The following is a 144,179-nucleotide window of genomic DNA, read 5'->3' on the forward strand; positions in this document are numbered from 1 at the left end:
CTCCTTTTTGTGAGGAAAAACGGGGCAAGAGTAGAGAGCATAGCTCAAATTAGCCTGAAATATGTGGAGTATTGGATCGAGGTACACTGACTTGTTCAAGAAAAACAATCTTGTTAGCATGCTAAAAGTAGAGTCTTTTCTCCAGAACAACACATTCATTTGGCTGTTTGATTTTAAAGTCCGTTTACTTCTGTATGCTTTTACTTGTTGAAAGCCTTTTCAGCAACTAAACAAGGAAATAGTGGCATGGTGTCTCTTGTAATGGTCAAAATTGATAAGTGCAGCGTTATATTACTTTAAACATGTTCTTGTACATTGTGAATTTCTTCCCATTTACATAAATATGAGAAAGTATTTTAATATTGCAAGCATTTTTGAAAATATGAATAACATGATGTAACAAAAAAAACAATACCTTTTTACATGGCAGACTTATACTCTCTACAGGAAAAGTAGGTCAAAATAGCTCGTACATCCATGTACAGTCACTACAGTGTATATTAATTTCATGTACCGGTAAATGTAATCATGTTTGTCTTGTATTACCGGTAGTAGCATTTATAATAATAATATTCAGCTTTTATATAGCTCTTAATACAAATGTCTCTAAGCGCTTTACAGATATACTATCTTGTTATATCAGTATCCTGGGTTGGGTTGGGCTCGTTCACATCCATGGTGTGTCTCTACATGTATGTATTGATGAACATGAGACGTGTTAACGTTGACATGAAAACTCCAGCCATGTTTGGAGGAAATTCAAGAATTATGTATTATGCACTACAGAGGGTTTGTGATATAAAACAAACTCAGGGACATATGGTGTATACATACATGAGTATCTTATGATGAGGGTGCAAATGTGATTAATGTACAGCTATTTTTTTGGGGGGGGGAGGAGGGGGCAAACATTCAAAGTTGCATTTCATAGGCAGAAAGTCATATGTTAAGAGGGGACTCTTAATAAGATACCGTACTTAAAACTTGTAGGATGAAAATTGCAATCAGTAAAGCAAATTATTTATTTTATCATTTCCTTTTTATACTTATACTCATAAAGATATGAGTATAAGTATTAAAGGTAATAAAAAATATATTCAAAATAAAAATGGGAAACGATGGAATGCTTGGAATGTACTACAAAGGCAGTGCCATCAAATTTCTAGCAATGTAACAATAGGCTTACCATATATGGATAGCTTTGTACAAACAGTAATTCAATATGCATGTGACTATAGACTGTTGATGTCGAATAAACAATATATTGTGCAGTGCAGGACCTAGATTTCACTCCAATTCAACAGGATGTCATTGCATAGGGATTTCCTCAAGTGAGGTTGCCTAAGGTAGCACTGTCAATGCATCCCCTAGGGTTAGTAGACCATTTCATGTCATGAAGTAAACAACATTTATTAAACTAGAATGCCAGCTATCAGTCAAACACAGGATATTAATTTTTCTTGCCCTAGGGAAGGCAAGAATGAATTTATTGATTATTCAAGAATTTAGATAGTTAATCATAAGTTTGTTGTGTGTATGTACTATGACTGCAACCATTTGTTTATGTTCATAATGAGTAGGTTTAATAAGTGCATACAGAGAAGTGATAGGTTTGTAGTAAACAATTTGTAATTTTTAAGTGGTTTTTCTAACAACAAATAGTTTAATATTGTTGACGTTGTCATACTCATGATCTCAATTGATAGAATCCAACCCAGTGTAACTACTTACTGGATGGAAATTCTGAATTTGTTTTGACAGCTAAAATTTGAGAGAGAAAGAAGAGAGAAAGGGGGGGGGGGGTAAGAAAGGGGAGAGGGGGAGGGGAAGATAAAGGGAAACTGACAGAGGGATACAGATGGGGAGAGAAGTGAGGGAAAATGGAGAGGGGGAGGAGGATGGAAATATGGAAGGCAAGAAAATTAAAAAGCTACTGAGGGGGTTTAGAGACAAGGGTTAAAAAAAAAGTAATATAGAAGAAACTAAAAAATACAATCTGTCAAATAAGGATAGAAGCACTTTTTCTCATTTTAATTACTCAAATGTCTTCGGAAATGCTATAGGCATACCTTCTTTCTAATACTTTCTTATTGTGTGGATAAGGGATAGTACCGGAAATTTAACATTTTTCATCATTTTACCTATAACAATCAGACTTGTTTTTCCTTGACCAGGATTTCACAATACACATACCTGAAGGACATATTCCTTGATAAGTGTAGCTTTAAGATCAGTATACCTAAGTGGAAGGTTTGGTATTTATTACAAAAAGTAGGTTGAATATTGCTTTTGTAATTGATAGCTGGGAATAATCGCTTCAGCACTCCTGCCTTTAGTTATACGCTTACGCTATAGGCATTCAAAATCATTTAGATAATGGAGAGGAGATATGATGTGAGTTCTGAAATAGCTTGATATAATTAGTTGCCATTTTGCCAAATCCTTTCCAATTTCCTTTTAAAAGGAAAGATTATACCACAAAAAAATCATGATAATAAAATGACTGAAAACAAGAACACTAATTGGTATTAAAGGCGGAGATGGGAAGTGACAGATATGATTGAAGTAACTGCAATTTTTAAGAATTTTTTTTCTTCCAGAATGCAATATTTGAATCAAAGTGTGCTATATATCCCTCAAGAGAGAAAGATATTCATTTATGTTTTATTTTAACTTTTGATATATAAAATATATCTATGTGAATTTCTTATTGTTCACAGTTCTAATTTAGATCTTATTTTGACCTGATTTGGATCATATAGGATATTATATTTCATGTGTAATGAATTTAGAAACACCAATTATAAATGGATTGACTGTGAATGGGACATGGGAGAAGTATATAGGCTAAATCAAATCGCAAAAGAGGCAAGAGGCGGATCATAAAAGAGAATGGGAGATATATAGATGGGGGGGGGGGGGGGGAGGACGGTGAAAATGTGAAAGAGAGAAGGTATAACTTTAAGAAGCTGGAGGATAAATGAATAAAGTGAAAGAGGGGCATTGATGAATATAAGAATATAATCATGTAGGTAAATACAAGTTATTTTATAATGAAGGGAGCTCAAAAGAAGCTCAACCTGATATACTTTTAGAGACAATTGATATTTATATCCTAGTTATTAGAAGTGTGAATTAAAATGCTTTTTATAGCATGAGCTAACCAAACAAATATTACGCTGTCCTAGAAATTAAATTGGTCAATTTGCAAACCAGAATGCTCCTTTGATTGCAATAATGGCATGACCATGTAAAGGCCTGTTTACCTAAGCAATTCACAGATGGGTTTTAATAATTGCTGCCATGTTGTGGCAAACATTTCCCCCTTTCTAATTAGCCAGTGCCATACCAATACCAATTAATCATCATTTACCTGTTATTGTTGTTGTCTTGGGAAGTAATGTGTACCAATTAGAGCATGGGAATCTTAATTTTTCCTTTTCTTTTTTCTTCATCCCACATAGTAGGGAATGGAACACTGCTAATGCCAGTAATTAAAAAAGATAATTAAAATTCAAGAACAGGTTCTTCACAATTCCTTGTATACATGTATGATGAAAAGGAAACAATACGTTTGTAAAACCTTATTCAAATTCATATGAGAGCCTCAAATAAAATGAAAATATTTGTAGTTCAAAATTTCATAAATAAACAGGGTTGTAATCATTTATGCTCCAAAGAATAAATGTATAAGACATTGGCTACTGATTGATTTAATTCCCTAGGTTTAATGTAGGAACTACCCCATTTCATTAGGCAGTATAGGAAGATGTATTAATAAATAGTGTTCTAGACAAAAAAAAATATTTATGAAGAATTGTGTAATATGAAGAGGCTAAAAAATGATTGAAAGAGAAAGAGAGAAATAAAGAGGGGGAGGGGAGTTTGAGAGAGGCAGAGAGGCAGAGAGGCAGAGAGGCAGAGAGGCAGAAGAGAAAATAAACAGAAAGTTTACTAAACTGTAAATGACTGTTCATAATACTTGAATTGTAGGGAGAGAAGGGGGGACAGGAGAGTGAGAGAGAGAGAGAGCAAGAGAAAAAGTGGTGATTGGAGAATGGCAGTAAGAGGATAAATTAAAAGTGCACTTAACCGTGCAAGTAATTCTGGTCATAAAAACTTGGGAAGTAAAGTTGATGAGAGGGAGGAGCTAGATATCGAGAGTGAGAGTGAGGTGTGAACTAGAGTGAGAATGAGGAGGAGAAGAAGAAAGAGGGATAGGCGAAGAGGTAAGAGTGAGAATGAGAATGATGAGGAGAGATAGGAAGAGGCAGGCCAAGGATTTGCAACGATGGTCATAAAACATGAGAAGTAGAGTGTGTTTAAATGAGACACACCTCCTCCACAGTTAAGCGTGATATCTCTCACATGTGTGAGCTAGCATTGTGTATACTAGCTTCCCTGCATCATGCAACCACCCTCTACACCCCGCCTCATCACAGTCTGTGTATCTCCCATCATTATTTGCTAGTTAAAACCGCTGGGGTAAACGCCAAAAGACAATTATACCACTCGCTGTGTTCTCTCTATACATTAATCTAACTCTGCAACAGACTTGATCTATCCCTCCATCTCTCTCCTACTCTCTCTGCCTCTCTCCTACTCTCTCTGTCTCTCCCTTGCCACGTCTGATACTCTCTTGTGAAACAGGTTTTGTTTTGAACCTAAGCGAGCTCCGGCCATCTCCTGTCTCTCTCAATCTCTCTACCTCGCATAACCTTTTCCCCAGTAGGTAGTTAGACTTCCCCCAATGACTACGTCCTTCCGACTTCAGCTAAATTATTATCACTGTTTGTGAAGCTATCCGCTTTTCAATGTTCAGGTTTCCTCCGGAGACAATCACAGTTGACACTGGAGAGAATAGATGTCTGTAGCACCAAACAAACTGGCTCATAATGAACCATGTGTTTGATGGATACTAGGATTTCTCATCAGCCTTCAACTCCGTGATTCTCTTTCCATCGACGACGGGGGTGGGCGTGAGAATCACGGCACCCCCTCTGCTGTTATTGCTCTTTCAAATTTGTCTAATATTGACTGATGATGGAGATATACCATGGAATAGGAACACTATATCCTGGGTTGGTGATTATGTGTTCATTTTGCTGGTAGTGTCTTTTGCAGAGCCGATAGACGCCAAGGACTCGGACATCAACCCATTGTCAAACACTCTGCAAAATGCCTTGCAGTTTAATGCTTGCTGAACTTACACAAACTACATATACCCTCAATTCTTGGATTACTAGGATTACAAAAGATCAGTGGATTACTGCGCAGATCTGCAATTGTTGGATTACATATGTGATTAAGCAAGGAGAATAATGAAGTGGAATTCTTTAGAAACTTTTTTTGGCATAGTGTTGGATTATCTGAGGCCTTTCACTGGAGTGTATTCTTAAAGACTAGTTATTTGCATGTTTCTGCCATTGTGTGGATATATCTACGCTCTATCAACGCAACAACAAATAGTCGCCCTGTTTTATGAGGTTAGAACTTCAGACCTCCAACTGCTGCATACATATCCCATCATACATTTCATATCCTGTTTGGATGACGCAGAGCATCTTCCCAAACTTCCATTTAAACGGAACATTTCTGGAATATCCACTCACGCAGAAAGAGGAATTACTGTTTTCTATCCATCAAATCCGCCGTTGTTTATTCTTCCATTAGTGCAGTGTGCTGTTTGTTGTTGATAATATTAGAGCAAATTTTTTTCGCTGCTCCCCTGAGGGGCAATAAGGTGCTGCATGTGTGCACATGATTTTGAGGTGGTAAGAGGGCAGCCGACTCTCGTCGTCACAATGTTCTTATTCAGATGGTGCTGCAAGTTTCATAGTAAGTTTCAAACCTTGTCCCTACCCTACACTTGTCTTATATATATATATTCACAGCTGAGAGCCAGAAAGGTATTACTAAATACAAAATGCTAAGAGTTGTAAAGCCTTCTGGCTCTCATAAACCAAGTCCAAGGGAAGTCCAAACTATGTATTTTTACTGAAATCATCTTAAACCCCTCTTAAAGTGTTGGGAGCCCCCAAAATTTGACTTAAATGCTATCATTATGTGAAAGAGAATGTCATTTAAGACACATTTTTGCAAGAATTTTCAAAACAAATGTGTTTGAAGTCAAATATTAATGAAAGAATACAAAAATTCAGGTTTTCTGCTAACAACAGAAAACTCAAATTATGTATTCTTTTTATCAATATTTGTATCCAAACACATATTGGGGGTGAAGTCTTTGTAGCAATGTGTCTTAACCCCTTGCCTACTGGAACCAGTTGTTTCCTGTATTAAGTCTGTGTGAATAGGAACAATTCAGTAGTCAACAGTTTAATGACATCCTCTTTCACATTATGACACCATTTTAAAGTGAAATTTTGCCATCAAATGTTTGACTAATTTGGGGCTCCCAACACTTTAGAGGGGATTTAAGTTTACAGCATACCTGATGATTATGTTGAGTTGTTGAGGTACAGCCATACTGGAGCTTGAACCAGATGATAACACCGAAGGTAAGGGATGTTAGTTAATCTACCAACTGCCAACTTGCTGAAAAGTACTGCACCAAAATAGCATCTGATATTATTGTGTGACACCACTGGCTAATGAGCAGCAGAAAGACAAATAAAGGAAACGTATTAAGATTGAAGGTCCATTGTGTACCAAGACTTAATATTTCTCTTTTCTTAATGGGCATTGAGATCAGGTGCAGAGAGTAAAATAATCTGTTTTTAATGTAATGAAGCTTTTAATAACCACATGCTACCCCTGTATGTCTTAGTCATTTGTTATTCACTAATAGCACTTGTTAATGTTAATTGTGATCAGCTCTTCCAATCATTTCCTGGATTACATGTACACTTGTACATGTACTATTACCCCCACTACTACTACTACTACTACTACTACTACTACTACTACTACTACTACTACTGCTACTTCTACTTTTATAACTACAACTACAACTACTACAACTAATACTACTACTACTACTACTACAACTGCTACTACAACTACAACTACAACTACAACTACTACTGCTACTTCTACTTTTACTACTTCTACTATTGCAGCTGCTACTACTACTATTGCAACTGCTACTACTACTATTGCAACTGCTACTACTACTATTGCAACTACGACTACTACTATTGCAACTACGACTACTACTACTACTTTTACAACTAAGACTACTACCACTATGACTACGACTACTTCTTCTACTTCTACTACTCTATACTAATAATTTTTCCAAAAAAAATAATTTAATGTTATGTTTGCACTCTTAACATTATCTAGCTATCCAGTATTAAAGAAATATTATTTTAATTAGTAGCTAATAGTGGTACACATATAATAATCTAATGTTATAAAAGATGCATTTTTTAAGTTACTTTGTATGTAAATGTGAAATAGTTGTATGAAGCATTGATATCATGTACATGAAGGCTAGAACAATGCAATTTACATGTACGTCAGAGCAGTTTTTCATCAGATCAATCTACCTTGTCTTTTCTCATTCTGTAATCACACTTGAGATGCTCGAGATATGCATCAAACTCCGACATCTTAATCTACCAAGAGACACGGTATGAATAATGATCGTATCTGATGGTATCTGTTGAGAGCTACGAATGATATGGGTACATTACGTCCTTCTTTCTGAGAACAGATGATATCACATACAGATAGAACAGTCATTGCTTATCAGGGATGTGTAAGGAACCCAACATTCTAATATTGAATATAATCTAAAGTAGGTTTAAAAAGGCTGTATATATAGCTCAATGCTTTGTTGTATCGCATAGGAAGTACTTTTCACCAATCTTATCATTTCTCTGCTGTAGCAGATCATGTCTCAGAATAGACAGTTAATGCTGTGCAGTGACTAATGTCTTATTAATTTCTGGATTAGTAAAGGTATTTCCATGTAGACATTCCCAAATGAGTATGTTACATTGTAGCAATAAGCATCTTCATTACCCGTTGACTACTAAGCATGAAATTAATCCATCTGGTACCTGTTTCACAAAGCCTTTTTTTCACTGTCAAATGACAAAAAAATCAGTGACAAATCTGCTGATAACCAATCAGAAGCAAGGATTTCACTACCTTTTAACCAAAACTCTCATTTGTCACTAATGACAAGTTTTGTGAAATGGGGCCCTGGTGGTTATATCGAAAATGCTTCAGAACCAAAATTAAATTGAAACCAAGATTGTTAATTACTGCTACTACAGTTTTGAGAAATAAACAGATGAAGTGCTCTATCACTACAAAGATATTTCAGTATTTACAGCAAAGACCCCTTACTTTTCAAAAGTAAAGTAAAAACTGAGTGTATCTTCTACGAAACTCAAATCCAGAGAGCAAGATACTGTCAAAATGAAAGATTGTATGTGAACATAGGTTTGATTATATTAGTAAATGATATTTACATGGTATTATGTTTCAGGTGTGAATGGCCTGACCTTGAAACGAGGTCATACTTGACGTAGAGTCATTCTACTTGACGTAGAATTATCCTTCAAAATAAGTAACAGCTACTCAATCAAATGTAATAGAAACCTCCTAAGATCAGTGATCCTATGCATTTCTGTACCAGGTTATTTCACATGTAGGTTATCACTTTTATAGGTAGCTTGGTGAAATGTAGTTGCATGAAGGACACGTCCGGCCGGCATGCAAAAGGCATAATATTTAGTGATGTCTGTTACTTAAAAGTCCTTTTGTGACATATCTGAATGGAAGTTCAGGTAACATTCAGCATAATCAAGATACTGCATGTATTTATAAGCTTCATTTCCTAATGATGTGTTTCTGTCTTTTCGTGCCAGGATATTTTTTCCAGGAAAATAAATGTTACAGAGTCCCAAACGGATAACCCCCCCCCCCCCCCCACACTTGAATAGAAGTGTCGTAGTCGAGTGGTTTAAGCACTTGACTTGAAATTCAAAGGTTGTGGTTCGATCCCTGACACGGCACTAATGTCCTTCATTTGCCACACTCGATCCAGGTGAGGTAAATGGGTACCTGGCAGGAATTAATTCCTTGAAATGCTGGAGCGATGTAATGACAGCTAGGCTAAATCCAGGGTAATAATAAGGGCGTCGAGAGAAAAAAATTCTAGATAGACGGCGCTATATCATGATTATGAAAGGCCTATTATCATGATTATCAATTGGCATTTGGCAATACTGGTTTTCATTTTTAATCAAATTTACTGTTGAGTGCCATTAAGGACTAAATGATGAGGTTTTCAGATGTAAATGCCACAGAGGCTAGGCTAAAGCAGAAAACATGAAGAAAAATGTGTTCACTCTCGATATTCAATTGTAAATTCTTACAATATTATTCATATAATCTGCAGATTTAACTAGAAGTCCATTTTATATTCTTCATTGCTTATGCTGTTGTCTGAGTTTCAAGGTTTCTGTTTCTGTAAGAGAAAGATGAAAAGGACCTGCTTGTATTGATAACTGCCGCATAATCATGTCTTAGTCCCTGCCTTACATAAATTCAATTCATCTTCCGCACAGAAGTGTGTCAACCAGTATCACTTCATGTAGAATCAACGTCCTTTGGGCTTTCAATAAACAATCTATTCTAGAAATTGATTTAAGGAACCAGACTGATATACAAGTTAGTGTGGGCTTAGCTCTGAGCAGCTGATTTATCAAGACACATGCCAACAAAAAAGGAAAGATATATTTTAGGATATAAGCACACCTGCATATGAAGAATCTCTCTAAGATGATGATCCATGACAGTAAAACCTCAGACATCCCCAGGCACTAACGATGTAGACTCCTATCCCATACCCTCTCTTTCCTTTTGATCTATATTCTAGATGTACTTCGTAGCTCTGTCTTGTCCCGCTATATTTTGTTATCAGACACATGCTCGTGGTTTCTAACTCTAGCTCTTCATCTCTGTCTACGATGGTTTCCTCCAAAGATTGACATTTGCCGCTAGACAAGAAACAATTTCACATCTCCAGTAGATCAAGAGAGTCAACTTTTGTCATTAGGGGTTCACTGTTCCCCCCTAGCTTAAAGCTCAGAACAGCTGATAAATGTATCTCTTACATAGAAAGATCAAATGTTCTTCATATTTCTATTTTCCTTCCCTCTTTCCTTATCTTTTATTTTTGTCGAATGTCCACAGAGAATTTGAAGCAGATGAAATTGAATTCACTCTACACTTTGTATTATAACTTATAGTATCAAAGGCAGGATCAATAAAACAAAAATTATTTATATTTTTAAAAGAAATTTGTGATTGAAGTCAGAACAAGCTAAACTGTCTTTTATTTGTCTGAGGAATCAATTCTATTTAGCAATTGTTATTGAAAAAGGGACAAAATGTATTAGTATGAAGATAAGAATTTCCCTCTCATTTGAAAGCAAGGCTTCTTCTGAAAGGAATTTAATTTCACTAACAGATATCAAAGGATTTTGATCTTTCATTAGAGCATAATGATATGAATGTAGATTTCTAATAGTCAATTAAAGAATTGTTTCAGATTATTTAGATGATGGGAGATAATTGGAATGTATCCTGTATATGCAGATGGGTCCAGGGTGTATCTGATGGAGTTATGTCTCTTAATGAGTTTATTGAAGGACATTAATCACAAACCTAATCATCTAAGTGGCCAGTTTTAATCGTGATTACTCTTAACCAATAATGTCAACCAAGGTCGTTGCCTGAACATGTCTCCTTCTTACTGATTACATAACTTCTCAGACCACAATCTTGTCTGCTTTAACTAACCCTAATGGTGCCATATCGTCTGTTTGGAGCCAGAAGGACGTTAACTCATAAGCTTTGACACACAGTTTACACCTTTCTGGCTCTGAACAAACCATGTGCATCCTTGACTACAGTCTTGTCGTCTTAGATTAATTTTGTTTCTGGTGTTGAAAAACAATGTGAAGTTATCCCAAACTAATAACAGCTACTTGTAGCAAATACTTTAATAAAAATGAAACCATGTTAGAAGTGTCGTGGTCGAGTGAATACCCCACTGGACTGTGGATCACAAGGTCCGTGGTTCAAGTCCCGCCGTCCTTTGGCAAGACATTGATCTGCATTTGCCACACTCAACCCAGGTGATGTAAATGGTTCCTGGGAGGAATTAATTCCTTGAAATAGTAGAGCGCTGTAAAGGCAGCTATGCTAAAGCCTGGGTAATAATCGGGAGTGCCAAGAGTGTCATATCTGACAGATATGAGCACTATACAAGAACCCACTATAATTATTATTACCGGTATTTTTATTCAGGGTGTGGATTCTATATCTTTGCTGGATGTAACTGTTGTGAACGTAGTTCTACTGAAGTGCCTTTAAATGACCATGGGCAATGTTTGAAGCATTAAAATCAAATCAAATTTTGTTGACATGTCATTAAATGTGCAGAATTCACATGAGAAAGCAACATACCTGGAGTCATATTGGTTGAAGAGGAGTGGGTGGGTATAATTTGGAAGGAAGTGTCCACTTTCAGAAAATATCAAGATCTACTCTCACTTTGCAAGCAAATGTCTCCTGGATGCCCTTTTCCCCCACACTAGTATCCTTTATGACAAAATAGGATTAAACATGGCCATTCACAGTATGCAGGGAGAGTCTAACAGTCGTGTAGGGGTCGCCTCTGTGGGGAGTTTGGTAAAAGTGAAATGATGAACCTTTGTCCTGGTTTTCAATGACGTGATCGCCATAAATATGACGGGTTAAAGAGATGAGTGGCTTCGTTCGTGACACAATGAATATGATAAGGGGACAAAATAAGGCAAGACTTGTGACTAGAGAGTAAAGAGAATAAGAGATGAGTTGAGAGATTAATATATCAAGGGGTACAAATAATGGATGTGGTAGATTTGTGCTGAATTAGAGCATATGCAATCAGAAATTTAAATTGCAGAACTTCAATTAAATCATTTATCTCATTTAATGATAGCCTGATCAAGCAAATATTTTAGATTTCACATATTTGTCCAATATATAAAATTGTTTGATTCATTTACTGTATTGCAAGGAGCTGCGGTTAATTTCAATAAATCTGTCTTTTAATAAATCTGTAACTCCAAAAAATATTTCAAGAAATCTGTCAGGAAAGATCCATTTTAGTAAATATTTTGTCAGGTAAATGTTTATTATCAAAGTAAAACTCCTACATCATCAAATGCATAAATCTTAACTTAATTCTCTATGTGCTTTACATTAAAAGAGTATGCTTTACAGTCTTCATCAACATATCTAAGTGGACAAGTACCACCACTATATGCACACCAACATATCCAAACAAGAATTGTTACACTACTGTAATACAAACCGTAGGGCTTCAACCTGTTGCATGACACAGTCAATAGCCTCATGATGGTAAGTGTTGCCAACCAGCAAGCAAATGTAAATGTATTCCATGATTACCGAGAAACCCAAGGAGATAGAGTGGACTTGAATATCAGGGGGAGGAGGCCTCATGTTCCTAATTCTGTAACTCTGTGATAGTTCTGGGAAAAACTGAATTGCGTCGTTGCTTAATCTCCATCGGGATTAGCATGAATATCCTTCCTTGTTTGAAATTTGAGACATTTGAGCTGCTATACTTGTTGCTGAAATTGAATGATGATAATTTTATACGATCAAGTTTGTGACTAGAAATAGAACCGTTTTCAAGTGGTGACATGAAGATAAACTTGACAGATAGCTAGATGTGCATTCTGTTAGTAATTGCCATATGCCCTCACTGTGAACATATGGTAGGAATACTCCCCAGGGAGTGGAGATGGTGTACAGTGTGCGTGAATGAATCCGATGACCGGGTAATAATATCTGTAAAGCGCTTAGAGACGATATTATGTATTACCGGTAAGCGCTTTATAAAAATATAAATCCAGATTGTTATTATTATTATTCTAGTTCACAACTCAAAAACTTGTGACAAGCCTTTTCTGGACTATGAATTCAATTTTTTCCTTCAAATAACTACATGACAGGATTGTAACTATTTTTGAAAAATCAACTCAAGGCAATTCAATGGTCTCACATTCATCTTTTTAAATATGCCAACATTACAATGACATATTGAATGCTCCCCAGAATGTGCATACATTGTGTGCGGGTAAGCCTGAATCTGATGACCTGGGTAATAATATATATACTGCGCCTAGAAACAAAGTATTAGGCCCGTTATAAATGTGATCTATTATTATTATCTTATCAGAATATGATTTCTATGGGACATACAATAGGATATTGAATTGCACCTGAGTTGAATCTTTGACAGCTGCGATTTTGTTACATGTAGGTGGAATTAATAGATAAATTTCTGATCTATATAGTTTATGGCCTTCTGAACTTATTCAAAGTTCTTGCAGTAGGGTACAAACACTAGAGCAAATTGAGCAGATGGAGAGTGTAGTTATTTAAAAAAAATGTAAGTCAGGGCTCTATAAACATGAGGAATATCAGACATGTTACTAACAAACGCAACAAGGAATTCAGATTTCTTAGCTGATATAAACATTGGCAACAAACAATGACAGTTTCTTGAATAGATAACAGCTCGATATCATATGCGACAGCTAAAAAGTAAAAGGACATTATATTCATATCAAGGAGCAGTGTCCTTTTGGTTATAATGAGGCAATATGATTTAGTTTCTATCCGTTGCTTTGATAGAGAGTGTGAGCTCTTATTTTTCTTCTATTTTTACTTGTCATCTGTAAAGCATGAAGCAGCTTATCCCGAAGATGTAATTGAAAAAAAAGTTTGTGATTTCACATAATGGGATCTTTTCCCTGGGATATTGAATTATTAAATAATTAAATCATTTTACAAAGCAAAACAAAAATGAATTTAAAACATGCCAGATTATCATTTGTGGATGACATGGGCTAGTGCATGGAGTCCATATTTACTTATGGTTATTGGGGACATAAAAACTTGGTAATAGATTTTCAGGGAAGGTGTTTTTATTGCCACTTAAGATTTCATTACTTTGGTTCCAAAAGCATTGGGAATTGAATTGAGCCAATATTATTTCGGAGGTGTAACCTAATAATATAATGTTGATGCAAGGCGAGTTTGAGTTGTATAGCAGCAAGTCCCTTGTGATGGTGATTAGACTGAAGCTTATATTGTGGTGATAAAAAAGGCATTAATTCATTAGGGTGTCCATATAATTGTATCGTTTGGGACTTTCTGGGGCTCCCCCCCCCTCCCCTTCTCTCTCTCTCTCTCTCTCTCTCTCTCCCTCTCTCCCTCTATCTCTCCCTCTCCCTTTCTCCCTCCCTTTCTCTCTCCCTCCCTCTCCCTCTCTAAGTGATTAATTCTAATTTTCTCCTTTCCTATCTTTGCCACTCTTTCCTTCCAATGCTAATGTGTGTATGTCCATCTCTTTGATTTCTGATGCCCTGATGCCATATATTTTATTTCGACATTCCTATTCTTCCACCCCCCCCCCCCCCCCCACTTCTTTTAACGTACAATCCTCACAAGCTGTATGATCCCATCCTGTCTCTGAAATGTCAACTTTGAATCAACTTTTAAAAACTTTTGCATGATTTCTTAACCAGTATTGGGAGGGAAAGGTTAAGCCTTTCATAAATAGATCATCCTGCTTCTAACTTCAATAGCCCATGAATAATGGACTAAAAGATGATTCTGAAAAGATATTTGATCAAATGATAACATCTTTTCTTCACCATCAATCATTTAGCTCTATAAGCAATGACTTGCCAGGCAAGTTATTGCTTTTTAGATAATGTCATCATATTGTTCAACATTTTGATCCAGCTTCATATCCAACATCTATGTATATAAATGGGACTGAAAGCACTGCTCAGTTGTTTGGGAAATTACCTATGTAATTGCGATATTTGAGTATAGATGTTGCGCTATATGTTGCACTCAATTTTGCTCTCTCTTCGACAGGAAATTCATATTGACATATTTTATATGAATGTTTCTGCTTTATATCAGTTTGTTGCTACATTACTCAGGAATCTTCTAGACAAATTTGAAGTTGGAAATGTTCAAGATGAAGCAGCTAGTATGTAGGACAGTTTGTCATGAAAATACAGGCTTGGTCAACTTCTTGAACCTCCATTTTACAACACGCATGCATGAATGACCAGTCACCTATTGTTGGACAGATTAGAAACTTCCTTTGTTTTGGTCTTAAGCCTATTCAGAGTGCTAAACATGACCGCATCTACTCAATGGTAGAATACATGATTTTGGACACACCCCTGGTAGGCCTTGAGTAATACTCTATAGCACTGCCCATGTAGTAATATGGCGAACTTTGGACTGCATCTTTCATCTGTGATACTTTTGATTGTGATAGCCATGATTATACAAGAGCCTAGATCCTACAGTTCTTCTAACCTAAAGGACATAGGTACTCGGGTCAGGAAAGTGAGGCTTCAACGTGATATCTATCGTGCAGTGCAGGATCTTGGAATATGCCCTGTCAAACCAACGCGACGAGGGCGAAGATCTTTTTGCAAGTCCCGGAAGGCCATCCCTGTTTTAATCAGTGAGAGGTATGAAGGGAGATCCATGCAGCAATTTGGAGGTAGAGCTCCAATTACTTTGAGAAGGGTTTCATTAGCTGGACCCTGCAAAATTCCACTATCAACGAGAATCGGGGTTTGGAATGCACAATCGATGATGAACAAACCAACAGAAGTCTGTGACTTCGTTTTATCTGAAAAACTTGATATCCTTGCTATCACGGAAGCTTGGTTACGAGGCGATCATCGAGACGGTCCAACCATCGCAACAATTCAGAACACCCTTCAGGACTATCGCCTATTCAAATTACCGCGAAAAGGAAAGAAGGGAGGCGGAATATGTGTTCTCATGCGGGATATGTACACCTGCAAATCCAGACCGCATCTCTTTGAAACATTTGAGTGTTTGGAGATAAAAGTCAAATCCACTGGCCAGGAAACCCTGTCAATGTTTATCATTTACAGGCCACCAGGCACACAGAAATGCCTTCCTCCAATAAGCTTTACATCAGAATTTTCAAAACTTCTGGAAACGGTAAACTTGTTGACAAGCCATGTTGTCATCTGTGGTGATTTTAACATCCATGTGGATGACCCTACAAAGACGGACACCAAGACTTTCCTCGACCTTCTTGACTCCGGTGGACTGAAACAGTTGATTTCTCAGCCTACCCACTCCCGAGGCCACACCCTTGATCTTGTGATAGTACAAGATGATGATGACTTCATTGGAGATGTTACCATCTGTGCATCAATGCCCTCTGATCACGCAGCTGTTATCTTCTCTGCAGCCCTATCCAAACCCTCTAAAAAGAAGAAAGCAGTGAAACTTCGCAAGCTCCGCAACATCAATCATGATCACTTTCGGAACGACATCCAGACCAGTTTTGCATCAGAGAGAAACCTGGAGAACCTGGCTGTCAATGACAAAGTAGACTTGTACAACAATACTCTTGGTGAAACTCTCAATCAGCACGCACCAGTCCTTCAGAAAGTTGTACAATTGCGCCCTCATGCTCCATGGTATGATCAGGCCCTGAAGGCTAAAAAGCAAAAGGTCCGCTCTAAGGAGAGAAAGTGGAAAAAGGGAAGTCCTAGATCAATTCTAGACAAGGAGGAAATGCAGAGAGCGGTAGCAGAGTATAACACATGTGTGAAAAATGCGAAAAAAGCATTTCATCAGAATTTGATCTCCAAAGCTAGCAGCAAGGAACTCTTTCAGATAGTTAACAAGTTGACAATTGAAAAACCAGGTCAACATTTGCCCTCCCATAGCACAAGTTTGGAGCTTGCACAAAGATTTTCGAACTTCTTTGTTGATAAAGTATGTCAACTAGAGATGGATACTGACTCTTCATCATCATCACTTCCCTACAATGACTTGAGGAAGACATCTAAACCAAGCTGCTCTTTGGAAAAGTTTCTCCCAGTGACTCAGTCCGACGTCGCTCGCATCATAAAGTCATCCAAGATCAAAGCTTGTCCCCTTGACCCTCTACCGGCAATGGTATTCAAGAACTGTGTCGAGGTTCTGCTCCCGGCTATCACTGATATCATAAATCAGTCCTTGCAGACGGGCATCTTTCCAGCTTCCCTCAAGTCCTCGCTCGTCATTCCCACACTGAAAAAACCCAGTTTAGAACCAGAGAGCCTCAATCACTACCGCCCCATATCTAATCTACCATTTCTTGGAAAAGTGATTGAACGTGTCGTCTGTAAGCAACTAATGTCATACCTTGATGGAAACTCTCTTCTGGCGTCTAGGCAGTCTGCCTACAGGCAGTATCACAGTGTGGAAACAGCCCTAGTAAGAGTCCAAAATGATCTTCTCCAAACTTTGGATAGCAGAAATGAAGCAATCCTTGTCTTATTGGACCTTACCTCCGCATTTGATACGGTCGACCATCATATTCTTCTAACTGGGCTGAAAGAAAGATTTGGTATCACAGGCATTGCTGCTGACTGGTTAGCGTCATATCTTTCCAATCGGCAACAGCGAGTGTTGGTTGATCAAGCAACATCTGATCCAATTAGTCTTCGATGGGGCGTCCCCCAAGGATCAGTAATTGGCCCGTTGCTATTTGTATGCTATACAACTCCAGTTCAACAGATAATTCATGCACATGGCCTGTCCTGCATGATGTATGCAGATGACACACAGCTGTACATCTCTATGAACTCCGATGACAGAAATCGAGCAATCAGAAAGCTTGATGTGTGTCTTAAGGAGGTTCGAATGTGGATGGGAGGTAACCATCTCTTCTTAAATGACAACAAGACGGAAGTATTACATGTATCATCTCACATGAAGAGCAACCAGGAACTGCCACCTTTCTGCTTTGGAGAAATCAAGCCCGCTGAAGCTGTCCGGGACCTAGGGGTAGTCATCGACAAACATCTATCTCTTCGTCGCCACATAAATTTGGTGTGTCGCAGAGCTTCGTTCGCCTTAAGAAGAATTGGTGGTATTCGCCATCTCCTTAACCAGAAGACAACAGAAATACTGATCCATGCGTTTGTCACATCACTGCTGGACAACTGTAACAGTCTTCTCTTCGGCGTTCCGGACAAAGACATTTCCAAACTCCAACGAATTCAGAACTCTGCCGCCCGTCTTGTATCTATGTCAAGTAAATACAATCACATCACTCCCATCTTAAAGGAGCTCCATTGGTTACCTATTCCCGCACGCATCCACTACAAAGTTATCCTGCTCACATTTAAAGCAATCCATGGCCTTGCTCCTACTTACCTATCCGAGTTGATAGCCCAATATCTACCAACCAGATCACTCAGATCTGCCTCGCAAAATCTGCTAGTAATAAATAGAAGCCGAACCAAAACTTTCGGTGACAGGTCATTTGAATGTGCTGCACCAACCCTTTGGAACTCTCTTCCTAGCACTCTACGTGCTCAATCAGACAAAGACATGTTCCAGAAAGAGCTCAAGACATATTTGTTTAACATTTCCTTTTAATTTTGTACTGGTTCCAAAGGGTTGGTGCAGCACATACCATCCTTGTAATCATATTTATGTTGTTGTATAATTGTAATCATTTTCAAATATTACATGTATCACCTTTAATAGAAGCTATTTTCGATTTGTCTAATGTATAACGTATGCCTACTTGTAAGTTTTGATTATAATTATATGTAATTATTTCTATATATGTCTTTATTTCTATTGTCTTCTACATTTGTAAAGCGCATTGGTATTACCTTCGGTAATTAAATGCGCTATATAAGAGCTAACTATTATTATTATTAATTATCAGTTTTTATTATTTTGCAATATAATTTGAATGAGTGATTTGTTGAGATTTGCAGTGTGGCTCATCCTTATATCTGAAAATGATATTTATATTTGGGAAATTCAGTCTTAAGTTCTTGGAGCAATTATATTTATCAGAGCTCAATCTCTAATCTACCTCATGTCTCCCTCAAACAAATGTTTCCCTCGTACAAATGTTTCCCTCGTACAAATGCCCCTATCACTCTTTCATCCAAGTTTTTTGTTTTAACCCTTGCTGTGCCACAAAATTTCAAAAATTCATCACAAAGTACTCTCTAAAAAAATTGAGTGATCACCGATGTCACTCCTCTGGAGAGTGAAAATGTAGTGAAAATAGAGTGAACATTCACTCTTTTCTTCTTAGAGAGCACTCTAAAATCAATCGATTTTCACTCCTAAACAAGTGATCACGGACGTCACTCCCAAGAAAGTGAAAATAGAGTGAAAATTCACTCTTTTTTTTCAAGAGAGTATGATTAAAAAGACAAGTTTATAGGTCCCTTTTCACTTTTAATTTTGATACAGTGTTCCATCAAATCAACATGTTCATGCCTATTCTTACTGTGTTTAAACTTGACTTCAGCTTAAAGGGGCTATAGCATGACGAGACTATGTGCCTTTCCAGTGGCCTAACTCGAGGTATAATTCAACTACGGACGACGCGACCTCAGTATTCACATGCGTGCAATATGCGAAACCGAAGTGTGAGGAGAACTTTGGTCTGACCATTAATCAAGTTCATTTGTTTACCTGCAGTTGTCCAAAAGAAGTCATACGATGATATTGACCTGTATTTGCTATGCTACACCCCCTAACTCAACTGATTGAAAAGTGATGTAATCGTGTATTGATATTCGTTGCCATGTGGAATGTAATTAACAGATTCATTGATCATGCATTATTATTTGAAAAATATTGAAATGATCATTTTCAAGACAAGAATGTATTTCATTGAAAAGGATAATATATACTCTATCTGTAGTCAATACCATATGCTGACCATTTTTATCGTTTCTCTTTTCTCTTCCCTCCGCCATTTTGTTTCTGTCTGGATTCATCCCTTTGCTCAACTCACTTTCTTCATTCACAGCGGGTAAGTCAATACAGCACTTATATTATCTTTTATGATATGGAAGGTACCATAGTATTTTTTTTCTCTAATATATGTGAATTCAAAACATGTCATTATAGACTATAGACTTGGATGTCATGCTTGATTTTCAATATTTTTTTTTTCCACATAAAAGATAGCATATTATTATCTATATAAGGCTCCCAAGTAGTACAATAAATCAATGTATTCAATATCTTTAGCCCAGTACCTGGATGACTGACCAATATTGTTTTCGTAATGCTCAGTCATCCGAGAACTTCAACTATTGATATCACAAAAACAAATCCATATTTACCAAAGTCAAGTTTTGTTATTTCGCTAGTCATGCAGTCTGAAATAGATAATAATAATAATATTGTATATGTCTTTGTTTTCGTGTGATTCAAGATTATATTGCTCTCGCTATGACAATATTGGTCTCATCTCTGACTCATTTAATATTGTCATAGCTCAAGCAATATATTCTTGTATCACACTCAAAGCTATCCAATATTATATAAGTCTTTTTCTTTTATCCTCATGTGAATTTAAAAACCTGTTTTAAGTGGCTTTTCATTATATGTGAATTATTAAATGAACCAGCTCTTGCACAATATTTTTGTGACATGACAGCTACCATAGTATTCCTTTTTAGGGGAGTTTTAATCTGAAATCTCTAGTAATTTGCATTACCGGGTAGACTGTTTTCATGTTAAAAATATGGCAAACCTTGCCGTTCTACAATTAGTTATGGTATCTAAGCTGCCATGAAAAAATGTTCCCCTCTCTAATATATTTTTTGGAATTGTACGGGGAAAAAGCTGATCAGAAGTGATGAAGTAATGCATGAATCATGTTTCCAGCGCTTCCATAAACTCTCCTGGAAGCTCACATTGGATTTTCATTTTCCCTCCTCACATTCCTTAATTGTAAAAGAGCTGTGATAATGGCCCTTACATTGAATGCTGATTTGTGTTGATGCAGCCAGGCAGCATTATGTGGATAATGATTGCGAAGGTTACCACTATGTAGCTTTAGTGATATGCTTTTAGAGAACAGGGATCAAATATACTTTTTCCTTGTTTTTTTTATCACATTGAGGTGTTGTAATATTACTCGTGCAGTTCATTATAGTTTCACCTATGTTGTGATGGATGTATCGTGGGTTCGGTGACACAAAGACGTAACTCCATATTTTGCCAAAATGGGTATTTAATATCAAAATGTTGAGAAAAATGTGGGCTTTCCAGGAAACACAAAGACTTAACTCCACCCAACACCCCCCATTGAAGTCAATGGTTAGTGAAACATAGACGTAACTCCTTGAGGCCCAAGTTCTCAGTGACACATAAACCACTTTTTCTCAAAATGGCCAAAATGGAGTTCCGTCTTTGTGTCACTGACCCCTCGATATGAAAGGATTTCATCCAGCGGCATGGTCTCTGATGCGTATTGTGTATTAATGTAGCACTATGCCGTCTGACTCGTGATTATGCACATAGCATAGTGAACAAATTTTGTTTTCCTGTTCTCTTGTGCAGAATTGGTTATATCTGTGCATGCCAATTGTGATTTAATTTAGCAAAGCCATGTCATCATTAAACCAAATCATGACAATGTAATCTGTGGGTCATGTTCTTATGAGCTTCAGCTTAGTCTGCTCAGTTCATCAATGATGTGAAACCTCCAATGTATTATTACCAGAAACTTGTTTTTTTCCAGGTGAGGGGGAAAAATGTGGAATTTCCCTTACATAGCCTGGGGTAATGAAAACATGAACATAGCTAAGAACAGATCTTCACATGCTTAAACTCCTAATATCGCCCCCAGCATCTCTCTACCTTTTCAGCCACCTACATAAATATTGTGCACAGGCATGGTTCAAAAGCTCTGATAATATACCTGATTTATTACTGAAAGCATGAGCTAATTGGTTCAGTCCAGCTGTAGAGCAAACCTAACGGAATCAAAAAAGCTTTAGAAATATACCAGTAAACCCAAGATGTTTGTGTTTACTCCTCTATACATATTACCTAAGAATAAGACAATGTCTGTGTAAAATGCCTTAGGTCCTCTTAGCGATTAAAAAGGATTCAAATAAACCTTTTTGCCATGGCTGCCATAACTTTGGTAGATTCTAAACTTTGTGTTAAGTGTTGAAATACAGAATACAATCGGCATATGCTGATCAAAAATTGATAAAACTAGGGCTGTTTTTAAAGCTTTAAAAGCTTTTGACGAAGAACTCGAGTCAAGCAAAGAAATTTATTCATAAAAGAAAGAGATCATCATGGCATATCCAAGATAAACATGTTGAGGGAGGGGGTGACATTTAAATTAGCATTTTTATGGCACCCATGTGTTATCTTAACAAGTCTGCATATCAATAAGAAAATTCTCTTTTTTCATGAGGAGAAATTAGCATTTTTATGGTGACAATTTGTGTATCCCAAGTCTCTAATAACTAACCCACTTTTTATTAATAATTTCTTCTTATCTTTGGGATTGAATTATTTATGATGGGCTTTTGGAAAGATGGATCCATCTTGTTCAAAAAGGAAAATGGTTCTGTCATTCATTCCCTGATATAAGACCTTTGTTTTTATAACTGATGAACGTCTAAGATATATTTGGCTGTTAAGAGCCAGGAGGGTATTACATTGTAACTCTGTGTTAAAGTATATGAGCTAATGCCTTTCTCGCTCCCAGAGATGGAATTCCTGTGTGGACAATGAAGAGGCTGTTCTGTTGATGCTAGGACAACTATGCCCAGTACTACCATGCCCAAAGGCCTTCCAAACAAATATCCCATAGGACAACTAACCCTGGGATAACTAACCATGTGACAACCAAGCCTAGAAGAACCAACCCTTGGACAACTACCCCCGAGGACAAACTTCTTCATATATTGTAGAAGTAACCTCATGGAGATGGGTGATTTTTATGCAGATCTGAGCTCATAATCCACATATTTGTGTCTAATGTATCTAAGTTTGTAAGGAGGGAGTATGACATTACAAGCTTATATGCCAAAGGCTTCATCAGAAATTCTAGAACATATAAACCAGAATTGTTTTAAATGAACAAAATTGAACTATGAATTAGTTAAAGTAAACAGAAAGAGCAGTTAAAAATGGAGTTCAGTTGAAATTATACATGCAAAATTGTGAATACTACCAGCAGAGAATATATACATTTAATATCCCTCATTAACTTTTTTTATACTTTTATTTATCTGATGTGGTTTACACTCTATACATGTATATACCTACTTTTTACTAGAATTCAATTTGCTTCCGTATGGCATATGTTTGACTTTCTCACCATGGCAATATCTTCTAACATGCCAGCACAAATATGCAATAAGGTCCCGCTGACTTGCCATTAAAAGAAACCTTTTATCATGCTGTCAGGAGCGAAGTAGCCTTCAAACATGATTCCACTTGTATGAGTGCCACCAACTGGCAGGAATGAGCAGCAACTGCTCTTAAGCCCTCTCAGGCTCATGTTCCAAACCCGCCCACGTTTGCGATATCACGTTGAAATGTTTGGCGGGTATTAGCAGCAAACAGTGACGCCGGAGATGCGAACGTCCCAGCCAGACGGTCACGTTTGTGCGACATCAACTCCGAACAAAGCGACGGATGGATTCACACGAGGTGCTGAAAAGTTAGGATACGAAATATAATCTGCTGATAATAAATAGGGTAGACAGCAGTTGTTGGAGCATGAAGATATGATTTTCACACTTTAGTGATAAAAAATAGCTTTATGATGACAGATAGGTTTGGGGTAAGAGAGCTTCAAAACAAACACTCTTTCTATTTTAGATTCAATAAACACCTTTTTTACATATTTTGACAGAGAACGTAATTTGATGAGAGACATCTGTTTTGTTTTAACATATTCATATATTTATATACTTATAGATCAATTTGCACAATACAATACATTAAAAAAATAAACATGAAATTGAAAGGGAAGGAGGGCCAACTAAAAAGCAGAGCTTGTAGGGTGTAAGCCCCCCTGTAAAAGTAATTATTATGAATTATTATTTTATGAGAAGGAAAAAAAAACAATAACAATAACTGATTCAGTAATATAAAAAATCACTTTTAAACGCAAAACATTGATAAATACATACATGTTTATAAAAAGAAACACTCAAAGTTGCATAAAGTCACACTACATATTATATTTGATTGGGGAATGCAATAGCCTAGTAACTATTCAGAAGAAAGCTTGATTACATTTAGGGATATTAATGAACTTAGTTTCATGTTACCAAACTGAAGACAGAGTGTTTAAAATTTCCTTAATATTCTTAACAGTGAATAGAGTAATGCTCTTCTTGTTACCCTATTTTTTTATATCTTATTATAATTACGTTTGATGTATTTTGTAATTTGAACTGTTAAATGTATGTTGACTTTTAATCAAGGCCCCAAGGAAAAGCAGTATTTTGTTTGATGATAGGGCTACCCTGTCAAAATCCAATCAAACCAAAATATGTTCACTGATAGAGAATTTATTTTGAGAGACTTTCAAGCAGCTGTTTGATTTTTTGTATAGATTTTTTGTTGTTATTTATTTGTTTACATAATGTGTCATAGAATGTCACATTCTTGGTAAAAGAATCATGATCCTCCTTTTTTTAAAGAAGATTTTCAATAAGAGTTAACGGATATCAATACATACATAATCTCCCCTCTTTGTCTCATGTACCTATAATCTATATAGCTACAAATTCTTCATCTAAATGTATTTTAGGGTTGAATGCTATACACATATTTGTTGTAGAAATGATACACATGGATAGAAATAGAGCTTGTGAAAAAAGAATTGGTATGCTTTCACATGTAACTACTTCTCTTTCCAAGGAACCCTAGACAAATTGTATATCCATCATTTTAAATTGCTGTCATAATATCACACCCAATCCAAACAAATCAAATTAAACGTCAAAAGATGGTGTTTTAAAATCCCTCAGTTTACATCGTCAAGTGTGTCGCTTCTACCTCCTCCTTGTATCGTAAGGAGTGGCGTCAATGTTTATATTATCACAAGAAACGCTCCTGGATGAGATGCTGCTCAACGATGAGGTCGTTATAGATCAGACTTCTCTGCCTCGTCGAGGCCCCATCAATGAAACCCTGATTGAAAGCCTCAGGGTATATAGAGGCATTAGTTTAGAAGAGAACGTGATACTCAATGGAAATGAATGCATTTGTACCGATGCGTCCATTCCAAATTTTTCTATATTTTCGTAGAATCCATTAGCCTTATTCCATCAGAATTTGAGAATTTATTGATGAAAGTAAGTGCAAATTGTATCAAAATAAATTGTTGTATATACATAAAGTATGTTTTTACTGATTAAATTACAGATTCTAAATTATGCATTGAGAGCCAGAAGGGTATGACCTCTGTGTTTGGAATGACTTTTGTGCAGAATTTTAACTCTCTTTCACTAATTTGATTAATTTCTGTTTTGGCAAGAACAAAAATTGTTGATAGAAAGTCGAGAGAAAAACAATCTTAAACATACAAAGTATCTTCCTTACTGTTTGCCATTTAGATTTTTTTCTATCCATATGGAAATCTTTTCTTCTTAAATCACCAAATGTGGAAATGTTTAATTTATTTATTTATTAATCTAGTATTAAAGCAATGATCATTTTCACAAAATCCTCTCCATTACTCTATCAATCATGTAGATTTTTGCTGTCCACATGAAAATCTTTTTTTTGGGGGGGGGGGGAGGTATCAGAAAGCAGGGTTTCCTTCTTAAATTACCAAATCTGGAGAAAAAAATTATCGAATCTGGTTAACAAATCGTCCCTATTTTCACGAAGTGACGGTGGTGAATGAAAATCGCATACAATTTGCGTGTGGATATTCCTCACTACCATCACTTCATGAAAACAGGAAAGAAATGAGCATTTGCACAGAAGCCTCTTCTTTACTTTATCAGTCATAAACATTTTTGCTGTCCATATGGATGTTTTTTTCCTAACTTGATAAGGAAACATATAGATCTGGTTAGTTGAGAAAATTCAGGATTTTGTCTTAATTTGTCTTTTATTGAATCCAGTTAAAAAGAGGTTGTATGGATGCACTCCTGAGGGAACATGAAGAGTAACAAAGTTGCAATGAAACAAAATACATCTCTCATTGTTATCCCATCGCTTGGTTCGTGCATGCCTCTTGGGCATCGTGTCTGCTGTGAAAATGTCACAGCTACATTGGATGGTTTCTTCCCATTTCAACGATTCATCTTGTTTATGCTTTCTTCACTTCTTGATATTTATCCAGGAATCTTTAGAGGTCTTCTATCTTTTTTAATATATTCTCCATCTCTCTACATTGATATGTTGCTTAAAATGTACATATATTTATAATGGGGGGGGGGGTTAAAACTATTGACCATGCATGTTGAATTGTCTCAATCTTATAGGCTAAAGTCAGGAACCACACTTTTCCCGAAAGCAATAGATTAAATGGTTAAATTGGTATTCTTCTTTAGTTTAATTATTTTCATGTCTTGTGAAGCCGTTTCTTTTACTGGGACCTGTGTAGTTCTGCTATTTTAACCAATTTTTACAACATTTTTACATAATGTTGTATGCTTTCTTTCATTTCACACCATAAGTAGTTTCTGTTATTATATTTTCTTTTAAATCCAATAGCATCTGATCCTCTTCCCACCTCAACATCTCTCTCTCTCTCTCTCTCTCTCTCTTTCTCTTTCCCTCTCTTTCTCTCTCCTCTCTCTTTCTCTTTCCTTCTCTCTCTTTCTCTCTCCTTCTCTCTCTCCCTCTCTATCTCTCTCTCTCTCCCTCTCCCCCTCTCTCTCTCCCTCTCCCCCTCTCTCTCTCCCTCTCTCTCTCTCCCTCGCTCTCTCACTCAAACAACACACTCACTTTTACATCTTCTCTCTTGTCTATACTATCTTTACCCCTCCCCCACCCCCACCCCCTCCCCCACCCACTCCCCATACCCAGAGCCCCGTTGATGCATATTCCATATCTCATTGCAATTCTTTAGTAGATATGAACACATTCTAACATTTTTAATTTAGAAAAAGAAAAATATATAGTTTCCATTCTACAAACGAGCCCATTCATCGTTCTTCATCGCAGTCATAAAAAACAATGACACCTATTCCAAATTTACTGACCCACTTTTAGCAGTCAATGCTCAGTCTCGAGTGAGTTCCCCTAGTAGTGTCAAGCAACAAGTAAGGACCTGTTTCCCAATTTAAGTCATTACATTCAGCTTAGACTCCTCACTATTCCCCGAACACCCATCCCTTCACCTACCTCCATTAATGACGCGATGACACCTTCGGAGCAAGCGAGGGCGCCTGCATGAGTGGCCACTCCATCAAGCCCACCTGGTGCTAGATTGGATAAGCATCCAAGCAAAGTCCAATGAAGGTGGCCCATAATACGATTTGACAGACCGTCTTTATAAGGCGACGCCAGCAAGGGAGGGAAAATTAGTTGCAGAGAAAGGGATGGAAAACAGATAGAGGGTGAGAATAGAGAGGAAAATAAAGCCAAGCTGGTTAGGTTTAGAGCTTTGAGAAAATTTTCAAAAGGAGGGAAGAATTAGAGAGTGTATTCGTTGCTAGGTATTTTATTTTCTCGGTCTTTGATTTTCTTAACCTAAAATATACATCATCCATCCCCCCTCCCTTGCTGAAGAAGACTGATGGCTCTAAAATGTACCCTTACCTGTACTATCTAATTGTGCTCTGGCTGTAACAATATTACCCCAGGTTATAAAAGTAAGCTGAAAACCCTTGCAGCTGTAAAGTCCATAGACTTTGGAGAGATGTAGGCAAATTGTGATTCAAAAGAAAGGTTGACGTCTGTTTCTATTCAGACAAGGTAACAGGTATCATTATTTTGAATAACAGGACAAAAATACCCTATTGAGTTTGAGTTTGAGTTTGAGTTTGAAGTTTATTATCCAAAACAAAAAGTACATCAATATAACAATCAAATGTGAATGATTAACTAACATTGAAAGGATAAATGGGACCAGAAAATAGCATTTAATGCTAATCGTGTCTAGTACCACTAACACACAAAAAGTATCACAGCAATAAATGAGAATGTAATGAATAAATATGAATAACTATTGAATTCATACCTAAGCTACAAACTATTCTACATCTAGGGTAAATGTGTTCTGTGCTTATTTACAAAGCTTTGGTATTTTACACTAAATAAAAGATGAAGAATTATATAACAAAACATTTACAAAAAGGCAAGAGCCTTGGTTCTAAGTTATAAACAACTATTCTATTAACATTTGTGATATAAGAGTTCTACGAAAGCAAGACACTGATGCTTTCTCCCTTACAGAAAGGGGTAGATCATTCCAATAGCATGTGCCTCTGAATGACATTGAAAATTTACCTTGCGTTGTCCTTACTTTAGGCACACTTAACTTCTTACTTTCTCTTTGTCTAGTTTCATAGTTGTGCTCTATGAAACAGCAATACTGAATTAGAGACTGTGGCAATTTATCATTCAATAATTGATACATAAAAACACAAACAGATAATTTATGGAGTTGATACACATTCAATAATTTTAGCTCCTGGAATATCGGTTGTGAATGAGTCCTAATTGGACTAAACGTTATAACTCTTAGTGCCATCTTTTGGCTTAATAATAAACACTTCATGTTCATTTCATAATTACTTCCCCAAACCTCAATTCCGTAGGTCATATGCGGTTGGATTAACGTCTTATACAGTAACAACAAAACACGCCTTGGCACAAACTGTCTTAATCTATATAAAACACCAACCCTTTTCCTAATAAACTTATTAACCCTTTGGATATGAGGTTTCCACGTCAAGTGTTGATCTATATAAATTCCTACAAATGATGCAACATCAACCTGGGTTATTTCAGTCTCTGCTATTTTTAGCACCCCTTGAGTCACTACTGATTGCCTACTCCCTCTTATTAACAAATAATTAGTCTTTAATAGATTGACTGTAAGTTTATTCACCTTACACCATATGGTCACCTTATCAAGATGCATATTAACTATATTATCCATATCAATTGAATTCTGTCTCGGTGGAAACGTATGAAACAAGTTAGAATCATCGGCAAAAAGTCTAAAATTAAAATAATTTGTTGAGTTTGGTAAATCGTTTATGTACAACAAAAACAGTGTAGGTCCCAACACAGAACCCTGAGGAACACCACATGTTATTATCTGCTTCAATGAGCTATGTCCATCATAGTTCACAAACTGAAATCTATTACAAAGATAATCTTTAAACCACTGGAGAGGAAGGCCCCTTATTCCATAATGTTCTAATTTTCCAGCCAATATTGCGTGATCAATTGTATCAAAAGCTTTCTGGAAATCTAGGAATACACCTAGTGTTACACTGCCCTTATCCAGTGATTTAAGCACATCATTAACCAAATTAATTAAAGACAATTTAGTACTATAATGTTTACGAAAGCCATACTGGTGCTTATACAAGACATCATTTCTTTCAAAATAATCAAGTAGCCTCTTGTTTACTAATTTCTCAAATATTTTGGCCAAAAGAGGCAAAACTGAAATAGGTCTGTAATTGCCTGGGACATTTTTATCTCCCTTTTTAAAAATTGGTGTAACTTTGGCTACTTTCATTGCATCTGGGAACACACCATTCAATAATGACTGATTATAAATATAAGATAGTGGTTTTGCAATTACTTCAGCAGCATCCTTCAGTAATCGGGCTGGAATATCATCAAAGCCGCAAGCTTTCTTTACATTTAAAGTTAATAAATAGTCCCGTACCTCATAATGAGTAACTGGTTCCCAAAACATGGAGTCAATTATTCCATCACTAAGATAACCTTTGAATGTAATAACATCGTCAACATTACCATTAATAGATTTAGCAAGGTTAGGCCCAACGTTCACAAAAAAATCATTAAAGCCTTCTGATATTTCTTTCCCTGAGGTTACAACTTTCTTACTACCATTATCATCAACACAGAGCTTATCTACATGTGACGTTTTTACTTTACTGTTTCCACTCTTCAATAGCTTATTTATTGACTTCCATGTTTGCGCTGTGTCACCTTTATACATTTCAAATACATCACTATAATATTTCCTCTTCGCATTCCTCAAAACTGTAGTTAAAACATTTCTATACGTCCTATATTTTTTCAAATTATCTTCACTATAGTTTGATTTTAATACTTTACCATACAATTTATGTTTCTTTTTAATTGACTTCTTAATAGCTCTAGTCAGCCATGGTTTATCATTTTTCCTCCTGGAAGAGTGACGATGAACAATCGGAGCATATTGATCACATATACCTATGAATGATTGTACAAATATATCATATGCTTTATTAACATCAGTACATTCATATACATTTTCCCATGATTCCAAGAGTAGACTATCCCAAAACTGTTCTTTCTCATAGTTTTTATAACTTCTATATCGTACTTCTCCTTGTGGTTGTAATTTTACTGAGCTATCTTCAAAAATAGCAAATATAGGGAAATGATCAGAAACGTCAGTTACAATTGTACCAGCACATATGCGATCTGCACCCATATTTGTGTAAATATGATCAATTAAGGAACCTGACATGGGTGTTACCCTCGTAAGGGTCTTAATTAATTGATGTATCCCCAAACACACTAAGGAAGTAACTAACATTTCAGCATTTACGCTGGGATTATACAAATCAATATTGAAATCACCCATTAAAATACACAACTTTTTATCAACTTTAATCCTTTCTAACACAGACAATAAACTCCCTTGAAACTGGAAAATATCAGTGTTTGGTTTTCTATAAATGACACCTACAACAACGGAACGATCACCGATCTGAACCTCAAGCCATAGTGATTCAGCAAAGTCAATATCATATTTTAACATTTTATATTTCAAAGAAGAATGAACATAGACTCCAACACCTCCTCCCCTTAAACCAGGGTCCCGGCAATTCACTTCCAAAGTATAACCATCTATCCCAAGGATATCTGCACAAGATACATTCCAGACTTCAGACAATCCAATTAAATGAAATTTTGATTTTATGCATTCTTCATACAATAATCTTAAGGCATCAATATTCTTATTTAAAGATCTAATATTTATATGAGAAATCGTAAAAGCTTTTGGGAACTTTGAACATAATCTGTTATCAAAATCGAATGGGGTTAATTCAAAAGAGTCAATATCAAACAAATTAATGTCTTCGTTAATATCGAACATAATGAAATATTCGGGAATCTAACATAGCCTTAAAATTGAGTGAAACATACTAGGCAAGGAAATGGAGCTTAAAATCGCCGTATTGGACATTGTCAACTCCGAGTTCAAAGAGATCATCCGGGCTCCGGATGATCTTGTATGCATCATCTTGAAGTTTGCAGACGATGCTTCCGTATTTTGTTGATACACTTTTCACGGCAGGGGTCTCCTTTGATCTCATCAAGAGCGAGAATCTTAATGGTGTGAGGTCTTCATTAATAAAGACCCCTCTCATTCCATCCTTCCCCTTCAACCGGAACCGTCCATCGTAGAGACGGTCTCGCTTTCTCCGCGAAATAAATCGAACAATGGCCTGCCTGCTCCTCCCTCCTTCTCTCTTCTTCCCGAGCCGATGACACGAAGAAATATCGGTCGGCTGGATGTCGACACCGACCTCCCTGGCGACTTCGCAAACCCTCTCCGCAAGAGCATCTTCCGACTCCTCCTCGTTCTCCTTCAGACCAGTCAGCCGCAGGTTGTCCCTCCTCTGTTCTTGCATTATTTCGTCCTGTTTAAACTGCAGACGCAGCAGGTGTATTATATATCCCTCAGGAACCATATTCATATTATATAATTTTGGCACATTCCAATAGGTGATAGACAAGGCTATTGCCTTTTGCCTCAGGTTGATTTTTTTGAAAGCTTTTGTGACTGGGTTGGTAGAAAGAAATCACATCTAAGGCATCAGACATTAAAATCCAATTGCATGACAAGGTTGTGGGGATTATCAGCAGATCATTTGTTATAATAACAGAGATAATATTAATATTAGAGACATTGGTAGTTATCTCAAGTGCAAGACAAACAGTGTGTCCAGTTAGTTTATTTATAAACTATCTTCTTGACAGGAAAGATAACACATGTCATAGAGAAATGATAAAGAGAGAAAGATGAAGAGACAGAAACAGAAGAATGAGTAGGAACAGAGGCATTTTGATTGACTGGCAGCTAGACAGAAGAAGAAAGAAATACATTAGCCAAACATCTGCTGAGTGCAAGAAAGACGTGAACTCATTATAAAATGACACAATGTTATGCTTTCTGCAGATTATAGGGTAGATAATGGCTGATTAGATGAATTTTTCTTTGGATTAATATTTTTTCAAAAAATGTAAACATGCAAACAATAGGTTTTTATAGACAAGATACTTATGTCAATGAAGTGTATGATCTTAAGGCATCAAATCATTATTCTTGGCTCGTGTTAAAGTTGTGTTTTTAACAGAAGAACATTGAGAGAATATGACACTATCAAACTCTGAAACCCCCAGAAAGCTTTCTAGGTTCTAGGCAGACTTCTTGTCTCATACTCATCATCTGTCTGTTATAAATGCCAGTTGCTATAACAACAAAGATTATAGATTTGGGGTGGGGGTGGGGCGTCATTCCAAGGTAGCGTAAGTGGTGTATTATTATGCCCGGTGGTTGCTCAAGTATTCTAGACACCTGCTTGAGACTAATCGCCAGACTTGGCTCGGTCGGTCGGGATTTAATTTAGATGCGTCGTCACGTTCCCTGTCTCGTTCAGATGTGAACATGTTATGGTTCCTTGCCGTTGGACAGTATATATCTCTCACTCCGAGACGGGAAAATAAACCATTCACGTGGAAATTACACTCAAGATATAATCATCGGAAGGCAAGAAAGCTGGTTAATGAAAATTGTATTTGTTTGTGTCAGATGTACTCCATATGTCCCTGGTTCCATTGCAAACATGATTCCCCCTCTCTCTCTCTCTCTCTCTCTCTCTCTCTCTCTCCCTCTCTCTCTCCCTCTCTCTCTCCCTTTCTCTCTCTCTCTCCCTTTCTCTCTCTCTCTCTCAATCTTTTTCTCCCTCTCTCTCCCCTCTCTCTCTATCTCTCTCCTTCTCCCTTTCTCTCTTTCTATCTCCCTTCCTCTCTCTCTCTCCCTCTCTCCCTCTCTCCCTCTCTCCCTCTCTCCCTTCCTCTATCGTATCATATCTTTCTTTCTGTGCATGGTGCAGTCTCAGTCCATATTCTCTTTTTAAAATGTATTATTTCTCTCTTGTCAATATGATTCCTTTTACTAGTGTTTCCATTTTAACTTTTTTGTCATATTGACAGACACTCTTTCTTCTTCTTGCTCATGTCTCTCCTGGTTCATCAAAGTCATTCAGGTCTTTAATATAATTTTCCCTTGACAATGAAGAAGGGAGGCAACGTCCCTTATTTCAACTCTCAAATTCAGCACTTATGTCTAAACCTCGTTTAAAAGGACTGCTACAATGACACACGATTGTGAGACGAGATATATCTGATTGTCAAAGCTGGTAGCTGCGACATATCACCCTTTGCGATCATCTCAGCAATAGATAAAAAGTTATCCTCTTTGCAGCTATGTGGGCCCCTCTTTTATCTTAAACACCTCCCTCTCTTGGCCATACTTGTAAAAATGTAAACACTCTTGAATCAGTGCTTATTATAATCCGCACACCATATGGAAAGCTTCATGCGTATACCAAGTTGTGATGTTTCTAAATCTTTTCTCCATTTCTCTTTAGTAATCTCTCTCTCTCCTTCTATCTTTGTTTATGATTTTTCTACCTTTTTTCAAAGTTACTTCCCAGGTTTTGATGCTTTGCCAATTTGCATTATAATTGGCCACAAATCTGTGTGCTAAATCTTGAGAGTTCTTTCTGCGGACTAAAGCCTGTCTCTAATGTAAGCAGGGGAAAAGGATGATATGATTAACTTCTGCATTTTGAGCAGCCCTAATTATTCTCTCAAGAAAAGGTCATCTCAAATTGAGTTTGGTTTCAAACTTCGCTTAAAGGAGTGGATGTGTAGGCATGGCGGGATTTTCTGAACTTTTATATTTTTATATTTTTGTCTTTACTTGCATTAAAATGTTGATATATTGTCATATGCTTAAATGAACTGGAAGATTGTATCGTTACATGGCAATACTGTTTTCTGAAGTGTGCATATAAACTGAATAAAAACTTACAAATAGCTGATTTGAAGCAAGATTTGTTTGTTATCTGCATCAAACTTTATTTTTTTTAACTGCATTCAAAATGGCAGACTTTCCAGGTCAGGCTTGCAAGTACTGTACAGTAATACACAGCTTATGCCTGGGGATAAAATCTAATCATATATCTCCATACAGAATCTGTATCTATGAATTTCAAGTGTAGAAATTGTCATTTATCAGATAACAATGTTCCAATTCAGGCAAGATAATCATATACAAAATGCAGAATACAATTCTGGGTTCTTAAAATAGAGGCATTCTAGAGAATTTTCTTGTTGGTTGTGGTCAGCCCTCCCAGATGTATTTGAAATCTAATAAGAAGGACAGTTGTTCTGTTCCCATCTGAGTAGAAAGTGGGGGCTTTTGGAATTTCTTTGTACAATAATGTACAGTTAGCCCACACCTGACTTGGTAGAATTCCAAATTTATATGTTTTCAAATTGTGCATACAGCTGAAAGAGGAAAAGAGTCCTAGGGTGCGTTTAAGCGATTTTTTGAAGCTAGAATCACAAACATGAATCACAAATCAAAACGCCGTTACAAAACATGGTTACTGCAGGAGATTGTACAAGCGATTTTTCATCATCGCTGATTCTCCCTCATTTCAAGCCCAGCCACTGCGCATCACACTGCACAGTTTGACCCAGGAAGTATAGGTTAACTTCGGCGCGCACTTTCTGAATTTGTTTCCGGTCGACTATCGGCCAAACCAGAAGCAGGCAACGATAATGACGTCATAGAATCATGATTGAATTGAGATCTCTGTTGCGTTCAAGCAAGTTACAAATACGCATCTTTTTCAGCATTTCATGTTTGCGTTTAGAAACACTTTTATTTTTACGACCGAAGAAAAAAAATTGCTTGAAATTGCTTGTTCATTGCAACCATGTTTTAAACTAAATGTCTTTGAAACCGCGTTTCTAGGATGAAATAAGTGTCGCTTGAACGCAGTCCAAGAACATCATCCTATTCAAACTTCTTGGAGCTTGGCTAACAAGACATGATGTGAAAGCATTCAGGTTGCTTTGGGAGGATCATTTATTCTGTTAAACGTCCCTTCCAGGGGTGGGTATGTGTATATATCCGCATAATGTAAGACCCATCAGTCAAGTGATCTATTAACATGTGTTATATGAATACCTGGGTGCTTTCAAGATTATACTGTCGAACAAGAACATTTCATGCATGGGATGTTCGTTAATTTTGCGAGTGCCTCAGATTCAAATAATTTTCATGCACAAATCACAACTAACACAACACTTAATTTTTGCAATAGAATTTCTTGCCATAAAAATGACTATTCTTAATAATTTATAATAACTCGTGGTATGAAAGTATTTCTTTAAACAACTGTATTCATGTCCTTTAAGTGATTGGTGTAATGAATTACCTCGAAAGACAAGTAAAAAGCAAATCTGTCAACATGATTGTTATTTTTTGCTTCAAAGTCCCATCTTTGATTGATCTGTGGTTTCTCAGAAAGTCTTAAACCCGAAAGTGTTAGTCATGGATGTAATTACATTCCGATTCCTCCTGGTTTCGTATCCCTTATGCCTCCTTCATACATGAAGTTGTGAACTGCCTCAAAAATGGCATGGTAAAATAAAATGATATAAGCATGATGTGCTTCACATTTCTGTACGCGTCTATGGTTGCGTTTATCGACCAAATTTTTGGCTAGAATCAGGTTTCTCAAACACCTTTCAGGCAAATTTTGAAGGTGATAAACGCAAAGCCTTTTTTAAAGGTCTTTAGATATGGGCATATCTAAAGATGCAAAAAGGTGTGTTTTGAATGTGACTTACAGTTTTGAACCCCACATACAAATCAGACCACCCAGGTTAAGGGTTCGGAGGCTAGCGCGCGCCATGTGTTGTGTACAAGCATGTGTGTGTAGTTGACCTCCGAGAAACTGTCTGCTTCCCGGGTCAAAACAGTTGTGCAGACACAAGGCCTTTATTTTTAATCGTGAAGAGATGATAAACGCAACATCCCGCAAATCACTTTCGTATAGTGGGGTTCGATAGTGGGGTATGATAGTGGGGTACGATATGTACATATCTAGTGGCAAGACCCAATAAACGCGCCCTTGGAATACACAGATATGTGGATACGCTATATGCCTTTTTTTGTATGCATCTTCTTGTTTCATTCCTACCAGTGGTCATGCCACTGTCGTAACCAACTTTAAGGCATATGTTTTTATGAAGTGCATCGAAACAAATTATTTCATTCACCTCTTACAAATATTTTGGATTTCAATAATCAGAATGTATATTGCATATATTACATGTTTGTCTTTTCAAGCAATGAGATATGAAGTATTTGGAATAGATGAATGAAATATATCATATTGAGGCACTTCACAAAGATGCATGAAATAAATTTGGTTTCATGATGAAAATGGCCTATTTTGTTACAACAGTAATGTAAGGTGGTTTACTTGACGATGTGTGAACGGAGCTTTAGTCCCTATGTGTGAACCAGGCTTTAATGTCCCGGGAGTCAACCCAATAATTGCATCATACGTCTTGTGCTAATCCTCGTTAGGTACCTAGGGTCAATGCCTTGTCTGCAGGGCTTTCAGGAGCGTTCAAAAAGATGCAAAATCCTTGATATACAAGCTCAGAAATGTCATGGAATACCAGCCTTGCTTGGCATTGAGTGGATCTTTTTCAGTTTTTAAGAAAAAGGATTGAAAGATTAAATCATTGCATCAATTTAGTAATGTTGAAAGTAGAACATTAAGGATTATTCAACTTAAGGATTGATGATTGATATTCCATTGCATGGATCAGTTTATCCTGATTCTATTTAATTAAAGTTTCTTTAAGTCAAAGCTTTAGAAAAAAAAAAATTCACAGAATGGATGTAAATGCAAAGTTTTAGTCTCAACTATTTCTTCTCCAGTGATGTCATGCTGAAAGAGACTAGAATTTTGATATATATTGGTTTACAATTCAAGAGAAAAAAGCAGTTTAAGATTTTGCAATATCTTTGCGATTAACATGGGGGCATCCATTTTGTTAATAGGTCAGAACTAGTTTGTAGTTCAGGTTAAGAATTTTGTATGTTCATCAGATCAAATTACATTTTGAAAGCTAATTTCAAAACAACTTTTTACTTTGAATTACAAGTTTCGATCAAAGTTTAAAATGCTCTTTTTAAATAATGTGAACTGAATTTCAGAATTGGTGCATCCGGCATTTGGAAATGCATTTATACCTTTCATAAAGGAAACATAAATTTCTAGGGCAATGGCATCAGCTTTCGATACTTGATACATTACCTCATATTAACAGATACCGTACACCCAAAATATTCCGTCTTTCTACATCATGCACATCTTTCTCTGTTTGATTGCGGCATGTATGGTATCCTCAAAATGTGTGACCCCAAAGAAAAACATCTCTGTGATGTGATATAAGATGCTATTACAGAGTGCGCACCTGGGGCGAGCTTTGCGGAATTGACATCCTATATCCCACGTAAACACCTGTAAGATGGCTAGCTTTCCTGGTGAATATTCATCCAACCAGAGGGTGGTTTAGACTCTTAACCCAATTACTACCGAACTCTCTTATTTCAGTAGGCTCGATGTAGGAAATATTTGATTCCTGTAGGCAAGGGTTTAACGAATCTGAGACCGTCTCCTTAATGGATAGGAGAAGCAGTTGCTATATGGACTATATAGTAGTGATAATCTGATAAATACATAGTAGAAGTGTGTTATACGGTGACAGGATTAGTATATAGAACGATCTTGTCTACAAGATGGATTTTTGTGTGTTGAATTATGAAAGTAGATTGCCTATCTTGACGCCTTCATCCTTTAAGGCAAAACAGCCACAGTTCTCTAATGCTTGGGCAAGTATGTCGATGAAGAATGGAAATGTGTTGCATTTTGCTGACTGCCAAGAAGAAAGCCATTACGTTCATTAATAATACAAAGCTCTAATGGCCTTTTAGCAGGCTATCAACAATTTTGTTTTAGTGCAGCTTTGTGACTCACATTAGGCAATGATCACCCTGTTTTTACCAAAGATGACTTTAAAATGTTACTACAAGTTCCATTCTGAATATTTGACATTTTATTTGCATTTTTGTGGCATTAATGATTCATTTTGCCCTTAGAAATTCCTCTTAATTATGCACATGCCAACCTGCTCCACACAGCCTAGATTTCAGGCAGAGGTGACTGGGTATAAAGTGGTAGAATTAATGTTTCACTGTTGCCAATTTGACGAGGAAGAAATCACAGATTCATTCAGGGCTTCAGGGTTTTTTGAGTTCCAAGGTCTCTCCCGGAAGTTAGTCATGTGTCTTCCATAGATGCTGCTACTGACTTGATGGAAAGACTTGATAGAATATTATGGAAGCAGGCCTGCCATTGATTGAGATAAAGGGTATTGCTGATTAGACATTGAGGGATGAAGAAGGAGATTCAGTCCTGCGTCTTTATCTCTTCACCCTCACATTTATAAGTATATTCACATAGTTTAGAGAAGTATGAAAAAGCAAATGAAGTTTTGTCTGCCGACCGTAAGAGGGATGTTAACTCATATACTTTCACAATAAGTTGATTAACACCCTCGTGACTTTGAATGCCCATCATAGAAAACAAACACAGCCACCTGGTTTTGAACTGAGGAACTTCCAAGTACCCAAACCACTGCTCTACCACTGACCCATCAATCCTGTTTTCATGATTAGCAATTTTTATATTTTTAAATTTTGCTTTTGTTCCTGTACCTGCTTGAAATGAAAACGCATTTGGAAAAATTTTAAAAATTATTAGTCAAAGGAGTCAGTTCTGTTACTTTTGTTTGTGTACCTTGTAGTCCTTGTTATGTTTGTGCTCTTTGTATAAATAAGGATGAGAAAATGAGTTGATGATCTACTGTGGAGAAAGTAGTGGAATTACTGCATGTTTTGCGATCGTTTGCAATGATTCTTGACCTTTAATCCCCTCTTTCCCCTTCCTCTATGTCTTCATATATTATTCAAAGGATGTGCATACAAGATACATCCCTGATTTGGTGGACTTTGACTAGGACAGGAAATTAAATTACTTCCAACCTCAATCAAGTGAATTAATTGCCTTGAGATCTTCCTTGCCTGCCCGTAGCAGTTCATTATGCATCTACAGACATGAGGCTTCATCCAAAAAAGGGTCACATTATAAGCAAAAGCATTGCATTTGAGTTGTTTCCGCTGACTTTTGTAGCTCTGCCAATGTTTGTTCCTTATAATCTATCAATCCAATTGTTTAATTAAAAGTTGAGATCAAGTCTTTGGGGATTGGTTTACTAAATTGAGGATGAGATTGAAAAAAGGTTAGAATGGAATTAGCCATGAAGATCATCTCCTCTCTCAGGTCAGGTTTCTTGATTCTAATGAAAACCAGTTGGCCAGCTGAATTTAATGAATAATGATTTAAAACTGAATTATATGCAGTTATGTCTGTGAAGAAAGTGAAATCACATGAGAAAAAATTGGATGTTCAGAATCTCAATGATGTGAGTATTAACTGTAAATACTGTGGATTTGCTATATGTAACAAGGTAGAACAGGACATGCATTGAAACCTAATTCATAATCTATACTAATGTGTTATTATAGTTTCATTTACGACAAAATAAAGTTTCAAGGAATTGAAATTAGAGATCTTTGGAAGTTATATAAGATATTGAAATACTTTTAAATTTGATGTTCGAACAAATTGAAATAGGTTGAAACTAAAAGAATGGTTTCACTTCCATCAAGATGTAAAATGTTCCCTGTGATATTTTCAACTTTTAAAATGTGCTAAACACCTGCCCCCAGAACATGGCCTATGGGATCTGAACACAAGCAAACCACTTTTCGTTGCCATGGTTACTCGCTTGTGTCTTTATTTTGAGGTTTTACTTCATTTCAGATGTGGTAAAGTAATGAGACATCAATTCCTTGTAGACTATGAAGCAGATCGACGGGGGACATATTGGTGTCGCGTGTTCTCAGATCTAATGCATATAGATAGATGTGTGGTTTGGGTAGACCCAATTTATTCCATTCCATTAAGATATACACCATGTCTTTCATGTGAGATGACGTTGTTTAATTGAATCGTAACAGATCATTTAAACCTTTTCAGTGCTGTAGAAGGTTCAACCATCTCGCAATAAGTTCTTATAAAGTCTCATGAAAATGTCTTGCAATTTAGGAGGACCCAACATTTGTTCCCGGATTTATTTTGTCAAAAGGATGATATTTAGGGTTACCGTATATCAATTGGGAGTTAGTTTAGATGTAAGGTTAGTTTTAGGGTTACTTATAATGTTGGGTTCAGGGTTGAAGATAAGAATTCAGTTGGCGTAGGAAATCATTAGGGAGCATTAAGAGCTGATTCAATGTTATTTAATAGAAATCTGAAAGCAAAGCAAAAGAAATTTGGTTGACTCTGGGAGGTTCTTCTTTTAGCCAACACGAGTAGACTTCACACACATGTTTATGTCTTGTTATCGAGATTTGAAATTGCTTCTACATGGATGCAGCATTATTGATGTTGTTGTGGTTACCTTCTTGCATTTGGGTTGATAAACGATTCAATAAAAGGTTAAAGAGAGAGAACATAGATGTATATGTAAAAGAGCTGAAGTAAGAGACTGAGAAAATTAGTAGTGGAAAAACTGTAAATGCAGAAAATTTGTTATTGGTTGAAAAAAATCTAAATTGGCAGAAAAAACAGAAACAGAAGGTAGCAGAAAATCTGTAAGTGGCTTTTTTCAACTCTCCTGCGGTTGCAAATAGAATCGAGAGAAAGAGAGAGCTTGTGGAAAGAAATGTTTTGGCAATGGCAAAAATGGGGGGAAAAACGGAAAAAGAGGCTATCAGCAGTGGAGGACTTGAATATTACATCTACGCTTTGCCACCCTTTGCACATGTGTTTACGTGCATTTAGGCAGAGCAGATTTGAGAGATTGCGATTGTGTATGTGTGTGTGTGTGTCTGTTTTGAAGGGGTAGCGGAACCATGCACTGAGGTGATGTACACACTACATCGCATACACAGTCAATACACACAGTAATGGAGAGACACGGGTAATAGCTGTATGCATCCAATTGTAAATCATATTAGTACATCTTTTTCTTGTTACTCCATTTTCCACATAAGCCTTGCGATTCCTGAAACCAAGATAGGAGAAGTGTCTCAAGCAAGAGGATAAGAAAGACACGTCATTACCATTGGATGTACCATGCTATAGTGACTTTCTTATAAGAGATGTTACGATACTGAGGATTTAACCTGTACGAGTTTCTGTTGAGAAGACCACCTGACGAAGTTGCTCGAGAAGACTTTGTTTTCGTCTTTTGGTCGGTCTCCCTTTTGAGGAGGTGACTGGGGGAAGAAGGAGCCATCCTTTACGAGGGGGGCTGGCTTGTTTGTTTTTCGTTGGTTGTTTGTCTGTAGCGGTCATTGTGGACAGCGGGCAAGGGGCCGGAACCGAACAGCCGACGGCCAGTTTCCTCCATGTAGTGAGTAAGCACGGCATCATGGGAGCATTTCTGGCAACGCTCGGACAAGGTAACTTATATTCCTCTAAAATGGCATGCTAGAACTTTCGGTTTTCAATATGGTAGTCGTGTCCAGCAGTTATCAGAATCTTAGTTGATTGTAGCGTGAGATTGCATGGTTTGTTTTGATTGAGAGAGAGAGAGAGAGAGAGTTCTCTGGCACAGGCACATGTTGATGCAATATGGACATCGTGTTCGAGAGTCGAGGAATAACGAGTATGCTGATTATTGTCTGAGGTCAAATGTCAAGGGATGTCACATGATATTCATGACTTCTTGATTCATAGCGCTCATAGATATCAATCGGTATCTCATGCTGCAAAAGGCTCATCAACTCATTTCATAGGATGGTCCGATTGTTTTTGCTTACTGCATCTATGAAAACTGTTTTTGCTTAGGCCTTTGCTATTGCTTTTAGAAAGCTAATTTTGCTCCCTTTTTTTTCTTGGTGATGTTTATAATAAACTAATGAACTTTTAATGATGGATAATTAGATGGAATTTAGATTCATTAAATGTTCATGATTCTGTAAAATACGGTAGATTTTACAAGGCCCTTGAATCAACCATGCACAGCTACCCATCTGTCAGTGTAATGTAAAATATGAAAAATGTTGTTAATTATGTTATTGTAACAAGTTGCATACTTTTGAAACTTGATAGTGACTACACAGTTGTAAGAGTAAAATATTGTTTCTTCTATTTTCTTTATTTCCATTTGGAATTGAAACATAAAGATCACCAAAGCAGTGTTTATCATGATAGAAGTAGCACCCTCTTCCACCTTTTCCTCTTTTATGTCCTCTTAATTTTCAGCCCCTGGATCCGAATATAAGTTAGATCTAATGTAGATATGAACCTAGTCTATGTAACATACATAACGTAATATACACTATGTAATATACACAATGTAATATGCACAGTGTAATATACACTATGTAATATACACTAAGTGGGTGTGTGGTATGTTTTTAAAAGATACCAGTACACACATGTGATTTAAACTGGTACTTAGCATAAACAAAATCCCTAAATCATTTTAATTTTTTGTGTTGCTACTCAGCTTATTGAGCAAGGCCGCACTACTTTGTAGGCATGGCGATGGATGTGTACGCATCATAGAAATTGGTGTTGTCATTATTTTGCCATATGATGAAATATGTAAGATTAGGGGGCGCAGGAATTAAATGAGGGGGTGATGATCTATTATCAACAACTCCAATGGCAAGGCAAATTGGCTTAAGTTAAAAGGCATTGCAGGGATTTGCGCAGTGAAAATCTGAATACCTTGTAAAAGGGCCAAAATGTTGTTTAAAATTCCTAAAATTATGCCCAATATATACATTATGAGCAAAATTACAGTCATTTTTCTCCTACTATGAATATTGCAGTTATGTACAAAAGAGAGCTTCAATTTTCACTCGCCACAAAATCCCCCCCCCCCCCCCCCTCTTTAACAAAATCCTGGCTCTACCCCTTTTTTCTGGCCCAAGAGGACTAACTGCTAAGCTGCCCATCATATTATCTCATATTTTATCTTAGCTCAGCAAAACAGAGGAAATCAGTAGTAATGACTTCTTGGTTGTGCACCCGATTACACATATCTAACTTTAAAGTGCATCAGCCATTCAGGCGTGTTGAAATATTAAATCTCGGCAAAAATCAATGCAATATATCCTTATTTAGCGCCGACTAGAATTGATCTGTATATAAATCAGCTGCCTCAAACGAAAAGCCCTTCACACGCATCGCTTGTCAGGGGCTGTAATTTGTGCATTTGTTGAAAGCTGTCAGAAGCTACTCGGAAGTAAACTATTGAGGTACATAAATATGGACAGCAAGCAGCAGTATTGATTCTTTTATTGTTGATCTATATATACAACAACCAGGAGATTTCCATTTATAGAGCTTAATTGAAGTAAATTGCTACCCCTTTGTTATTTGAAACAGTACCACACCTTTTGACACCCCTTCTCATAGGTTAAGGTGAGTCTACAGCTGTTATGATGCTGGATATGACGAGTATGAATGGAAAGGTTAAAGGTTTGATTCTCAAAATAAAGGGATGGTCAAATATCACTAATATATACAGGTGTTCCTGAACTTTACATGTGGATGTTTTTAAACCAAATAAATAAAATAAAATAAATAAATAAATAAATTGATTAGTCTCTGTAGAGAAGATAATGGATCTGAGAAAATTCATGGTTTAGAGTGTGTTTCCAACACAAAACAACACATTTTGTTAGCCATTTGCTTAAGTGTACATTAGGTGTCCATATGCAACAAGTATTCATTTAACTCTAGTTTTATGTAACACAATAAAATACTACTTTGATACATTTCATGATAAGCAGGCTTATAGGCTACAAATGACTTCTATTGAAAGTATACTTTCAAATTCCAATTCAATTCAAATCTTTAGAAGTTCGTTAAATGTCAGATAAATTATGTATTTTATTAAGCTAGGCTGAGCTAAAAGCTACATGTAGATTGAAAAAGATAGGAAAATCCCATCCAATCCAACCCCACCCCAGAATTTATAGAGCACCAATATCTAGTTGCCTAATCAAAGGCCCTGAAGAGACTAAAAAAAATACTGAATAAACAATTCTGAACATGATAAACAATCAAGCAGTACATAAACCATATGTTAAGCCCTTTGTAGAAGCAAGATTCTAGTCTTTTCCATTCCTTCTCCTTTTCAAGCAACGTCAGTGCAGATGCTCATAAATATACGTAGAGCAGCATGCAATTAAGAGATGACTTGCTGGATGATAATCATTGAAATCTTTCATCCCATTACATCGTTCTGATTCCATAACTCTAAATAGAGCCCTGACCCACTTCGTCAGTCGTATAGTCAATTCCCTCTTCACTGGCTACCTAATTGTTGAGGTATTTTGTAGTGCGGGTCACTTCTTTTTTTGTCTGTGTAGGGCACAGCTGTTTAGTCCGAAGAGTAATTTGAAATGTGTCGCTCAGAGAGTTTAATGATGCTCTCTTTTTGTTTGGCCTGCACAGTGACCTATTTATTTAATTTTGTTGTCATTTTCATTGACCTTTTTTTGTCATTTTTTATTGTTGTTGAGATTTATCAGCACTTATTATCCAATTTTGAAAAATTGTTTGTTACTGTTTAAAAGACTGCTGTAGATCCTCTTTTGATTTTCTCATTGTTCCTAGCTATTTCCTGCCTCTTGACCAGCCTTCACATATTTATCTCTCTTATCTCATGAAAAGTAAAAAGAGGTTGAATACAGGGCAGTGACTATGATTTTGTTTTGTTTTCTTCAAATTATTTTCCAAAACCATTAGACCACTCGAACATCAGGGGCAGTTATAGGTCAACCGGCAAACAATTATTCTCTTGTAAAAATATTATTCATGGAATTACAGCACTCTTGAGGTTAACCTCATGGGTCATTTCCTGTTAGAATCTGATTAAGCGCAACATTTCTGCATTTAAATAGTAGTTATGAGTCCCGGATGTTATTATTTTGGGTGTTGAGATAATAGAGTTTTTTCTCTTAACAATCTCTGCTCAAACAATTTGATGTGCGGGAGAAATGCATGACTTCTCAGGCGTTGTAGGGTGATGTCTCAGTGGTAGTATTCAGTATATATGCTGAGAGTCAGAAAGACATTTTTCTGTATCCTGTAAGACAATTACAGCTTCTCTTAACTGATGAAAAGGTTTTGGTTATTAATGTCTGTACAAGAGAAATCCATGAGCTCTCAACCATACAGAAAATGTCCCAATGCTAACATTTCCTACATGTATATTGCTTTAGGGCCTGAAAATCATTAACTCATATAACATTAACTTATATACCATGGTTTATTGCCATCTGGCTCTTTGCTGACTGTTTCTGGTTATACATACAGGTATGTACAAAAGAAATTCATGAGCTCTCAATGTGCAGGATAATGTCTCAATGCTAGGGAGTTTTCATGAAATTGTCTGATAAGAGCGCAAACAGCATTCGCTTGTATGTCTTTACCCAGAGTTTATGCCTTTCTGGCACCAAACAGACAAATGTTTTTAGATATATGTGTAAAAGAAGTACATGAGCTCTCAACCGTGAGGGCATTGCCTCAATGCTTGTATTCAGAAAGTTGTCTGCTGAGAGCCAGAGGGCTTTATGTTGAATCATGAATGTATGCAAATTGAAAGTCTGTCTGGTCCTCAGGAGATGAAATGGTTTTAGTTAATATACATACAAAAGAAATGCATGGGATCTAAACCATAACAAAATGTCTCCAATGCTGACATTCATGATATTGCACAAAGCCAGAAGGGTGTTCACTCATAAATGTTTTGCAGAATCAGTGCTTGTCTTGCTTTTGAGCAGAAAAATGGTTTCTTGTTCTATACACGGAAGGTTTTCTGAAGTCACTCAACTTTTTACGCATCATGCTGGAGGATTTCATAACCCATGCCATGGAAACAAGGTTGGAGAACTTGATGTCAAATTGGAACACTGTCATAATACATACACTTAGAACTAGAAGGGTGTTAACTTGTTTTCATTGTCATACCATTAGCACCTTTCTAGCTCTGAACTGACCATAGCAAATTGCATTAGTTGACACATTAGGGAGAGGCATTCTCAGATGGGTTGTGATAAGGCCTGTCCTCATCAGCTCAAGATTGCCAAATAACCCACTCATTTTACTCTCCCAAATGCAAATTATCCAGCTATTGTGTGTCTTCATCAGCCCGCAGTTGCAATTAGCGGGATACTTGGTTGAGATAATCGTCCCAAGATATTGTTGGGCTAGTTCGCAAAATATCCAGCTATTTGTCCGGTGCGTCTTCACCAGCCCGAAGACTCGCACTATGTGCGAACGCTGAGCAAAATATCTTGAGGTGGAGTTTCAAATTTTGAGCTGATGATGACGCGCTTTGAAACTTCGGGCTTATTTCTCAAATCAGAAATAGTCGGCTATTTGGCAATCTGGAGCTGATGATGACATACCTATAGAGGACATCCTTGGATTCACACATCTACCCAACCCCCTGAGATGAATCGCTTACCCCCTCATGAACTGCATTTTAGGGGGTCTTTCATCACCTCATCTTTGCCTCATTCTGTTGTGGTAATGGGCTTGGTTGATCGTTAGACACCCCATGTATATCCATGCCGGCAGATGATCCTTCTGAAGTGAGCTTTTTCAAGCATGTGGTGGTCTAGGTCCTCAAATGTGATGTAATTTCCTGAGTTAGGGGTGCGCACTCCCACTGAAAAATTTGATGTACTTCACTGGACTCTGGTCGAATTCTCACCTCTGAGACTATCTTCTATCTACCCAACGTAATACTATCTGCTGGGAGCCTGAAGGGCGTTAACTCATAAACTTTATCTTAGAGATTTTCTGGTTCAAAACAGACACAAGCTAACTTTCAAGATGAAAATGATGATTGTCTTGTTTACTAAGTTATAATAATTTTGTCTTATTTACCACATCAATGGTAACACAAAGGGGGTGTTTCACAAACATCCTAAGTTGTACTTATTAAAAAATATATTGTAGAATTTATTTTTAAAGGCATAAATTGTTGATTCAAGTCTTTCGTATATTCTATTATCAAGGACATTTCATGTTCTTGATGTGGAATTTATAAAAAGTCTAAAGTACTTGAATTTTTACTTTTGAATATATTTAATTTTAAGGCAATATGGCTCTCCATATTGTTTAGGTCCAACTTCGAGTTAAGTTCGACTAAGGATCTTTGTGAAATACCCCCTGGTCTTCCTGCAGACCTTGCAAAGCATGAAACCTATGTATAAGTGTCAAAGTCAAGTGGTTTGGACGCTTGGCTTGAGATGCTAGGTCTTGTGTCCAAGCTGCGGCAGGGCATCTATTTACATTTGACTCTCTTGATTCATGTGTATAAATGAACGCCTGGTAGGAAGAAGGTCCTTGGAAACCTCTGGGACTGTAATGTGTGACAGATAAAGCACTTAATACAAGATTCCATTATTATCATACTTATTACCATGACCTGCCTCATTACACACACAAGAAATTTAGCCATGTTCTATCTTACCAGCATGAAATACAGGCTAAAAACCAAACAAGGGATCAAGGCCCGGTTTCACAAAACTAATACCAATAACAAATGCCAAACTTTTCTGACAAATTGGATTTCAGCCAATCAAATGCCATGATTTCAGTAGCTTATAACAGTTATTGTAACTTGATAATTATAACAAGTTTTATGAAGCAGGGCCCAGCTATATCCGTGGAAGTCTGAACTTATCTCTCTCCTTCCAATGTGTTTCAAGCGTCTATTAAATAAAAGGGTACTTTCTTCTGCTGTTTTGCACACATCCTACACTTACCTATGTCTAATGGGGCATTACTTTACATTCAAAATCCTGTAATAAAATCATATGCATCATGATTATACCATGGAATTTGTTACTGTAACCACCAAAACATTTCCCTTTAGGTCGTTTGCTTGCTTCATGAGTACATGCAATTTGATTACGATTCGCTGAGCTGTGAACCCCATACAAATTTTCAAAAAAATGTTGTTGTTGCAAATCAACTAATCATTTAGGTATCCAGACCTTTTCAGTGGCAATTGTATAATTTAATCTAGTGAGACTGGTTGTGGAATACAAAAAACATCTAAATGATTTAACGACCTTGGTGGGGTTTAAACCTTTTGGAGGTTAAAACCCTTTATCAAATTATTAAGGAATTGTGTTTGGTGGAGTGAGTGAATACAAGAGAGTGATTTAATCAAAGGTCTTGTGACCTGTAGTATAAACATGGCCTATGCTCATCCACTCATATTTTTCTTGTAGCATTCCTGGGGGTGTTTCACAAAGATTCTAAGTCGAACTTAACTCTAAGTTGGACTTAAATATTATTGTGAGCCATTTGTAGTCTTAAAATGAAATATGTTCAAAAGCAAAAATTCAAGTATTTTAGACTTTACATAAATTCCACATCAAAAACATGAAATCTCCCATGATAATAGAAAATATAAATGATTTAAATCAACATTTTATGCCTTCAAAAATAACTTTTACTAAATATTTTCAAGGATGCTAACGGCTTTCCATAATTGTTAATTCCAACTTAGAGATAAGTTCAACTTAGGATCTTTGTGAAACACCCCCCTGGTGCAAGATGATACTTTTCATTTTATATCTTCTTCAGATGGGGACAGAAAGAATTCATTTTTCACCAAAGTTTGACAGAAAATGCACATTTGAAGAGGAGAAATATTAGGGTATATTGCATTTAATTTCAGTATAAAAATGGATCAAGAAAACCTTTGATTTTACTTGAGTCAAACTCCCCAAAATATGCAAACTTTTGAAAGGAGAGACACTTGGAGTATGTTTCTTTTTACATTATCATGATGTGATGATAAAGAGCCCTGTTGCATTTGACTAGTACTCACCCCCCCCCCCCCCTCGCAAAAAATGATGAAACTTTGGAAAGGAGAGATATACTATAATTAAGTGTTGACTGCCCATTGCCATTTTTAGAAACATAGAATTCTCAAGAGATGAGGGGTGTGTTTTGGACACCATTCAGTGTATCTAGCCTCTCAGAGTTTATCACAGGGAAAAGTTGGCAGCAAGGATCATAATTGATGTGTTCGGATCATCGGGCTTTATGCAGTGATTTAGTAGGGTTGTAAACATATGCTCAAGCCATCTAAACAGGTACCAATTATTTTTATGACCTTACCAGCCAATGGTTTACGAGATTTAGACACGGAGTTGAGTGATTTGAATTTCTGAAATGCAAAGCTTTGAAAGAAAGTTACATTGTATGCTCCGAGCAAGAAGGCATTATCCAACACAGGGTAAACAGAGTTACGCCCATCTGGCTCTCAACAGATGTAAATGAACTTTGTTTGTTCTGGTATTGTGCAAGTATTCAGGTATTCTCCACAGTGGACAAATTAAGAATACATTGGTTTAGTTTACTGATTGTACTTGCAATATCAAACTTTTGGAAATGTTTCAATGATAAATGTAAACGTTGTTGGTTATTTTTTTGTTTGTTACACGGCTTTTATACTTTATAATATTTTGTTAATGAAACAACAGTTGCAAAGAGTCATTCTTAACACTAAACAAAAAACAACTTAGGGAAGGTGTAAAAAGGTATGAGTAATGTTCAATGTTCATAATTTTTTTTGTCTTTTCCTCACAATGTAAGACTATTATAAAGTCATGTAAAGGTCAATTACATGTCTTACTGGGATTTTAGTCACAATAAATCATGCAGATGATTCTATAATGTCAAGATCAAGATAAATCAATCTTAGTTATAGAATTGTCCTGTTTGGTAGACTTGTATTGATTTGCTTGTCTCCTAGGGAATGATGTGAACACATATTATACAGTGGAAACATTGCAAGATATGGCAGAGGTTAGCTGGGATGAACCTTGGGGTGTATGTTGTGAAAAGACCACATGCAACAAGACATTTTTTTAAACAAAAATTGGGAGAGAAACCATGAAGAAAAAAAACATGATGATTTGTGCTTGATTATAATTTGTGTTACCGGTATAACAACTTGCTTTGATATATAAATTGGCAATTTGTATTGAATTATGTTGCATCTTTTAACAGAAATTAGAGCCTACTTCTTGTGTACCTTCTACTTTAGCCATCACTTGTCCAGTTTCTAAGAAACTTTTCTTTAAAAGATATATTTGATGCAGAGAGTTATGTTTTGTGTAAGGACTTTGTTAAGCAAGTCTTCCTGTTCTTCTTGGTGTTTCACAGCGTGAGCAGTAGATAGAGCTGGCAAATGAATTAAAAAGAAATACATATAAGATATCCATCAAATATCACACGTATGAATTACAATTGTAGAAACATATCACATTCCAAATTGATCTAACAAAATTCTGTGAAAATGCTTGCCAGTTCCACCAATCACTATTCTATTAAACTTGTTCTTTCTCATTGCTTCTCCAACAATTGCTTATCCCTCCCTATTCATCTAAAATTCAGTGCAGTATTCTGGTTATCATCATAAAAAGCCTAATGACTAATGGCAGTTTTTTTATGGCAGTTTTTGTCCAAAGGAAGCACTCCATTATTTTCACAACTACCCCCCCCCCCCCATGAAAGAGGAGAGTTCTTAATTTTTTTAAAGTTGCCTAGGGTACTAATGGTGTACAGTTTTTAGGGAGCATTTCTGCTGCACGTGGCTAGAATATTGATGTTGAATTTTTGCTCTCCTCGGCGACGCAGATCAGATTGCGTTACTGGACCTGGAATCTTTCTTGCGAATATGACTGCGTAAGGTTTCGGATGAATTATTCGATGCGATAATTGATGAACCACGTACCCGCCTTATTTTCAACCTGGGGATAGATTTCATGCCCCGATAGTCGACTGATTGTCTTCCAGTCACTGCTAGTCACTGCTAGTAGAACGTACAGCTGCAGTAGATCAAGTTGAATTCAACGTGTTGAAAGAGAATCATAGTATGTGATAACATTGGTGCAGTCATTGGTTGTGCTTTAAGAATCTGTTCTCATGGGAGAGTACATTATTATATCTGAGATAAACAAAAGTAGTATGTGCAACAAGCTCACTCGTAATTGCTCCATCTGTCACTATGAAGGAAAACTGTAGGAATGTGGAGAAAAGTAATATAAATTTATCCATATGTCAGGGTATTTTTGTCTTGTATATTAGATATTCAAATCACTGTAATGTGACATAAGTGACATACGTGATATTACATTTGGCAATATGCCATGCCCTTGGCTATGAACATTGGATGAGAAAGCATTGCATATATACACATGCACATACACATCCCCCAACCAACATCCATATCTATGCAGTGGGACTAACATGTCGGCAATCATGCATCCATGAACATATGATTATTCCTAATTCCCTTGATAATGATGCTACGTGCATGGTTTGCTACCCCGGAGCCAGCAGTCCACAGCCAATGTCCTCCTCTCTCTCATGCATGCCGTCTGAACCTCCCGTTAATGAAACTCGCAAACCTCCGGGGGAAAGACCAGGTATCGCCATGGTTATCACTTTCGGTGGTATCGGTACGATAACAGGAGGGTCATGATTAGAATTCATTGATAGAGAAACGAGTGCAATGTGATTGCAATGACCATAAGCCCCTCAAGTGTCATGCCTCGTTGACACTTGCACGCATTTTGGTCCTGCACTGCCCCGCTCTATGGCGTGCCAATGCGTGTCAATTAGCGGCACGCAATCGTACACAGGGTCATGTCTAATTTACGAATAGTTTACGCAATGCGTAATCACTAGGACACGCATTCGTAGACTATGCGCATGGCATGCGAAAACTGCGCTGGAAGTATGCGCAAATTGTGAGCAAATTAGTCGTTAACTAGTCGTGAACATGCATGCCACTAGGCATCGGCGCGCACTGGCACAACTAGGCAGCGCATAGAGTGCGCATATAGTTCACAAAGTGTTCACGAACGTTGCCAAACAAAATTGTCGTGCCAAAATTTTGAACATTTTGAAAATTTTGTCACGCATTTCACGCATGGCCCGCATCCGTCCGCATCCTCCCGCATGCTACCACAAATACTTCCCGCATTGGCACGCAAGAGTATGTGTCTATGCGCAAATCAAAATGTGGGCATGTTTCAACGGGGCATATGTTAAGAGAAATGGTCTGTTCCAAGTCAGTAGGGTGTTAACTCTGTGTCGAAGTAATTTATATGAAATAACACCGAACAAATGAAATGCAGATTGCAAAGATGACTGAGGCTGACATAGTCAGGGGTCATATCCTTGACTTATAAACATATGGTATGTCAAAGCAGGTCACACTGTTCTATCCTGTTGCATTGGCAAGTTTGAATCTGATAATTGATTCTTAATGGATCTGTTGTTTCTTCTTAACTCAATGCCATATTTCTGTGCATTATGAAGAGTATTCTCTTATTCCCACAGGCCTGGTACAGGAATTACTTGCTTCCTGTTTGCAAAGGGTTGCCAACCCTTGTTGCTCCCTTTGTCTTTGTTAGATCATATGATCTTACATTTTCGTCTATTTTCACAATTTCATCAAAATGTCATTATCTCAATCACAAGTTTCCTATCAAAACTTTATCATCTTAAATCTTTTTTGCTGAAGGACAAACAATGCTTTCACAAGGTCACAATCTATTCAATTTTATCAACATTTATGATCTTAATTCTAAGGATCTTTTGTATATTATCTTGATCCCTCTCTGCTTTTCAGAGCATATTTTGATCTTTTGTTATCAAAATGTTTGATGCTTAATTCTATTTTGATTGTTTGTTTTGTTTGCAGACCATGATTTGGATGAGATTGATATGCAGACTGTACGCTATAAGCCAGAAGCACTAGACAAGCTCTGTAAAATGACCAAATTCTCCAAGAAGGAACTCCAGCTGATGTATAGAGGATTTAAACAGGTCAGAATAATGAACTATTCCTGTACCTGCCCCCTTCCTCCCCCTCTCCTACTCCCCTTCCCCTTCCCCCTTTCTCTCCCCGCTCCCCCTCCCTCTGCCCCTCTGCCTCTCTCTCCCTCCCTCTGCCCTTCTCTCTGCCCCTCTATCTCTCTCTGTTTCCCTTCTATCCCTTAAAAAATGTTAACCTTTACCATATACTGCTTATACCATAGCCATCCCCATCTACCAAATAATTGCATTGGTTTGAAGGAGAAAGGAGATGGTGCACATTGTGGTTTATTCATGGTGATTTCCGTGGCTTTTTTGTGATGAACTTTATTAGAATTATTTAGCTTAACTACAGGAAATATTAATGAATAAGAAATGCTGCTTACCAACGTAATTCGTAATCTATAACACTTTAATATCTACTTTAGATGTTATGATGAAGTATTACTTTTTGTCAATTGGTTTTTTTGGAATAGTGGTATATCTAATTAAAATTGGAGTTTGTGGAATCGGGTAATTCTGTGTGTTCTACTTTAGATTTGTAAAATTTAGTGTATCTATATCTACTTTAGATGTATACTGAATCAAGTATTTTGATATCTACTGTGGATTTTTTTCAGCTTCATGTACTATGTTATGATCATCATTACCAACTATCACCACTTGCTGCTGCTACTACTACATCCTTCTAACACTAGTAAAATGCAATCAATACTTCATTCATTAAAAGAATATTATTGTACTACAACAAATTATGTGACGTATGTATGTCTGAAAGAAAAGAAACAAACTCTAATACTCAAATACAAAAGGAAGCCATGCATGTTCATGTATGTAAAGCATCTTCTGCAAAAATGCTTTTTCGATGTGGTTTGCCGTTATTATGCTTTGCTGCCCTGGCGCCCTGTTTCTTCCTCTTTTTCTTCAAAAATTGAATTAGCAAGGCAAGAGCACGTGCCCCTGTATTTTTCCGCAGGCACTCAGTAATTGACTTGCATGGCACAGGTGGGAATAATGCATAGCAAGAAGCAGGAACTCATCTCTCTCTCTCTCTCTCTCTCTCTCTCTCTCTCATACCCCACTTCATCTGTTTTCTCTTGTACAATCTATCTATTTTGTTTTTCTTTCTCTTCCTACCTCTTTCTTCCATTCTCTCTCTCTTCCTTCCCCACCCTTATTTCTCAATATTCTACCATCTCTCTTTTTGTGTGTGTGTCTCTCTCTCTTTCCTTTCCCCTCTCAATTCTCTACACCTCTTTCACCATCTCTCTCTCTCTCTCTCTCTCCACCTCTCTCTCCCCCTCCCCCCTCTCTCTCTCTCTCTCTCTCTCTCTCTCTCACTCTCTCTATATATATATATATATATATATATATATATTTCTATCTCTCTCTCCCTCTATCTCTCTCTCTCCCTCTCTCACACACACACACTCTATCACTTTCTCTCCCTTTCTTTCTTCCAAGTTCTTGCACTTTCTGTATCTTTAATTTCTATAAACCTATATCTCAGTTTTCTCTGTTATTTTGTGTGTCTTTCTATCTATTTTCTCTGTCTCTCCCTCTTGGCTTTCTACTTCTTCATCTTGATTTCACTTTCTCATAATTATGTTCATGTCTACCATGTCTAATACTTTCTGTCTCTTTTTCAAGAAGTGTGATGTCAGAACATCTTCCCCTCCTGTTCTACGCCTTATTATAACCGTTGAATTTCACAGGACCCCTCTGCCTTCCCAATCATTATGCTAGAACACTTCTTCTGATTCATTACCTCTGTAACTTTTACACCCCTCCTCCTTGTTTCCAAATAGCATTCTACCAGACTTCCCCTTCCTTTCTTCAACATCATTACCACCATAGCATTCTATCCCCTCATCTGATCATCATCATCATCATGTAGCAGAACATTTCCTCTTCCTCTGCGTCACTACCATCACCATAATGCCAGAACATTGCTCCTCCATCATCCTTCATTTCCCCTTCTCTAGTCCATCCTGTTTCCGGTATACAGTAGTGAGGATGAAAATAACCCGTCGATTGTGACACCACTACATGAGGGTGTTGTCTCCTCCCACTAAACCAGCCACCTGCTTCCTTACCATTCACCATTACATTGCCACCATATTCAACATATATATTACAAAAATAGTGTGAGTTTTTTGTCAGAATACCTTTTTCATTGTTCATGTTTGTATTTTCAATGTTTGTATTTTCAATATGTGTATTTTGACTTGAATGTCATTTCCTTTCACTGCTGTGAAATCAATTTCTCTAGCTCACCCCCTAAAACTATCTCCTTTTCTCTCTCTCTCTTTCTGTCTCACTTCTTTCTGACTACTTTCTAAAATATATTATTTTTCAAACATTTGTTTAGTCTCTGATTTTCTCCTTCTTTCATTGTGGTCTGTCTGCTCTTAAATTGAGCGTAACTCCTTTTATCCTTCCAGTGATAGCTTCCTCATTTATTCTTAGCTCTGTCTTTCTCCACATTTTGCAGCCTTGTCACTCCATACTGCTTAATGGTCTGTGAATTGTCACCAAATAATGAAAAGCAAATTTGTCGATGGTGGAACTATGAAGTGTTGCATAGTGCCAATATGTATTTCATTCTAATATTTCCAATCTATCTATTGTCTGCCAATTTAATTTTTGTTTGTTTACAGCATTCTGATATTCAACCACTTATAATAATGATAATGATAATGATAATAGCCTAATAGTCCACTCCAAATTTTATTAAACCGAAACGGAAATTCTTTTTGCCCAATTGATCGTGAGCCCGAAAACAAAATGAATACAAAATTATATTGATTGACACTCAATAATTCAAGTGGGTTGCTTTTACTACATTGATCGTGAGCCCGAAAACAAAATGAATACAAAATTATATTGATTGACACTCAATAATTCAAGTGGGTTGCTTTTACTACATTAATGTGTCGTCTCCTCCCCCAAACTAGCCACATGTTTTCTTACCATTAATCATTACATTGCCACCATATTCAACAAACATATTACAAAAATAAACAGTGTGAGTTTTTTTGGCAGAATACCTTTTTCATTGTTCATGTTTGTATAAATACCCTTTGGCCTTGCCAATTTTACACCATCTTTATAGCAGTTATTATCATTTTCAATATTTGTATTTGGACTTGAATGTCATTTCCTTTAACTGCGGTGAAATCGATTTCTCTAGCTCACCCCGTAAAACTCTTGTCTTTCTGTCTCACTTCTTTCTGACAACTTTTCTCTCTAAAATATATTATTTTTCAAACATTTTTATGCCTCCGTTACGAAGTAGCCGGAGGCATTATGTTTTCGGGTTGTCCGTCCGTCCGTCCGTCTGTACGTACGTACGTCTGTACGTACGTACGTACGTCCCGTTCTCGTGATCGCGTTATCTGAAGAACTGATTGGTGGATTCCTGCCAAACTTTGGTCATGTATGTATCTTGCAGAGCCGATGAACTGATTAGATTTTGGGGTTACGAGGTTAAAGGTCAAAGGTCACAGGGCTCATTATGTATGCAAAAACAGCTCGTGATCGCGTTATCTGAAGAACCGATTGATGGATTCCTGCCAAACTTTGGTCATGTATGTATCTTGCAGAGTCAAAGAACTGATTAGATTTTGGGGTCATGAGGTTAAAGGTCAAAGGTCACAGGGCTCATTATGTATGCAAAAACAGCTCGTGATCGCGTTATCTCAAGAACCGAGTGATGGATTGCTGCCAAACTTAGGTCATGTATGTTACTTGCAGAACCGATGAAGTGATTAGATTTTGGGGTCACGAGGTCAAAGGTCAAAGGCCACAGCGCACATTATGTATGCAAAAACAGCTTGTGATTGTATTATCTCAAGAACCGATTGATCGATTGCTGCTAAACTTAGGTCATGTATGTTACTTGCAGAGCAGATGAACTAATTAGATTTTGGGGTCACGAGGTCAAAGGTCAAAGGCCACAACGCACATTATGTATGCAAAAACAGCTCGTGATCGCGTTCTCAAGAACCGATTGATGGATTCCTGCCAAAATTAGGTCATGTATGTTACTTGCAGAGCCAATGAACTGAGTAGATTCTTGGTTCATAAGGTCAAAGGTCAAAGGTCATGGGCTCATTATGTATGCCGAAATAGCTTGTGAACACATTCTCATTAGAACTGACAGATGGATTACTATTTAACTCAGGACATCTTGCAGAGCCAATGAACTGAGTAGATTTTATGGTCATGAGGTCAAAGATCAAAGGGTCATATATGTATATGAGAAATTGCTTGTAATCACGATATTCTGAAAACCTGTTAATGGATAACAATTGAACTTGAATTCGAAAAATGTGTTCTGTTTTGGTTTGTAAAATTGCTCTATGACGGAGGCATCATTTTCGACTGCGCGCAGTCGAATTCCATCTAGTTGTTCTTATTTTTGTCTCTGATTTCCTTTCTCTTTCATTTTGTCTGGCTTTGCTCTTTACTCACCAAATGTCTTCCTGTTTACATTGTGGTCTGTCTGCTCTTAAATTGAGCATATCCCTCTCCTTTTTACCTTCCAGTGATAGTTTCCTCATTTATTCTTAGCTCTGTCTTTCTCATTTCACATTTGCAGCCTTGTCACTCCATACTGCTTAATGGTCTGTGAATTGTCACCAAATAATGAAAATCAAATATGTTGATGGCAGAACTATGAAGTAATTGCTGTGATATGAAGTGTTGTATAGTGCCAATATGTATTTCATTCCGATATTTCCAATTAATTTATTGTCTGCCATTTGATCTTTTTTTTGCCCCAATCTGCTCTTCAACCACCATTAAAAAGAAGTGAATTGAAATAAATTTGATTGACATTCATTAATTCAAGTAGTTTTTTTTACCAGCTAAACCTTTGCATGTGGTAGAGAATAGTCACAGCTTCAGTGTAATTTCCTTCTTAAAGAAATACATTAAGTAGAATTGTTGATTACGTAGTAACATTTATAATATATTTTGTTGTAATTATTTATCACTGTTTCCTTTTTTTAAAGAAGAGTATTCCCAATCGCAGTAAAAAAATTAAGAATAATTATAAAAAACCTTGTATATAGTGTATTTGCCGGCGTAAAGGATGCAGTATTTTGGGAAGAGAAAATATCAAAAAGTCTGGGTGCGGCCTATGCGCAACAACAGTCAAAATCGGGTCACCTCGAACCCTGAATCAGCGTTCAAAACAGCATGTATGCATACATATGGGACTACAATGACCATACCAGTTAATGTACTTACCGGTATATATGTAACAAATCCTTCTTGCTTAAGTTACTGTGATCTAATTTCAAAAAGAATCTCCTCTCTTGCTGTCTCTATTTCCCTTCTGTCCACTTAACTAAATTTGCGAGTACAAATGCATGTCTGATTTGTATTCAAGATGGCTGTTTAGAATAACCTTGGAACGGTGATTATACAAGCACAATAAGGCTCTGAGAACCAACCTACAGCCTTTTCACACACAGCTAAAATTCTATAAACATGACTAGTATAAACGTGTTTCGAACGTGTTTAAACTAATCACGAGCCTTTCACACACAGAAATTTCGTTGCGATCGTTAATAGTTTCGTGATTAACTACTGCTCGTAAAATGCGCAGTAGTGCCATTGCGCATTGAAGGTCATGTCATGTCAATCAAAGCGCACGCTCCATCCAGTTTAAACACGTTTAAACACGAATTTCCTTTCACACACAAAATGTCAAGCTCTCTAGATACGAACTTCGTATCTGCAGCCTGCTTTTAGGGGCGTATGGATCGCGACTTCGTATCTATCCCAACATCGTATAAACGATGTTCACACTGGGAAATTTTGTCTATAAACATGTTTAAAACTGTTGAGTGATTCTAATCATCTCTAGATACGATGAATTTTAGCTGTGTGTGAAAAGGCTGCTAATAGTGTAAGCATATATCATGAAAACACTATGGAGTAATGTGCGTGGGTGGAATGAAGATTACTTGTTACTTTTTCATGCTTTGTAAAATATGAGATGGAACAGAGTGCTCTTGGTAGTCATGGCTACGACAGTTGTAACAGAAGTTGTTGCTCATGGAGGTTTTGGGGAGTGGATTTCAAACAAATTAAAGAAAAGGGGTAAAAAAAAGTAGAGTAAGAATTTTCTTTTTTAGGTTTCAGATAAGAATGTAATGTTTCTTCTCTCTCTCTCCCTCTCTTTTCTGCTGTCTCTCCCTCTCTTTTGCTGTCTCTCCCTCTCTTCTTTTGTTTCTCCCTCTCTATGTCTGTGCTTTCTCTGTAATTGTTCTCCATATCCTTTTGAAAATATAACATATATGGATAAACATCATCAACTCCACCTTAAGGTGAGAAGATTAAAATTACGTCATAAAAAGATTTTTACGTTGCGATTAAAACAACCTCACCAATAATGAATTGATTCTGCATCTTTTTTCATCCATTATATTCCACTCCTGAACAAACAAAAGATTGTTGTCATCTTGAGACAGTAAGCCGAGATGCTCCTGTGCCCTGCCATGTTTATTCCCTTTGCGCAGACGTCCTTCCGTTGCGTCCAAAGGGGGCTTGTGGGAGGGGACGAGGAGTATTTTTGGAGGTCCATCACAAACATTTCAGGAGTCAATATTTGCCTTGCCTTCCATCTTCCGACGTGCTCCCTATGTTAATGCTCCTCTCTGAATTAAGTCTTCAAGGAGTTGCTCTATATCACATTTTCACTTTCCTCATCTTGTGCTGTCCACATCTGCATGATGTTATCTTATTTTTCTTTTCTTAAGCTCTCCCCTCTCTGGCAGGTTAATTCGTTCTCAACTGTTTTGTTTTCTGATATTTTTCTTTTCACTCCTCTTTTATCTCTTTTATCTCCATCTCTTTCTGTCTTTTATTTTTCTTTATCCTCTCTCTGTTTCTGTCTATCTGTCTCTCTCTCTCTTCTCTCTCTCTCTCTCTCTCTCTCTCTCTCTCTCTTCTCTCTCTCTCTCTCTCTTTTCTCTCTCTCTCTCTCTCTTTCTCTCCCTCTCCCTCTCTCTCTCTCTCTTTTTCACCCTCTCACTTTTCTCCTGATCATGATTAATACCAAAATCTTTAATCATTTTTCAATACATGCAAGAAAATATCTTGTAAGCATCTAATTTCCTCCTTAAAGCTTTGCCTCTGGCAGTCCATTTATTCCAGGTATATGGTGACATTTCATGATTTTGTGAAAATAAACAAGGCAAAACTTTAGGCTAGCAAATATCTTCTCTATCTTTGAAATTGATCCGATATAAGATATTTATCTTTTTATCTCTCACAGCCGGTGGACTGGATGAAAATCCATCTTGAAATCAACCTCGATTTTTAGACAATTGTGGGCAATTTACGAATGCTTCTTCTCTTCACTAATCTGATTCCGTAGTTCTCATGTTGTCTTTTGTTTCCTGAAGTACAGTGCGAGGGTAACATGGTGGGGAAGTTCAGGCAGTAGGGCCCAAGGGATGTCATTTAGAGACAAGACAAAATTAAATATTGATGGGGCCTTCTTATCTTTCACTCCTATCTTGCAAGTCTCTTTCTTCTCTCTCTCTCTCTCTCTCTTTCTATCTCTCTCTCTCTCTCTTTTTCACTGCATCTCTCTAACTCTTGCCAACTCTGTCACTCTCTTACACTTATTTCTGTCTTTCTGCCTTTCTTTCATGTCCATATTCATCTATTTGTCAATCTTTTTCTTCATGTTTTCTGTCTTTTTAAACATTTTTTCTCTTCCCATCTCTCACACATACCCAGGTTTTCTCTTCCTCAATCTCACTATTTCTTTTCCTTGCTTTTCTTTACCTCTTTTTCTGTACTATCTTCTTTATCCGTCTTTATCCCGTTTTGAATGATTCCATCTCTCTCCCCCATTTTTTTTCTCTCTCTCCTCTTTCTCTGTCCGCGATAAAGCCCTGATTGTCAATGCGTTGACCGAATACTGGACGAGCGATACCGCATGGCAAGGGTATCGTATAAATACCTCTTGCACATCGGCAAGTGCGTCATTTGCAAATTCGCTGCGATGGAGTGAACTCGGAAGTGATTCTCTTCACACACATACTAAATTCATTGCGACAGCCCACGTAGTTGTTTCGCAATAGACATATGGCTATGCATGTTAGCGCATGTGCTAACAGAACGCGGAAGTGAAGAAAGTTGTGCGACACTGAACAATTTCGAGCTAAGTTGGAGATCTTTCCGGGGCCCTATATCTGATTTAATTTTGAGAGTTAAGAAAAGTTGTTCAGCTGCCTGATTTGTGCAAGTTTCGCGGCTCATTAATTATTTTTTAAATTGTTACAGCTGTTGAAACGGCTGTCTGACCGAATACTGGGAATGGACCGAATGCTGGGCGCGCTACCCTACAGGAGATAAAAAGACTAGTTAATGGTCAATTACTATAGGAAATGACTTGCTTTAAAAAGCCTTTATGATGTGCTGTGGAATATAATTGTTCCCTGTCATCTATACCTTGAAAACATCAAGACATTTGAGCTGACGCCTTGTCACAATGTATGATGAGAAGCAAAAGAGAAATAATTAAGTTGAATATCAAAAAATGAAATTGACTTCCTATTTTACAAGGTATGTCATAAAAGTAATATTGTCTTTGTGGAGCCGGAAGGGCATTAATCCTGTGTTATAGTATATGATGTAATGCCCTTATAACTCTAAAAAGACGATATACCAGTATGGTACATCAAGATGAAGAAGATTCCAAATTTCATTCCATTTTTGAGGTATGACAAAAATCTGGTGAGAATGTATGAGTTAATACCCTTCTGGCTCTTAGCAGAGGAGAGAGAGAGGGAAAGAGTGAGAGAGGGAAAGAGAGAGTGAGAGAAAGAGAGAGAGAGTGAGAGAGAGAGAGAGAGAGAGAGAGAGAGATGTAAAGGCCATTTCATGCATTTTGAAGCGTTCAAGCTAATGATGTCTTGATATTTCTTAAAAGAGATCATATAAAAAGGAAACAGTAATTTACATTTTGATATTAAAGTCTGATACAGGACTTATACTAAAGAATTGTCACTAATGAGCAATTTGTTTTGAAGAAGCTTTTGCAATTTTCGAAATGAGAACCTTATCCCCCTCATCATGGTATTGAACATCAATCACTCTATCAAAGTATCATAAGCCTGGATTTGTTCTCTTTTTGTTTGTTTTTATGGTTCGTGGCTGCTTGAAAGCCAATCCACCAAGTTTTCATCAAGTTCTTTTGAGCCTTCAAAAACCTTGTTCTGTCAGTAAAATCTACAACAACTTCTTAATCCTTTCACCATCATTCCAATTTTGTGTGTGCTAAGCTTAGGACTAGGAAATGGTGTTTTGTGTTTGTCTTCCCCAGACTTGAAAGTTGGTTGGTTGGTTGGTTGGTTGGTTGGTTGGTTGGTTGGTTTTACCGTAATGAAAACACATAGAAAACATGTGTATTCTTAATTGTAAGCAACCAGTGGACCAGCAGCTTTGAGTCCTCTCCAAGGGACTTGGTAATGAGGATAAATGCCTTCTCAAAGGGCACTAGCTCATAGACATCAAACCTGGGGTGTACATGTTACGAAACCACTGCTCTACCACTGAGCCGCCAAGCCAAGCCTTTGAGTGTGAGGTTTTTATATTTATTTTATATTTATTCTTTATCCGTTGATGTACCTTCATCCGTTTTTGAGTGTTCAGGTTAAAGAGCAGAACTGAAAGTTTCTTTATCTCAAGTTTAAGTTTCTTTTGCATTCCTTAAAAGTGAATCATGCATATAACTCCAATCACCAAATATCCGTAAAGTGCTTAAAGAGATATGTTGTAGCTGTATGAAGCAGTCCTTCTGTACAGGTGGTTGCTAAAAGAAGGTTTCACTGTAACTATCTTTCCTGCATTCTATTCATTCAGTACAATTTTACTCCCAATCCTTCTTGGCACATAGCCATAGCATACAGAAAACAAAGCTTAAAGCTTTATCCACGAGTTCAAAGTTCTTCTGCAACTCTCCAAGTAAAATCTGATCCCTGTTTTTATATAATCTGTCCCAACTCTCAGCAAAATTGATTAGATTATCGTCCATTCCATGTTTGCATGCTCTCTGTATGCTCTCATGTGAGAGTAGTATCATGTCGGCCATCTTGCTTGGATTCCTCGCTTCTATTCTCTCCCTGTCTCCCACTCTCTCCGTCTCCCACCCTCTTGTACCAAAATCATGATTGCAATCTGAAGGAGCGATAGCTACCCAAACAAGTCTCGTGTTTGATATGTTAGGACAGTAAAGAAAACATGATTAGTAACATATGAAACGGTTTGTATTACGTGTTGTTTAATCTTACATCCCAAGTGTTATTTGATAGGATGGTTTACATTGTTTGTTATGCAACTGTATCGCTCCCGCTGTGAATGCAAAATACATTCTTAACCTATTTTTATCAGAGTTGCATCATTTGTTAATAGTAAAATGCCTTGCATTTTTAGCTGTAATAGTTATTCTGAGTGATTGTTTTTAAGATTCAATGCAGTTTGCAACAATATGATGTTCAAGTATTTATTAAAATATTCCAACACAATGGTTATTCCCATGTAAAGTACATACTCAAGATAAAAGGAATCTCTTTCCAACATTTAAAAGTTCATATTGATATGATATTTTTATTTTATGGGGAAAGGTTACATGTGAGCTAGAGTGTATTAGATTACAGTCATTTTGTTAATATGCTAAGAACAGGAAAACCAGTGCATTGGGTGTATAAACTTGGCCATGACATTATGACTCATTCCTAATGATTTCTCAGAAACTAAATTAAAGCAGTCGTCATAAACATGGACCGAGTTGTACATCTGGTAGATATTAATCAATGTGGAGTTCCAGGTATTAGATAATGTCATAACAAGACAAGTCATTAGCAGTGTTTCTTAGAATCCTCTCCCCCTATCAATTCCAAAAGGAGGGCTTTGGTCAAAGAGATATTATCCCACATCTGAAATGAATCAACATACCAAAGACTAATGAAAATGGGAAAAGGTCATTTGAGTTTATACAACTCTGATAACAAATCTATAAACGGTCATCTGTCCTTCCCCCTCAATAAACCCTTCAGACCCATCTCCCTTGCTTTTGTCTTTGTGGTGGACTTCCTGAAGAAATACATATCAATGCAGTGATTTAATTTCTTTTTCTACATCCCAACAAAATTTGATTAGGTCTCGTTGAGAGAATGCGATCCTCTCGTATTCCAACCCCAATAATCTATAGCCAAGCCCTCGCTTGTTGCGGAACAAGTTAAGCAATCATGTGTGTCAATATTGCACGATTGCGAGGTCGACCGTTCATTACTTTTCCCTATTTGGCATTCTGACTTCTTTGTTTTACTGTTTGCCGTTCAAAATAAAGAGTTCCTCTGTTGATGCATTGTGGATCTTCGAGACCTTGGGTAAACTATTTGGAGTTGTATATTTGTGTAATACGAAAATCCAAATGAACTCTTAGTCTTACACTATACAAAGCAAATGCCATACAAATATTACAGGTGGCAGTAACAAGATTACTAATAAGGTAGTGCAGGTAAATATGCCTTGAACAATAGTGTAAGATGCACATTTAGAAGGATCAAACATCATTTAAGATGTGAACTAATATTAGTAAGAAGTATTAAGAAGAAAATTCTGTTACAGAAACTGCATTTGAATGTGATTTGATCTAGCAATGTCTAAGCCCATATCTATGAGAGCATCTTCTTATCTTGATGACCTATACAGGTTCGCTATCATGTCTTCCTAGTCCATGCAGATAAGATCAAAATATCCTTCCTTTATTATGATTTTTTCTTCTTTCAGATATCTTTTATTACATGACAGTGATGATATAGAGTCACCATTGAGAGATGCTTATGACCATGTTGTCATGGTTACTCATTTATATAGCCCCATGTGTCTAATTACCTTGGACTCGCATGAGCTCTAATTTGTTTTGATAAGAGCTAGGATGCAGGTCTTATAGATGGGTTGATTCATAAGTAACCTCAGGGGAGGACTGGAATGAAAGATGGGTTTTATAATAATCTTTTATGAAGAATATAATAAATAAACTTCATGATTTATGAAGCTCTTGAAATTTCAAGAAGAAAGACAAGTATTTTGATTGTTTGAAAATTTTAATTATTTACAGCAACTGACTTTGAAAGGTTTATATGAATATAGCAGTTAAAGGATTAAAATTACATTGACTGATCTATTGGATATACGCTGATTATGGTATAACATGCATTTTCCTTAGACTCCAACCAAAGTTGTCTTAATACAATTCAATGGGTGGTTATACACTTAAATTATAAAGTTCTATGTATTTGAATAGGAATTGCAAGTTAAAATTCTACAAATAATTAAGGCATGGCATCTATGGTATGGTATGGTCACTGAAGTATGGATGGATGTTATTCTAAGTGTCACTTCAAGAAATGTATAAAAGTTGATTAGTTTTCCAAGTAGAAGTCTGTCGACTCTTTGTATACCCTAATTATTCATCATGTCTGAGGCGTACGGCCGTGAATGATTTGTTTATAGATGAATGTGCCCAGACAGGATAATGTATGAATTATAAACATAGGTCTACCTTCCTCTTAAACACCCTCCCCTCCCCACCTATGTCATGGGTTCAATGCTTAATTGTTGTTTGGATAGTATAATAGCTTAATTTTTTGCATTTAAAAATAGAAATTTCTATTCTGAATAGTTGGATTAATTTTTGTTTTGTGTTAAGACGTGTGTATGTTTATCCTGACATTTGGAAGTATCAACATCACTATGAAATGACATTATAGTGCTAAATATCAATAGATCAGATAATATGGCTTCACACAGATAACAGAGAGTATACATACCTGCACATAAGTTTGACCTGAGACAACTAGTGATGAAAATTACTTGGCTGAAGTAGTACTAATTATAATTAGATTAAGTTGGTTAATTACTTATATTTGAAATAGTACTTTTTCTCATGTTATTCAATTTTAATTGTCTGATTCTTCTGTATAGGAATATTAGAAAATAGATGGCCGTGTATCTGCTCCCAATTACGATTAGGCCACTCGCTCGATCATCACATCCTTTAAACATGACGTTGATCATGCTCCTGTTCTATTTCAAAACACATCTCGGTATCCCCTGTCGCCACATCTAACTAAAGGTACACATAGATGCTTAGGGCTGTGTAGATACTGGGGTCCCCATGGGGTCCTATATGTTCCTCGTGCTATCAACGTTTCTTGAAACACCCGTCAATATCCCCCATCCCACGAATGTTACACATGAACTCAACTCACTGCGTCAATGCTCCGATCCCCCTGCGGGACGCTGTATACTCTTAATGCATCTTCAATGTTTCGTGAAACCCCCTGGGGGTCGAGTAAACGAGCGTCTGGGATGGAGAGAGAAGGGGATGGTGTATCAGACAGGAGCATCCATGTTATTATCAAGTAGGCTCGAGTTAGAAGTGGGTGCGGATATATACAGGCATGGTAACATAGTAGTTCCATGTTAAATTTTCCCCAAAGTTGATTCCGACACCATGGATTAGTATGATACAGCTTTTGTCCCGTTAGAAACCATTTTGTTATCTGTTCTGAGCAAGAGAGGCATTAACTCATGTTCTTTAACACAGAGTTAACACCCTTCTGGCTCTCAACAGACAATTTATTTATTTAAACAAGTCGGGGACAATTTTATGATAGCAAAAGCTTTTAATTGATATAATCATCAGATATGAGGTGAACCATGATTAGATCATCTGCTAATTAAGTGCAAGAAAGTCATTAATACTATGTTAAATAGTGTAAATCAATGCCTTGTTGGCTCTAAGCAAACAAAGTTGCATACATGACATATTAGCTCTTGTGTGGGTTAAGGCCTTGGACCATAACAAATATTCAGTCATTAATGAGTGTTATATACCTCACTTAAGAAATCCAGCCATCTGATTGGTCGAATTGCATTCATAAACTTCAACTGTTCCTGTAAAATTCCCGGTAACCATGCTTAAAACATTTCAATATTTTTAATAACCATGGTTATTAAAAAAATAGGTCAGTCTCCATGGTTACCCCATAGGTTTACATGTTAAAAAATGGTTTGAGCGATGGAGGATACCATACGTGTGCGAAAAATTGGTCGGCAATTTCAATACAATTGAATCTCGATCGATCTTACCGACAATTTTATCTTGCATTGTTGACATGAAGACGAAAATTAACTCTCAAAAACAAAAAAACAACATCTGCCGATAGATCTTGATCTAAGTTCGTGCCAATATGCATTGCAAAAGTAAAAGAAGGGTCCGTTTCATGGAGCTTTTGCGAAGCATCCCTCACGCGGAGCCGTTTTCAATCCATTTTAATGTATATATTGGAGAAAACTGCCAAGCATGTTAACGGCGCGCGATAGCCGAGTGGTCTAAGCGTTGGTTTTCGATACACCTCTTGTTGTACGCAAGAGTTTGAATCCCGTCTTCGACAAAAATGTAAATTATTTTTTATTTTTTATTTTTTAGTCTATTTTTTTTCGGCATATAAAAGTATTAATGACTGCTTTAATATTCGAGAAATAGTTGTTTTCATACGCTCTCGGGAAGGTTACAATTGGGCTATTCCCCTCGGCAAGCCTCGGGGAATAGCACAATTCTAACCTTCCCTTGAGCGTAATAAAACAACTATTTCTCTCAAAGCAGTCATTAATACTATACCGTAATAGGATTCACCTCTTTGCTAATGTACATGTTTCCTTTTTCCATAAGTAGCATGATACACAAATTGGTGGTGGATCCGAAGATCAACCTTCTCTAACCCCCAAGTTCTCCTGTAAAATGTTTTTTGTGAGTATTGAGCGTGGCTTTCATCATGTCTTTATTTGGATATTTATTAATCAAAGGTTCTCCAAGAATAAGCCAAACTAAGACACATTGTCAGTCCGATTACAGAACCCTATCTGTTTGGATAGACTTTAATTTTTTTCCCACCCTAGATGGTGCCCAATTTATTTTGGTTCAGCACTCACAGTACAGGATCAATGCCAAGCGTGTGCGTCAGAGGAGTCGTAAATTCGCTCTGTGCAAGAGCTTCTCAAGACATCCTCGTCGATAACTGCGGTCGTAATTCAGATATCATCTTCCGCTGTCAACGTAACTTGTTCATTCGCTTTCGTACCATAACAGTATGACCTAACTATTAACATATCCACATAGGGCTTGTACTACTTGAATATTGTGGGATAGATATGATAAATTTGACATTTAAGCATTGCAGAACTAGAAATGTCATACAATGCATGATCTGTTCCTGCAATTTAGCAAAATACAATGTCATCCCTCCAGCTTTGCCTAGTACACCTGTTTTCATTAGATTTTTTTTCCACAGATTTCTAAAGAGCTTGTATGAAATTACTTAGAAATTACATTGCCTAATTATGTGGTAATAAATCCATTTTAACCCAATCATTTTAGATGCTAATTAAACAGAAATACAAGTTTGAAGTAATTAGAATGCAATTTGGCAAAATTAATAGCCATTTATAGCATCACATTGTGCGAATAGTAAGTCTATCTTGAATTATGCAGCAGAAATTTTGACTATATCGGAAATACTTTTATTTTAACTGATGAGTCCGCTTTAATGTCTCTTTTACTATGGAAATTGGTGGTTTGCGAAAGACAAGTAGTAGGCAATATGTTCATGGGTTAATATTTAACTGATATAAATGGGTTTTCTTTCAGGTAGCTTGATTACATGGGTGGTTAATGATTGGATCTGTTTGCTCACATCCATTAGTCGGATTATCAAAAGAAAGCTGGTTACAGAAAGAAGAACGTGTGTGTTCAGAGCTAGAAGGGCATTAATTAACACTGTATTAAAACATGTGAGGTGCGATGACTCAGTGGTAGAGCAATGGTCTCGTAACTGGGAGGTCCCTGGTTCAAAACCAATTTGATGCGCTGGTGCCCTTTGGTAAGGGATTGATCCTCATTACCGAGTCCCTCAGAGAGGACTTAAAGCCATCGGTCCAGTGCTTGCTTACTTCCAAGCATACACATGCTTTCTTAGCAGTCAGGTAAAACAAAAACGAACCAATCAAAACATGAGTTAATGCACTTGTTGCTCTATAATACATGAAATTGGCTACTGCTAAGTTAAGTAGAAGTGTTGAACACTCTCTCATTAATTCATTTACATGATGATATCGGTTATGTTAAGAAACTTGTGTTAAGTGGCGATGAAGTAAATGCAACTTTAATAAGCTCAATCTACAGAAAGGATACTTATTATTTTTAAATGTAGTATAGATTAATCACATAATGGTAGAGTCCTAGTTTTAGTAGTAGTGTAGATTATTTAAGTGCCAAGAAGTTTCAGTAGTGTGAGAGATTCATCCATCCCCCCTCCCACATTGTTCAAAGAAAAACCATTGCTTTTAACACTCTTGGATTTTGCCTATAGCACAAGACAGGGCATTAATGCAGAGCACAGCTGAGGCCCTTCTAGCTTTCCAGGGAAAACGTGTACAAGGAAACCACTTTCTGCGTGATCGTAATGTGAGAGCTTGAAATGTCAAAAGGAAGTATTCATGCTCATATCCCTCAAAGCTCTAAATAGTTATTAACTAAATGTCCAAAGTAAAGGAGAAAACCAAAGATTTGAAATCATGGTGTCTTTCTTTTCATTTTACTAAGATCCAGGAAATATTGAACTTGTTTCAACTGTAGATTTTCTTCTTGTAAGTGCTTGCTTTCATTTGAAAGTACTCTCATAAAGCATATTGCCTCCAGAGGGTACATGAGGTTATAAGTATCCCGCGATTAAACTGTCATAGAACCTCCTAGAGACAAGCCCAAGTAAATATGAAATTGCCAGGCCGTCAGAAGTTATTTCATCCATACTTTCTACGTACATAAGACAGGTTGCTGTCCTCCAGGCGATGGGAGTCCTTCCTTCCTTTCGCTGATGCCTCCATCTTTCTTTTCACCTACAAAACGCCTTACCTGGATTTGACAATCGCCAACCTGCCGTTTCCCTGGCAACGTCTTCGCAAGTAGTCGTCAGTTACCATGGTAACCTGCCTTGATAGGTCTATCAGTAGACTTTGAATGCATAGAGTGTTCAAGTAACCACAATTTTCTCTGAATCAACAAGTCAGTTTCCGCTCGCAGCTTTACACTAGTATGTATTGCAGTATGTATTGTTTCCATATGTTGCATAAATCGTTTTGATTGTGTTAAAACAAACAATTAAATAGATTCAAACCACATTACGGCTTTTTACATACCTGTTCTTTTTTGCAAACTTCGTAGTGTCCGTCCTAATATCATATTAAGGGGTGTGAGTGTAAACATGAAGACAGAATTCTTTCTAAGTTGATCTGAGAGTGAAACTAAGAGCCTTCAAGGACCTTATTGATCTTGATACAGTCTGAAAGTCTGCGATGTAAGACCGATAAAAGGATTTTTTTTTTTTCAAGGTTCATATTGTTGAAAGCTTTTCTTGTTCACATCACTGATTTATATGTAAGGGATTACATACTTTGCATTAAGGATTTTGAAATATTTCAGCTTCACGTCACCATTGTATGTCATAGTTTCAGGATAAGTTTGTTATTTGTATAGAGTAAATTCTTGCAATTTCTCATATGTATAATGAATTGACCTTGCTTATATAATTGGCTTTTAGAAGATTTTGTTTAAATTATTTTCTATTGATCTACAGTAGATTGTAACACACTTCAGGGATTATAGTGGCATTTCACATTCCGAGAATAACATGATGGCATAGGAGATAAAGATGTCAAACTAGCAAGAGAAGTTATCACAGTAGATACATGTAGGCATAAGGATTTACCCTTTTACACTGATTGATTTAGAGCCCCCTCCCCCCCCCCCCCCCTCCCCTCCCTCTTCAACCACCAGCACCCCTTTAAAACAAATTGACCATACCTTAGGTATACAAACAAAAAATGCTCCCCTAGTTGTGATTTTGTCCCATTCAATTCCAATCATTTTTTTTTACAAGAGCGCATCTAAAAATGGAGAATTAAGCTCCCCCTCCCCCCCCCCCCCCTTTTACAAAAAGTCCTGTATCTACCCTGAAAATCAACTATCACATCTCTGGGCCCAGTAGAAGGTTGCTGTATGCCCTCTTTAGTTTAGGTTGAGAAATAGGACATTTAAAGGGTATCTTCATGTAGTAAATTGTTTTATCTAGCCAATCAGTTCTATCAACTCCTAGCTTCCTTCCAAATCAGTATCACAGTAGTGTAGAATTGATTTATCGACTAGAGTCGAGTCGTGTGTTCCTAGGTTTGGTTGCCAATCATATTGTCCATCCACAAAACCATTCTAATACCTGATTTATTGAGATGGTTTATGTCCAGTCCCATCATTGTTATGCTGGAGTATGATTTAGTGGGTCGGTGTGAGTATTCACTGGCGTTGCATACATCTGAAAGCTCATAATTTAGCCACTTGACTGATGAAGAGAAGATGCATTGTGGGTCGGAATTAGGAGAATGCTGAAAAACCATCCTGTACTTGGTTTATAGAGTCAAATTTAGAGATAGAGACAGTCGCACTGAATGAAAATATTTGGGCTATTCATCATGCATATGACTGCTGAGCAATTAATATGAAACCTTTCAGTATGTTTTTTTTTAATGTGGAGCAGTTGGGGTAAAACATGTAGTTAGATTAGCTTAAGATATGATTTGGGAGTCGATCAAACCCAACATTGATCTGTATTTGCAAATCCATACCCAGGAGATATATTGTGTCCTTGTAGAGTTGAATTCATCTTGTTTGTCTTAAAACTGGTCATATGGTAGTCTTCTTGGAAAATGGAAATAGTATACATATTGTTTGTACACAAATCTGATAGCAACAAATACGAATTATGATGATAATAATATAATGATAATAATAATTGTAACAATAATTATAATAATAATATTGATAATAATATTGATAATAATAATAATGTTATTATTAATGATAATGATAATAACAATAATACATTTATTTATAAAGTGCTTTTAACAAACATTATGGCCTGAATTCACGACAAACCTCCTTTTGTTATTTACAAACCAGGTTTGTAAAAAACGCGTCAAAACGTGCATATGACGTACATAAACCTCGGTTTGTCGACAAACCTCCTTTGTGAATTTGGGCCTGTAAAGCACTGTACAATAAAGAACACTATGATAGAACCTGGTCAATAATCAATCATTATTATATGGCTTGAACATTAGTCAACTTTAATAATAATGACTGTGAAGTGTTTATCCACAGATATTGATAGTGCTTATCCAGAGACATTCATTGGATAGATATCGAGGTTATTACTATAACCCCAAAAATTGCAAAGATGTTGATGCCCCTCTGGATCACAGCAGATGAAATTTCATCTTTTTAAAGATGACTCAATGCTAATGAATAGTTTAAAGAGAAGGTTGAGTTCTGGGAGGAGATGGAAAATAATTTGTGAGCGTCATCATTCTTATTATGCAAGTGTGGAAGAACATCAGATAAGACATGTTCCCTGAAAAGCATGGCTCTTCAAATGTCTTTATATTCTAAATATGTCATGTAACATCATAAAACTCGGGGGGGGGGGGGGTAGGTTTTTTACGCCACATGTTCGTGTAGTCCCATATACATCTTTCTGTGTACAGTGTTTGTAACTTTTCCAAGACTTGGCCAATTTCTTATCATTTTGATGATTCCAGAACCTTGCAATACACACAATGTCTTATATGCTAGATGATCAACCTTTTCTGGTCGATTCCACACCGTTTCTTTCACAATGCAATCGCATGACCAGAACTCAACTTCATCTTCATCTTTTAATCAAAATGCAAAGAGGTTTTTTATTCAAAAAGTGTACCTAGGAATCCAGAGTACTTTACTCATCGTGCCTTGGGAACGTTGAAGCTTGAATTACCATGGCAACATTATGTTAATATTTCATAACCCTTCTTCCATATGGTGATGATGAGAGGCACTCACTGCTAGGGTGTTACAAAGAAGAACTAGTTTTTCTATTGATTCTAATCTCTTTGTAGGAAATATTTGAAGGTTTTTGTCTCGTGGTGACTTGTACTGTTCTTTCTCCTTCTAGACCTGAGAACACACACACAGAAGTCTAATTAGTACTCAGAGGAAGTATTAGGTTTGGTGAACTAATTCATAAAACTATACATTGAGGTTTCTTACTTTCAGGTGGACTCTACAAATACTGTTTTGTTTTTGCTAATTTCATTTGCTAATTTTAGGATTTACAGACGGGTTGACTATAACTTCCACCTTCACATGTTCTTAAACAATTTCATCTCAATAGCTATATTTTATTTGTAAACAATGATGAGTATTCTGTCTTTTAAGCAATTTTATCTAAAATATTATTATTATAAGAATATCTTCATCAATTCATGTTCGAAGTTACCTTTAAGAATTACCATCTATTAAAACAGATCAAGCAAGAGAGATACCATGGTGTAGTCACACCAGGATATCTGTACTGTGTATACTGTTTTATTGTCTCCTCCAAGCCTGTATAGCTGATCATGACATACAGAATACCCTGTCTGCGTGCGCATTATTGGCATACCTGATGTGTAACATTCAGCGTAGCTTTTCACATTGCCAGTATGAGGCTACATGACATTGCCGCCGCCCCATGAATGTCGATCTGGATAGACGAAGCACTATGCTGATGAGAGAAGCACGGTTGTCAGACTCTGGTCAGATGAGCCATGATAGATGATGATTAATTATTCTTCAAGGTCTAACCGGGTGTGGTATTCAAAGCACAATTCCGTAAATAGTTCATGTGGTACACTCAATGTATAGCCTTCTGATGGCAAGTCCCCAGGTTCCAATCTTCAACTTTAGTACTTTCCCAACAAAGTTTGAGTTTGTACTTGTTTAAACAATCTGCATGCTTTAAAAGTCCATTACTTGAGGAATATGATATTCTAGAATCAACCATGTTCCATTTATTAATTCTAACCATTTATCAGGGCTAGAACATGTTGACTTGTTATCATTAAAAACTTCCAATCAAATATGATACGCTGTAAGTTTTGTCTTACATTAGGCAACAGTCAGAAAGACGTTTTTCATTTCCTGTACAATAGAGAACGAAACAAAATATTTGACATTTTACAGCACCTGAATGTCAGGTAATGATAAAATTGAACATTTTTCACAGGGGGAAACCCAGTAACCTTTTTCAAAGTATCATTGACCTATGTGTGCTGGCGCCCCAGAGAGATATACAGTTGGAAAGCAGAAAGCTAGAGGGAGAAGGAGAGGTAGACAAATGAGGGAAGAGGGGGAGATAGCGTGGAGAGGGGGTGAAATTGGATTTGGAAGGGATAAGGAAAAGAGAAATGGAGAGAAGGGGTGTGAAGGTGAGATTTAAGGGAAAGGGAGAGTGACGAGGAGAAAGAGATGAACGAGGAGACAAAAATGAAGTTGAGGTGTTAGAAATGAGATGAGGGATGGGGAGAGGATGAGGGGTATGGAGGGGAAAGGGATAGAAGGAGACGAAAGATAGAAAGGAGGGATGTGTAGATGAGGGGAAAGTGGAAGAGATGACAAAGGACTAAATGGAAGGAGATAGTGGAGAAATAGAGAGGAGAGAGAAATCGAATGGGCATGGAAAGAAAAAAAAGGAAATACTTTTTTTTAAAGAGATGAAAGCCAGGTAATTGAGACCCAGGGCAAATTAATTTGATGGAGAGTGGCATTTAGGAGGTTGATATCAATAAAATCAGGCTAATTTGACACATCCAGCATGCCTTGCAGGGTGAAGTTTACTGGAATTTATTCCCATTGATTGTATCACTTATGCAGTTTCCATGGTAAGATGCATATGTGTGTGTGTTGGTTTCTGATTTTTTTTAATTGGTGAATATTTTGATTACCGGGTAGTTATTTTTTAAACATTCCACAAAGTAAAACTTTCACCATATGAAACTCCCAGGATTTGTCCATGACAGCCGTGGTATATGGCAAGGAACATATTGCAAAAATTCATTTTTGTGATTTTGATTATTTCATAACATGAAACTTTCACAAATTTGATCCTTTAGAAATTTACAAAAAATTCCTTCACAGTAAAAAATTAAAAGATATGTGTGAAAGATAGTTAAGTTACAAGAGGGAGAGAGATAGAGGCCTTATTTAAATAGGAAAAATGAGAAAGAAGAAGAAGAGTGAGAGAGAGAGAAGGGGTAGTTAAAAAGAGAAAAATTGAGAAAGAAGAAGATAGAGGAAGAGTACAAGAGAGAGCTAGGATACAGAGAAAAGTCAATAAAGTGACCTCCAGAAATTCATCTTTAGAAATCAATAAGCTGGAGGAAGGAGGTACCTGTTCCCATGGCGATACATGAGGCATCCATCATGATGGTCCCTCTCAAGGGGGGCTCCATGAGCTCGCTTCATTTACCCCTAGCTGGAAAGATTGTCGGGCCCGGCCGGGAGAGAGAGAGAAGATGAAGTGCGAATACATGCCGGACTGACTTTGGTCTTTTAATAAACAAATAGCAAGTGAGAAGGGGTGTGCGTGTTTGATGCAATGAAGACGGTTAGATCGAGTAAGGCTCAAGGGATGTCCTTGATGTAGAACGAGCTCTAGCTTGTTCTACATCTTAATGGCGAATTACGCATGGTCCCTGGGTCTGAATTGTTTTGTTTTTCATGGCATGCAGTGTCTATTTAACACATCCACATGGCTCTCATCACTTTCAAAGGAGGTTTATTTAAGATAAAATGGTGGGAGTTTTAGCTTATAGGGGACAGGTTGTTGATTTACATATTCCCTCTTCTAATGTGACCTGTACGTTTTGAAGGGTTTTTCGAACATAATTATGTTTACAATGATAACAAATTCTTTGTAACTTTTCATAAACTTTCATGAGATCACCTGTTGATTTTTTATCTTACTTAATTGTTCCCTTTGCTCACCTCTTCTTGCCAAGTATGTTTCCTATGTATATCTCTCTCTCTCTCTCTCTCAATCTCAATCTCAATCTGTCTCTCTTTCTCTCTCTCCCTCTCTCGAACTCACTCTCACTCTCCCTCTATCCCCTCCTTCTTGCACTCTCCCCTTCTCTCAGTCTTTCTCTGTATCTCTCTTCCTATCTCATTTTCTTTCTCTTTCATTCTCCTTCAACCCTATCTCACTCTTTCTCATCTAATACACTTTTTAAAAACTGTATATACCCTATCTATATCCACTCCAGATGTTCCTGTTACCTCACTGAACTAAAAAACACCAATTTAAATCCCTATTACGGGGCCCTCATTAGCCATCAGGCATTAATGTTTGAACATAGATGTGAGAATGATTTTCTTGGAGCTATATAAGCCTCATTACTATGGTGTCTTTTATGACAAGATCCATGGTCGGAAGTAAAATGCGCCAATGAAGGATTATCAAAGAAATGCAGAAGCAGGGAGGTGTTATCAGTCGTTGGGAAGGTTTTCTGCCTTCCTTCAAAGAGCTTGTATTTCAACACTTCTGCCTCGATCGTCTTTGAACTAGATTTTAAATTGCTTGAAGATGGAGGATTATACTGGAACAGTAGCCCAAGGTAATCAAAAGAGATAGACAGTCATAATGGAAAGTATCTTACTGGAAAACAAGTTGAATAAAAAAGTAAAGGAAATTTACTTTTCCCCATGTTTGCTGCCGTTATGTGAAACAACTATTTTTTTCTAGGGCAAAAATAAGTTTTGACTTGGTTTTACTGTTGGTCAATAAGTTATTACTATTGAAAATAAGAGAGGTGACATTTTTACGATGATATCAAGTTTTTATAAAATCCTCAAACTTGAGCTAGCATCTTTCTGTGTAGCAGCAATGTATGCAAACTTCACATCAAAGAGCCTCCGTCCTCTTACCATCACACGCACAAAAATGGGAAAGCATTTGCAATTCCATCACCTCAGTTTAATGTCGGCATCTCTCTCTCGGTTTCTATCTTATTGCGTGAGGGAAGGGTATGAATTCTGACACCCGAGAGAGGGTACTCAATGAGAAGTTTCCTTGGCTGCCATCCAAATTGTGTCTAGGAGGCCCACTGGAAAATTTTGATATTTGGGGGTAGACGATGCATATTACCCATCACTTTCCTCTTGTAAGGTATGTCTTCATCAGCTCGAGATGGCCAAATAGCCCGCTATTTCTGATTTGGGAATTAAGCCCAAAGTTACAAATTGTGTCTTCATCAGGTCGGAGATATTGTGCTCGGCGTTCGAGCATAGTGCGAGTCTTCGGTCTGGTGAAGACCGGACAAATAGCGGGATATTTTGCAAACTAGCCAAAGATATCTTGGGATGATTATCTCGACTAAACATCTCGCTAATTGCAACTACGGGCTGATGGAGATGCAAAATAGCTGGATAATTTGCGATCAGGATAGTTCAAATAGCGGGTTATTTGGCAATCTCAAGCTGATGATGACAGGCCTATAGCCTGTCTGTCCATAGGAACAACTTCTCAACTTTGCAGAAGTCAGGCTTGATTAAGACATAATATTCATGATTTAAACAAATCTTGTTATTTCAACTATTTGTGTAACCATTAAACTTCAACATTTTGAGGAGTATTTTTTTCATTAAACATTCATTTCCAATGCTTTTGGCCTCATGTTATATCAGGCTATGTCTTAAATAGATAAGAGCAACATTGCTGCTTTATCTATTTTTTAATAATGATAATAAGCGGCATCTCCCAAAACAACGGATGTACCATCAGGATCTATCTTTTTGCCAAGGGGGGGGGGGGGGGGGTTTGACCCAGTGGCGGATCCAGGATTTTCCAAAATTGCGCCGTTTTACTGTTTTACTTCTTCTTTTTTTTTTCTCTTCTTCTTCTTTTTCTTCCCCTTTTTTTTCTTTTCTTTTTTTTCTTCTTCTTTTTCCCCCCTTTTTTCTCTTTTCTTTTTTTTTTTCCCACTTGGCTGCCCAAGGGGGGGGGGGGGGGGGGGTTAAACCGCCAAAACCCCCCCCCCCTAGATCTGCCCCTGACCATTGGTGGTAATCTCTCATTATCCAGAGAGTACAAGTGACTGTTATGATCATAACGCCTCTCCACATTGGCACCAGTTAGCGGTCGTGCGGCGGCTGACGAGCCTAGATTTTAATTTTTGATGTTGTCCGAGGTACGTTTGGGTAATATGCAGGGAAAGGAAATGAGTTTCATTCTAAACCCGTAGGGATGGGAGGTTGCACTAGAATTCTAATCACATCAAATTTGAGCTGCAAATGATGTCAAGATATAGAATGACATCATTTGAGATGAGGATCCATCATACCACTTCATTGGTTGTCGTTCCCCAGACTCAAATATTTTATAACCATCTGCCCCATTTTCTTATAAATAGAAGAATGTTACGTTTTGAACTTCTATTGCAGATGTTGTCTAACAGAAATAGAGTTTCATTTGTTAAGTGATATTAAGATATTTTTAATCCAATTTGAAATGACTCCCTGTTTTACTTAGTTGGATGTATTACAACACATGCAGATGCATTTCCCCCCTTAAAGCCCCTTTAATGTGTTGGGATCCCCAATTTCCGCAAAATTTGATGGCAAAATTTCACTTAAATTGTATCATAAAGTGAAAGAGGATGTTGATCATTTAAGACACATTTCTGCAAGGATTTTGTATCCTTTCATCAATATTCGACTTCAAACATATTTGACTTCAAATATATTTGTTTTGAATCCGACTTCAAACAGATTTGTTTTGAATGCGACTTCAAACAGATTTGTTTTGAAAATCCTTGCAGAAATATGTCTTAAATGATATCCTCTTTCACATTATGATACAATTTAAGGGCTTTAAAGTACAAATTGAAAAGACCAAGTTTCTCATTAAGTAAAGTTTGCAGGTTCCTATGTACTATGTTGATGTATCCCCAAATACTAATTGATCTGACTGGCAATCCATTTCTTACTTTGGGATAAGGGCATTGTCAGGCTTTTTTTTTTTCCCTCAGGATTAATGATGTGCTACTCTTGTACATTTGATCTGCCAAGCTCTGAAGATGCTAAGAGGTTAAGTCTTTGGATGCAAGCAATGTTCGAGAAATGTCTGCAATGTGATGGAATCTTTTCCTTTTTCAAAGTTTTGATACAAATCACTACTGTGATTGGTTTGGTTTTAGGTTAAGTTTAGAGTTATTTAGAGTGTTCTGTCCCTGGTTGAAGATTAAAATTTGGGTCGCATTAAAAATTGAGCATGGGAAAATTGTTGCCGGATCATAGATCATGTGTCCTGACTGGAACCATTGTTATGGATTGTGAAGGATAAATGAAACATTCAATTGATGCATGTGAACATACTATCAACCGAGGCGGAAGGCTAATAACGTTACTTTATTACGTATGTCATTCAAATGCCATGTTGTCGCTGCAGGCAGTCAATGTCCTGAATTGGTATCATGGTACTTTTATGGCTGGATGCAGTGGACGTGTCGTAATCTTTTGAATCTCAAAGCACCAGTGTATTTTCTCGCTCATGTCAAGAACCTTGTTCATCGCTCCTTGGAGTAGGAGTTTCTTGAATATTAATGAATAAATAATGAGTTCAGGATGGGAAAATCTGGCACTTTTGGATTTCTTTCCATTGCTTGGGGATTTAGAGAATTCTAATCTGTCTGCTTTTTGTTGTTTGCATTTTAGTAGGATGCACTATACTGCTATTCTCTTCTTCTGCATCCTTTTATGTCTTCCTCCCCCCCCCCCCCCCCCCTCCATTTTCTTTCTCTCTCTGTCTCCTTCCATCCCTCTCCGTCTCTCTCTCTCTTTCTCTCTCTCTTCTCTCTCTCTCTCTCTCTCTTTCTCTCTCTCTCTTTTCTCTCTCTCTCTCTCTTTCTCTTTCTCTTTCTCTTTCTCTCTCTCTATTTCTCTGTCTCTCTCTCTATTTCTCTGTCTATCTCTCTCTATTTCTGTCTCTCTCTCTATTTCTCTGTCTCTCTCTCTCTCTCTCTCTCTATTTCTCTGTCTCTCTCTCTCTATTTCTCTGTCTCTCTCTCTCTCTCTGTGTCCCTTCCTCCCCTTGTCTCCCTCCTTCCCCTTCTCTTCCTCCCTCCCCTTCTCTCCCTTCCCTTCTCTCCCTCTCTCTCTCTCTCCCTCACTCCCTCTCTCTCTCTCCCTCACTCCCTCTCTCTCTCTCCCTCACTCCTTCTCTCTCCCATAATCATATCATAAAATCATAATAACACAACAGTAACAACAATCCGCTGCGCATTTCCATACTTAATATTTACATACATGAATATGTATAAGGTTTGTATCAGTATGGTAAAAAAAAAATTATTACAATTCTTTACTACTGCCAGTGATTCAATAACATTGTGTATGTATAAAAAGAATATCATAATCTTGTATTTGTATCAAAATGCTTGATTGGCAACACTTAGAATACTGAACCAGTTATGAAGCGTTGTTGTATTGTACTGTGTTGAATCAATTGACTACTGCTCCATAATTGCTTCACCTTTTGTTTAATCTTTTGTTTTATTTTCTTTCTGCTTTTTCTTGTAGGAATGTCCATCGGGAATGGTAAACGAGGATACATTCAAGAAAATCTATTCACAGTTTTTCCCTCAAGGAGGTAAGAAAGATCTGTCTTTACATTTTCCTCTTTTACCCCATCACTACCAATTTCTCTCATTCACATAGTATTGATACACAAGCCATATTTTTCCTTAAACATTGGGCCAACAATCTCAGCAGAGAAGATGAGGAATTGTATATATCATTTATATTTGAAAATAAAAAGAGAGAAATATTATTCTCCAACTTAATTGTGGATTATTTTGTAGTTATCAGCAGTATTTTGTTAGGTAGTGTTTTCTTATCAAGTCTTTATTTCAAATAAAAGAACTTGTTGGCATAATAAACCAGTTCCATGATCCTACTCTGGACTCATAGCCGGTCACATGATTCTTACATCACATTGCAATACATATATATAGTCGCTGTTTTCACGAAGTTACGGTAGTGAAAAAAAATTGCATTCACTTTGCGTGACGATTTTCCTCACTACCATCACTTCGTGAAAATAAGGACGATATGTATCATAATTTACATGTGTAATGTAACCTATAAGAATTCCCCCTTTCTGAAGCTTCATGCCCATGTTCTGTACCATATGCATCTGTCCAGAATGACATCGATCGCCAAGAACCACAATGGAATTATTTGACATATCTTTCATGATGACTTTATTATACTCTCAAATAAAGCCATTCCAAAACAAGATCACAATTCTAAAGAATAAGGGAAACAGCTGCATTGTAGAGCTCTCAGGAATCTCCTATTTATTGACGATAATCAAAATAAATGGGATGAAATTGGCCTAATCAAGTTTCATTAGGTCCCAAGTACCCACCAAAGCCAAGGCCTTTTAGACATGTATTCTCAGAGTCCGTAGGATCGAAGACCCTTAATAAATCATATTTATTATTCTGGGATCTTCTCCGAATATTTGATTTGGATGCCTATTGGAAAGCAATAAACTGACCATGCCTGGCTTAAGAAGAATTGGATTGGATTGTTGTACTGCTCAGGCCATACATCAATCACTTGCATTCTACAAACTCCTCTCTAAAATCTCTTCCCTACATACACATAGTGATAGTTTATATTTGTTCCTGTCAGTGCATACAAAGTACATCAGCCATTTTTCTATGCCATGAATGAAGTTATTCCCAGTGATGTATATTTTATGAATTGGAAAAAATGAAGATTACTAGCTATGTGTATATAATTTGTATTTACTTTTTTTGGGGGGGGGGGGACTTTCAAAATAATGCGAAAAAAATTGAATCGGTTCTTTTGAAATTCACATGTTCTGTAAACATACATCGGAATATGGGAACAGTCACGAGTGGCGGGAAAGTTTGTCCAAACATTTCAATTGTTTTTATCATATTTCGAATAACAGCCCATTTGAAGAGGAATCCTCAGGGGACATTTCTCCCGTGATATTCTTCTAAGCTGACATGTAAATGAATGAGAAAGCTTAGAAACTAATTTCACCTTTACCAGATCTCTTAATTATCTTTCCCAGGTAAGAGATAAAATCACAATGTGTTATCATATCAATTTTTTTTAAGAGCCATCCAATCTCTTTTATCATTAATGGCCAGTTTAATATTATCTCATCTCTATAAGATCAAAAATACCCTGGCCACCAAGCCATAAAGGATGGAAATATAATTCTGTTCTCCTAAAATACAGAACAGAAATGGGACATGAAGGATTACTAAGAACACTTATAGGAAAGATTGATGCCTGTAGCCCACCTTAATCACTTTAATAGTCATATTTTCACTCAAATTAAGGGTGGTTAATGACTTTAGGGGATATCTTGACCAGTCATTGAGTCTTGGTTGAGCTCGCAAGATCATTAAAGAATCCCAGGAACTTTTTTAATGATGATGGGAAGTATTATTAAAACGTTTGAATCTAGATAAGTTTATGTCACCTACCGGTAATCTTTTGATGTGATTGAAGTTTATGAACTCATTTTATGCTATGGGGGGGGGGAGGGGGCATCAAACCTGATCTAAGAGTATGTGTATTGAACAATATCTTCAGACTATATAAACATGGTCATATTTTCTTTCTGAAACAGGAACAAGTAAAGTAGATTATTCCCTTGAAAATTGTTTATTTTCTTCATACTCTTAACCGTTTACTGTAGAATGCTAGGTACAGTTTTTTTAAGGTTGATTTTATACATTCTCCCTACACACAGGTGAATGGTACACTATAAGGAGTAAACATGCTTTCATTCAAATATAGAAAAAAGTGTTGAAACATTATCTTCATTGATAATGATGAGCCGATCATGTTCAATGGGGAAATTTGATCTGGTACAGGTGGCATTACCATCACTGTACCGACCCTAATGTGTCCTAATTCTAAAATTATGTTGATGATGACAACTGATAAGAGTAGATATCATTGGTAGTGAGGTATAACAGGAACAATCTGGAAATTATAATACTATCTCAATGTCATTACCTTCAGGATTTGTTATTGATTTTTTGTTATTATCTTGCTTATTTCAGAGTTAAGAAGAAACAAACAAACATGTATTGAAATTCAGTATGGAAACAGTTTTCATTGAGGGTTTTTTTTGTCCCTTTAAAAAAAAATGAAAACTAAGTGCTCAGTAACTAGGGAAAATTCAGAGTAACTGCTTTTTATATATAAGGAAAAAATTCTTGAACAGTTTAACTTTACTTATCTAAATTATTAAAAAATAATGTTAAGAACAAAAAAGTAAAACATAATATGTAAAGATGATAATCAACACTGTATTGCAGGTATATGCTATCACTCCTGCAACTCTGTACAGAGTTTTGGAAATGTACAATCTATGACTCAGGTCTACTCTTGGCTTTTTTTAATGAAAGAACACATGAATTATAGAGTAAGACGGAGTATCTAATTGTAAAAAACCAATTGAACCACTTATTTTATTTTTTACTCAAACTAGAAAGTGAGAAAGTGGATTCTGAAAATATTCATGAATGAATGGGGGTAATAGGCAGTGAATGAATAAATAAATTTGAAAAAATCAAAGCAACCTGTTTTATTTCAGTCAAGATAATGAGCTTTGTGAAGACATACAATGTCCCATGTATTGTTAATCATGTGAGACAAGAACAGGTTATTCAGCCACTGACCAAATAATGGATGGATGGATGCCATAAATTACCCATTTAATTACCGCTGTCATCCACTATGAAGATGAAACTTATAACATGAATGCGGAATTGGGGCTCTTGATTGAGCAAGATTAAAAGAAACAAAAACGGGGTAGGAGAAAATTGGTTGCCATGGAAACACCCTATAGATTGGCAGGTCAAGATAAGATGCAGATGGAACGTAGCTGTTTGCATCGTCGTCATTAGCATAGTGGGGTCTTATTACAAGCTCGGTGAAAGTGTTGAGATCTGAGATAAAAAGAGATTAGGCAGGATGAAAAAAGACAGGATATCTTACTCTGATGCGAGCAGGATTTTGCATTGAAGACGAACACAATTTTATCTTTGAAGATAAACACAATTTTATCTTGAAAATTTTCTTTTCCATCATTATTCATATCATTCCTGCTATTGCCTCAACTTAAAGATAAAGACCAGTTCTGGTCATGCGATCGCAATCGCAATGTGAAAGAAACGTTGTGGAATCGATCAGAAAAGGTTGATCATCTAGCATATAGTATTGGTGTGTACTGCAAGGTTCTGGAATCATCAAAGTGATAAGAAATTTGGCCCAGTCTTGGTAAAGTTACAAGCACTGTACACAGAAAGATGTATATGGGACTATGTAAAACGTGCGCGACACGTGCGCGATATCTATCAGGTCAAAATAGATTTAATAATTTACCAAATATATCAATTAGTAGGCGGTTTCTCGGCAAAATTTGTATCATCACATATTAGTCAAAACATATTCTTTCACACGATTGGTAATAAGAGCTTCCATTTCATTTTTTGAGAGGGGGGCATTTCCAAAACTGGTCTTTACCTTTAATGTTGTATGTTTAGAGCTAGAAGGGAGTTAACCTTGTGTGAATGACATTTGGCAATGTTCTTCTTGCTCTGTGAGAAGACAATTTACTAATGACTTGACATAGCTCTGATGTTTAGTACCTGCAGTACTTGAGGTAAAATTCCAATTTGAGATAATCTGGTTTGAAGTTCTAGTTGGAGAAGTTTCACAAATTCCAAGTGAACATAAAATTGTAATGATGTTTTCACTAGGCAGGAGCTTTAATCTTAACCACATAGAATCCTTCCAGCTAATGTTGAAGAGATAGAAAACAACAATTCTAATAATTGTTTACGTTCTACTAGGCCTACTGGCTGTATGCCACTTAATGGGTTTGCTGAAAATGAACAATAATAAGGAGTTGTTGATATCCTTTTTAAATCCCTTTTAATTAGATTCTTTATTGAAACAAAATACTTTATAACTGACTGCTGAAAATGATATAAAAGGTTATGTCAATAAGGACATTTGGACAATATTCCATGCAAGTCCTTCTTAAGAAGATTCTTTATTAAAGCAAAATAAAAGACTATTTTACAAGTATATTAATGGTACTTGAAATGTAAAGTCTTCTAAAACTCATTATTTAAGTAAGGATGTTTTGACAATATTCCATGCAAATCCTTAAAATTTGATTCTTTATTTAAAGCAAATGTTTTATCATACTTTTATGATACTCTAAAAGTCTGCTGAAAATATAATATAAAGGGTAGTGAAAATGAGGACTTTTGTCAATATTGAACACAAAGCCTTTGAAATTAGATTTTAAGATACTGTAAAGACCTAGAAAACTTGAACTACACTATAAATACGCAAAATATAATTCCCTAGAGTACTTCGCTTGTTCAAAACGTCATACAGTCAGAATCTACCTGCATCAATTTAACTAGTTCATTTGGCCGATAGCCAAACAAGATTTATTGAAAGACGACATCTTCATCTTCAATCACATCCTTTCCGCCTTGTTCATCTTACGTTAACCTTTCTAACAAAAAGAAAAGTACCATTGAGATGGCTTTATCTGTTTTCTCATCAACATCTCCCTGGCCCCCTTCCTCTGAAGGAGCTGATGCATTATGGGTAAGTGGAGGAATCGATGAGATTCCTATCACAACATTGGTCTTCATCCTGAATGACGTCTTGATACAAACATCGCCTCGAACACCAGATGAATTATTCCAAATTGATGAGGAGGTTGAGTTCTGGTGAATGTAAAAAAAAAAATACTTTGTGAGCTAGCTTTCTTGTTGCTGCGGGAAGAATAACACAGCAACAATGTCACATGGAAATAATTCTTGAAGAAGTAAACTTTAAATAAAATGTATGTCTGGTTCATGGTCATGCTTCCATAACAGAGAGAATCCAATAATATACAACCATTTTATTTGAGTAAATTGAAGTTTGTTTTTCATTTTAAAGGAACAATCCGATCCTATCAAGTTAAAAAGAACAATAATATTCAAATGAGAATGGAGACACACATCAGATAAGAAAATAGTGCCTGAATTGCAGATTGAAAATATTCTGATTGGAAACTCTTTATTGTCACTACTTTGGAAGAGGAGTGAGGGTATACAAATATTTATTTATTCAACATCTGCCAGGTTCAAAAAAGCTATTTTACCTTGCACTTTCCTTCTTTCATTTATAATCTAATACACCAAGTATACATTTGTTATTCATGATTTTAAAATAGAGAGAATGTCGTCTCCTGGTGGCCAGAAGGGTGTAAACATGGATCATTTTGACGTAAAGTTAATGCACTTCAAGGTTAGAGACAGATGGCATCATGGTACTTCTAGGGAGGATAGATCTATTTATAGGAAAAAATAAATAATCTCAAAAGTGAAGAAATGCAGCTCCAGCTGCCATTTTTCTTCTTTCCGACTCTCTGTTATTTTATAATGATTGAAGAAGAGAATCTAAAAAGCCTTGTCACATTAATGTTGCTCATGCAGGTGTGAATATAACTAGAATGGCATTTGGAGATACTCGTAACGAGAGGAATACTTTAATTGGACCGGCGATGCATGTAGAAGGCAATTCTCCAGACTTCAAAAGTGCCGGCCTGTTATTGTATATCTTCCCTCTCTTTCTGCCGACCATGTCCATGATCACTCCCAAAATAGTTACTAATGATTAGCCAGATGTGTCATTAATGATGGTTATTGAAGATTACTTTTATTTGAAAGAAAAAATATTGACTTGATGGGGGTTTTATCATTTTTATTGATGGATAAGAAAATTGAAATAAATACCAGTTATATTGCAGATGTGTGTGAAAAAAGAAGGAAATACAAGATATATACTGTCAAACCTTGTCTCATTGGCTAACATGCCATTAATGCCACCTGTCGATCCATAGTGGTTCATTGTGATCGTTTATATTGTCTCCCTTGAGGAAGATATATATATATATTGTAGAAACTGTCTTGAAAGCATTCCGTCAACAAAGAACTTTTTGTCTGTTTCCCTAGGATGGCTTTATTGACAGACAGGTATGAGAGTATAATTGATTTTTTTTCCCTTCTAAATGTCAACTTTCTTAATTTTGATATTTGGTTACTAGATTCATTATTTGGAGTTGGGGTAACTCAAAAGAATTCGAAAATACCTTTGGGACAAGGTACTTTTAGTAATAAAGGGATATCAAACATGAAAAGGACATTGTTTTTTTTCTTGTAATCTGGTGTCAACTCCTTGAACAACTACTTGTGGATGGATATTCACACACCTATGACAACTGCACCCCCGTCTTTTCAGGTAATAGTTCTCCAGGAACAACTAATTCCTGCCCCTTTTGGGGCTAATAATCCTCCTAGGATAACCCAGAGCAATTACCATACTATTGAATGTGGCCCCGAAGGATAGCAAATACACCTACCCACTTGACTACCATCTACTTAGGACAATAACCACCTTGACAGCTAACCCTTTGGACAACTACACCATTGCATTTACCATTCCAATGGACAACTACCACCAACTGGTATTATCCCCAGGAAGATCATCCACCTAGGACCAATAGATCTGTCCAGGTTAGACGATCTTCTACCTATGACAACTGCACTAAGAAAATTAACTTTCCAGAACACCATCTAATACAGACGATTTTAAACCACATTGGACAATCGACCAACAATGACACCAATCAACTAATAAAATAATTTAGGTAAAGCTAGAATATATAAAAATCAACCTCAACGATTTTCACCTGGCATTCTATGGGCTAAGGGATGAGGAGTCTGAAGAAAAGAAAGAATAACATAAAACCGCGCCCACAGAATCCAATGTGGACTTGGGTTCCATGAGGGCCCCGTATGAGGTGCGTCAAGTAGTCTACTCACAAGTCACTTTTATATTAATTGTGAGTATATTAAAACTTGCAAAATCTGTTTCAGAAGTATTATTTGAAGCTAATATTTTGAATAGAGTAGTACTGCATGGGACTACTAACATATACAGAACAAAATATTTATGGGTGATTGATACGCTTCAAATCAACCTATTGACAAACAAATCTCTCAATCTCCTTTGGACTTTAATATAGAAACCACTTGGTTCTTCTGGGAATAGGTTTTCCAACTAGGACAATTACTACCTTAACATCTACCCCTCAGAAAAATTCCCACCTGACACTGATGTTTCTGATCATCAAGAATATGTCATGAATCTGATAATTGTCCAGATTTCAGATGGTCATGTGGTAATTGTCAAGGGGTAGGTGTCGCGAGTGGTTGTCATAGAATTATTATTGTCCCTAAGATGAGATAACATAGTTTGTTATTCTGCTTTTTTCTTTTCTAGATTCGAGCCACTATGCCCATTATGTCTTCAATTCCTTTGATACGGACCATAATGGTTCACTAACCTTTGAGGTAAGTTTGTTGAGTTCTCTTCCGTATTTTATCTCCCTCTCCCTTTCTCTCTCCCACACTGTTACACATAACCCAGGATCGGACCACTATGCTCATTACGTCTTCAAATCCTTCGATCTCGATCGTAATGGTGAGCTTTCCTTCGAGGTAAGTTCGGACAGTTTGTGCGCCCGCCAAATCCCCGCTTTCCATTCCCTGGCATGCCATCCCTCCTCTACATAACTCTCTCTCAAGAAAGTTTTAGATTTCAAAATTCATTTCTTGTGTTGAGCTTCGTTGTGATGCCCTTTACCTACGTCAAAAATAAACGGCTAATGACTATTGCAGTGATCCCAGAACGGTCGGAATGAAGACAAATGAACTCTCCTCTGTTTGCTTGGCTTGTCTTTTTTCAATAATAAACTGAACGTGTGAGGAAGTAGTAACATGGACGGAAGGATGACATCACCATTATTACATTTATAGGCAGCTCAGGGCCCTGTACTATAACGAGTTACAATTAATTTTAATAAATCGCAACTCTTTATAGTACAGAGCTCTAGTCCATAATACAAATTGATGAACACAGAGGGCTTAGTCAATCTGTTACAACTTTCACATCTGCCATAGATCTTGGGGATGGGGCATATCAACATTTTGATAGCTGACCTTTTTTGATAGAGAAATAAAGGCATTAATCCATTTACTTCTAAATTCTCTCAGTCCCTTAGGCTTTAGTTTAGGACCATCCAGTTCTATTAAAGACCATGTCGGAAGTGAAAAATGAACTAGATGAATAGGTGATGTAAATGAGTACCCGGCTGGAATTAATTCCTTGAAATGCTAGAGCGCCGTAATGGCAGCCGTGCTAAAGCCAGGGTAATAATCAGGAGCGTCAGGAGTGTCAAGTCTGACTGACATGAGCGCTATACAGGAACCCACTATTATTATTATTATTATTATATATCAACGGAAAGCTATTAAGCCATAGATTACAATGATATCAATTATATGCTATTTCAATGTCTCAGAGGAGTAACAGCTCTCTCAAATTTAAAGCTTTAAAAATCAGAAGTTGTCGACCTGATAACTAGCTATCTACTTGATGACATCATCCTATGTGGAATATGCATATTCACAGTGACTTTGCATTGATTGAGCACGGCTCATCACAAGAGCTTTGTAGGCAAGCCGATCGGGTCCACATGTTATATCGTCTCTGTGACTGCTGCAAATTGACTGTTGTTGATCCGTAATATTTGGAGGGGTGCAGAAAATTAGGTTTTTAATTGCTTTTGTGCAATACTAAAATGGAAAAAGTTTTTATTCCTTATATATTTGTATTCTACATTCATCCAATGCAATTTTTTGGGGGGTGAGCATCTGATGTGTATAAAAATTCTCAAATTGTTAGTGGTTTTCATAAGCATTTCAACGTTAATGTCCTGAGTTCCATGAGGAAGTTTCAAGATAGAAAGTCAATGCCGCAATGTCCGATGATTGCAGATCATGGTTCTTTGATTCAACAGATTCTCTTAAACAGCATACTAGGTCCATCCTAGCTGTGTAAAAACATTTTATTCCTATGTGCACTTCTTAGTTCTATGCACTTTCCTTTCTGCTTGCCCCATCTACCAAACTCTCTGCTTGTACTATCGCACTAACTTGCATCTTCAGCCTTGTTCATACATAAGCCGGTAAACCATCCTTTAGAAAACGTGAGGTGAAAGATAAAACCATTTTCAAGTAAATAGAACAGTGCTACTACGGCCTCTAAGTGTAATAATTCATCTCTTTGTTATAAGAGTTAGCAATGTGAAGTGCTGTATGCTCATACCATCTTGTTTTTGCCTGTGGCATTATTTTTTAGATGGTTTACCGCATCGTGTTTGATCGAAGCTTGAAAAAAAAAATCAATTTTCTGCTTTCAGTATGTCATGTTAAAATGATTTCTTGAAGTATATATATGCAGTGTTTCTCTAAATCATTTGTTCTGTAAAAGTAGTTGATACTTTTCAACAATGGTATCCGCTAATTTTTCTAAATAAAAGATCTCTATTAATTGTTAGGATATTGTCATGTTGCATAGGTAGGCAAGCTCATGTACCCTGTCCTTTAGAAATAGTAATGCGATAGTGTCTCTTGAGAGCCAGAAAGGCATTTAATAATATCTCCTTCCATAGACTAAACACCCTTCTGGCTCTCAACAGAGAAGATATGTTAATGTATTGATTAGTATTCCCTGCACCATCTTTTCTTTGAAGTGATTATGTTAGAATTTGTCTTCAAAAAAATTGTTTTCCTGTTCAAAACGTAGTAAGACAGTAGAATTCTCAGAAAATCTGTGACATGAATTCAATAATCGTCAAAGGAACACATTATTTGGTCGGAGCAAACAAATTTGCGAGAGAGGGATAGTGACCTGTGAAGAAAAGTGAGTCGCATTTCATCATTTGACATCAACATCCCTTGAACGCATCAATCATCCAGAAAAGAACTCTTTTCTGTCTATATTTGATCGCTAGAAATTGGAAAGGATCCCACGCCCGCATGTTGTTTGTTCAACACCGTTCTATCTCCGCAAAACCTCGGAAGGCAAAGACCCCCTCTCTTGTTTTCTTCCTTAGATGTCAAACATGCGATAGGAGCATAAGATGCAATAACCCGACAAACATGTTAGAACTGATTGTGTGTGCATGTTTCTTTACAATGATGGATAACCCGAGCACTTGAAATTCAGATAAAGGGGAGGCACCGCCAAGAACCTTTTGTAGTGTTTTTACCGACATGCTATGAATCAAGTATGTCCATCTATAAAGCGCATTTGATTGGGAAATGAAGCGCTGGAGTGCAGAATAGAAAATCTTGAAGCAAAATCATATTGGTGAGGAGAGTAGCCAATGTATACATCAACTTGCAATTGTGCAGGTGATATAAAACGCACTGTATATCATTGATGTTTCCAATAACAGGTTTTTTGTGAAGTTTAATCTAAAAATGTGTTTCATATTTTGGACAAAAGAATTTTGTTTTTAAATTCATGGTTAGACAGTTGGACTAACTAGAGCATTATTCCTTTTTCAGTCTGCTGAAAGCCAGAAGGTGTTAACTATTTGTGAAAGTGTTAAAGGAAATAAAGTCCTTTTGGTTCTCATCACATGATACATAGAATCAAACCTCTCTACACTTTCCATATGGTGGCATCTATGATATAAAAAAAGACATTTGCGTGGTATATAAGTGGAATTTGGAAATAGATTAATGAAAAAACATTCCCTGAAAACCATTATGCATGGAGACAGAGGCAATGTTCGGAATTTTCATAAATAACAGGTTGTTATTTATCAGATTTTTGCCGCAATATCATTTTCAATTAATATTTCATGAATGTTTTTTTGCAGAATTCAAACTGTAACTGTGATATAGAAATTATAATTCTTACAGAGTTTAATTGATTTTCATTCTTGCTTGCTCCTTTCCCATCATGCCTTGCAAGAGTTGTGGAAGAAAAGTTTTAATTTGAATGCTTGATTTTGTTTTCATGATACACCCTGTAGTATCTGCGACAGAAAGGGGATACATCCATATATTGCTGTAATATCTATATGGAACCATTACTCTTTTAAAACTAACATTGACAGTAATGTGGGGAGATTTATCAATTAAAATCTGAACAAAAGATACCTAGATGCAAGGCATGGGGCTTATATATTTGTCTTATCTCTGTTTCAGGGCGCTTATAACCCCTGCATTAAGTGAAATTATGGGGTAAAAAAAATACATTGTTGGGAGCAACAACGGCCCATTTTTGTACTTCATAATCTGTTTGTTATATAAAGTACAAAAATATGAAGAGTAGTGTAGGCCTGTCATATCATTTTGCGAATATTTCTTCTTCTCGCTGTTCACCATTGCACCTCATGTTTAAATGAACCTTGAATAGCATCCCATAGTTCCTTTGCTTGCATCCAAACCTCATCACAACCTCTAGAATGTAGTCTACTGAGAGCTAGAAGGACATTGACCCCTATCATCCGACACAGACCCATTGCCTTTCTGACTCTCAACAGAAACGGACCATTTCTTCTGTTGAGAATCAAAAGGCATTACCTCCCATCAACTTAGTTTGAATCAAGACCCTTCTCTTTGTTGACAAACTATATCAGTCTGCTGGCAGCCAGAAGGATGTTCAACTCAAAACAGAACCTATATCTTGAGGGTTCAGTGACACAAAGACGTAACTCCATATTTTGCCAAAATGAGTATTTGTCATCAAAATGTTCAGAAAAATGTGGGCTTTCCAGGAAACTCAAAGACTAAACTTCATCCAACACCCCATTGAAGTCAATGGCTAGTGAGACTTAACTCCTTAAGGCCCAAGTGCTCGGTGACACATAAACCACTTTTTCTCAAAGTGGCCAAAATGGAGTTACGTCTTTGTTTCACTGACCCCTCGATATGCCCTTCTGGCTCTCAACAGACCCCTCAATCTTTCTAGAATCACTGTGGCTTTGCTTTTAATTGCATCATTGCTTGATTGATTGAGATAATCTATTTTCTAGCATTGCGTCTCTCTACCTTGGACTAATCTTTTCCCCCTTGCAGGAGTTTGTACAAGGCTTGTCAATACTGGCAAGAGGGTCACTGCAAGAAAAACTAAACTGGGCATTCAACCTATACGATATCAACAGAGATGGCTACATTACGAGAGAGGTAAGCATATCTTTTTCAAATTTAATTTTGGTAGCTTAGTGAACTGCAGTGGTATGGTCAACTTATTTGGAATGGAAAAGGCATAGCTGTCTGTGAGATCAAGGTATTGTAAGTTGTCATTTGACATATTTTAATTGACTTTTTTTTTTTAATTTCTTTAAGCTAATCAAGGTTATTAAAAGAATGTTACCAGCTCCATGTCAAAACGATACGGCTCTGCCTATGTGCCATAAAATTGAAGATTTTCTACAATTATGCACTTTGCTATCTGGACATGACTTTGTGTACCACTGCATTTTGCAAAGTTACCTTATCAACCCTCCTGTGCAACCTACATTTAGGACAATTGTCCTAGATGGATAGTTTTGAATTGTAATACTATAATTGCATTGTTAGATAAGCCAACAAATTTCTTCTATAGATACAATTTCTGGAATGAAGTTACCTGTTAATTATTCAGGAGCTAAAATAGAGACATTCTTATTCTAATCACATTTTACAATACTCCACTTATTAGGTGGTGTTTGCAACCAAAGACCACAGAAGGGGTTGATAGAAAAGCCTAGGAGAGGCTGAAGGTATATATGTGAACATAAACCTGATAACTACTGAATTCTCTAGTTCCCATATAGGCTTGATACAGGGATCACTTGGTTACCATAGACAAGTACAAAATGAACATATGTGTCCATCCTTCAAAATTATACTTTTCATACAAAGTTTAGTACGATGGATAAGATAACTTTTAAAATGAGAGGAGATTAAAAGAGGCACTGAGGAAAAGAGAGAGAGTATAGGATGAAGGAGAAATGAGTTTGATAAGGAGAAATAGAGAAGAGATGAGAGGGAAAGGCAAAGACAAGCAGGTAAAGAAATGCCACATTCTCTGAGCAGCAACTTTAACATATACAATCAATTTCAAAATCTGTCATGTGTGTAAGACATTAATTTCATGTCTAATTCATCAGATTAATTTCATGTCTAATTCATCAGATTAATTTCATGTCTAATTCATCAGATTAATTTCATTTTATTGGAATAATGATGTTTTATAAGCAGAATGAAAGAACAATTTTGCTGTTTACAAAGCAACCATTTATACTTTTGGAAATTCATTTCCATAGTGCAACAACAATACTAGGAACTTTGTAATTTGGGCTTGCATTCAATCAACTCCTCTCCAGAAATGTTGTGTTGTGATGTATAGATGATTAGAACTTGAAAATTAAGTTCATCTGCGTTTCCTATGAAGAATAATTTTTTCCCAATTACGTCATTTAAATGCCCACTGTCAATAGGATTTAACCGCTAACACAAACTGGGTCACACTGCCTCCCAATTATACCTTTTGATGCCAGTATAGATCACATTATCTAAGCTAGGAGCTTGAATGAATGATTAAATGTAAGTTCAAAGCTTGCCTAGAATGTAGTTGCATTATAAAATAAATTGCCTTGAATTTATCGTAAATTTGTGATTGGTTACTGGATGAGTAAAATACATAACAAATTCAAACTTGCTGGAAATTACATTCACTAAAATTTGAAAATTTGAAAATTGAATTTATTGTAAATTTGTGATTAGTTACTGGATGAGTAAAATACATAACAAATTCAAACTTGCTGGAAATTACATTCACTAAAATGCACATACGAGATGTACATGGATTGGGACTACTAGCTCAATTTCCTTATCTTCCTTTGCTCAAATCTTCTGCCAAAATTATTAAGCATATATCATATTCATGTATTTACAGTCTTTTATGTGTAGTGGTTTTTCCCCTGTTTTCTTCTTCTTCTCTTTCTTCTTATCCTCCTCCTCCTCCTCCTCCTCCTCCTCCTCCTCCTCCTCCTCCTCCTCCTACTCCTCCTCCTCCTACTCCTCCTCCTCCTCCTCCTCCTCCTCCTCCTACTCCTCCTCCTCCTCCTCCTCCTCCTCCTACTCCTCCTCCTCCTCCTCCTACTCCTCCTCCTCCTCCTCCTCCTCCTACTCCTCCTCCTCCTCCTCCTCCTCCTCCTCCTCCTCCTCCTCCTCCTACTCCTCCACCTCCTCCTCCTCCTCCTCCTCCTCCTCCTCCTCCTCCTCCTCCTCCTCCTCCTCCTCTCTCTCTCCTCCTCCTCCTCTCCCTCCTTCCTCCTCCCACAACTCTTTTTTCTTCTTCTTTCTTCTTTTTCTTTTTCCTTTTCCTTCTTCTTCTTCTTCTTCTTCTTCTTCTTCTTTCTCTTCTGTTGGCTGTCAGTGATCAATAATTTCATTTGAATATGTGGTAAGAGAACTCAGATTACCTCTAAAAAAAAAAGAGAGAGAAAAGAAAGATGGGCAGGATGTCTAAGGGCGGGATGACATCGCTCACGGATACAGATCAACAAACTCTGTTATCTAGTCGATAGGACAGGTGACGATGGGTCGGACTGTAATTAGAAAATCAGAGAGGAGGCGTGATGGAATAATGATGACACTAATGAGATGAAGAATTAAAAAGACATCCATGTTGTTCTCTTCCTTTTCCCAGCTGAGGATATTTATCTCACATTAGTCTTCCCCCTCATATTTTTTTCATCACATTTCAGGGATTTAAAGATAGATTACATCAGTCTTGGTGTAGAAGTTGATAATTAAATATTTACCTGCTTTGCATCTGTGAAAGTTGTTTACCTTAACTACCCAGCCATTGTATTTTACATAAATAACTGAGAAATGCTTTGGATAATAGGTACAGGTATGTGTTCAAAATATTTGCAAAGAAAAAAAGGAGAAGGTCTCAAATTTAATGGAGGGTGGCACATTTCTTTGAATTAGCTATACCGTTATGTAGATTTTGGGCCACAGAAGAGGGGGAGGTATTAGATTCATGTTCAAATTTCTAACAAGCAAAACAAAAAAGAGAAGGGTCTGAAACTCAATTGTAAGAGAGGGGGGGTTATAGTCATAGTGTAGGCGTATTTTGACGGGTAAGGGGCACATTACCCCCCCCCCCCTCTCTTGATACCTCACTGTGTAAAGCTTGAATACAAGTTTCAAACTCCCCTGCCCATCTCCAAATATCAATCTGTTTAGTATCTGTTGTTTCATCATATCTCCATTGGGACTTTTTTTTATAGCACTGGCGTGAAAGCGTTCATTCCTCTGTAGAAAGTATGGTATCTCCTTTCAATATAAATCAATTTCATAAATGTCAATATATTGGTTTAGATTCTTCCCTTACATCCCAGGCGTCGGCAAACCCAATTATTCCTTCCACTGTTTTTCTCCCTATTTCATTTTTTGTTTAACTTAAAGGTGACGCAACTGAGTTTTTAGTTTATGTCTTTGCAAAACAGGAGAGAATGAGAGGGCTATCCAGTGTCGTATTCTGTCCTAAACAAGAAGAATAAACATGGGATCTTGTTAGGGTTCGGTGTCTTATTTATTGCTCTGAACTTTGTGAATTATTTGAAGGATGGGAGGGTGGATATAATTTACAGGCTTTGTAGGGGGAGCCGCTTGTGAGTATGATAAATATTTCGAGAATTCACATTACCAATTATACTCTCCTTTTACTTCTATATCAAAGGAGGGAAGCAGTCAAACCTATCTTTAATTGCCACCTCTCTAATGGTCAATCGCCTGTGTAGTGGGCACTTATATCATCTCCCAGCTTTAAGGCCCGGTCACACAGGGAGGACGCATGGGGAACGCACGGCCAGCGGATTGGAAATTTGCAATTTGGGCCAGTGCGTTGTCGTTCGCTAGGCGTGCGTCATCATTCGTTACTCGTTCGTCGAGCGCGCTGGACCAACGCTGGACCAGCGCTATGCATGCGTCGTCATTCGCTGTGTGCGTTGGGATTTTTTGAGCATGCTCAAAAACGTGCGCCGAGCTCGACGCATGAATATACACGCCAAAGGCACGCCAGACATGCGCCGGAGCGCGCTAGACCAGCGCCAGACATGCGTGGAGCGCGCTAGACCAGCGCCAGACAAACGCGGAGCACACGCCCTGTATACGCACAGCGCGCTAGCTACACGCCGTGCATTTTGTGTCAGCTCGCTAGCTTTTCCAAAATTATGACAAAAGTTAGGCACACGTTCTTTTCCAATTTCCAATGCGCTGGCCGTGCGTCGTAGAACGCGGTGCATGCGTGGACCATTCGTCCAGCGCGCTAGCAACACGCTGTGCATTCGTGGAAGTTGTTTTCATGTGCGCTCTGTGTGCGCCCTGTGTGTGCCCTGTGTGCGCCCTGTATACGCCCTGTATGCGTCCAGCGCTTTGCATTTGGTGTCAGCTAGCTGTATAGCTTCGACAAAAGTTGGGCGCACGACAACGCACTGGCCAAAATTGCAAATTTTCCATGCGCCGGCTGTGCGTCCCCCATGCGTCCCCTCTGTGTGACCGGGCCTTTAGGAGGAAATATATCTTGTCGAACCTGTCAAAAAAATAGCGCCCCTTGTGTTCTTCCCTATAATATCCTGATAATGAACTAGAGCAATACAGTTAGACATTTCTTTAGGTCTTTTTCCTGGAATATATATATGCGATTTGCCAATGGAGCTGACTTAAAGTCAAGATATGTTAACTAGTCAAGATTCTCAGTATCCATCCACCACTGCTTCATAGATGTGCTTGATGTAATTGTCAATTGATATTACATGTGTTTAGAGCCAGAAGGGCGTTCACCCTTATCATCTTATGTCAAAGTGTTGCCCTTCTCATAATTTACCCCTGCTCGTTTCTCATTGTGTGACATTTAGCTGCAAACCAAGTTAGCATTCATGTCCTGGGGGGTGTTTCACAAAGACTAAGATCGACTTTAAGTTGGACTTACCTATGGCAGGCCATTCATGCAACTGGTTGCTCTCACCATTGGTCTCTCAAATATGATCTTTAGATAATATTCTTTCCTTCAATAATGAACTATCAAAAAATGTAGATTTGCGATCATGATTTTTACTCTCCCTTGAGAAACCAATGCCAGGAATGGTTAGAGGAACTAGTGGCATGAACAGCCAGTCATGTTTAAATTCAACTTACAGTCCATCTTAGTCTTTGTGAAACACCCCCCAGGGACGGGTTGCAAACAGGTCTGCCCATCACAGATAATCGCTTGTCAGCAGGGGGGTGTCCTTTTAAACTGGGTCATCCAATGGCAGTTCGTTTGGACCCCCTTTGTGCTATCAAGCAGGACTATTTATAAATCCTTTTACAAGCCATCTTTTTCTTGCGAGCGCACTTTCAAATACTTGAAAATGCTAGCGGTGAATAGAGAGTGGCTACATGTATATGGCCCATAGTTTACGATGATCCTATATGAGTGACAGTATGACCCTATTTCAGTTCAATTTCATTCCAATTTAGAAAAACCCATAAATTATATCAAAGTTCCTAAGAACCCTTTTACATCGACAGCCTGTGTCCTTTACACACATCTTTTAGAGGTAATTGGTCTCACACGTTCATACTGTTTCGTTTTGCTATTTGTTATTTCAGAGTATGGTAGATGCTTCAAATAGCCATGATAGATTCTTACATTTTTAAAGACAATTTGAATTGTTAGATGAATTTTTAAAATGATACACTGATAAGCTGAACTTCATCCTAAGATCTGGCGAGTTGCGTCAGGATTTTTAATGAAATATATTCCAAAATGACTTCCACATCTCATGACTACCGTAAAGTAAGTTAGATGATTGATTTTTAATATGATTGACATATATACAAAATAATATTTTTAGCTCTTCTCTTCTACAGTAATCACTACACCATCTTTTCTCTCAATTTAACTCTCCATACTCCCTCTTACAAACTCCAGCCTCTTGTTATTGCTCAGACAAAAACAAGGTTATCTTGCTCCAAAGCCGAGGCCCTATCGAAGGGTTCAATGTGTTCCACTTTCCAGCACCTTATTAGCTCTTTTCATTAGTTTGTCAAGTTGAATGTGACAGAAAGGATCTCTGGCACAAAGCGTGCCGTTGACATGATCTAGAGCCATTAGGGGAACGGTGTCCTACATGCATATAAATCCGCTTGGAGATTGGATGTAAGGTGTAGAGTTACAAACAACATTATTATAGCTGTAGAGATGCTGCCGGCTTGATGACATTAGTTTACAGACAGGCCGCTAGAAGGATGCGAATGGTAGGGAGGTGAAGTGAGACGTAGAAAAAGAGAGAGAGAGAGAGAGAGAGAGAGAGAGAGAGAGAGATGGATCGATGGATGAAACGAAATTAAAGTGTTTATCTTTAGGTGAGGATTCAACAAAACTAGTTTGTGCTACTTTCCCATCTGTATCAACTTACAACCATTTCATGTAATGTTGCTGGTGCATTTGTTTCTTCAAAATAGTAGTCATATGTCAAGAAAAGGCCTTCATTCCTTGACAACAACAAATTCTGTAAGAAGCTAACTGTATTCTAGTGTTTTGTTATTGTATGATAGTGAGGCCTCCTTGTCTCGCTAAAAGTATAAACAAGTCTTGTGTCTGTCTTCTCTGGGTAGTATAGGAACACAAGAGGGCAGTAGACCCTTTTAGAAAGCCAGCATTATTCACTTGCAATGAAAATGGTGCATACAATACCTGTAATGTCATTTGAATAATTTGGTTCATATGTTGTGTTTGATCTCTTTTTATGACAGTGTAATGTTACAGTTTTAATGTACACTTGCCAGATTATGGCGTTGACTCAATAACTAATTTTTGCAACAATAAGTAAATGTTGAAGGGAATTGATGACACATGTCCAGATGTCTGCATCAAATTAAATATATGCATCCTTTGGGGATAAGCTTTTCAGCAACCCTAAATTTGGGGCATTTTCAAATGAATTTTTTTCCCCCATGTAATTGGAGGAAAGACCTAAAAAAACAAATCAGTTTTCATATAATTTTTCTATAGGTTCTATTCTTCCAAATAGCTTCTGAGAGATGAAAGAATTTAATTTTTGTCATAAAAACCAGATAAATTCAGAGGGCGTACTTGGAAAACAGTTTTGTTAAACTGAATGTACCTACCCTCTATTTTAAATAAAACTTGAATAAATAAATAAATAAATAAATAAATAAATTTAACAAAATTTCCACTCTTTGTTTCTTTCAGGAAATGTTAAATATAGTACAAGCCATATACGACATGATGGGCAAATACTCCGAGCCAACGGTTGAAGATATCTCACCGGTAGAACACGTCGAAAGAGTCTTCCAGGTTTGTTCTTCCTTTACTGTTATTTTGTTTCTTTTTTTTTCAAAGTGTTTTATTTGTATTCCGATTTGTGGTACTGCTTTGGTATTTTTTTGTTTTCATAGGTTTTTATTAATTTCTCTCATAAAGAAAAATTGTACGTTGTTTATAACATTGTATATAAAATAACAAAATAATTTTAACATAGGTCTTAATAAATTTTCCAATGAACTTTTACATTTACATACAAAAATTACAGATGAAAAATATTCACTTTAACAAAATTATATTTTCACCAAAATAAAAAAATATATATATATTTTCTAGACCAGTTTGATTATAATTCTCAAATTATTTCTTTTCCACAATATTCTGTTAACCTATATTCCTCTTCAATTTCCTTTAGAGACAAAAAAATTATATATATAAAAAGAGAAAAAGCTAAAAAAACACCTACTACCCCCCGCCCCACACAACATTTAAACACATAACAAGTACAACAGTATACAAAACACACACAAATAGAGAACGAACAAACAAACAAAAGTAAAAGAAAAAGAAAAGAAGAGAAAAAAGAAGAAGAAAAAAAGGAGAAAAAAAAATAGAGAAGAGAGGAGGGTCAGGAAGTTGTATATTGAGAAAATTAAAAAATGAAAACATTTATTCTAAACTTTCCAAAGCTTCCCATTTCCTTAAATGAATTGATCTCAAGATAATACCAAGAATTCAGTTACCCATCGGTGCAAAGAGCTTACTATAACAAATTTAGTATTTTATCACTTAAAGTGACTTGGTAACATTGCCTCAGATTCTGAAACAAAATCCTGGATTTAGCTCATGCTGCAATCATAATTATAAACCTTTAGGTCAGTTAAGAATCCCATGACTTTACAAGCCAATTGCCTGTCTGATTATCAAGATATTTATGATTTGAAATCGAAATTTCATTCTTCGTTTTTCCTAACGGCTTTTATAAAACAATAGTCTATTAGAGAAAAGATTTTTTTTTTGAGGCACTTCATGATCATTTTGAAACATAATTTTTTTAGGGCTTCAATATTACACCATATCACAGGCACTGATAACATGTAGGGGAATTCATCTCTGATTTAACATCATGAAACGATGCCTTTAAAAGATAAGAACAGATGTTGGAAATTGTCAAAAAAGAATCTTGAAAATAAAGCCCCCGATCTTAAGGATTTTCTGCTAAAATTCACATACCCTAAGAAGGAATCCTGGCCTTACATCTTTGAGTGCCAATCTTCTCCTCCCCCTCCCCCCTCTATCTTGAAGATAGGGCATGGTGGGGGACTCTTAGAGTAGGTTTTTCTTGTATTGTTTGCTTTTCTAACAATTCGTCCTTTTAAGTGACTTCTTCCTGGAACGTTTTCAATAATCTTATTTTTATTTTTTGTATCATGATGAGAGACCAATAAATATTTATCTATACAGCATAAGAATAATCAAATCATGTAATGAACATTCATTTTTTTTTTAGCTCAGTTGGTAGAGCAGTGGTCTCGTAATCAGGTGACCCGGGTTTGAAACCAAGTCGATGCGCTAGTGCCCTTTGGTAAGGCATTAATCCTCATTACCAGGTCCCTCAGAGAGGACCTAAAGCCGTCTGTCCTCTGGTTGCTTACTAGCAAGCATTTATGCTTTCTTAGCAGTCAGGTAAAATAACCACCACTACTACTAATATAGATGTCCATGTATGTGTACGATCTCTTGTTAATGCTTTCTTTCTTTCTTTCTTTCTCTCCCATGTTCCTACAGAAAATGGATCTGAACAGAGATGGTGTGGTATCCATGGATGAGTTCATTGATTCATGTAAAAGAGTGAGTATGAAGTAACCATGGCAACCAGTTTCAGGATTTCTCCAAAGTCATTTTTATACTCAAACCGCATTCCCAAATTTAACCCCGAAAGAAACCTCACATTGAACTCCAATCCTAATCTAAAACCCAGTGACATCCCTTTCAAGAAATGAGACATGGAGCAAATTTTGGATCACTTTATAATCATGTATGAAGTAATCAACTCCTAACTAAACCAATTCATAATGCATTAAAGTGAATGCTGTTTACAATTATATTCAATATCATGGATATTGCTTCCCCCAAACACTGGCTAGCACAATAATCTTGTATACACATGTCACCTTTGTAGATTCATTTCACCTTGCAAGTAGAATGTGCTGCTATACTAGGTAACCGTCAGACAATTTTTCAGTTTGTGAAAGGCAACTATTATGAAAGAAATATGTGTTAAAATCTGATCTCAGGAGTAAGATGTTCTAACCAACTAAGTTCATCCTCTCACATTGTTTTGTCTTGTTTTTCTTTATTCCTGTCTATCCTTCCAGGATGATAACATCAAGAAGTCCATGCATGTGTTTGACACGATCTTATGATCAGCGTTGGTGCCCTCTACAGTTCAGCTGATGAAATGTTTGAACGTTGGATGAGCAACTACTAGACTTTATCCTCTAGACTTATTTTTCAATAGAACATTAGGAGCACAAAACTTTACTGATTAAAGGAGCGACTCTTCGGAAGATATGGAATGTTTTTTTATAGCTTCGTCCCTTCAACCTGTTGATCACATGACATCATATTCTGCTTCTGATGGGTTGGCTTCACTCCTGTGTCAAAGGTTGAATTCATCCCCTGCTGTGATTGGCCAGTCAAAATCAAAGAAAAACTTTTCGGCTTGAACAAAGACCCCATAATTCATCTATTGGTCAAGATTTGTCTATTTCAAATTTGGCCCATTAAGCTCATTAGAATTTAGTTTGGTTTATTTGATTTTTGGTTTCTTTGGTAAACATCATGAAACTTGTGTATTTTTTATAATGGATTTATCATGCAGCATATAGAGTTATATATAGTTATAAGAGAAATGCATGCTAATTATTTAAATATATTTAGAATACATACGTTTACTTGACCTCTCTAATATATTAATATTATTGCAATAAGGTGGAGCATTCTAAGTGAGTCCATCAACAATTTGAGAACATTATTAAACTTCCTTGCAAGTCATTTAAGATGGAAAAGGAGAATAAATGTTGTGTTACAGATTGAATAAAGGCTTTAATAATCCTTCATAGAGACATGCTTCTTATATAATATTGAAATCAAATATAATGGTCATTCACATATTAACATAGATCAAGAGCCCTAGAGAATTGCAAGATTTCATAAAATAATTTTGATCACAGAATATTTTTTACCAAAAATTCCCACTTGAACCCCTTTGAAAAATATTTTCCCACAATATGTTTTTAAAATAGCATGAATGATATCACTCTAGTTACAAGTATTACAATCATTAATGACAATAGTGAATTTAAAAAAAAATTATGAATAATTCATTAAAATGTTTGTTCAGGGGTAAAGTAAATGAAAGATTTAAGCTAGAAATCAATTTCAATCAATTTTGTCTTTGTATTGGTCAACCAGTTATGCTGTCATTTTAGAGAATTGAAAAATTAGAACTTGCTGAGAAATAATAGAAATTGGTGACTGGTACTGAACAACTTGTTCTAAATGAAGTTTGAGAGACAAAAATGACCCCCTATTATCTGTTGACTGTCAGAGCCTGAAGTGTCCTTTCTTACTTTGTATAAAAACCTCTTTGCAGTTTTCTACTCCCAGTGCTGTATAGACTGCTGTACCAGTCTTTTCTTTGAGAAAACTTGCCTGTTTTCTGTGAGGGTAAAGGTGAAAATGCATTGATAGTGAAACAAAGGGCATGGATGCCAGTCTAGCTTGAAAATGTTGAAGGATTGAAGGTCTGAGACAGAAAAAGATTGATTCTGTCTCGATTTATTCCGGTGCTATAATATCAAAGAAATTCATTCTTTAACAATGGTGAAAGTGGTTTTTACTGCGTATATTTGTATTTATACAAAATAAGGGGTGTTATCTTTAATAGAGAGTACTAGTTCAATGAACTTTGTTTCCTTGTTTCAAGGAATAGATAGGCAATATGAATAGCATGCTAGGCTAGGTGTAGGAAATAAGGAGTTTCGGAAAGTTTCGCTTTATCGTAGTGCATTGTAATGTCTTTTTGAATATGTTGCTAATGAGCTCCAGATAAATGAAATACAGTCAAATAGCCAAATACCTTTGCAAGATAATCCAATATAGCATTCAATTCAGCATTTCTGCTAGCATTTTTATGTAACCAAAACATAAACTATTTTCTGCCACTTTGCCCCAAGTTGATTTTGTTATTGGTTATGAAATGTAAAGGTATGGATGGATCTTTTCTGCATGCTAAAAATTTCTTCCTGAAAGTTTTTCTGTTTGTTGGCATAAAATAATGGTTATATAGAATGATGAACAAGTATTCACTCTTGTCTTGCCAACATTGTAATGCATGTTCCTTTCAGGATTGATTTAGGTTTTTTTTTTAACCACCTTCATGAATTGTTTTTCCCTAATACTTTCTTCCTTTTTTTGTGAAAGATATTTACATATATCATTTGCTTGCTATCAACAGTCATGATTCTAAATGATGTAGAATTAACTTTAGAAATTCTGACTTTAAAATGCCACCTCATAAAAAATAGGAGTTCCTCTTTAAAGCTCATCAGTGAAGCGTGTATTTCAAGAAGATTAAAGATGATGATTGTGATGGACTTTGATTCTTTGTACATTTTGCATTCCATTTCTATATGTAACATCTAAACATTTGAACTGCTGATTCTCTGTCTTAACTTCCTGTGTACAAATATTATTTTGTTTTATTATAACTTCTTAGTTTGATATGTTAATCTATGGTGATGTCAATGTGTTATTTACTCTTTTGGGCCTCTGTCCTCCTCTACTTATGATCACATTTTTAACAAAGTGCCTTTCATATTTATTGGTAGCTTTATTGAGGTATGTAAATAAACAAAAAACATTTATGCATTTCAGAAGTTTTATCATTTGAAGTACTTCAACAAAGTTATGGTATTAAATCAAATTATATTCAGATATATTTGATTAAGTTTGTTATTGATATATCAGAAGTCAGAATTTTGCAAGTTTTATTAGAACTGGTTGCTGTTTAATCTGTTAGATTTATTTTTCTTCTTCTTCAAGCTGATAGTTATATGAATGTAGTGCTTCTGTATTATTCCAATTGAGAATCTGCGTATTTGATTGAAATCTATGCCATTATTAGTATGAAATGATTGGATACTAGTATTTGACTTTGTAAAGCAGGTAATTCATACGCCAGACCTGTGTAAGGATGACCAGATGACACTGCCCTTGTTAAGGGGAAAAGTTTATGAAATGACCACTACGTTCAAAATTATTTTTGCCTGAGCTTTGAATTATGAAATCTTTATAAACTATTTATATCTATATCGTTTGTGCCGTAGAAAATAATCAATTATCTTATTCAAAGATTTTATCTCTTAAAAGTTGCTATTTGATGGGAGGAGTGAATCTGTAAAACACTTGGAGACATGATAGATATATTAAGCGATATATATACCAAGAATCTTATTCTTATTATTATTATTATTATTTTTAACCTTTTATTTTTGGGTTCACTTCTTAAATGTAGATGAATAATTTGGCTACATTGAGGTGGATCGTGCAATATAGAAATGGTGTATGAATATTCCTATTTCTAGTCAACTTAATGGAATATATTTTCATTTGATTTTTAAGATATGAGGAGAATGTTCTTCTTTTTAAGTGTATGATATGAATAAATGTTGTAGTATTTATTCTAGCTGTTCAAGTAAGAATGGTATTTTTTCGCAAACATTAGTGAATGCATTGCAATTCATGCCTGTTGTTTGTATACTTCTCATACCAAGATACCTCTATTGAACTTGTATTGTCTGGTATATATTCTGCATATTGCATTCAATTTTTATTGTCATCCCAACTTTATTTGTATAAAGCGCATGTATATTAAATCCAAACAGAAAATATATAAAGAAAATTGTACCCTTTGTATGAAATCTAATACTCAATCCATTTTAAGAAAATATAATATTAGTAAGAGGACTATAGCATATACAGTATTATATTAAATATACAACACATGTGCAGTATACACACATGTTCATTATAGATATACAGGTATTTAAACGATTCAGAAAGAATGTTTTTCTGCCTTACAGAATAAATGTGCATACTTTTGTCTTTCTTGAAACGATACCGAGGGATACACGATTGTGCTTTTACTTTGCACGTTGGAGGAAAACAGTGAGGAAAATATTTAATCAAACTACTTTTTAACGAGTTCAGCATGAAACTTAGTTTAATTTTGTTCTCTCCTGATTTTGACAAATAATTCAAAAACAGGATTGTATGTGTGCATTCATTGAACCCCAAATTTAATTTGATTTACTACAAATCACTGACCTTTTGGTTTTTTTAAGTGGCCCAAACATTGTGGAGCGTTTGTGCAGGGCTTTGTAACTGCAAGGAAAAGGCGCTATATCAAACAAACATCTTTTGGATTGGATTGGATTATTGAAATTATTTGGGCCCTATTACTTTTGTAATGAGTCATGATTGAACCATTTCATCACCATGTAATCCCCCATTTGATACAGAGAGTTTTATTAATATAATTTATTTTATATTAGGCTGTGTAAGGAATTCCTGACTTGACTTTGCTTTTACAAAATGTCTGTAATGAAAAGTTGTTCTTGAAAACCAAACAGAAAATGCTGTCTTTAAATGTGTCTCAACTATTTGCATATCAGCAGAATCTAATATTTAAATGTTATATTGCTATTAAGAAGGTATAGAGATTTCTTTCTCAGGCTGTAGGCATGATTGCATTAAGATATGTAATTAGGAATGTGTTACTTTCATTGCAAAAGTTAAATTCCTACACTTTTTTTAGCTTTGGGAATATGTGTATATGTGAGCAGCAGCAAGCTTCAAACATAAAGTTAATTGTTTTCAAAAGATGGGAATTAAATTGGTCCGCTGTCCGTACTTGTATCTTTTTGCTTGTATAAAAGTTTAAGTGTTCTCTCTCTCTCTCTCTCTCTCTCTCTCTCTCTCTCTCTCGCTTTCTGTCTGTCTGTCTCCCCATCACTTTAAAATAGAGACATACAAATAACACTTTGTTATATGGAATGTAATTTCTAATTGGATGGAATTACTTACATACTCGACTTATGCACAAATAACGTTGATGTTGGCAAATTATACTTGTGAGCAAATAAATCAATACACTGTTTTGAGTACTATACTTATCAATACAAATGTGTATTTCAATATATGCAAACAAACACTTCTCAAAATCAAAATAATTCTACCATTTAAAAGTCTAGTCTGTCTCTTTCTCTCTATCTTTCTCAACATCTTTCTCTTTCTTCCTCTATGTTGTTTTATAAGATTGTGTGTATTTTCATTGGGTGTATCGTTCAAGTATTTCAAGCATCATTTCACTGGTCTAGAAAAGATAAGGAAAACAACATGGGCTCTCTTCCCATTTTCTGCTGTATATATTTCTCTCTTGTTCATTCAATTCATGCATGGAAAGCACTGCTCATTTTTTATGAGGTGCTCCGTGCTGAGTTCGGATGATGATGAATATTATACAAACATAAACATATTATGATATTTGTACCAAACATTATGAGACGTAATTTCACAATAAAATGATGACTGGAAACAAGCACAATCTGGATTGCGATGTGTTTTTATTTCTGTTTTTATTGTGCGGGTTGATGATGTGCAATTTGACGCACTTTAGTGACCAATATTTCAACAATGATTGCGGGAGATTCCAGTCGACTATACAAGACCAACACCGGTGGTCTATATGGTGAACTCTCAAAAAGCTGAGTTCTGTTGGTATGTTGCCCCCCCCCCCCCCCCCCCCCACTCAGTTTTATTTAGGGTATGCATATGCATGTTCCCTCTCTTTGAAAGCACCCCTCTCTCCGGTGTGTAAAATTGATACGGGCCGGAATTTGTTGCGTAAAAAGTACCCCTTTACCAGAGATTTTGGGAACACGAATGCGGCCCTCCGACCACGGAGTGGGGGGGGGGGCTGGCTTGCAATGGCCGGGTCATCGGTTTTGATGGTTCAGGTTGCCGGTCTCTGAGGCTGTCGGTCTTGTACTGGGGTGAAGCCAACAATTGCTCCATGATCAATTTCCTACAGTAACTGTTATTCATAACTTCAACCTTGGTCCAAACATTTATATCTAACACTAAACCTAAGCTAAAAAACAAAATTGTAACCACTAAAAGGAAAGTCCCCCCTGATATTAAGTGGTTTTAATAGAAGCAGAAAGGAGAGTAATGAGTCTGTAAAAGTATGAGCAAAATTAGTTTGAAAATAAGAAAGTTATGAATCTTTTAAGGTGCGATCAGTCAATCAAAAATTGGCAACTCTGTGACGTAACTTGCGAGCTCCCCTCCCATTTGCCCTGTATCTAATACTGGTATTCGTACATTCACCTTTAATATAATCATTGCAACTATGTTTTTATACATCCCCTACATGAAACAAATATATTTCGTCATCAATGATAAAGAAAAGGAAAGCTTATGACACTTTCTGTACAGATCAAATATGGAGAGGAGCTCGCAAAATACGTCACAGTGTTGTTAATTTGTGTTTAACAGCTGACAACTTTAAAGGTAAAGACCAGTATTGGAAATGCCCCAATTTCAAAAAATGAAATGGAAGCTCTCATTACCAATCATGTGAAAGCATATGTTTTGACTAATACATGATGATAAAAAATTTGCCGGGAAACCGCCTACTAATTCATATATTTGGTAAATTTGTTTCTCTCATGGTCTGTGAGAGATATAGGGTAGTCCCATATACATCTTTCTGTGTATAGTGCTTGTAACTTTACTAAGAATGGGCCAAATTTCTTATCATTTTGACGATTCCAGAACCTTGCAGATGCTAGATGCTAGATGATCAACCTTTTTGATCGATTCCACAATGTTTCTTTCACAATGCAATCGCATGACCATAACTGGTCTTTACCTTTAAGAATTCATAAATTTCCTTGATTTGAAATTGCTCAAACTTTCACTAATTTGTTTTCTTCATTCTCTGCTTTTATTAAAAACCAACTTAATATTACGGGGGATTTCCCCTTAACCCCTCCCCCCCCCCCCCCCCACACACACACACTTTTTTTTTTTTTTTTTTTTTTAACAATTTTGTTTTATTTCTCCAGATGTGTAATACAAACCATGACATACAATTGAATAAAATAAACGTGTTAAATATTGATGCTTTTACATAAACATAATTAAACACAAACTTATTTGCAGTATAATATAACTTAGCAACAAAGTAAAGGTATAAGTACCTAAACATAATATGTCAATTGTAAATGTTATTTACTTATATATTACAAAAAAAAACAAATCTGGAGATAATTTTACTGAAACAATCCTGCCCCCTCCCTGCCCCCTACATCACACAGACATACTCACCCTCTATCACACAAACATACTCACCCACTCACACACATACTCACCCACCCACCCACCCACCCCCCCCCCCCCACACACACACACACACAGTACTCACTCAGTGGATGTCTGCCAACATTCTCAACTTAAGAAAAATATACTAAATAAGTTATCCAGGCCGCAAAATCGAGTTACGCTTTTAACAAGCTCACGGTGGAGAAGAAAGCAAATCTTAATTAATCTTAAGCTGCTCCCACTTTAAAAAATGTGATCCTAGCTTTCCCATTTTAATTGCTATTTTCTTTTCCTCATCCCTATACTTAAAAATGCTTTTTTTCATCTTTTCTAAAGTTAGTACTCGCCCCCCCCGATCTTGACATAAATGTAACATACTTCACCATGAAAATGATAGTATTACACATTTTTATTCTATATGAACTACCTACCAACCCAACAAATATATCTCGCCATTCTAAATCTTTAATTTCATCTAACTCAAAAAGTTGTATTAAAGCCTGCCATAACCTTTGAACGCTCCCACAAGATAAAAATAAATGTTTGTATGTTTCTATTTCCTGCTTACAAAACGAACATAAATTATCACCAACAAAACCAAATCTATGAAGATGCTCATTAGTGTATATGGCTCCATGCAATAATTTAAATTGAAATTCACGTTGTTTTCTAATGAGTATAGTAATTCTTGGTCTAACAAATATTTCTTTTAATTCTTTATCTATAAAATCATAATCATTTTGCCCATCCCTTACCTGCAAATCATACGTTCGTTGCAGTGCTTTGATGAAATAATCATAGATTGTTCTTGAACCCACATCCACAAACTGTATTTTTTTACTAGAAATATGGAAATAAGTATTAAAGCTTATCAAATCAACCTCGAGGAATTCTATTAACCCTGAATCATCCTTCCATAACCTGGGTATCGCATCATAAATATCAATAATCATAAGCAAATTATTACCTTTCATACCGAGGTTCATAAAATATTTAACAGGCTTAACATGACCTTTCTCAACCAAATGATTCAGTTGAACAATCCCTCTTTCAAACAAGTATCTATCAAATATACTTTTTCCATTTATACATATATTCTGATTATTAAAAATAATTGGATTAATATAACCCTCCAAATATCTTAAATTACTTGTCTCTTGCCATGCTTGCAACATTTCCATATAGTATGGTGGAATATCTAAAACGAGTTTAATCTTGTTTAAATCATAATCACATAAAAAAATAAATCTACCACCCACAAACTGTAAGCAATGATCAAAAAACAATTTCCATCCCAAACTTTTCTCTCCATATAAAAGACGTTTTATCCACATTATGCGCTGTATTTTAACGGACATTTCAAAATTAATCATTCTTAATCCTCCAAAGTCATAATCCTGATACATTATTGCCCGTTTAATTCTATCTTTCCCCCTCCATATGAATTCAAATGAAATTTTTGCAACTTCTTTATATACCCAATGAGGGACAATAACGAGAGATGAAATATAATTTAATTTTGAAAGCGCATAAGTTTTTAGCAAATGTATTTTACCCATAATAGTTAAATCTCTTTGTTTCCACCATACAAGCAATTTTTTTATTTTACTTAGAATTTCTTTATAATTCAAATCATCTTTTAAACTTCGATCTAATGAATAACTAACCCCTAAAATATGTATTTCCTTAACCAAATTTCCAAATAAAGGCCCATCAGGTTTGTTCTCATCCTCACCCATCCACATAAAATGTGTCTTTGTTTTATTCACTTTAAGACCACTAATTTTTTCAAATGATTCAAAAATATATTGCAACCTTCTAACCGAATCAATATCCTTCAAAAATATTGTCATATCATCTGCATATAACACTTGCCTAATTTCAGATTTTCCAAATGTAATCCCTTTAATACCGTTGTCCCTCCTTACTGCATGCGCCAAAATTTCGATGGCAACCAAAAACAAATATGGCGATAATGGATCCCCTTGCCTTACTCCCCTTTCTATTTCAAAATACCCCGTGGAGTGACCACCGTTCATAACACAACTACTTATCCCTTTATACAATAATTTTACCCAAGAGCAAAATGAATCTCCAAAACCGAACAATTTCAATATTTGAAATAAATATCTATGAGATACAGAGTCGAAAGCTTTCTCAAAATCCACTGCACACAAAAACCCTTTCCCTTGTTCCCCATAATGCATAGAATAAAATAACATGTCATCTATCAATCGTACAGCTTCCCCAATATTTCTATCTTTTATATATCCAACTTGATCATGATGAATTATTTCATTTAAAACCTCTTTCATTCTTTTTGCTAGAACTTTAGATACAATTTTATAATCTACATTCAAAAGCGTGATGGGTCGATAATTTTTTATATGGAGAGTATCTTTCGCTTCCTTCTCAATTAAGGTAATTACCCCTTGTTTTTGAGATGCCGTTAATTCCCCCCTTTCGTATGTTTCATTCAATACTTCTACTAACAAATCACCCAAAGCTGGCCAAAAGGTATAATAAAATTCAACTGTTAACCCATCATTTCCCGGGGTTTTATTCAATTTCATTTCTTTTAAAACTTTCAAGCATTCATCTTTAGTTAATTTACCTTCACAGATTTCCTTATTGTCTTCATTTAACTTTGAAATATCATTGAAAAAGAAAGGGTCGTTTTGATTTATATCAGCCCTTAAAGAATATAAATCTTTATAAAATAGTTTAATTTCCTTTAAAATTTCCTCCTTATCTCTAGTAGTTTCCCCATTTTCTTTGTACACCTCCCTAATTACACTTTTCCTTTTATTCGATTTTAAAAACTGTTCAAAATATTGCGTATTGTTTTCTCCATCTTCAAACCAAGGTGCTCTTGATCTTATTTTAATGCCCTGTCGAGAAAAATCATACAATTTATTTAGTTTATCCCTTTTCTCCTCAATACAATCAACAATATATTTAGTGGGTCCCACTACCAGTTCGCCTTCTAAATCCTTGATTTGTTTCTCTAACAGTTCTATTTCAACCCTCCTTGCTTTTGCCTTTTTCCGCGAGTATGTTATAATAAATTCTCTCATTTTCATCTTTAAAAAATCCCAAAATACTAATTTATTCAAAATCTGTAATGACCATTCAACTTTTAATTCCTGTATTTCCTTATTCATCTCTTCAACAAAATCTTTATCCATACATAAACTACTGTTAAATTTCCAATATGATTTCCCAAAAACAAACTTATCAACAAGATCATTAAATTCTAGCCTAACGCCAGAATGATCTGGCGTAATAGATGTCAAAATCTCACACGTACCCACCAATTTTTCAACACTACAAGGTATAAACCAATAATCTAAACGGCTTTGCACCACCGGCCAATTTTGTCGAAAAGTAAATTGCTTTACATTCGGATTTTTTTTCCTCCATATATCTTCTAAATCGTATTTATTTAAAAATTCCTTAATCAAATCAATAACCCGAGATTTCACCGGTGTTTTTGACCCCACATAATCTAATTTTCCATCCAATATACTATTGAAATCACCTCCTAATAAAACTAAATAGTCCCGATCACACTGATCAAAAATACTTTCATCTAACTTCTTCAAAAATTCAATTTGTAAAGTTTCTTTATCTCTCGTTGGAAAATAAACATTAACCAATAGCATTTTAACCCTTTGTATTTCACCTTTAAAAATAATGTATCTCCCCTCTTCATCTACTTTAATTTTTTTTTCTTCAAAATCTAAATGATTAGAAAATAAAATAAGAACCCCTCTACTATGGTTTGACCCATGACTAAAAAACATTGGCCCTCCCCAATCTTGTTTCCACCGCTCTTCTATCTCTACTGTACTATATGTTTCTTGTAAGAAAATTATACTATTCTTTTTAGTTTTGCACCATTCAAAAATATTCATTCTTTTTAACCTATCTCTTATTCCTCTAACATTTAATGTCATGAAAGATAATTTCACTGCCATGTTATTTTATGTGTAATTGTATCCAAAACCTTACATCGATAAACTCCAAAGAAACTTCCACACAATCTATTTCCACCGTGAGCAAATGTATAGAAAAAACTATCTGCAGCCAAACATATATGCATACTTATCGTCGAATTATATAAAAAATGCAAGCAGAATCCACCCCGTACCACACAACCCAACGCATTCATACACACAAGCATATTCACTACACACACAACACCCCCACACAAAACAACCCAAATCTGCTCTTCGGTGTACGTAAACATCCGAGAGCAAGAGCCTCCCCCTTTCCCTGTCAATTTAACTAGACCAATGACAGAATAAACCAATGAACATTTCTTCTTGCACAAGTCGATGAGAAATACGTTGTATTGTTATATAACCGTAATCTAATTAAACAAAAAAAAAAACAAAAAAAATACAAAGAGCTTTTATCCCTTACCAAATGCCTTGAATTGTATTACGGAACCCGCTCGTCATAACTAAGTTAAATGATTTTCCTAAAATGCATTACAGTGAATTGACCGGCCCGCGTACCTAATTACAATACGCACCTTCTAATTAAAAATAAAAACACGATCCCAATAAACCAGATTCCCCCAAACGACACCAGTTCGGCAACCTAATAAACTGTTCGTGCAAACCGAACCCATCATGCTATCATTTACCAAGTTCTATAATTTGCATAATAAGCCTCACCCATGAATGAATAGGCTCACACACCTGATCGTTTTGTATATGCACTCCGTAAAAAAAAACTCCTAAAGGGCGTTCCCGACAACTCGAAAGAACACCAAACGTCAGCCCGACATAATGATAGGCAAGCATGCATACCGGATCCCAACACGTTCCTCCCTCTCAAAACATCACACCACCACCTGGCTTTAAAACAAAATAGTTTTGGCTGGGTGAACAGATCGGACCATTATCCAGATACTCGAATTGTTTTCACTTTACAGAAAAAGTTTTAAATATGTATCAGTCATTTACTAAGATATGTGAATTTACATAGAATGCGTTATCGAAATAAAGCTCATTGTAATATTAAAAAAAGCCGTCGTTACCCAGATACTATGGCATTGTATAAAGGCATTGCAATATACATCGTGAAAGAAAGCGGACGTTCAAAAGAGTTTATGGAAAGTACCTTGCAATAAAGCTCATTGTAATACCAAGAGCCGTGTTACCCAGATATTATGTTTTGCATAAATAGGCGTTACCACAAAGTACTTGAATATCGTGAAAGAGAACAAATCCCCAACAGACCAGCAAGGTTTATGGAAACACACTCACACACACACACGCACGCACGCGCCTGTGCAGAACAAAATGCCTTTTGGGGGATTAAAACCCATGCAGATTACCAGTTGGGTGGTGTTTCTAACGGATTAAACTCCAGCCCCAGGGAGTGCACGTGGTTTTCAAACATTTCGACCACAACCCCCTCCCCTCCTTTCCTGACCCTGAGAGTCTTCGTTTAGCTTCTGTCTTCTGTTGTTCTTGGACAATAATTTCGACCTATCTACTTCTCTCCAGAACATCGCTTGAAAATTTCCCTCTCCAACTCGCCAATACAATTTTCAATACGTTTATTGGACTCTCGTTTCTGGGCTTGCAATACGATGATTTCATAGATCAATAATAATATATGACAATAACAAATTTTAAAAATAGATCTCTATACAAAGGGAATGTGATGTGGGTGTGAGTATGGTACACTCTAGTTGCTTTGTGTAAAACAGTGGCATAGGGTGGGCATAGTTATTGAGGGGGTGCCATGGGCGGGGAGGGGGTAGCGGTCTTACTAGATGTGGATGAAATGTGAGCATTGTGAAGTACCAAGGCCATCGATTAGGGGAGGATACTAGAATGGGTCCTATCATCATTTTGTTAACCTTCCCCTTTACCCTTTTCCTTTCCTCCCTCCGGCCCTCTCTCTTTCTCTCTCGCCTCTCTTTCTCTCTCTCTACCCCCTCTCTCTCTCTCTCTCTCTCTCTACTTCTCTCTCTGCCTCTCGCTCTACTTCTCTCTCCTCCCCTTTCTCTCTCTCTCTCTTTACCCTCTCTCTCTCTCTCTCTCTCTCTCTCTCTCCTTCTCTCCTTCTCTCTATACGTATTTTTTCACCGATTTTGATCAAGGGCATGTGCCCCCCCCCCCCCCCTCCTGCTACGCCACTGCCACTAGCTGGCAAAACATACGCACAAACTCATCATTACAAAATGAGCAAAGTAGGACTTGTCTTATTTTCGCTTCCCTGATCATTGAAAACAGAGCACTGGTAGAATATAGAATGAGTCATCATCGTTTGATTGTTGGTCAAACCTCGCCCAACTAATCAAACACAATAGCTGGTAGACCTTTATTTGGTATTGTGTGATCTTTGGTGACGTAATACAATAGAGCAGTTGCGTGTATTTGCTGTCCTAAATATATCTTTATACAATACTAGGGAAAGTACAGACCTCGTATTTATCTTACACGTTTTCTCCAAGCATATTTTTTTGCATTGATCTCTTATTTTTGACTTTTTTCTTCTTCTTCTTTTTAAAGGATATTAGGCTACATACATTTGTGATGATGGTGACTAGATACAATATTGATATGTTGTAATGTGCTCCCTGAACACGAAGGAAAAAACACCAAGATAACCAAGGATACAAATACCAAATTGATTATTCACCCCCAAAAATGTGAATGAAATAAGTGGATTATACATTTACATTTTGTTTCATACGTGTATTAAGCTGAAAATATAGGGGTAAGATAAAACATATCAGGGCCTAGATTAAAAAGAAGAAAAGATAACAGTACACACTTTTATTGAGTCAAGGAATTCAGTCGTCAATTACAGCGTGTCTTTTTTTTGTGGGGGGGGGGGGGTTGTTTGTTTGTGTTAATTATGAATACGTCATGTCGATCACAGTACTTTGCAATTCTTTCATAAATTAATATTTTACAAATGTTAAAGACAAACTTGAGTACAGTGGTAATGCGATTGCATTGTGAAAGAAAAGGTGTGGAATGGATCAGAAAAGTTGATCATAATAGCATGTAATTAATGGTGTGTAATGCAAGGTTCTGGAGTCATCAAAATCATCATAAATTTGGCAGGGTCTTGGTAAAGTAACAATCACTTACACAGATAGATGTATATGGGACAACCCACATGGTGTCGGGGCTAGTACTACCCTGATTTCCTTATCTTTCTATGCTCATTATTCAGCCAGTATACATTTTCTTCCAAAATTGTTCGGCACATGACATTTATTTGTAATCTTGAACATTCAGTGTAAGTTTCGTTAGATTCTGTGAGAATTCATTTTCTTTTTTTACCAGAACTCAAGTTTATCTTTAATATAGTCTGCACGTACCCTCTTCAAACATGTACTTAGTACTTTGTACTTTTACCCTGGAACTGTTAATAAAGGCATAAACCAAATCTTGTTTTTATTTCCGCCACTATGACATCATTCTGTCTGTTTGCTTTAAATGCATATACAAAAATATAAAGTATGACGTATATGCGTATAAACAGGGGTCAAGACATCATGGGGTACGGGCATAATGGGGGTGATAAGGTAATAATTGATTAGGGGCAGGCAGTAGAAGGGGTCTTATCATTTTTTTTCACTTTCCCCTCCGCCCCTTTCCTTCTCTCCCTTTCTCTCTCTCCTTTTCTATCTCTCTCTCTCCCTTTCTAGCCATTCGATTGGGAGGCACGTGCCTCCATGCCACGATATAATTTTGATGTAGTATGGTATAGTTATTGAGATTTTGCGGTTTGATATACTAATTTTTGTGTGTAAATAAAGCTTAAATTAAAAAACGGTATGGTTCCTTTGAAGAGAAAGACATCCTCGACTGGTCATGGTTAACACTTTACAGGACTGGTGTGATTATAATTTATTATAATGATGATTTAAATATATGACAATAGGAGCTTACTTTTTATGTGACTTTTGATTCAATAATAGATAATGACAATAATTATCATTATTATTTTACACATGTAACGGTAAGGGCCTGCGGTTATTATTATCCCAGCCATTGTCAGATACCCATTTACACCTGGGTAGAGAGTGGCAAATGTGGATTTTTTTTATCTTGCCAAAAGCTGTTAGTGTTGGGCTGAGATTCGAATCCTTTTCTTCTCAATGGAAGCGTTATTATCAGACAATAACGACGCTTTAACCACTACGTCTTCTCACTGTTCTAATACCGTGAGTGTATGTCACATACATTAATAATCATATGTCAAATTTTAAAAATGCGTTGCATGAACTGTATTAATGTAATTTGTTTTTGTATGTTATTGTACAGTGGGGGATTCGCTTCTGGAATATTTAGTGACAATTGATCTGACAATCTTATCGCGGTGAAAGAAATTTGACGTTTGAAAGGAAATTGTGGAAATACGTCAGTATCCGTATGGGTTAGCAGTATCTCCCTGGTTAAAGTGATTAATTCGTCCTGTGCTCGCGATAACATGGAACTATGATTGTTCTGTTATCTATAGGCATACGTGTATTATATATTAGTCACTGAATACATTATTTGAAAAAGATAAGTTCATATATTAAACATGCAATTAGCGGTTGTCCTAGGGGTATGTCTGTCTGTATATTGAACACCAGCCTATCAATCTTTTTGCACTTGCGGTACATTTGTCTTCCTTCCAAAAGAATAAAGAATACGAAAAGACAGATCTTTCTAAACACCGTAATGTGAATTGAATTTGAATTGAATTGATCTTTATTTCATTCATCATAAAAACATAACAACCATATAAAATACAAAACATAGTGTACAAGCTAAAGAGAAACATTTACAATACAATACAACAACAAAAATATTTATGAATGTGGAGACAGCTAGGAAAGCCAAGGGCTTTATTGGTGCTGCCATCAAAATAGTGATAAAGTATAATACAGTATTATATTGTTGTTTGGAAAGGTGATTAAATTTTTTTTTTTTAAACTAAATAGAGGGGGGGGGGGGACAAAAACCAGACCGTGTACAGAATCAATCTTCATTTATTTTGTTGGATTAAAAATTATTTATATCTCCTTTTCCAAACGTTGATTGATGGACTAGATTTTATATCTTGAGGTATATTATGTGCATGTGTTTATCATGAGTGAACAAAGGGCGTATTATGCAGCTAACAGCATTTTCATTACATAATAGTTGTTTTTCTTTCTCTTACATAATGTCTGAGGATATACGTTTCACGTTGTTCTCAGATTTAATCATATTGCACATCACAATCTTTGGTATTAATGTAACAGCTATAGAAGAGTTGCTCGCGAACACTATGAATCTGATTAGAAGGGTGATTTGAAGATCCCACCCCCATAGAAATGCCGACAAACATATATTTATTCAGTTTAATGTGCCATACTTCCAAGCAACGCCTCTAAATATATTCTATTCTCCCGCCCCTCGCCCCTACTCCTCCTCCTCCTTTCCCTCTCTTCATAAGATGCCGCTACGTTAAACATGAGCTAGAAGAACTATTATTTAAACCACCTTGGGGGAAAAAAGAATCATGAGAAAGAAATGTTGATTTGAAAAATGTAGAAAAGAGAAAAGATCCTAATGAAGGGTAGGAATTAAGAAATTTATGAAGAGAGAAGAAGTAATAATCTACAGTAACATTGATATTCCCAAATCCACTGACTACCAATATTGAGACCAGAGAATACTGTTCGTACCACATAATTTTTAAATTCCGGTACTGGGTATATACATGTAGCTTGTTATTGATTTTATCTGCTCGCCTTGTCTGGCACGTTGTGTTGTCAATGGAGCTAAGCCGCGCGCCGAAAATTATAACAATGATGTAATGGTACTTCCCAGTGATTCAACCAATCAAAACACGACCTGTCCACAGCTCGGAACATCCCCTACTTATTTTTAGTTCATTACATCAACGTACCGTAGTTTTTTGTGGCGAGAGGTATATAAAGGCGTGTAATCGTATGCGGAAAGTACGGTACGTTTACTGCTGTGTTCCGAGAAAGAAAGACGGCGTTAAATTGCATTTTTTCCATTTTGATGTTGATTTTGTTATAGAAAGGTTAGTATTATTAAACAATCATGCAGTCTGCAAGGAAGCTGTTTCGACGTGCTAGCAAGCGAATTCGCCGTGTTTCCAGGACCGTCGAGGAGACAGAATTGGCCAGGGAATCCTCCCCGGAAAATGTGGACCCCAAAGCAGCTGAGGCCTCTAGTTCCAGGGCGGCCACGGCAGAGAGCCCCCTGGGGGCCAGTGAGATAGCAGCCGCTGCAGCCAAACTGAGTGATTTGGATAGCTCCACTGAAGAAATGCAAGCAAGTGGAAATGGAAATGGACAACAGGATTACATAGACAAGCTTTTCATAAATCAACGCAGGTATTTATAAATCAGACGATGACTAAAGTGTGTGTGAGAGAGATAGAGAGAGAGAGAGAGAGAGAGAGAGAGAGAGGGTGGGGGTAGGGATCAGAGAAGGGAGAAAGATGATGAAGCATACACATCTTTAAAGGGTTGTGATTGAAACAAATTAATCACAAGTTTGCAGTCCCCTATCTCTTATGTACATAGTTGCAATCGATATCAATCTAACAAAAGTTGCAATTAAAGGTAAAGACCAGTATTGGAAACGCCCCAATTTCAAAAAATGAAATGGAAGCTCTCATTACCAATCATGTGAAAGAATATGTTTTGACTAAAACATGATGATAAAAAATTTGCCGGGAAACCGCCTACTAATTCATATATTTGGTAAATTTGTTTCTCTCATGGTCTGTGAGAGATATAGGGTAGTCCCATATACATCTTTCTGTGTATAGTGCTTGTAACTTTACGAAGAATGGGCCAAATTTCTTATCATTTTGATGATTCCAGAACCTTGCAGATGCTAGATGCTAGATGATCAACCTTTTCTTATCGATTCCACAACGTTTCTTTCACAATGCAATCGCATGACCATAACTGGTCTTTACCTTTAATATCAAATCTTTATAAGAATGGGTCCTGATCACAATGTTGTTACCTCAACAATAAACTAAGATCATCGTCAAAGATGACATGGGTAGGAGTACGCCCATCACTATCATTATTTCTAGAGAATCAAATTAATTCAAGTGAATTGAAAATCATTTAACAATTCAAGAATTTTAACTTTAAAAAGGTTTACCCCTTACATAATGATTAAACTAATGACTCTCATAAACAGATCTGATCATTACTTAGCTAATTTTTGTTAAATTAAATTGCTCTTACCTTTACCATTATTACATGTACTTCTCTTTATAAAGCTAAGTATGAAAATATTTAATTTTCAACAACTTTCTTCCCTAGGGAGCTGATGCATGAGCTACGCCAGATCCAGGACAGCCATCGCCCTGTGAGCAAAGGAGACCAGCGAAGAAATATTGATCGCTTCCTTCGACTCCATCTCAATGGAGAAGTCTCGGACTCCACCAGCGAGGACTCCAACGAGGGCAACCACCAGTCTCCAAGACGAAGGAGGCGGAATGGTATGGTTGTGCAGGAGCTGGAGGGGTTGTCACGGCAACGGTCCGTCACTCAGCGTCTCCAGTGCCCGACGTTCCGTCGTGATCTGGAGAACATGGTGCGAGGTGTCGTCGTAAGGCAAGAGAGAGAGGTCGAGGCCGTCCTTAGGTTGCGTGTAGCTGGTCTCCCTGGTAACAGGCCCCTCCCTCTTGCAGGTGAAGCGAGTCGAGTGGATACCGGAAGCCATGTCAGTGGGGTATCATCAATCTCTAGTGGCCATTCTCTCCTTCCATCAGTGTCTACATTAGGACTCAATGCTATTCCGGTAAGTAACACTTCATCTGAACATACAGCTCAACACATATAGGGGTCAAGGGAGAAATAGCCCTGTAAAAGTTTTTTCTTTAGATGTCAATTATTATACCATTTAAAAATATAGTTCTAACTAACCCACCCACCCACCTTATTTTTGATAATATCCTTACTTAAAAATTGCGGAGACCATACTTCTTAACTGGATGACAACAAATTATTAGACATTCTCTGAAAAGAGGATTGATTGTTAATAATGATCATACTTTAGACCTCTCTTCAATATGCAAATGTTTATAAATGTGTGTATGTAATATATACATGTATATTCATAAACCAAATTTTTTTAAAGGCTTTTATGCCATTTTGGGGGTTTTCACATTCATTTTATATGTATTCATGTAAATATATTTATATAGGATTTTCTAGAGGGATGCACATACATTCTTTCTCTAATTATTGATGCATGAAGTATCATTAACAGTAATAGAATATATAGCAAAACAAAATGCTTTGAGGCTGTTCAACTTATTTCCATGGGGATCCTTCCATAGAGAATGACAAACAGACTGACAGAGGAAATTCAATTCTCCTACGTAGGAGTTTAAAGAATCAAACAACACTATTCCCACTATGCCCTAGCTCCTAGGCTTAGTTAATGCAATATGAATGTCAACATCCTGGCGTTGTGACAAACATGTAGTAGTGATTGTTATGACTCATGCCTTGCGCAACACTTTGTATTCGTGTTGTAATGCTCCTAAGATAGCACCCATATCTCGATGACAGATTGTACATGTTTACAGCTTTAGTATTTGACTTATCATGACAAGGATTAGGGGGGATCATGTCATGTTCTTGAGTAGATTCACGGCAGTTAGGTATAATATTATATTTAGGGTTTTTAGAAAATATATAACATGCTTTTACATCGATGACCCTGAAGGGAGATATAGGCCTATTTAATTTGTACTTCCTTGTATACATTTAAGGTAGATAACTGAATTTGACCTTAACTCTTATCACTTTTGTTGTTTTATGACTGTAAGCAGCTATAAATAAGGAATTAAAGTTCAGAGTACAGACTGATGAAAATATGATGAGATAGAGAGGGAGAGAGGGGGGGGGGGTTCACAATTTTCAGTGACTACAAGTAAAATCAGTGCCTCAGTAACATCTTTAGAAACTAGGAATTTTTTTTTTTTTTTCACTACCGGTATTGACTCTGCTCCTTATTCTGATATACTGCTCACTCCGTGGTTGCAAATATCGTTTCACTTTAAAGAAGAATAAACATACTTCCTAATGATAATAATCAAAGCAATGATTATGCCACAATAAGAGAGCTATAATTGATCAAACTTGAGTTTTCAACCTTTTTGTTTAGGAGTTTAGGCTATGACACATCTTGTTATAAATCCTGTTAGTCCAAACGCACCTTGTGTTAAGATAGTGACATTAGAGCGTTTTGACAACAGCTTGGTTACTTGTGTGTGTGGTAGACAGGTATCCTTGTAACACAGGGAAACCCATGCATACTTGTTGAATATGTAGGTCTGAACTTTCAATACAAGTAGGAAATAACAGACAGATGACTAAACACCCCTAGTACAATGTCAGGATATGCTTACACTAAAGGGGGCCCTACAAAGGGATAGTGTATACAAATTGTTGGCAGACTCTCGAATCTTGCCATACTTGTCTTTTCTAGTCTACTCAGATTATTTCCCTTATCTATCTGTTCGGTGCCCCCCCCCCCCCTTCCCTCCCTCCCTCCCTCTCTCTCTCTATATAATTGATTATATATCTCTCTCCCTCCCCATATTCCCCCCTCTCTCTCTCTCTCTCTCTCTCTTTCCCCTTTTTCTCTCTTCCTCTCTCCCCCTTCCCTTTCTCCTTTTCTCTCTCTTTCTCTCTCTTTCTCTCTCTTTCTCTCTCTCTATCTTTCTTTTTCATTTTCTCTATGCATCTTCCTCTTTCTTGAAGTCAATCCTCAAATTCTCTTCCCCTATTTCTAAATCTTGCTTCCCATGTCTATCTTTCTGTTTGCCCCAATGTCTTTTCTTTCACTTTATCTTTTTATCTCTGAAATTCCCCCATCTCCCACTCTCACTGAATTCAAAATATTACAGAAGTTAAATGGCTGTATTCATGCTATGAGTGGATGACAATTTGAATTATAGACATTGGGACAGGTCAGTTGGCAAACATAGTTTTTGCGTCGAAATATGGTTTTTGGGTGGTTTCAAACTGTAAGTGATATCATACTATCATCTTCATTGATGAAGTCATTGTTTTTGTTGCTTTTATATATTATGCTTTTCGTATTATACAAGGCAATGCTTGAACATTGTGAGCATTTCTGAAGTATGCATGTCTATACTGGAGATCATAAATCCTTGTTAAATAATACTCTTAACCCCCTCTGTTTGATTCCACAGGTTGCACCACCCCTACCTCCATTCCCTAACCAGCAACACCTTCCTCCCCCACCCCCACCCGCATTCCAGCAACCCCAGCAACGCCTACCACAAGTTGCACCTGTTCAACCACCTCCACCACCACCACCACAGCCCCAGCAAGCCAACAGATGGCCACTGCCTACAGCACCATGGCTGGTCCAGAACAGGTGAGGGTTCAAACAGGTCCTGTTTGAAGTTTAGGGATCCATGTGAATTTTGCATTTTCCTTTTCATCATCCTATATTGACAATAATTTTCTTATAGATTTTGATTTTTAGAAATGTTGGTAAAAGATATGATAAACTTTTAAAAAGACATAAGAAATTAGAAGGTCAAATAATGTAGAGACAAGAAAAAAAAAAATTGTAAGAAGTTGAGGATGAGGATCCTAAGAAGTTGTCTCCCAGATTAATCTAGGGCTAAATTTAATGTGACTGTTTGTAAATAGTGATAACAATACTTTTCACTGTAAAGCACTCGTTCATAAAATACATGGTTCATAAAGTTTATAACCAGAAATAATATGTAATACAGATAAGTGTGAGTGAAATTACAACCATAAACAGTATTACACAAATTTATAATCATTAATTCATACATGTACTGTATTTAAGGATTTTCTAGTCTTATGGGCAGTAATTTTTTTAAAGCCCTGTCATCTATTTGATTAATGATTCAATGGACAGCATAATATTCATTTCAGTTTTACATATTTTATTAATAATCATGACTTAACAATTTTTATTTCAATTATCAGTGCCAGACCAAGGATAATTTCTGGAGGCACAAGCAAGTTTGTTGCAAATTATTAAAAAAAGTTGTCAAGTTTAACAGAGTTGCAGGGGTGGGGGAGTGGAGGGGAGCAAATGCATCCTGGTTCCTTCATGTAAACATTGAGTAAGTCTAAACGTCTTTCCTATGATTTCTTACAGTCTGAATGGGAACCAGGGTCCTGCTGACCGAGCCCAGGTCCTACAGCAGGTCCATAGGGAAGCTGTGGTCTCTGAGATCAGTGAGTTAGTCCATCGTCAGCTGGTCCATGAGACACTGGAGAGTGACTTCAGAGGACGCCTAGAGTTCTTGATGATGGTAAGCAGAGATTCAAACCCCTCTCGATCATGATTTTACAAAGATGTTTTAAAACCCTTTTATGATTTATCTATACCTTGATTGTTAAAATGATTTTATTAATACAGGGTCAGATCCATTTCTTCTTGGTAAATGGCCTGCAAATTACAAGAAGCTTCTTACATTAAAAATGGGGAGATCACTCTTTTTTCTTTGGCGCACTTAAAGTCAATGCTTTCCAGCCCCCCCCTTCCCATCCCCCCTAAATCTGGCGTACATCGATTTACAAATCTCAGGGATGATCATCTGTAGGTATTGATCTTTTTCAAGGATCTCATGCTAATCGATGTACTCACTTGAAGAGCATTAACAATGAATAATGTTGACTGCAATAGTTTTTAATTTTGAAAGGATTTTTGTTTCTCCTGTTTTTCACGTGCAGAATCGTTTAGAGACTATCGGACCCGAGAGCGGTGAGCGGGTCATGAACTTTATCAACACGATCCCTCAGAGCCAGCACATCCGTCGCAATGATTTCTCTCATCTCGGTATCCATGTACCGTCTTCACAGCAGGATGGTGCACAGTCCGGAGCTGTAGGGGGCGCTGCAGTCCCTGCTGCTTTCGTAAGTAACAATGAATTTAAGATGATTGAGAGAAAGAGAGAGAGAGAGTGCTTGGATGATGAGTTTTGCAGTCAGGAATGACCCACATCTCAATATTGCATGGGATTTTTTTTTGTGAAGGGGGGGGGGGGGGGTCGACTTAGGCTTGCTTCTCTTCTTAAATTGAAAAATGGGTTTAACAATTGTGAAATGAGATAATATGGAACACTCTCAAGATCTTCAATGGAAAGAAAACTGCTACTTTAAATTGGCCTCGTGAAACTTAAGTTTGGAAACATGTTTTAAAGCCTGTCTGCACTAGTTTGGCCCGGAGGGATTAGACCTCCTGCATGGTCACTGGCAGGTGGCTATCTCATCAAATCAGCTCTCAATTAACATAAGAAAAAGGGATCATGGGGAACCAACGGGTACCACTTAGGCATTGTTTTCTATATAGAGGGCGCAAGAAGCTACAAGTAGTGCAGTCCCACTTTAAAAGTTGACATCGCACAAGAGTTAAAAAGGTGAAACTATTCAAGCCCTGTCACATTGCTGGACTTGTCAAGTAGTTGAAATATGTGAACATCTGAAAGCAGAAGGCATCAGGAAGATGTTCTGTATTGAAAGGAAACTAAACTGTTCTAGCCCCCTCTATTGGTAGGGTTGTATTTGAAATCAAAGTGCAACGATACACAGTGTTATTTTATGTAGCCCAAAGTCCATGAAGACAGCCACTGGTTTGTGAAAGCTCAGTTCAAAGCAACCCAAACTGTCATAGCCCCCTCTCTTGTTAGGATCACAAGAACTACACACAGAAGGAAGTGGAAGTACATGAAGAGAGAGAGAGAGAGAGAGAGAGCTGGAGGGGGAGGGAGGGAGAGGGAGGGAGGGAGAGGTGGTTTGGGGGAGGAGAGAGAGGGGGAGAGAGAGCTCCCTATAAACTAAAGTAGTCTAGCCCCCTCAATTGATACAATAGTTAAAGGTTGATGATTATTTTCCCCTTGTTCTTTGAATAATGTGTATATAGCTGTTTGGTGCAATTGCCTGCCAGTCTAATTCCCAGTTTGTCTAATACCCCTTTTGTCTACTATCCACCAGGTCTAATGATCATTTGATGATTATTATTCTTATGATTAAAAGATTATTGAATTATGGACGGTATACAAAACGGTTAATAGATAAAACTGGGAGTTAAACTAACTCGCAATTATTACAAATGAGTGATAGACCAAATGACTTTTAGCCTAAATGATGAGTAGATGAAATGATTATGGGACCACGTGGATAGCAGACAGGCTTGGTGTAGACCAAACGACAATTCACCAAATAATGTAGTAAATGTAGAACTATGAAATAAGCATTTCACCTATTGATGCATGTAGGTCAAATATTTCTAACTTGAATCACTCCATTTGGAGTCATTCATCCTCAGAACAAGACAATGGACATGGGAAAAGGAGTGCATATATGTTTATCAGGCAGTAACAAAGTGAATCGCTGAACTCACTCAAGCATGTTTGGCCTCATGGACACTTTCATAAAGGATATTTGTGTATCCTGTGGAAATGCATTGCCCTAAAATTTCTGTACTGTCCACTTCTATTCTTTCATGAGTGTTTCGCTCCACAGTCTGAACTCATTAGTTAGATTCACACGAGAGTCCATAAACTTAAAGTGTTAAACCATGGTTTTACACTTCAAGTATATCTTGTAGTGACCAAAGTACAGACACTCAGACAGTATAAGTTATAAGCCAAGAGAGATCTTCTGGTTAGCGCAATAACTATGGGCTACAGGGATTAGCCCAGCATGTAGTTACAATAGCCGCTTGCCTATAGAGCTTGCAGTTTAAAACTTTGAACATAGTTGTTTCACTACAGTGTCAACCCTTGTTGTTAGGGGATCATCGTTTGAAACTTTGAGGTTTTGCAAACTTAACGTTCCAAACTACGACAAGCTCGTGTGAACATATCTTGAATGAGGAATAATAAAGATGACCTGTGAAGTACAGTTAGGTCGTGTTGAGTTGAGAGCGAAGGTCAGATTGCGGTATGAATGTATCAGCACTATGGCCAGCTCATCCCATATCCTCAACACTAGTAATATGACACTCTCTATGGACATGACCTGATTAAAATACAAATAACCTCTTTCACGTTTGAAAGTTGAACTTGTATTCAAGTGAGGATTTTAAGAAATCTTCATAAACAACTTGTCATTGGATGATTCATCACCAAATTTGATCCTAAAAATGAAGAATAGGACCCATCCTTCATGTACCCTGTTTCTCGATGATTTGGAGATGGGAATTAAAGAAATAACAATTTTGAAACAATTAAATAAGTCCAAACAAATAATCATAATAAAACTAATACCGGTAATTGGCATAGTGAAAACAAAGATTATATGTGGAAGTGTGTGTGAGTGTGAGTGTGTTTATATGTGATGTAATAATATATATATATATATATACAAGACTACTTGGCAAACCCTATACAGTAGGTCTGGGGGCAGAATAATACAATTTTTACCCATGATAGTAGTACCGTACAATGAAATATTAATGACAGATGTTATGACCAAGTGCCACTATTAAACTTTAAAAGTTCCTAGATTAGGAACAATATATTTTGGGACAAGCATGCCTCTTTCTGTCCTGTGAACTCATGAAAAGGGGCACAAAAACATTTCAGAATTTAGCCTCCAACAATAGCATAGTGAACCAGGGCAGGTCATGGCATTTAGTCATTCTACAGGATGATGTACCAAACTTTTTTCCCTCCCCTCTCTCCATTACACTCCCTTCCTCTCCAACTTTTTCCCTTCTCTTTCAAAAGGTCTAAAAATATGAGGGCAGGTCAAGGATTAGGCCTTAAACTCCAGACTGATGTACTTTCTTGACCATTGGCTAGACTAATGCACTGACCATGCCTTCAGGTTCTTTTGTTATTTTTTTGTTATTCCGTGGTCAAATGTAATTTCCATGTAGACAACGTGTTTCCTTTTTGGATTAAACATAAAGGCATGTCATTTAATTGCTTCTAACGCTTAGGGTCAGGTCATGATTCAGATAATGATCATAATCATGATGCTATTGGCGTTTTGCTCAACGGAATTTTACTTTTCTATACCGTACTTGCTAATGTGCATATAACTCTTCAAAGTAAAATAGAAAATAGTTTCTTTGAAGAAAAAATCTAGAAACTTTATTGACTCCTAAAAATAGTTGAGCTTCACTCTTATTTCAAATAAATGGTCAATATGATTTATATATTATGTTGGGAATGAAAAGGGATTTAAAAAAAATATGAAACGTACGAATCATTGAGCTAAGGATAGGCATTATACTGACTTTGAAATGATACACAAATCAATAATTTCTCTGGATTATAAGCATTGGAAAAGAGTAAGAAAACAACCGCAATGTAGGTTGAACTTTGTAGGCAATATGAAGTAATGCCAGGGAGGTTTAACTCACATGCCCTGGTAATGCATTCAAAAGGTTAACTCATAATTCATACAATTTGTAATCGAGTCATAGTAAATGAGATAGGGAAAAGGATGGCAGTATAGAGGGAAAAGAGAGAGAGGGAGAGAAATGGAGGGACATAGAGGGATTTTAATAGAGAAAGAAGGATAGACAGAGATGGATGGATAAAGAAGAAGAAAAGAGAGACCAAGGGAAAACAAAGAAAGATAGGGACTAATGTAGGTAATGATAGATGGAAGAATATATGCAAAGGAGAGAAATAGTGGGCAGAAGATAGAGAAAAGGTAGGGACACAGATAGACACATATATAGATAGATAGAAAGGTATATATATATAAGGAGAAAGAAATATGAAGACAGAGAGAGAAAAGAGAGCCTGGCTGAAAGGGAGTCTGAATCCTGTCGTATCGTCCATTCCCCAATCATATTTGGCATGCTTCATCATGCCCGGTAGAGAAAGGCCGTGGTCAAGTTGACTGTACCTGCCTGGAGGGTAATGGAGAGGGTTATAAGGGGGTGTCCATGTTACCCTCTTTGACCCACTTCACACCGGGGGTTACAAGAAAGAGGCCCTCTTAGAACACACAGACAGGTGAATGAGGGCTCTCAATTACCCCTGATACCTACTTCCACATTGGGTATATGATTTGGTACTCCAATACTCAATGTGTAATTCTTACAATATACAGTTGGATCAAAGTTTTATGAACAATAACAATTTAAAGAATTCATGAAAGTAGAGTTTAATTTTTATCAATCTCCTTTAAAACACATCTATAAAAGGTTTAAGAAAATCACCAAAGTTTTTATTAGCATTGTTTGAAAAAGGGAAAATAGTTTTCAAGAATGTACATGTATTTGTATTGCGATATTGACAATCATAGATTAATATATCATAATGAGACAAATATTTTCAAATAAATTCCTTGGGATTTTTACCACCAATGAAATCTTAAATGGCATAACCTGAAAATAATTTAGAAATAAAAGTATGGTAACAACTTTAATTTAGGCTCAATTCACCTTGCATTGGTACACCATTTTTATTTCCTTGATAATAATTTACAAACTGTTTAAAAACTCAAACAAATTACACGTCGCATTATAAACTAAATAGCTGGATGTATATCATATTAAAAAGAATTAAATACAAAATATTCCACCGTGACCAATCAATTCCGCACCAATAAACTATTTCTAGTCAAGGTGGTTTGGTCTTTTGAGTATGTGCATAAAAACATAGCAGGAGCTACACTGTACTCTGCATGTATAAAACGCCATGGGCATATTGTGTTATTTGTACCGGTCATTTTGTATAGGCCCAATTTTTTCATTATCCATGCACCATTCAATTCAATGTATACCTCTACCAATGTATCATAAATAGTGGACAATGCTCGCAAACACGCTTGCAATATTTGAATAATAGATATGCCTAATGGGTCGACCCTGGTGCGGGTGTATGTAAAATGATGGGTGGTGTGAGATCTCTCTCACAAATATTCCACGTTTGAAGGTCACTTTGCGAGCAGAGAGAAAAATGAAGCATTGGATGTGTCTCGTGTAAGATTACAAATTAAATGTTTTGCTGACCAAAGTTGGTTGAATGTAGAGGTCTCCTTTTGTATTTCTATCTTTATGCATACTATTCATGCATTAGAACAATGCATTATGATCATATTTAAATCCCCTCAAATTAATTTTGTCCAGTTTTGTATATAATATAAATGAATCAAGAAAAGCAAGGGGAAAGCTTCGCTTGTAAAAGTTTTTTGAATCATTTTGAGACAGATTCATACACAAAAAACACTTTCAAGTCCATTTGAACTTGTTAACTCTTAGATTTAGTTTTTAATCACAGTGCCTTATTCAGGTTATTCAATTTAATACAAACATCATGTCATGCCATCATAGTTCACATTTTGTGGAGTAATTTGTTAATACCAAATATGGATTTGAATGAGATTGATTTCTCATGAGCTTTAATCATTCTTCATAAAAGTGTATGGTATAAACTCAAAATATTGCACTTTCTGCCCCTGAATGATGACAGAAAAGTCTGCAAGAATCTTGAGGATTGACTGAGGCAGATGTACATGATATCAAAAATATCCTGGAGACTAACAAGTTTTTATTTGTACAACATTTGGGTGGTTTAAAATTTAAGAATTTACAGGGTTTGAGTAGTCATTTTCAGGTAATCAGTTGATAATTTTTCTCCGCCTTTTGCCCCTTTATTTGTTTAGATGCATGAGATGGATAGCTTGAAATCCAAGATGTCTGAGCTTCATGAGATGGTACGGATGAGTATGGAGATGCAGTTAGATCTTCAACGGGCCATCAGGCAGGAGGTAGCCGCTGCTCTTCATCAGCAGAATGGTAGGTGGAGTCTTCCATCCCTGCTTTTAGTTCAATTCAATTCAATTCATATTTATTTGATTTCCAACAGAAAGATAAACAAAGGTATTACATATATTATCACAGAAAGTATGAAAAAAATGTATGTACATAGTTCATTTTTTTCTTGGTAACTATACAAATACACTTTACACATAATAAACTTATTACAAGAAATTTCGGAGGAAATGGGGGGATCCACTAAAAATCTATGCTTGTAGTTTGTGGATTCCCCAGTTGCTAGGAAGCCCTCAACCAAAACGCACTTTGAATAATATCATGTCACAAAGTCTGGGAAGTTGTTCCTATTTGGAATTTGATAAAGGGAAATAGATCTTGGGAGACTTTTTAATATTACTTGGTTGAATCAAGCTCTTTTAGACCCTTTATATATTTGGGGGAAGAGATTGTTGAAAGCTGATATTCTTATCAAAGACTTAAACGATTCTGAATGTTCAAGGATTGTATGTTAAAATGTGCAGGATCATTAGATTAAGGGTTTTCGAATTGGAAGATTTCGGATTCACAACCACTTCTTTGGATAGTGTCATAATCCTCAAGTGCTTATGGGCACATGCTTACCTTCTAAGGAACCTCAAACAATATCAGCATTGATGACTAACATCCACTGATAAGCCCAAAGTGAAAAAAACAACAACTGAAAAACAGTCTTCTAACGTACCATCTGCATCATTCTTGAATCCTCTCAGGTACTACTGCTTCTCCTGCTGCTCCTCTCTCAGATCCAGCTTCCGAGGGTAACTGTATCATCTGCCTAGACAAAGAGGTGGATTCAGTCCTTTACCAGTGTGGTCACATGTGTGTGTGTATGACCTGTGGTCTGCGTCTCTCCACCATGGGATCACACTGCCCTATGTGCAGGGCACCTATCAGGGATGTTATCAGGGCTTATCGCTGTCAACGCTCGTAGAGATCTTCTACTACCATCCCTTCCAGGACCTTCTGTGCAGGGTCTCCTTGGACCTGAATGCTTTCACCTGAAGGACTTCAACTGCCAGACCATACAAGATCATCAGATATTGATTCCCCTGATTCCCTCATTTATTAATCGTTGTCGACTGTCCTAGAGAACTTCCACCAAGATCCCTTCCAAAACCTGCTCCCACATGTCCCGGATATCATCAGAGTAATTGCAGTGACTTGAAGAACTTCTGATACTTGATCCTACCAAATCTTCCTCTGTTGATCCCTTTGCATCATGTACATTGGATCCTGCAAGGGATGCTAATGCCACCAATGCATCCACAGAACTTTACCATCATACCTTATCAGATCCTTAATGGTAATAATTATATTAATATTAATAATAATAACAATGGAGTCTCGCACACGCCTGGCACATTGCTACTGTTGGCGCTCTTTTGTTATTACCCTAACTTTAACACAACAAATATATATATCAAATCAAATTAGAATGTTTTTTTTGGTGCATTTTTAACCTAAAATATCTTGTGTCACTGTATCCTCCTTATATTTGGATTTTATTTAATGGGCGTCATTTTGTCATTAAAGAAATGAAGAAATGAAGTGGACACCACTGTAACATACAGGCTGATGAGTTTTGCAATATTTTGATAAGGGATTAATGAAACGATGTAAAAAGTGGAATTAAGTTTGAATATATGCACTTTTAATAGATATGTCAGCCATATTTAAAAAATAACTTGGCCAAATGCATTAGAATTATTAACATTTGGTTATATTCAACGCTCAAAATACACGGGGGCGGTGGGCGATTCGCCCCCGTGAGCCCCACAATCGCCCCCGTCAGATGGTTCACGAGGGCGATTGCAAAATTAAAAATCGCCCCCGTGGAATTATAAAATAAAGATTATCTTTTCTGATATAACTTTAACACAATATTGAGTATCAATTTTCAAACCTTAAACCAATAAAATGGAACTAATTAGATGGCGCTTTCTCTCCCATGTCTATGAGTATTACCGATACAAACAACAGAGCTCGCAGTGCAGCTGTAGTGCGGCCGTCAGCAATGGCTATACTGCGCCGGTAGTACCGGTGTGCACGCTGACGCCCAATATATGCTGGAGCTGGAGACGATCGCGCAAGGACTGAAACATGGAGAAATTTTTCGTTGTGAAAAGTGTGAATCCTCTGAAATCTGGTTATTCTAAAAGATCAGCAAATAATGTAACTTGACCAGTAAATCAATATTGAGAAGAAGATCACCAAAGATGTTGCAGGGGCGGATTTAGGCGGTTTAGGGGTTTAACCACCCCCCCCCTCCCCCTTGGGCTGCCGAGTGAAAATGTGTTGTGCATAGAAAAATGCTATCATGTGTCATTGTGTCCAGACCTACACAGTATTAGTAGATGTCAGTAGATGCCAGGAAAACATCACTAACGGGGGTTCAAAATAGCGCCAAAAAATCGCCTCGCCGCTTTGCGGCTCGTCGACGATGCTCCGCATGTTAGTAGATGCCAGGAAAACATCACTAACGGGGGTTCAAAATAGCGCCAAAAAATCGCCTCGCCGCTTTGCGGCTCGTCGACGATGCTCCGCATGTTAGTAGATGCCAGGAACACATCAATTACGGGAGTTCAAAATAGCAACAACAAAAATCGCCTCGCCGCTACGCGGCTCGTGGACGATGCTCCACATCGTATCTGGGTTACCCCCCCCCCATCCTTAGCAAAAAGCTAGATCTGCCCCTGTGTTTTGGAAGGATATGGTAAAAACCAAAAGTAAAGAAAGAATGTAAATAAGGTTGCTCCAAATAATGAGGAGGACATTATGTGCAGAGCGGGAAGAAATGGAGAGAATGTCATTACGGAGATAAAAGTCAATAACAGCTATGTAACAAGTACATTTCTAAGAGGGAAAATGCCGACTTAAATAAATGATAATGATAAAATACCAAGGAATTTAGGAGTTTCATGGGTACCAATTCAATGAAAATTTGTATTAAAAAAAGAGCCCCCGTCGGTACTAAAAGAGCCCCCGTGAGAGAGCTCACGGGGGCTCTTTTTTTTTTGGAAGAGCCCCCGTGGACAAAAAATTAATTTGAGCCTTGGTTATATTTAAATACATGTTTTCTTCTGCTTACTTTAAAATTGTTCGTAATTATTTTACGTTCTCTTATCAACAAATCTCAGTTGATTTTGTAATACATTGACTTGTATTATAAAAAACCTCACATTTAACAAGAAGTGTTGTTATATGAAAAGAGTTTATGACTTTAGAGTTTTTGCTAACTTATAATCAGTAATTTGTATGTTGCTTATTCCATTGCAATTTTTGTAAAGTAAATACCTGCAATATTACTTCTATGAAAAGAATTTGCACTTTGGGCATTCAAATATATACAAATTGTAAATAGGTAAAAATATGGAAAAAAACTTGGTTACAAAACCAAAAGAATGTCACTTTAAATTGTATGTATATTCAACATTCTGTTTTATCAATGTATTCTGTAAGATAATTATATATTGTTTATGAAAATATTCTACATGAAAATATATAATTTGTTATTACACACTGTTTCTTAAGATATTCATTTAAGATATTTGCAACTTGCTTACATATTAGATTTCTGAATTTTATGTAAAACAGATATCGATGCTATTTTCTTCATATTGTACATACAGAATATAATGTGACATGATATAGCAATATTTGTATGAAAATATATATGATATATATAAATAGAAATATTTGTTTATGAGTGTAATTCTTTGAAAGTCTGAAATGTATCCATAAGCGGAGTATCGGATATATTTGATATATCAACGGCAGTTGGTTCATGCTTTTTATATATATATAAGCCAAAGTCTTGTATCTAACTGTATACTTAACAATTTCATGTTTTTCTACCTACATGTATACTAAAAAAGTGACCTTTACCAGGGTACCTCCCTGCCTTTACTAATCAAATAGCATTATTGATGCATTGGACCAAAGACATGCTTGACTCTTTCCTTTCACACTGTCATAAAAACCGTGTGTATCATGAATATAAAGAGGGCTTTATAGAAAGTGCAATTTCAAAGGGATTGTGGTATATTCATTTCTTTTCTTTCATGGCCTGACCAAGAGCTTCCTCGTTGATTGATAATCACGTGGAATGTGGAATAATCATGTTGTGATAGTGTAGGAGAGGAACAATTTGAATAATTGATAGTTATATTTGATTATTTGGACATCGTGATGAAATAAGAGACTGAATGTTTTGTTGGGAGTGTTGACGTTGATGATATTGACAGGAGTGATAAATATGACGATGAGGATAAGGAGCAGGAGGCAAAGATAGTGATGGTGGCGGGGGGTGCCTTAAAGGTAATACAAAGTTTTGGGAAATTTTGAAAATTGATAATGATTCATTACAATTTTGATATATTTGGATGCCACTGTGGATGTATTATAAGCACTAGAAAATTTAGCACCTAAAACACTTCTGCTTTCGAGAAAAACTGAATATAAAAATTTACCGGTGCTCCCTGTAAATCTTGATAAATTTCAAATAGCGCCTACGGCCGTACAATGGTAGCTCCGACCATGAAAATCTCAGAATATGGAGTTGTGAAATATAATTTCCAAACGGGAATAGCTAATCGGTCGATTTTAGTCAAGAAATATTGTTTTATAGCTTAATTATTATCTTGACCTTGAGAGGGAGCTTTACAGCATAAAGAGATTATTATTTACAATTTCATAACTTAAGACTCGACTTCAACCGCGACAACGATCACTGAATAATGTAGGATCGCATAATGCTTCCAATATGTTCATTCGGACCAAATCCATGACCCCGTACCAAAACTTTGTATTACCTTTAATGTCATATGTCTCCTTTCCGCCAAGTATATTATGATATTATACGAATAATAATTGGCTTCACCTCGAATTCAGAGTAGCATTCTTTGGAGCGCATGACATTGACTTTGTTTGTGCATTTTTGCTTGTTTATTTTTTATTTTTTTCTTCATTTTGTTTATCTTCATTTTTTATATATTGTTATGTTTTCAGGTTTGGGGGTAAGGATTTTTCAGCTTTATCTGCGATAAAAGCTATAAATCTTAGCTCAAAGCACCCGACATTCTTTGTCTAATGTGATTTCTTTTTATTACCAATAGTGTCTTTCCCGCTGGATGGATACTTCCTCTTTAAAATATTAATTTTTGTTTGTAAATCTACGGTCATTCGTGCTGCACTGGTACGGATTCATGTTTGTTTCACAACCTCTGTAAGTACAGTCCCAGGTACCGCAAAAGATGTCGGGGAATTAGAGCAAGTTAATTGGGTTTGTTATATTTCACTGTTTAAAAAAAAACTCTCATGGACATTGGTCAATGGAAACAGAATAAAAGCATTCAAAGATTATGTTACGGATCATTTTGCGTCTATTGAAAGAGCTGTGAAGCAAAGAAAAAAAAAGTTCAGTTTATTGCGCATTGACCCAAAGACAAGAATTGAATCAATTTTCCCTGACCATTCGTTTATGCAGGCGAGGTTAATGTCTATAGCACACACATCACATTTTGTCCGATTCATTTCAATTCATAGTCTGGCCAATCATGACAATAAAGAGGCCATTTTGTTTACTTGAAATGGAATCGATTGACCTTCACAGCATCACGTTCACAGCATCATGATTGTGGGAAACTGGACTTTCAGCTAAAGTAAAACACAAATGAAATGGTCATCATATTGGAACATTCTCACGTACACATTATCAGGGTCAATTAAGGTCATTATGAGAGGCTACTTTAAGAGGTCAATGAAGTCTACATTCATTGCCCTGGGCCTGAACGCTAATGCAACCCATACATTATAGACCACGCCCACTTTGTGTATGTGCTGAGATGGAATCAGGCCAAGGCGGGAAAATGAGATTTTACGACAAAGGATCGTACTTCCACATTCTGCCACATTGATTATCTAAAAATTGGGCGGGAATAAGTTCCGAAGTTTGCGTTCCCCATTGCCTCTTTGCACTTCCACCGGAACTCAGCTTTCCAAAACGTTCTAACATTTACACTAAACATTGTTTAAACATTTTTTTTAATACTAAAATATTGTTTTACTTTTATCGCCTCATTCATTTTGATATCAATGACTTCATGCTTCTTTAAAGTAGATAACATTAAATGGAATACGTGCATAACGAACTCAAACAGATCTGTATGTTAAAAGTTTTCAAACTTATTATAGTAACTGTAATTGGTGTATTTAATTTCAACATATATGCGCTTGTTTCTCATAAATAGTAATATCACTGAAGCTCAACTAAATGACATTATTTTAATGTATGTTCTGGGCCCCGTCTTACAAAGAGTTGATATTAATCGCAACTTATTTGTGATTAATATCAATCGCAACTATGTTCATAAGAGATAGGAGACTGCAAACTTGCATATAATGCATACTCACATACGTACTTCCGTCAAGTTAAACAGTAGAGTAGCATTACAGTAAACTTACCTATCATTATAATTATGCACAATATCTGTCACGTCTTTCTAATAGGAATCAGTACAGTGAAGATGTAACTACTTCCCCCACACATACACACACAGTGAAGTCCAAACTCACGCGCACACTCACATAATATACACACACCCACGCACCACCGCTCTCACCTCTCTTTTTTCCTTCTCTCTTGTAACTTTTATTAATTTGACTTTGCTTTTTGTTGTTATTACTTCTTTTAAAATCAGATTGCGACTAAAACCATGTATATGGAATATCACCCGTCTTAAACGTGCAGATCATACACTTTGTGATAGTTACTTTAATCCGAATACAGCGTTAGATAATATGACCTGAAGGAAAATATGGGAAAAGCTCTTATGAATATTTCTATAAAGTTCTCTGAACCCCTGAAATATTTCTTATTGTTCTTCATGTATTGATGAATATAATCAAGTCCAGTCACGATAATTAGTAGCTTTCAATTAGTTGAATTGTTTCTTAATGCTTTCTAATTTGCACATTAATTTTGAGTACTTTTGACAAGTGAGAAACACGTAGATTGATATCATTATCAGACATTTCCATATTGTGTGATCAATGGGTTTTATTATGCGCAAGTAGCTGCAAGCAGGAACATTATATTATGGGAAGTACTTATATGTGGTAAATGTTGGTCTCAAGTGGCTTCGTGTCATTTTACAAAAACCTCTTATTAATTATTCTTAATGCTACATACTTCTGTGTTTCGGTTTCGGGTAATTATAAGAGCGAGAGAAAAATAAACTGGGCAAGATTTCCGCAGGTCATGGCTAGGTTAATTTTCCCTTTCAAAGGACGGGAAACATTAGAACATGATTAAAGCCCGAGTATAGTTTTGTTGTTTATATATCGATATACGGTTACATTACATTAAAAAAAAAAAATACATGTATGTACATACGGGAAAAAAAAGGAAAAAAAATTACGTTGTAGCTTCCTTGGTTTCTGTTTTATGAATAACCAGCCTAAACTTGTTTTGTTTTTTACTCATGCTCAGTAGGTTAGATTCTGGTAATATCCCTGAAAAGTAATTCAATTAATTTCTTTGCTCTTAGATGGTTAACAGCAATATACATGCCTACCAACAAACGGGTGTATAACTTGTTTCTTGATTTCACCAGCTAGTATCATTTTTCAGGGAATGATACTTGTTTCATTGATTGGAAAAGAAACTATATTAGCATGCAAGTACTATATTATCATAGTAAAGTACCAAAATAGCTCCATCTTAAAAAGGTATTAATTTTCAGTATCAGAGCAATAAGCATTATGTCACAAATTGATGACAAGATATTCCTTTGCTTTATAATCTTATTTACTCTCTATATACATCACCTTTAGAAAGTACAATTGATACCCATAACATTCATAAGAGTTGTTGTTATGCAGGCGAAATTGTGATATTGACGATACTACAGAAATATCGAATTGTGTGCGATCGGTCAAAGAGTGGTCTTAAATAAATCGTTTGAAACTCAACTGTACCAGGAATAAATTTATTCATGTTTCTTCGCGCCACAGATTAAGAAACCCGGCAATGTTGACTGACAATGTACTGAATTTAGATTCCACTCTTGTTCATGCAACCAAAACATGTAGAAATCTAGGGGTCACTTTTGATGATACCTTCACGTTCGAAAATTGTATTTGTCACTCAGCAAAATAGATAAAATTCGCTTCTTTTTTTATTTTTAATTTTTAAACCGGACTACCAATGAATGCCTTAGTCATGCTTTTGTTATGTGCTATTTTGATTTTCGTAATAGTTTGCTTCTTGGTCTTCCGTCTTATCAAATTCAAAGATTAAAAGTTATTTAAAACTCAGCAGCGCGACTCGTAACACGAACAAAGAAAAATTGATTGATATCCCCATTCTTAAGAAATTTACATTTGCTACCTATCCAGTCCCATATCAAGTTTAAAGTACCTTTATCAACTTATCAATTTTTCCATCAGTTTGCTCAATCATATATCTCATTGAATTATTCAATGTCTATATTTTGTGTCCCACAAACTGTGACAAAGTCTTTTGGGGAAAAGTCATTTTCGTATGCGCCCCAGTTTTATGGAAAAACCTTACCGGGATACCTTAGAAATATAGAAACAAAGTTCAGAAGTAATTTGAAAACATATCTATTTAGCACTTTAAAAGATCTCACAATAATGAACCCATTTCCACTTCTTCTGTACTCTGTTCTTTTGTAAGGCCCATGGAGGCATGCATTTATTTCTATAAAGCGTTATGCTATATACAAAAATGTTTAAATATTTGTATTATTATCATTATAATCTCCACCGGAATCTCCACCGGACAATCTTCAGGTAAATAAGTGTAGTAATTATTGTTGTGATATATGCGTGTATAATATTTACTTTTTTTCATTGAGTGTCTTATCTCTTACCTTTTAGGCCTATAGGTTGCATTCTTTTATTCTGATTTCCTTCGACCATTTCGTTTATGTTGAAGCAAGAATCGTCATCTGGATTTCTGTATCATTAGAGTTTAATGGATTTTTTCTTGTCGGCATCAATAAAACAAAGGAAACGACCATTATAGTCACGACATTTTAGTAATAATAATAAGCCAGTCGAACTTTGAAAAGAAGGATCAGCTGTGGACTATTACAACAAAACAAAAAACACAAAAGCCCAAGGAATGCAACGTAAGAAAGTGTCTCTTCGGCTAATACATTACCATGGTAACATGGTTATAATACTCGTTATTGTCATGAATAAAGTCGTTATCTGTCTGCTCTCTAGTGACTAATTTAAAATGGGAAAAAAGAAGTAGGAAGATGGTTATTATAGGTGGACCAATAAACAAATCTCGATATGCATCAAATATTTGGATATAGCATTTTTCACTGGAAAAAAGAAAACTGAATTTATCGGAAATATATGGTTGGAAGAAAATAAAAGATCCATATAATAACATGCTTTTTTCACAAAAGAGTCAGCAAATTCAGACAGGAAGGATGGACCATAAACATAAACATATCTTTATCGAAATTATATGAAATATTGGTTAGATGATAATGGTATATATTGTACATCACTTTATTCAATCTTTTCTCTTTTTATGAAGTTTCTTGGATCTATGACAATTTTTCTAACGTACATGGTTACAAATGCAGTTTTGTATCTAAATGTGAACGCGTAAACCTATTTATGGGCATAGTATCATGCTAAAATGAATCATCCTGACCAGGCATTGAGTCTCTGGAACACTTGCATGACATCCCAACCCGCGACAACAAAAATATATGTCTATGAAATAGGGGGGTCCAGTCATAAATGATTTTTTTTATTCTTCGTCGAATTGACCTGAGCGACCTTTGACCCCCAGACCGCCATTTTCTTTCAAGATCACTGGCTCACGTCAATGAATAACTGTTATAAAGGGAGTGGACATTCCTACCGACTGCCCCAACGATCCTTGTCGCCAGCACTAGCCTGACAAAGGCATAATATATTATTCATTTCTTTACATATCTCTGTAAAGACAGGCCATCACATATTTCTACACAGTGCTTCAAGAAAACTTGAAATGTATTGATAATCCTACAAAGTCGTGACGAGATCGTGTTTTGCTGCCATGACAACTGTTTCTAGAGCTGTTCAACGAAATAAACTTTCAGTTTATGGGCTACACAAACACAATCATGACAAAGTAAAAATCCTCCACACACAAAAACATCTTTGCTAACGAAACAAAAAAAGGGCCTTTATGCGTATTAATCACTTGACTGGAACACAAATGGCAAGGTGTAGTTACACAGCAGTTTCTATTCGCATAGAAAATCATATTTTTTTATACACCCAGTGTTTCAGTAAAAATAACATGAGATGTAAATTGTAATGATGATGGTTATGATTGGATATCAAAAAGTTAAAAAGTTAAACTAAAGACTAAAAAATTGCAATACATGTTCACCCATAAAAGATCACCCCCACTTCCATACCCGCACCCACACTAACGCCCACACTCTCACCCACACGCACACCCACACCCACACGAACACCCCCACGCACACCCACACCCATGTATCGTAATTAGTAAAGTATTATCCCTTCTAAATCCATCTTAATCAACCTACTTTCTCTCCCTTACCTTGGATCCTTCCCCCAAGAGTGCACCGTCTTGCCCCCTTTTCTTGCTCACCCACTCCGATTCCACAGACCCTTACTTCCTCTTATGTCAAACTTTGTAGACTCATTTTCCCGTGGTGGGTGGGAAAGAAGGTCATTAATATTTGCCCCACTTTTTTTCTTTTGACTTTCTTTGATAATCTTGCCCAAGAAGCAGGCTAAGTTCTTGACCATATGTCTCTTTTCAAGGCTCTCGTGCTTTCTTAACCTTCCACCGTGTATAACCTAATTTGCACTTTGTCGGTATCAACTGGTAAACTTACACCCAATTCGAATCAATGTCTCGGTTTTCATCTGAGCCAGGAATGGTTGGAGAGGATGTTTATCTTCAAGAATGCAGAGGATAAACCGATCTGAGTCAAGTACAGTCGACACCGTGGTATCAGGAATATAATAATAATAAAGAAATGCCAATAAACACGGTAGAAAACATGAGTTTCCTTAAGTTTCATAACATTATTGATAATAATGATCCATCGCTTACATAAGGTTTGATAATCATTTTTTGAAAATAATAATATGATGACGATGACGACGACCACGCCGATGTTGGGAGGGATTGGTGAAGTTGACAATGATAAAGTGGTAGGTACAGTGGTAATGAGACGATGCTGATGATGATGACGCTGATAACATTGCCGAGGGAGAGAACAGCGATGTGCATATAGGTTAGTTCAATGTAATATTTACATATATCCAGGATTGTTAAAGGTAAAGACCAGTATTGGCAACGCCCCAATTTCAAAAAATGAAATGGAAGCTCTCATTACCAATCATGTGAAAGAATATGTTTTGACTAATACATGATGATAAAAAATTTGCCGGGAAACCGCCTACTAATTCATATATTTGGTAAATTTATTTCTCTCATGGTCTGGTGAGAGAGATAGGGTAGTCCCATATACATCTTTCTGTGTATAGTGCTTGTAACTTTACGAAGAATGAGCCAAATTTCTTATCATTTTGATGATTCCAGAACCTTGCATATGCTAGATGCTAGATGATCGACCTTTTCTGATCGATTCCACAACGTTTCTTTCACAATGCAATCGCATGACCATTACTGGTCTTTACCTTTAAGACTTTACATAATTCACCTCATTGACTTCTCAAATATTTTTTCAAACACCTATTATTTATGAGAATCTATCGATTAATTTACATTTATACTAGTTCAATTTGAAACCCAAATCCTTGCTATCGACTTGCAGCAACATATCCACGACATAGTCCCAATCTCAGATGAAATGATCAATTTACAATTATCTAATTTAAACATTGCAAGACCTGGGACCGTATCCAGTGTAGGCCTGCATACGACATACGAACCCCCCACCCCCCCCCCCCCTCCTTTCAGGGGAGCCTGAAAACCCAGAAAATGAAATAACGAAAACTTGGAGTTATGCACAGTAGGGCTGCCCATATACCACTACATTTAGCCCTCTTATCGTGTTCTCGATACACCATGGTAGATAAAATCCAATCCTGATAGATCTAACCCTGATGTGGATACCCGCTAATCCGCCATTAACCGAAAAGAATATGGTACTCGGGAGAGACGGGATAGACTGTAGATTTTGAGCGCCACATGAGAACTACATGTATATGAGCAATTTCATTTCTCTCTCTCCCTCTCTCTCTCTCTCTCTCTCTCTCTCTCTCTCTCTCTCTCTCTCTCTTTTCTCTGCTCTCTCTGTCTCTCTCACTCTTTAGGTGACCAATGCCCAGGGACTTTCA

At 36.6% G+C, this 144,179-nt stretch overlaps 2 protein-coding genes across 2 annotated transcripts; both read left to right on the top strand.

Moving 5' to 3' along the window:
• The first annotated feature begins 53,070 nt into the window (after positions 1-53,070).
• Positions 53,071-108,196, top strand: LOC100888051 (Kv channel-interacting protein 4). Its single transcript, XM_030985650.1, has 7 exons — positions 53,071-53,219; positions 80,785-80,854; positions 88,621-88,691; positions 93,276-93,383; positions 100,456-100,560; positions 102,316-102,378; positions 102,906-108,196. Exons 1-7 carry the CDS (start codon positions 53,118-53,120, stop codon positions 102,951-102,953), a joined length of 567 nt encoding a protein of 188 aa, XP_030841510.1. The 5' UTR covers positions 53,071-53,117; the 3' UTR covers positions 102,954-108,196.
• Positions 108,197-119,927: 11,731 nt separating this feature from the next.
• On the top strand, positions 119,928-133,523 carry LOC581034. Its single transcript, XM_781058.4, has 7 exons — positions 119,928-120,361; positions 121,313-121,793; positions 124,222-124,409; positions 125,175-125,331; positions 125,753-125,935; positions 131,651-131,783; positions 132,512-133,523. The coding sequence occupies exons 1-7, from the start codon at positions 120,066-120,068 to the stop codon at positions 132,730-132,732; spliced, it is 1,659 nt and encodes a 552-aa protein (XP_786151.2). The 5' UTR covers positions 119,928-120,065; the 3' UTR covers positions 132,733-133,523.
• Positions 133,524-144,179: the final 10,656 nt, after the last annotated feature.

Source organism: Strongylocentrotus purpuratus, unplaced genomic scaffold (genome assembly GCF_000002235.5).
Source record: "Strongylocentrotus purpuratus isolate Spur 01 unplaced genomic scaffold, Spur_5.0 spur5_scaffold_15, whole genome shotgun sequence".
NCBI classification, from domain to species: Eukaryota; Metazoa; Echinodermata; class Echinoidea; order Camarodonta; family Strongylocentrotidae; genus Strongylocentrotus; species Strongylocentrotus purpuratus.

Excerpts from the sequence above, each read along its gene's own strand:
- LOC581034 (XM_781058.4), top strand. The coding sequence starts at position 120,066 with ATGCAGTCTGCAAGGAAGCTGTTTCGACGTGCTAGCAAGCGAATTCGC. Across the intron at positions 124,410-125,174 it reads CCATGGCTGGTCCAGAACAG|TCTGAATGGGAACCAGGGTC; the intron begins GTGAGGGTTCAA and ends GATTTCTTACAG. Across the intron at positions 125,332-125,752 it reads GCCTAGAGTTCTTGATGATG|AATCGTTTAGAGACTATCGG; the intron begins GTAAGCAGAGAT and ends TTTCACGTGCAG.
- LOC100888051 (XM_030985650.1), top strand. The coding sequence starts at position 53,118 with ATGCAGACTGTACGCTATAAGCCAGAAGCACTAGACAAGCTCTGTAAA. Across the intron at positions 80,855-88,620 it reads ACAGTTTTTCCCTCAAGGAG|ATTCGAGCCACTATGCCCAT; the intron begins GTAAGAAAGATC and ends TTTCTTTTCTAG. Across the intron at positions 93,384-100,455 it reads ATGGCTACATTACGAGAGAG|GAAATGTTAAATATAGTACA; the intron begins GTAAGCATATCT and ends TGTTTCTTTCAG.